The 144,179-nt window shown below is 39.0% G+C and overlaps 2 protein-coding genes across 3 annotated transcripts; one reads left to right on the forward strand and one right to left on the reverse strand.

Moving 5' to 3' along the window:
* Positions 1–31,817: 31,817 nt before the first annotated feature.
* Positions 31,818–64,936, reverse strand: RAD51AP1 (RAD51 associated protein 1). 2 transcript variants are annotated; one of them, XM_036759948.1, is made up of 10 exons: positions 64,812–64,916; positions 61,544–61,593; positions 56,649–56,702; positions 55,370–55,517; positions 49,862–49,965; positions 47,874–47,960; positions 47,559–47,705; positions 37,057–37,212; positions 36,434–36,574; positions 31,818–32,045 (listed from the first exon to the last, which is right to left on the reverse strand). In XM_036759948.1, the coding sequence occupies exons 1-10, from the start codon at positions 64,826–64,828 to the stop codon at positions 31,915–31,917; spliced, it is 1,035 nt and encodes a 344-aa protein (XP_036615843.1). In that variant the 5' UTR covers positions 64,829–64,916; the 3' UTR covers positions 31,818–31,914. The 2 variants fall into 2 exon arrangements, with proteins under 2 accessions (XP_036615843.1, XP_036615844.1); XM_036759949.1 differs by lacking the exon at positions 56,649–56,702 and having other exon boundaries at positions 36,434–36,577; positions 64,812–64,936.
* A 76-nt stretch (positions 64,937–65,012) lies between these two features.
* On the forward strand, positions 65,013–117,885 carry C5H12orf4 (chromosome 5 C12orf4 homolog). Its single transcript, XM_036761508.1, has 14 exons — positions 65,013–65,328; positions 67,825–68,039; positions 71,732–71,877; positions 77,003–77,184; positions 83,627–83,726; positions 83,817–83,938; positions 90,271–90,377; positions 91,081–91,278; positions 96,242–96,370; positions 101,248–101,322; positions 104,632–104,834; positions 114,395–114,452; positions 115,509–115,576; positions 116,443–117,885. Exons 2-14 carry the CDS (start codon positions 67,835–67,837, stop codon positions 116,533–116,535), a joined length of 1,686 nt encoding a protein of 561 aa, XP_036617403.1. The 5' UTR covers positions 65,013–65,328; positions 67,825–67,834; the 3' UTR covers positions 116,536–117,885.
* The last annotated feature ends 26,294 nt before the right edge of the window (positions 117,886–144,179 follow it).

Genomic DNA, 144,179 nt, shown 5'->3' on the forward strand with positions numbered 1-144,179 from the left:
CTAATATTGGAAATCATTCAAAAAGAGGGCCAAAAGGCAATCTGGATAAAAGATGATAAAGGTTAAAGTCTATCACACCAGAATGTATTGAATACAATGGACTCTTTGCCCAAACCAAGAAGGATATAACATATCTTAGTCCCTCTGAAACCACCAATAAGGTCATTGTAGCAACCACTCGAGAACAATGATGGGCTTTTCCTGTGAGCTATAAGAAATATGATAGAAGGGAAAAGCCTCTGGGGCTTCTAAGAAACCAAGGGCTGGGTCCCATGAGGGGGAACTGCTATGTTCCTATAATTGACTATATAAAAGTGATTACACAGATCAATCATGCATGGGTGCCCTGAGGAGAAGGAGATGCTCCACCTACTCATGAACTTTGTGTGATAATCTAGTGTAAAACAAGAAGTGGAGGAATGTGAGGTGACATGTTGGATTGTCTCTGAAATGGCCCTAAGCTGGTCAGATATCAGAGACTAAGAGGACAAGGGGGAGTAACTCAAGCTGATGGGAAGGGATGTAAATTAACTGACTGCATTTGCACTCTTTCTAAAGAGAGCCAGTGATTGCTGACCCTAGAGCAGTTTCACGATGTGAAAGAAGATCTGCCCCTGGGATCCTGATGTGGAGAGCTGTTACAGGGAAGGAAATGCACTCTCTTTAGGGGACGTACTTCATCCCTTGGAGGTTTTACTTTCTTCCCATGGTAACCACCATCCTGTACTTTAGGATCACAGAGATTGAAAACTGAAAGGGACTTCAGAGGTTATCTAGTTATCTATCCTCATTTTACAGATAAGGAAAATGAGCTCAAGAGAAATGACTTCCTAAGGTCTTAGAGGAAATAAGAGGCAAAGCTTGGATTTGAAACCAAGTCTTCTGTCTCCAAATCCAGCACTCATTTCATTGTACTATTCTAATTCAATATCATTGTCCTCTATTTCACCGTAAAAGGGCAGCTGCTGCAGTCAAGCTACTGTTACTGAAACCTCTGTGCAGCATAGCTGTCAACCTGCAGCATGCTTTTGGGTGTCCGATGGACATCCTTTCCTAGGCCACAAACCCCTGTGTAGTTGAGGGCTAAATTATCCATTCTCCTGGCAGATCTATATCCACTTCACTTCTCCCCCAGTCCTAAACCTGTTCATTTGTTTTTGCCCCAGGTGAAAGAAAACTAGTATGGCAATAGTGCTGGTGGTTAGGGGAACCTGCATGTAGTACCTAGGGGTATCCTTTTACCTACATTCTCCTAGCCTTCCCTAAGAGAGAATTACCCCAGATTCAAAGTACTCTGTGGGTATTCATCCCTTAAAAACATTGTTCATGAGCCTCCACTAGTGTGTTTATTTAATAGTTAGCAAGAAGACACAATTAGTTCAAAGCAAAGGCATTTAATGAAACGGCATAATAAGAATAGCAGCCACAAAATATTTCTCCCAGTAACCCTGGCTGCATTTTCCAACAACTGCATACAGCATGAATGAGAAGAGTGAACATGTCTAAGGAATACACCTAGAAAGGCAAAGACAAAGGGAAAAGATATGTCCAAGGTCTGCACTCCATACATGTAGGGAGTATGATTAGCCAAAGCACACATGTGGTAGAGCAGCACCCATGTGAAGGATCAACTCATGACTCCAATACTGCAGGATTCGTGATACCTGTCTTCTCTGCTAGACATTACTCCACCGAATCCACAGTCTCTGCTGCAAGAAACTTCTCCAAAGCACTCAATGTCTCTGCTAGCTCCTTATCACCCTGCTGCACTAGGCTCAGATTCTCTGCCACTGGGTGCTTCTTTGATGGAATAATAGTCTGTCTCCCCTGCTGGCTCTTGATGCATGATGGTCTCTACTATCTCCAGTTTCTGACTATTTCTTACTTGGGAATAGGCACATGCTGCCTTGTTTTCTTAGCCTCAACAGAGGCTTTTCCCCAGCACTTTTAGAAAAGGCATAATGGATAAAGAACTGGCTTTTGAGCTGAGAAGTTCTGGATTTGAGTCCCCTCTCTGACACATACCATCTGAGACAATCACTTGAGATGCTGACTTGAATTAATGGAGGGAGTTCCCTCACCTAGGAGTTCCCTATCTTGTTCATCCTTCTTTTTCAAAGAGGGCCAATGACATCATGGGGCATGTCTTGATTTGTACATGAATAGGATTTAAGTGACACAGAGTTGCACAAAGTCATCAGCCTCATTCTCTCTTCCAGAGTCATCAAAGTCGAGTGGCAGGACAAAAGTCCCAGCTTGGGATGCAATGGATGACCTTGGCATCTTTGATGTCTGACCAAGCTCTAAGTGCTCCACAGTGCCTGCTTCAGCTGCCTTCATGGACATTGGAACGAATTGTTCTCATTCACTCATTCCACCAGGGAAAGTCTTCACATGTTTGGGATAGACATTCCCCTAACTCACCAATGGACTTGAGCCCTGTTGGTTACCCACAACCTGCTTGCTGAGACAGTTTTACCAGGGTGTGGCCACTGCCACATGCTTCTTGGAGCCACAGGTGAGAGTTGAGTCCCAGGTGGACACCAAAGGTGGATGAGCAGCCCTGAAAAGGGCTTGGCAAGTCCTCACACCATAAGAGTTAGTCCTCCCTGAACACCTCATACATAGGAGGAGTTCTCTATGCTTCTAAAATCACAGTTCCACTCCCCATCTCTTAAAAAATCCAGACAAACCCTTGCCCTAGAACTAGCAGAAAGCTTCTCCAATCTTGTTCTCTCAGAGTCATGTTTTATGTTAAGATGTTTTTGTTCCAACCCTGGCCAAGTTGGAATACTAGACTAGAAGTTGGATTGTGAGAAGCCAGCAGCTTTTTAGAACTGATAAGGAATCTGAGCCAGAGCAGCCTCAGCCCAGAGGAGGAGAGAGCTGATAAAGAGGAATAAAAAGCTGGGAGCTCTGAATTAAGGTTTAATTAGATCCTAAAGATTTTTTTAAAAAATCTGTGTGTTTGCATTGACTCAGTGTATCTAACATCAAGCAAAGTGTTTTAAAACTGCAGAAGTAAAGGGGATCTTCTCTATGATGATGGGATGATCCCTTTGGAGATTCAGTGGGCTGTTTAGAACATGATTAAATTGTTTCAAAGTAGGAGCAGCTGGAGAAGAAGCTTGGTAAGTATAATATTTTTTTCATTTATTTGAAATGTTTGAGGTAGTTTGGGTTAAGATTAGGAAAGAGAGATTCAAATTATTTGAGTGAGGGTGAGTACGTTTAAGTCAGGGTGGCTTTGAGTCTATGTGCTCTTGGCTACTCCTCCCCCACCCTCCACTTTGGAGGACTGTGGGTGTGTCAAACCGAGGCTGGGGCAGAGGGAGGCTTGTAGCCTGGCTGGAGCTAAGAAAGGGCTCTGGCATGTGCTCCTAAGAACCATTCCCCCCTCAACATTTCATTTTGGCTTAGTTGATATTTAAGATGTTAATGTATTAATATATAAATACCAGAAGTAATAGGATCAATAACTTCCATATGTGATAATCTGAAAATGTAACTGAAGTCATCTTATTTCTAAATAGTGTTTTTACAGTTTTCTTAGGTTGTAAAATTTGAGAGACCTTTGTGAGGTCTAAATTTTGTTGTATATATGAATTGGTCTTTTAAAAAGGGTGTGATAAAAATGAGAGATGTTTTGAAACTGTTATATTTGGTTATGAACAAGTAATATTACTTTTAATTTCCATGTGTTGGTAATGATATGAGTGACCACCTGTGTAAGGAAACTTAAAAATGCATTCACCTAATTTGATGGGTAATTTCAAGTTCTTTTTTAAATACATAAAAATGTTTAAGGCATTAAATTTGTATGGTTTAAACATACATTTGTATGGTTTAAATGTTGTTAAGAATTGTACTATCAGAGAAAAATGATGAAGAGGTTAAAGCTGTTACTATTCAGTTAAAATTGCTTTGCTATCACTTAATAGCATTTGTGAGATTATTAACTAAGACTTTGTGAGAATCTCCTGTTATAATTGTAATAGACAAGAGGTTTTGTGAATAGAAAATCTGGAAACTTTGTGATATCTAGAAATTCTGTAATAACAAAGAATTGAGTTGTTATAATACTTTAGGAATTTATGAAAAAGTAATTTTTCTTATAATCTATATGTTAGGCTAAGAATTGTGCAATATATATATATATATATATATATATATATATATATATATATATATATATATATATATATATATATATATATATATATATATATATATATATAACAAAGAGTGAATAAATTAGGATAGATTTCCAAACTCTGTCTCTGTGCAAAAGGTTTAGGTGTGGTACAACTCCTATTGAGAAAACAAGAATCCCTGGAAAAATATAGGGGTGTGATGTTCAAGCCTGTACCACCTAAAGATATATTTATGTTTGTTAATCTGGAGGTTTATGGACTAATTTGTGATGGCACTGTGGGTCAGAAGCCAGCCCACAAGTCAGCCCACCTCCAAACCTGTTTTTTTTTAAGTCAGCAAAACTGATGGGTTTTTAGGGTAAGATTAAATTTTGAGATGAAAATTGCCATCTGATGTAAAAGAACCCACCCTCAGGGCGAGATGATATAATGCTGCCTTTTTTTATGGCAGGTCTCTGTAATCAGAAAAAAGCAGTTAGTGACAAAAGGAAAGGTATGTGCCAGAATCTGTTACCATTGTGAAAGGAAAGGTATATACCTACAAATGTAGAAGGGTTTATGGGGAAAAATGGAAAATTTGATTAATGCAAATATGTGAAATCTTGCTGTTTTTAATCAAATGACCGGGTACATTGGTGCTCTTGTATAGTCATATGAAAGATAACATTCTGTCTAAATATTAATGGGAATAATTTGGACAAAGGGAAAAAGAAGTTTGTGAAATAAGAACACAAATGTAAGGTTGAATCATTACCCCATAGATTAAGGCTGAGATTTAAAGTTACATTGTATCTATGTGGAATAAGGTCCTTAAATGTTTTAAAGTGATATAAGAGCAATTAGGTATTAATACAAATAGTGTAATTAATTACTGTAACTAAATCAGAGACATCTTCAGTTTGGGGAAAAGAATTTCAGTGTGAATTTCTTAGAGAGAGATAAGTTGTAGAATACTTTTGCATTAATGTAAAATGTTAAATATTTCTGTTCATTCCATGACCTAAAACATAAAGTTAGTGTTTGAACCAATCACATTCATATGGTTCAATTAGAAGCTTGGGAGACAGATGCAAATGTATTAGAGCAATAACTTATGATCTTAATGGGAATATTTTATGAATAAAGGAGGAAATGCATGCAAGCTATTTAGAGCTAGCTTTAAGGATGTTCCTTAAGCAATGTGAGATTATAGTCATATCTTAAAGTGATTATTGGAACTTGCTGCTCAAGGACTTAATGGGACTGTTAACTGTTTTTCTGAGTCTAACTCCAGGTGTGAATATCAAGGAAGGCTGATCCAAAATGCCAGAAGGTCTGTGGAGGGGGGGCGGGCAGGCATGAGCTGCAGGTACAATTTCATGGGTGGGTTGAGAGAGCAACTTTTGCATATGCTGAGGTGGGAGAATCTCGACCTGATCCCTTAACTGAAACCTGACAGATTTTAAGCCTGGCTCAGTGCAGCTTGCAGTTTGGCATAACTTCTGCCTGGAGTTGACAGGAAGCTGGGGAAAATACGGTCCCCTTACTCTAAGTCCGTAATCTCTTAGTGGCAAATTTCTATAATCAGAAGGTTTTGTAAGTACAGTAACAAATCTGTTAAAATAATTGATCATGGAACATCTTAGATTGGTATTGGACTGGGACTGGTGTTCCTGTGTGTAATCCGGTATAAGTTAGGGTAGTTTATAAGGGCCTTGTATAGGGTCTTGTATAAGTTAGGGTCCTTTAATTCTTGGTAATGGTACAGAGACAATTAGGTCAAGGGCTTGCGAGAATATTATTTGTTGATATCAAGAAAAGATGAAAGTACATGTGGAAGAGCTGCATCTTGAACATGCAAATTAAATGCAAATGGAAGTACAGGATTATCTGCTAGAAGAAACTGACCTAGCACAAGGGGACCCTGAAATCATGGACAGGGAGAATTAGAAGAGAGTAAACAGAGCCAAGCAGATGCTGCTGAGGCCAATAAGGAAGATAACGAACAAAGTGAAGATTTAAAGACTGAACCAATGGTAGATGGACAAACTTTAAAAACACAAACCTAGGACAGAACACTTTAGAATGAAATATCAAATGAATATTTGTTTTAATTTACATTTTGGGGTTTTGTACTAAGGGCAGTGTGACTATCCTTAGGCAAACAGACAGGCAGATCAAAGCTAGAATATTTCCTATACTGCTGAACTGCTCATATTATCCAGAACTGAATTTTTCTTTTCTTTTTTTTTTCACTCAATGCCCCAGAGGAGAGAATTTTCCCAGAAATGGGGTAGTTTTGAAAAGTTGATTAGTGGAAACTTAAATGGGTTGCAACTTTATTATACTGTTTGGTATGAATGTAGCTACTTTCACCAAAAATGACAACAAAAGGACAAAACACCAAAACTTTTGGCTTGCAAACAAAACAATTAGGTACTTTCTTTAACAAAAGAGAAAAAAAGTTTCAATAAATTGTGTAGAAACTTTAAAAAACTAGTAAAACAACATATTACAAAGCCCAACTAAACAAAAAAATGCTGAAAATAAAGATTAGCAAAATTAGCATTAAAGAACTGGACTGATAACAAAACATAGATCTATTTTTAAATCAACTAATAGATTGTTAGGTAATTTAGTTTTTTAAAAAAAAGAGGAAAAACAATCAAAATAAGAGAAAAGGAGAATTCACAACAAATAAATGTGAAATAACAGAAACAGTCAAAAAAATTTTATTTTGTCCAATTATATGTTCAAAAAATCAATAACTTAGTGAATATCTTTAAAATATATGGCTCTATGTTGCTTGACTATGCTTTCTTCTTACAAGATAAGTTTAAATTTGGGGAGATATAAATTAGTATTGGGGAGAGAGGCAAAGAGAAGGAGAATAGAAGAATAAAGGGGAACTAGGAAATAAGGAAGAAAGAAAGTGAGGGAGGGAGAGAAGACAGAGAGGAAAGGAGGAAAGGATGGAGGGAAGAAGGTGAAAGGAGAAAAGAGGGAAAGGGAGAAAGGAAAAGGAAAAGGGAAGAGGAGTAGCAATGAAACATAAAGAGAACAAAAGGAGGTTCAGAGGAAACAGCCTGGATAACTTTTGAAACTAACATACTGAATTTATTAAATGCTTTTAAAATAGAAAGACAAAGAACAATTTGTACATAAAGATATTTGCAATTTAATATAAACTACTGCTTTCTGCTCTCCTTTGTATATAGGTGAAAATCTTGGTGATTCTATAATTTAGAATAACAAAAAAAAATTTATGTTTTGTGAGAGAAATCCTATCTCTGATATTTATTGTGTTGACCTGGGATAAATAATCACTCAACTTCTCTGATTCTTTGTTTCCTCATTTGTAAAATAAGGATGTTTTACCATATAGTTTTGGGGGTCTATTTTAGTTGTAAATGTATCATCTTCTGATCATATGAACCCAACTAAGTTACTTACCAAAACATTTCACCTATTTGCCAAATAGAGAGAGATAGCAGCCAAAAGTAACACTAGTTTAGAAAATGTGGTTTTTTTTTATTTTTATGGAGAAAGATGGTTAATAGAAAATAACAAGCAGTGTTACCTCCTCAAGCAAAAAGAAGCAGTGAAATGTAGACAAAGTCAGTTTGAAGAAAGCTAGATGAGAGGCCCAACTAATCAAAGTCATCCTGAGAGCACAAGGATGAAACACACACACACACACACACACACACACACACACACACACACAGAGAGAGAGAGAGAGAGAGAGAGAGAGAGAGAGAGAGAGAGAGAGTTGGATGAGAGAGACGGACATACAGACACAGAGACAGAGAAAGACACAGAGAGACAGAAAGATGGTGACCAAAAAAAATGTCTGCCACCATCATAAAGGAGATTTGGCACAAAATTCAAATTTATGAGGGATTACCTGGTAAAGTCTCTAAGACTTCTAAATGCAGATAAAATTGTGCTAATTACATTAAGCACCAATTAATGTTCGAGTAGAACAAAAGCCTCCAAAATGATATCCACAAACATTCAAAAGAGTTTGGCCTAGTTATTTACACAGGAAAAACTAAGTGGATAGAGAATGCCTATTGTCCAAATTACGGCATACAATTAGATGGACAACCTATAGAGCTCATGTGTGTGTCTGTGTGTGTGTCTTGGATAGACACTGCAAATGGAAAATAAGTTGAGGCCAGAATGGAACAGGTACTGGAATGGCTTTGGGAAATCACAAAATTACTAAACTCTTTTAATGATCTCATGTTTTGTCTTTTCTAACACCAATTTCTTCTAGTAACGTTGTACGGCTGGTGGCAAGTCTTGGAATATTATATCCTCAATTAAAATTGACAATCAAAGGGATCGTAGTCAAATCAATAAAGAAGCAAGTGGTGAGTGTAAGCAAGCTACGGTACAGTGTTATTGTTACTAATCTCACATTTTCATAGCACTTTAGGGTTGAGAAACACTTTTTGTTTCACTTGATACTTTTCAATGAGGGTATTAGAAGACGTGAGGCAAGTTTTCATGAGTGTTGCTGCACAATAGCCACAACATTACCATCATTGTTGTCATTGTTTTAATTGTGTTCAAGTCTTCATGACCCTGTGGACCATGCTCTCTGTGGGGTTTTCTTGGTAAAGATACTGGAGTGGTTTGCCATTTCCTTCTCCAGTGGATTAAGGCAAACAGAGGTTGAGTTGCCCAGGGTCACACAACTAATAAGTGTCTGAGGCCAAATTTGAACTCAGGTCTTCCTGACTCCAGGCCCAACATTCTATCTACTGAGTCATCTAGCTGCCTCATATAGCTGGCTAAATGATTTAGAGACTACAAGATCCTACTTTGCTTATTATTTGCTTTGCTAGGTGAAAAAAATCACATTTCATTCAGCAAAACAAAAAAAATCACCTTAAAGTCTCTCCTTCAAAAAACTGTCCCTTATACAAACATCAAAATTATGGAAAATTCCCTGAAGGGTAAATACCTGAGTACTCCCAGCATGCTGGGTATAGACCTTGTGGTGAAGCTTTTGGAGGACATGGTAGACCATCATGCAGTATAGGCAACCATGAATGAGCTGAGCCCTACATTATGTAAAGGTCACATCAGTGAGGTCACAGATCCATGCGGAATATTGAGATGCCCAAGTCTAAGGGTGTCCCACCACCCCCGAGTATTGTGTTCATTCTGGCAACAAATTTTAGGAAGTCTACTTAAAAGCTGGAGAATATCCAGAAAAGGGCAGCAAGGAGGGTAGAGCAAGGTGGTGGAGGAGAGTCAGGGATTCAACAGAGCTCTCCCCCAAACCCCTCCAAATACCTTTAAAAATGACTCTAAATAAATTCTAGAGCAGCAGAACCCATAAAAAGATAGAGTGAAACAAATTTCCAGCCTAAGACAACCTGGAAAGTTGACAGGAAAGGTTTGTTGCACCAGTCTAAGAGGGGAGTGCAGTCTAGCACAGGCTGCACCAACGTAGACTGGGCCACAACAAACCTGGAGCAGGCCTCAGAGTACTGATTTGCTGTCAGCAGTGGTGGTTCCCAGACTTCTCAGCCCACAGATGCCAAAGACAACTTAGAAGGTCAGCAGGAAAGGTCTCTCAGACTTGGGTGAGAGAGGAATGCAGTTCGGCGCAGACCATGCCAGCACAGCCCAGCCCCAGCAAACTAGGAGCAGGCCTTGGCAGTGACTGAATCAGTAGCAGCAGCAGCAGCTGCTGCTTTGGGAGTTCTCAGCCCACAGCCAGTAAGAGGATCAAACAACTGGTCAGAAGATTACAGGAGTCTCTTTGCTAGACCTGAGGCAGGACTCTGTTGCTTTACTCATACTTGGATCTGGGTCACAGTCCTGGGTGGCAGTCCTGTGGCAAGGAGGAACACTAGCATAGCAGAGCTTGGCAGCAGTGGAGAGGGGACCCTCCTTACAGTTCCAGGGCAGAAAAGAGTGCTTGGGGATAGCTCACAGACCAGAACACAGACAAGGAGAAGGAGTAAACACCCCTCCTTAGATCATACCACGTTGGAAGAACTGAAAAGTTACAGGTCCCTAGAAGTATCTCTGAAAACAGCTGCACAAAACCCCAGAAACTTGGGACAGTATACCCTGTGCACTTAAAGCAGAGCCTTACCTTAACAAAGAGTTATAAAGTTAAGTAATGGGCTGGGAAAATGATCAAATAATGGAAAAAAACAGACTATAGAAACTTACTTTGGTGACAAGGAAAATCAAAACACATACTCAGACAACAAAGTCAAAGCTCCTATATCCAAAGCCTCCAAGAAAAAATATGAATTGGTCTCAGGCCATGGAAAATCTACAAAAACTTTTTTGAAAATCAAGTAAGAGAAGTAGAGGAAAAACTGGGAAGAGAAATGAGAGTGATTCAAGAAAATCATGAAAAATGAGCTAACAGCTTGGTAAAGGAGACCCAAAAAATGCAGAAGAAAATAACACCTTAAAAAATAGACTAGACCCAATGGCAAAAGAGGTCCAAAAAGCCAATGAGGAGAAGACTGCCTTAAAAAATCAGAATAGGCTAAATGGCAAAAGAGGTCCAAAAGTTCAATGAAGAAAATACTTCCTTAAAAATCTGAATGAAGCAAATAGAAGCTAATGACTTTATGAGAAATCAAGAAGCAAAAAAACAAAACCATAGGAATGAAAAAATAGAAGATAATGTGAAATATCTCATTGGAAAAAACAACTGACCTGGAAAATAGATCGAGGAGACATAATTTAAAAATTATTGGACTACCTGAAAGCCATGATCAAAAAAAGAGCCTAGACATCATCTTTCAAGAAATTATCAAGGAAAACTGCTCTGATATTCTAGAACCAGAAAGTAAAATAGAATTTGAAAGAATCCACCAATCACCTCCTGAAAGAGATCCCCAAAAGAAAACTCTCAGAAATATTATAGCCAAATTCTAGAGTTCCTTGCTCAAGGAGAAAATATTGCAAGCAGCCAGAAAGAAACAATTCAAGTATTGTGGAAACACAATCAGGATAACACAAGATTTAGCAGCTTATACATTAAAGGATCAGCAGGCTTGGAATATGATATTTTGCAGGGCAAAGGCATTAGGACTACAACCAAGAATCATTTACCCACCTACCCAGTATAATCCAGGAGGGGGAAAAATGGACATTCAATGAAATAAGAGGAATTTCATGAATTCTTGAGAAAAGACCAGAGCTGAACAGAAAATTTGATTTTCAAATACAAGACTCAAGAGAAACTTGGAAAGGTAAACAGAAGAGAAATCATAAGGGACTTTTAAAGTTAAACTGTTTATATTCTTATATGGAAAGATGATAGTTATAACTCATAACACCTTTCTCATTATTAGGGTAGTTAGAAGGAGTATATATAGACAGAAGCCACAGGTGTGAGTTGAAAATGAAGGGATGATATCTAAAAAATAAAATTAAGGGGTAAGAGAAGAATGTACTGGGAGAAAGAGAAAGGGAGAGGTTGAATGGGGTAAATTATCTCACATAAAAGAGGCAAGAAAAGCTTTTATAGTGGAAGGGGTGGAGTCAACCTTACATTCATCAGAATTGGCTCAAAAAGGGAATAACATACACACTCAGTTGGGTATAGAAATCTATCTTACCCTGCAGGAAAGCAGGGAGGAAGGGGATAAGAGAAGGGGAGATGATAGAAGGGAGGGCAGATTGGGGGAGGAGGTAGTCAGAAGCACCACATTTGAGAAGGGACAAGGTGAAAGGAGAGAGAGAATAGAATAAACGGGGCGTAGGATAGGATGAAAGGAAATATATTTAGTCTTTCACAACATGATTATTACAGAAGTGTTTTGCATGCCTACACATCTAAATTGCTTGCCTTCTCAATAAGAGGGAGTGGGGAGAGAGGAAGGGAGAAAATTTGGAACTCAAAGTTTTAAAAATGAATGTTAAAATTGTTTTTACATGTAACTGGGAAAAAATAAATACTGAATAAAATTTTTTTAAAAGGACAGCAAAGATGGTAGAAAGGACCCAAGATTTTGCTATATGAGAATCATTTGAGAGATCATGGGTAGTTTACTCTGGAGAAGAGAAGACTCAGGGGTGGGGGGGGGAGGGGACAGGGAACATGATAGATCTTCAAGTGTTTGAAAATCTATCATTTGAAAGAGGTATTAGCTTTATCCCACTTGTCCGCTTAGAGCAAAGGTAGCATCAGTGGGTGAAAGTTTCAGAGAAATTGTTTTAGCTTTTAGTAAGGAAATTTAATAAGGAAAATTTCTTACCTCTTACAGATAACCAAAAACGGAATAAGCTGCCTTTGGAGGTAATGTTAATACTGTGTAGCACTAAATAAATAGAGTTAGGGAATAAAGACTGTGTGTGTGTGTGTGTGTGTGTGTGTGTGTGTGTGTGTTAACTGGGAACTTCCAGATTAGGAAACTCCTTTTACCAGTTCAGGTTGGCACATTCTCCACAACTGAGAAAGCAGAAACCCTCTAAGCCTGGTATCTGCAGAGCTCTTAAAGGTCTTCTCCCTTGGCTTGGCTTCAAGGCAGTAGATGACATTTCAGGGAGAAGAAAAGGCAAAGCCTGTCTTCCTCTACTCAGCTCTACTAAGCAACAGATAGCAATGCAAGCTCCAAGGCCTCTTCCAAGACCTGACCAAAGAGCTCTCTTGAGATCAGTTCTGAGCTCTAAGCTCTTCTATGAACACTACACTGTATTCAACTCTGCTATACTTTGCTCTATTCATCTAAGACAGAGTCTCTTCAGTGAAATAGCTTGCCTTTACCTTATGGTAATAAAATAAAATCCTTCTTTCTGCCACCTATACCATAACTAGGAAATATATATTTATCCCACGGTCACCAAACATTTCTAGGAATGTTTCCTAGCTATTACCTTTAAAGTCCTCATGTTAGTCACATGCAAATTAGATATTAGGAAACAAAATAATTCACTTTATCCTGAGCATGTATTTTTTTTCTTTTAGTGACTGGTTTTCTCAGTGTTTCTCTCATAACTGTCCTTGATTCTGCCCCTTTCCCATAGAAAGTTGTCTACATCTGAAAAGGCACCCCTTTACATGAACATAAAGGGATTGGACTGGATAGCCTAGAAAGTTCCTTCTAGAACTAAATCTATGATCCTGTCACTTCTGAAGTTTCTTCCAACTCTAAGCTGTTGTAATTCTGAGATTCTGATACATATGTGCTAAGGTTCCCATTCAGTATAAATATAAAGTATATTCTAAGCCCCTTTTTCTTGTCAGAGAACAGACCTCCTTGAACAAGTTTGGGATCAGACTAGGATTTAATGGAAAATATAATCCTGGGTCACATATACTGTGAAAATTTTAAGAGAGGAATTAGACAGTAGATTGAGTGTAGACTAAATGTCCAAGTTCATGGATACTGGTATTCTCTTCCTTGAATTATTAGAAGGGGAATATGGGAATCAGTCAAAGATACAAAAAAACAGACATAGCCCATAACATACAAATCTGAGTTCAACTCTGGCCTCAGACACTTACTAGCTGTGTGACCTTGGGCAAGTCACTTAACCCTGTTTCCAACAGTTTCCTCACCTGTAAAATAAACTAGAAAAGGAAATGGCAAACCACTCCAATATCTTTGCCAAGAAAATTCCAAATGGGGTCATGAAGAGTCAGACATGACTAAAAGAACTGAACAACATAACATACAAATAATCTAGATCTAGGACTTTCCAACATGTGGCAACAGATTAGAAATGAATTCTCAATATGCCACAATGCCTACCAGAGCAAGTGTTGGCCCAACTAGTACGAAGTACCCTGAAGGAGGTAGCCTGTACATTAATGTGCAGGGAATGGGTAATGCCAACCCATAAATAACCTGGTTCAGTTCTAGCCAGCTTAGCTAAAAAGCTTGGAATGTTAGCTGAGACAGTGCATATTAGGAAAGGGGTTCTATTTTGTAAAGCTGTTTTGGAGATTAGTGTTGTTAAATAATCACCTTCTCTTCTTACAAGGGAATTTATTTGCATCACAGTGTATCCCCTAGTGGCTGATATGCAGTCTACCTACAAGATTCATTGAGATTTTATCATCTTTGCCATGATTTTAACTTTTACCATCTCAGTGCCCAGGAATTACATCTTGGGCCAACCTTCATGGAGAAGTCATTTGGGTCCCCTTTGGAACTCTCTATGGACCATGGGAACTTTAAGTCTGCCTCCAGAAAAAAAAAAAGGTGGGGATGGATATACCCTATTGCATCCCTTATGTAGAATAACCCATCATCCCAAGTAATTGTTAGCACTTGTTGACTCTGAGACTTCAGACATTCTATGGTTAATAGCAACAACAATAAACATTCTTATAGCCCTTTAAGGTTTACAAATGTTTTCTCATGTGAAGCCTCACAACAGTCCCATGACACTGTTACTGTTTCCATTTCACAGATGAGGGTTGAGTGTAAATGATTTGCACAGTTAGTGTGTCTGAGACAGGATTTGATTTCAGGCTTTCTTGACTTTAATTCCAGCACTCTAGCCAATATACCTACCGCATGTCCACTACATCAATGTAACCAAATGTGAGCCCAGTCTTAGCGCAGTCCTTTGAGTTCATAGTGAGCACACAAGGAAGTCTATAGGAAAGGATGTAATGGTTTTCACAACCTCATTTTGAAGGGTCAGGTAAGTTGGGGTAGGATCCCCTGGGAATTTCTTAATACAATTATGGGGAAGGTACCTACTTCTTCAGACAGGCTCATTGTAAATCAGAGTCACCTTTTAGAAAATGATAGATTAACCATTTTGTTAGAGAGACAGTAACAATCTCTCAGTTGTTACTACAGCTTGCCTACAACGCCTGGGTAAGGCAATATATTGCACAGATCACATGTCACAGAGGTTTCTGATATATGCATGGTGGAGCCCCAATTGTTGGTTCAATTCCTCTACTCTTGGATTTTAATTTCTTATTTGGATTTTGTTTGAATTTGGAGTGTTGCTTCTATTCCTTCTGGCTGTACAGGTCTGGTGTGAATGTATTAGAAGGCAGAAACATACTGGAGAAGAGATAGGATGAGGAGACGGTAGGGTTTATTCTAGTCAGATACCATTTCAAGACTACAGAACAAACTTTATATATATTCTGCGTTTTCCTCCTCTACCACAATAAAAGGTAGAGAAATATTATAGTAGCTAAGGGGGTTTAAAATTGTTCAAGATCTGAGTGAGATGAAAAAAGCCCTCCAATGGAATTTCCAATAACCATTCTAATCTATTGATAATGCATTAGTATAGTAAGCATATTCTCTTAAAGATACAAAGGGAAATGGAATGGAGTGGAGAAATGGGGACCCTTTATCCTTAAAGCTGAAATACAAGCTATATCAGACACCTCACCACAGGGAAAGATAGTCACAAGAATGTCTATAAGAATGTAATGAGGACCAAGGATATGACAACTAGAGGTGAACCAACAATGCATCTGGGCAGTGATAAACATAGGTAGAGAAAGATGGTGTCCAACAGAATTTCTACCCCAACCCCACCAACTTAAGCTTGGACTGGGCACGTGCAAGGCAACAATAGAAGTGGGAGGGTGGATGCTTGAGTGACATTAGTAGAAGAGAAGGAGGAATAAAACTGACAGAGAAAAGCAGAGGATGGAAAATTGTTTGATGAATAAAACAAGGTTCTTTTTTCCAGAGGAAACATTGGTCTTGAACTATGCCTGTACAGCCAGCTCATTCTCTATAGCTTCTGGTTGTAGTTATTTATGCTTAATTAAATGCTTAGACAAACCCAGGTTTCCTTTACATTACTGATAAAACTAAAAGGTTTCATCTATATAAGGATTGGGTCAGGGACCTGTTGAATTTGGCGTAAAAAAATCTGGGTTCCAACTCTGCCACTGTGTGACATTGGGCAAGTCATATCACCTCTCTGGGCCTTAATTATCCCTCATCCATTAAATTGGGATATGAATACTTGGCACTATCTCAAAGGCTTGTTGTGAGTCAAATAAGATAATAGATGTAAAAGTGCTTTCTAAATTGGTATGTATACATAAACTATTATACTATTATAACATAAACATTATCCCTCCAGTTTCTCCACTGATAAAATGGAACTAACAGTGCTGCCTCTTCCTATCTCACATAAAGAGGATGAAACTATAACAGGAAATAATAATTTGAAAGACCTTTGCGAGCTTCCTTCCTTTATTAGCATTTATAGTTTGGTAGGTAAAATGAATAAGAAGAGGCTGAAGAAAAGGCTGGTGTAGTGGAAAGAGCCCTAAACAGGGAGTTGAGAAACATGAATTCTAATTCTAGCACTGCTCCTAGCCAGCTTTGTGACCTGAAATATTCTATGATTCTGATTCTATGAAAAGATTATCAGGCTACAAAGAGGTATTATTGGGCTTCATTCTACCTAACCATCCACATTCTGAGTAATTTAGCTTAAAATGAATATAAACAAGGTCCTTTTTTCCAGAGGAAAAAAAATCTTCCTGTCTTATCTGTTCCCTCACGGTATTATTTTTCATAAGAATTCTTAACTCCTTATATACATTGTTTTTTGTATTCAGTTAATTTCAAGAAATTTTTATTAAATATCTATCACATTCAAGACATCCTGCTAGAGCTACGAAGATGAACAAGACACAGATCTTTCCTTTAACGACCCAATAATAGAAGGGAGTAGGGAAAAAGACAAGTACACAAATAATTGTGATACAAGACAGAATCCTACTACGTACAAAGGAGAAGTCGTGGAAGTAGATTCTGAGAAGTAAGGAAGGAGGACCGATAACTTTCAACTGAGAGAATCATAAAAGACTTCATTGGTGCCTGAGAAGAAAGAAGATGGCAGAGTGATGGGAGAAAGGAAGGTCCATTCTAGGCAAAAGGGAGGGTATATACAAAGGACTGATGTGGGAGAGCAAATAACAAAAAGGGGGACAAGTGAGCATTTAGTTCAATTCGACTTCACGGTATCCTGAATCCGGAATTTATAGGCCAGGTCTACAAAGAGAGTTGCTGTGAAAACAGGAATTGGGATTGAAAGCATTGATTTGAAGTAGAAGGCGTGGTTCCAGTTCTGGCTACAATGCTTAATCACTGTATAAACTCAGGTAAGTTATCTAAACTCTGAATCTCAGTTACATAATCTGCTAAATGGTAATAATAATAATAATAATATTCACACTATTTCACAGAGCTGTTGTAAGGTAAGTACTTTGTAAATTTCCAGCACTTAGCATGCTGCCTGGTACATGGTAGGAGCTTAATAAATGTTTATAGACTGACTAACCTGGAAAGTGCTGTAGAAATGTGAGTTATTGTTATTATTAATTTATTCTTGAACTCTGATTATTGTAGGCCATGACTGTCTCTGAACTTTTATTGGCTATAAAAATAATTTTGATATTCAGTCAAATACTATATTATTATTGAAATTGAAATATTATTGAAATACTATAATATTATTGAAATAATAGGAATCCATCTTATCTCCCCAGCTAGATTGGAAGGCTCTAGAGTGAGAGACAGCTATACTTTGGTATTACTTATAGGACTTTACATATAGTAGGTAGTCTGTAAATATGTATTGAAGGATATGAAACAGTGTCACAATTAGGACTTTATTAAAGGAGTTTATATTGCACATGGAGATTATGTTGTATCATACACTAAAGTCTTGTTCTCATGCCTAATCATAGTGTGAAAGATGACACCTAAATTCTCAAAAGCTATGCCAGTGGAGTGTAAGCTTTCAGGTCCTACCAAACTCAAAGGACTTTGAATTCAAGCCTAGTGATAGGGAGCATGTCTGGCATCTGAGGACCACCAGCTCCTTTAAGTTCCAAAATGCTCATCAATGTTGGCTGCTAGGGTGATTTTTCTGATCACAGCAATTCTCAAAGACTGTCTACCAAGCTTTAATAAGAGTATCCACACTCTGTCCTCAAAATATTGAAGTATGCATGATATATGTATACAGGGCAATTTCCATTTCCAAATAGTAAAAAAAATTTTTTGAGATTTACCTGTTGTGATTTCAGTATTTCTACTGCATTCATCAGAGGCTTTACTCCCTGGGGGGCTGTCTTTGGAGCAGAAATTGAGCCACTGTAGAACTTGGAGGGATTCCCATTGTATTTCTGTGAACAGGAGACAATGTTTTTAAGTTGCACTCACTTCTGCCAAAGATGTGATATGTGTAGGAGCCACATATCATCCCCCAAAATCAGGGTCTCACTTGTGGAGTTGGAAGGGACCTTGGAGATGGCTTAGGCCAACCTCAACACTTAATTCCCTCAACAATATCTCTAACAGATGCTCATCCAAACTCTGATTAAATATTTCTTTTCAGTGATAGGGAATTCACATTTCTAGTGATGGAGAACTCACTACTTTTTTTTTTTTTTTGCAAAGCAGACCATTCTGTTGTTGACCAACTCCTGATTACTTACACTGAGCCAGTAATGCCTCCCTGATCTAGTCCTAGTTTTCTCTTCTAGAAAAACACCAAGTCTGCATGTTATTTTTTTCCATATTATAGTTAATTGGTCAATAGTAATTTTTTATGACAAGCATTTAGTAAGTGTTTATTATGTTTCAAATCCTGTGAGCGAAGTGCTGGGGATTTTTTTTTTAAAAAAAGGCAAAAACATAGTCCTGGCCTTCTAAGAAGCTCACATTCTCATGAAGGAGACAACATATCAAAAAAATGTACATACAAGATATGTACCACATAAATAGAAAGTAACTTTAGAGGGAAGGCACTAGCAGTTGAGAACAGAAGATGGCTTCCTAAAAAGATGGAATTTGAGCTAAGTCTTAAAGAAGGCCAAGAAAGCTAAGAAGAGTAGTAAGGGAATAGGGCATTCTAGGTACAGGGGAAAGATAGCGCAAAGGACAGAGTTAGGATTGTGGAGTGCATGGAGGTTAATAAAGTATAAGAAGCCTGAAAAGGTAGGAAGGGGTCGGGTTGTGAAGGACTTTAAATGTCAAGTGGAGGATTTTTGATTTGACACTGGATGTAAAAGGAGACTTTGGGAGCTGGATGAACAGGGGAGGTGGCAGGATCATACTTGCACTTTAGGAAAGTCATGTTGGCAGCTGTATGGAGAATAGATTAGAGTACGGAAATACTTGAGGCAGGGAGACCAATGACACGGCTACTGTAACAGTCTAGACGTGAAGTGATGGGGGCCTGTATCAGGGTAGGGGCTGAATGAGTGCAGAGAAGGGGCCATATATGAGAAATGTTGTAAAGTTAGAAATGACAAGATTTGATGATAAATTGGCTATGTGGGTTTGAAGGCATATAAGAAATAAATATCAGGTTGTAAGCCTAGGTAACTGAGAGGATGGTGTTGCCCTCAACCATAAGAGAGAAATTAAGGAAAGGAAAGGATTTGGGGAAAATATAATGAGTTCTGGTTTGGATATGTTGAGTTTGAGATGCCTATGGGACATCTAGTTTGCGATGTCCAGTAGTCACCTGGCAATGCAAGAATGAAGGTGAGGGTAATTCAGAAATAACTGAAAATACGTAAGGAAATTGACCAAAATAGGTTTTCTCCCTGAATTTACATATTGGGAGTTGGGAGAAAAGTCCTGAGATGTTGATAGGCCACTTAATCATTGAAGATAAGTTTGCCTTTAGGTCTCCATTTGGATACCTTAGCCACTGTTAATCTGTATGCTAAACTGCTATTCTATGAACTGAAATTCTTTGAAAATTGACCTTCCAAAATGTAGAAGTACTGCATTTCAATTCTTTGTGATTTCTGCTGGTAGCTACTCCTTTGGAGATATTTTAGTTAACTTCATTTTGAACATATAATTTGTGATTACCAGGGATCCAACTATCAGGTTTTGGGTTTCTTAGTTATTGTAAGAAAAAAAAAGTATTGGGAGAAGTGGGAAAAAATTTTAGTTAAAATGAAGCTCACTACTGACCACTGACTCCTATATGGTTTTTTTTTAATGTTGTATCATTGACAGTAAAAAGATATATTGGAGAAGAGTTTATCCCAAACCATGACCTCATACACATTTTCATGTTGACTCTGACTTCATCAAGTGAATGTAAATGAATGAGTTCACTTAAAATTTAAGTGATAGAGCCATTGTTGTTCCTCATAAACGAGTGATTGTTGTGGTTTACATTCCTCTGTTGGGGCTCCACAGCAACTGTTTCGTGAACTTTTCACAGGTATACATCAAATATTCTGTTCTATGAACTGGTAGCCAATCTCACAAACATAAAAAAACGGATCTTATTTATGTTTATTCTGCCTTTTTCCATGCCTCATCTTGACTTGTAAACCTAGCCTGGAGAACTTGCAAATTAGGATTTTGTGGTTTATCTAGGAGTGAGTAATGAGGAAAATATTCCTGTTATTTTTGGTGAGAAAAAAAATTGTATAGTTTATTTCATTCTAAATAAAATGTGAATTTTCTTTAAAAAAATTTTAAAAAAAGAATGAAGGTGAGGAGAAAGACTAGGGCTAAATATAAAGATTTTGGAATCATATGTATAGAGATGACAATTTAATCCATGGAAATTGATGAGATTGCCAAGAGACATAATGTGAAAGAAGAGAAGAGGGACAAGATTAGAGTCTTGGGGGACACCCACATTTGGTGGGTTTGCCCTGAATGAAGAGAAGGATTAGTCAGATAGTCCAATTCATCTCATATTAGTCATATCTCTAAGCTCAGCTTATCCTTCCCTTTCCTTTACTGTTTCTCATGTGAAATTATCTCAAAGATACTCAGTGTTCTAGTGTTCTTCCTCTGAACACTCTACTTTTTCATCTCTCTTAGAATATAGTACCCAGAACTGAACACAATATTTCAGATTTGGTCTGACCAAGGCAGAACATAATTAGAGTGCCACCTCTCTTTAACGCCCCCACACAGCTCACATTAGTCTCCACTTGAACCCATATTTTCCTGAAACTTAAACCAGCTTTCTACCCACAATGCCACATTACCTCCCATTTAATTTTTATCCCTTTTCATCTTGTTTTCAGCACATTATTCTAGCCAACATGCCATCTATGTTCTTATCCAATTTGTTGGTAAATGAACAGGAAATGGCCTAGAACAAAGTCTTGCTGAATACCACTAGAGACCTCCTTCAGGCTGACAGCAATTTGCTGTCACACACAGACTGGAACTGAAACTCAGAGAAGAAAATCCCAGGGCTCAATCACACAGTTGCCAAAAAGTCACATGGTTGAGGACTCAAAAAGGCATCCCTAAGCATAGACTACTGAAAAACATTTTTTTCCAAGCCTATTATCTACAGATGACCTCAGACACATTCTATGCATATAGACATACTACTTTAGGATTTCTTTTCCCACAATGCTTAGACTGACTGTATGATCAGTTGAGAACCCTGAATGGTAAACTGTGCTTTATAAGGAAAGGGGTTTAAAAAGTGGGGCAAAGTAGCAGGAAAACGTATCGGAGGGGCAAGAAGCAAGGTTCTAGTTAGAGGAGGGAGACAGAAGAGAAATACTTGGAACAATATGGCTGGAGAGGCTGTGGTTAGACCCTGGTGCACAAAATTTCTTTGGCCTGTCTCAAGAGACTCCTGGGAAAGGCATTCCAAGAAGAAGATGGCATTACATCCTGAGCATTTACCATTGGGGTTACTAATCCAGAAGTGATTGTGCCCTCTTGTTACATTAGAGAATCAGAAGAATTAAGAGGGAATTAGATGATAATTTTCCTGAAGGTATAGTAGAAGTTGTTCTCATGTGTAGTCTAGGTGCCAAGAATACATTTGCTACTTCATTCCCTTCCCTTTTTGTTTGTTTTTTTAACCTTGTCTCATGTCTTAATTTAATGCTTTTGTATCGAATTGATGTGTTTCTTGTATGGTTCTTCCATAAAGAATAGATTAGATGGAGGCTCAAGTCAGAAACCATATAATTGGTTACACCAAACAGCTGTTCTGAACCTAGAGAGTAAGAAGATATACTACATCCTTCCTCTGGTAAAAACGAACAAATAAAAAACAACAAAACCCATCCTCTCATCAGCTACACAGGTCTGTATAAAATCACATATTAGCACTCTTTAATTAATATATAAATAAAGCATTCTTTAATTAAAGTAATAGCATAAAGACAGGAAATTATCCCAAATATATAACAGCATCCATATAAAAGTCTGCATTCAGTAGACCAATTATATAGATCAAATGCAAATATATAACATTGCATGTGGAATTTACAGATACAAAACACACATTTTTGCATTCCACTCTTTTTCAAAGAAAGGCAGTTAGAGGTAGGTGGGTGGCTCAATGAATAAAGCACTGTACCTGGAGTCAGGAAGACTTGAGTTCAAATTTGGCTTCAGACACTTATTAGTTGTATGACCCTGGTCAAGTCACTTAACCTCTTACTTGCCTCAGTTTTCTCAACTGCAAAATGGGGATCATAATAGCACCTAACCCACAGGGATGTTGTAAGGATCAAAAGAAAAAATATATGTAAAGTGCTTACTATAGTGCCTGGCACATAGTAGACACTTAGTGAATGCTTTTTCCCTTCCCAAACACATCCAGAACTTTCTAGTCTTTTATACCATGACTATAGAGCATATAAGGACAGCGAGGTGGCTCAGTGGATAGAGTGCTGGGCCTAGAGTCAGGAAAACCTGAGTTCAAACCCGGCCTCAGACACTTACTAGCTGTCACCCTGGGCAAGTCACTTTAACCCCATTTGCCTCAGTTTCCTCATCTGTAAAATGAGCTAGAGAAGGAAATGGCAAACCACTGCAGTATCTATGCCAAGAAAATCCCCAAAAGTGGTCACAGAGAGTTGGATACAACTGAAACAGCTAAAGAACAATGAAGTACGTAAGGTCAATTCCAAGGCTCTCCATTAGTCTCCTAGATTTCTCTATATCAGTTCCATCACTCCTACATACTTCTATGGCAATATCCTAGTAAAGGATTCAAAATATTCCTCTCTTGGTAGGCAGGGATGTCACCCTGAAAAAAGACCATCATTTTTATATTGAGTCCCTTGTAATAGTATGGGTCAGCTTCAGTGCCCTGTGACTAATTTGTCCTTATAGCTGTTAAAGATGTGAACATAAATGACCGTCTGCTGAGGATGGAATTAACCCCTTCAGCAGGTCTTGAACAACATCTTTAATCTATTCTTCTTTCACCATAAAGGTTTTTTAAATGCTTTAGGAAGGTGCTTAGTGACTATTTTCCAAGTAACCCTTTCAACAATTATCTCTCTGAGAATCTTGGAATGTTCCACTGATTTTCAGACAGCTTAGTTGGTATCTAACATCCCCACTCCCTAAAGTACGCACAACAGATTGTAAAGCCTTTACAATATCATCAGAGTGAAGAATACCTAAAATCAGTAGTCCTCAAGAGGGCAAACCCTACTTCTTTGCATTAATTTCCCAATAACTGAAAAGCTGTGATGACTAGAGTCCACAGTGTACACTGACAATTGGACAGTATCACTTCAGTGGTACCTGGCACATTGTAAGTACTTAACTAAACATTTGCTGACTGACTGGCACACAGAGCCATCCAGTACCCTTCAACATACCTGTACTTCACTTAAAGTTATACTGCATAGGATACAATGTCACTTCAGCAAAAAACAAATACAGTGATATTTTGACACAAAATGGCACAATGGTTACTCGAATCAACTTGCCTGACTGCGATGGAATTTTCTTTGGGAAATTTGCTGTCCAATTACAGTATCAAGAAAAAGGGGGGAGGGGCGAATCTTCAGTGTAAGCTAACAGCATGGAGATTATTAATATAAAAGCATGGTGGTGACACACACACAAAAAAACCCCAAAACTTGAAATATCAATGTCTACAACTATCTCAATTTTTAAAAATCCTCATTGCATCCTTTCAATTCTAGATAAGGCAGATAGCTTTAACTTGACTCAATAGTCCAAAAACAGACTTAATTCATGTCGATTCCAGATGAGCTTCCACAAATTTAGTACCTTGCTGCCTGCCCAAGTTCACCATGGTTATTTTTGGTAATCAGTGATGCATCTTGCATCACCTGAATAATCTGCAATCAAGTCCACTTTCTATTGCCAGGCTATATAAAAGACAACCAAATACAAAAGCATTTAATAAAGACATGAAACAAGGTAGATAAGAGATAGCATGATGACATAGTGGATAAAGAGCTGGACTTGGAATTGGGAAGACCTAAGTTTGAAACCTGCCTCAGAAACTTAATAGCTTTGTAACCCTGGACAAGTCACTTAACCTTTCTCAGCCTCTGTTTTCTCATTTGTAAAATGGGATAACACCAAACCCACGAGGTTATTATGATGATAAAATAAGTCCCAAAAGTTTTAGTGTAATTTCAAGCTTTATGAATAGCTTAAATAGCTTAAAACTTTGCAAAATAGAACTTCATCATATAAAAGTTTTGCAAATCTTAAAGTTATGAAAATATTAGTTATTATCATCATTATTATTATTAACAGAGAGTAAAATAATTCTTGGTAGCCATTCACAAGTAAGTGGGAATTACCATACCTCCAAGGATATTACAATTGAATTCCCCTTAAATCCTGCTGCTGATTCTCCCACCATACACAAAAGAACTCACAAGACCCAGTGGTTTTTAGAACTCACAGATCCAACAGTAAATACTGAAGTTGTGCTGCCATCTATCTGTCTCTTGGAATGTCATTTCAAAGAATCTCTCAAACAGGCTTGAGAATGTTTAAAACCTCTTGTCTTAGCTCTGGAGTCATGAAGGTCCAGACATGATGGCTAGGTCTGAGGATACCATGGCATGTTCCTCTCCAAGTGTGGTATCTTCTGTCTCTCCCTACAATTCAAACTCTATCATTTGCCTCTCTTTGTTCTCCTTGTGTCTTCTGCTGCTACCCTTCCCCACTTTTTGAATGTCTCACCTTGTAGATCAATCCCCACCAGCGTCTTGAGCTAATGTCCATATGCTTTAGTTAGTTAGCCCAAGTATTACAGGGTCCCAAAGTTATATCCACTAAACAAACTTACAGCACATGTACCATGCATGGTTAATTACATGTCTCTATCCCATAATGACCACAGCAGATTTTAGCTTGGCTAAACATTTATATTTTCCTACTTTGGAGAATGAAAAAGTTAGCATATGAAGGGTCCCCTTTATGTGAGCTAACATGATATAATATTCCAAGTGATTACATTTTATTTACGGATTTGCCCAGCTTGGATTAACAGAACAAATCTCACAGATCAACTACGAGTTGAAAAAAAAATCTAATCCCTGAGAACGTTGCCAGTTTTGCACTTATCACAGTGGAAGGAGGTGATACCCTGAGAACAAATAGATGAATTTCTTTGTTCCACTCATGATCATTATGGTCTTGTTTTAGAGGATAAGAAGGAAGAGCACCAGACTAAGGGTTAGAAGATCCAAGTTCAAGTTCTGACTCTACCACTAGGTGTCAACCTGGGCAAGTCTGAACCTCATAGAATTTGTTTCGTCTGTAAAATGGGGATAAATGATACCTGCCCTACCCACCTAGAATTATAGAATCTTAGAGCTGGAAGTGACTCTAGAATTCATCTTGTATGTCCTCTTTCTGGATGGATGAAACCTCTCTACAATCTTTTTTTATGAAAGCTGTCCTGTGATAAGAAGCTCACTACCTCAGGAGGCAATTCATTTTATTTTAGGGCAATTTTAATTGTTATGAAGTTCTTCCTTAAATTGGAGTGAAATCTGTACACCCCACCTCGGTCCCTTCCGCTCCTTGATCCTATTTTTGCCCTCAAGAGCCAAGCAAAATAAATGTAATCTCTTCAATGATGACAGCCTTTCAAATATTAGAAGACAGCTCTTATGCCCGTCCCCTACCGCCACCACCACCGCCATTCCACCAAGCCTTGTTTTCTTTCCAGCTACGTTATGAGGTTCAAGAGAAGGCATTTCATAACTGTAACGTACCATATAAATGTGAATGGTTGCTTAGTTTACGTTTAAGGATAGAAATGTGAGTACATGAGCTAGGATGGTTAAAAGATAGCCCATTATGGTCAGGAATGACTGTGATCTTTACCTCACTATCAGCCTTGCTGGGGATGACATGAGGAAATGGAAGAATTAGGTGACTAGGAGCAGGAGGGAGGGCGTGGCTGCGAATACACCTTCGGAGGTATCAGAGAGAACCCTAAGTTCCATCTTCTTCCCCTCCAAACCCCAGTTCGGGATACAACTGGCAGAAAAGATTAGATGGCTGATCTTTGGGCCTTGGGAAAGGATGTGGAATGGAGCTCCCCAAAACCTATTTTCCTTCCCTCACTTCCACCCTCCTGCCCGGCCATTCCCCGCCTCCTACCTTCTCTCCATCTATATAACCTCCCCTCCCCCTTTCGCAGAGCCCCAGGTCCCTCGTCCCCGCCTTAGGGGCGGGCCAGGGCAGTGGGAGGTTCTGAGGTGCGTCATAACGCGACCCCCTTCCCCGCTCCTTCTTACTTTGGTCCGGTGGGGGCAGGTGTTGGAGTAGCCGCACCAACCCGGAGCACACTGACCTGGTTGCTGCGAGAGACTAAATTGGGTAATTTCCTAAGGGGGTAGAAGGACCCACCCTCCCTCTCCACCCTCCGCCCACCCTCCCAGTCGCTATAGAAACTGTTCCCACCCTTCCCAAGCAAAGCTTTTATGACTCTAGAGCTGAGGATGGGACCCTGCTCCCAGCAATTAAATAGCCATCTTGTTCGTCCCTCGCCCCTCTAAGGGCAGGAAATTATATGACAAGATAATTTTTGTAATCTAAATGGAAATATGATGTTCGGGGTATACATACTGGTGAAAATTACTAAACAGAATAATGATGCATTGTTTATTCTTTGTGCACATGTCGCCAAACACCTAGCTGCAGTGTCTGGCATATAGTAAATGCTGGAGAAATACTTGTTGATCGATTAAAATTTTATTTCCTTACATTAGAATCAGTTCAGTCGTTTTTCAGTCCTGTCTGACTCTTCATGACCCCATTTGGAGTTTTCTTGGCAAAGAAACTGGAGTGGTTTGCCATTTCCTTCTCCAGCTCATTTTCCAGACCAGGAAACTGAGGCAAACAGGGTTAAGTGACTTGACCGGGGTCACCCAGCTAATAAGTGTCGGAGGTCACATTCGAACTCATGAAGAGTCTTCCTGACTTCAGGCCCAGCACTCTATCCATTGTGCCTCCTAGCTGCCCCTAGAATTGCTGTTTTTTGAAAAAAAAGAAACTTAAAAAGTACTTGGTTATACTATCAAGAATTCTGGGAATCAAAAAAAACAAAACTGAACTTTCTAATATTTTCTTATTGAATTTGTTAACATGAAAAATATAGCCTCAGCACAGAGATATATGGGATTACGTTTCCCCTGAAGAAAGAGTGAGTATATATAAAAAGGTAAGGATTCAGTAAAAGCATTTTGGTGGCACAGTGGATAGAGTGCCAGGTCTGGAGTCTGGGAAGACTCACCTTCACTAGTTCAAATCCAGCCTCAGACACTGAGCAAATCACTTTACCCCTATTTGTCTTAGTTCCTTATCTGTAAAAATCCCAAATGGGGCCACAAAGAGTCAGACACAACTGAACAAGGAGACAGCATGGGGGAGGTGGGAGTGGGTAGGAAATGTATACACTACTGTGTGTGTGTGTACACATATACATATATATGATACATAGAGTTGTGTTTGGATGGATATTATAAAGGATATGCCAATTATATTAGACGAGCAATGAATAGTAGAAATAGAAGCACTATTTTAAACATACTATAATGCCCTTTCTCACAGAGACATAAACTAGTCTAAGCCTATCATTTATGTCATAATTTGTTGTAACTCATTTATTCATAACTGGCCCTGATCAGCTCTGCTAAAATGCTTCTCCAATGCTGCCTAGGAGAATAGATTGTCGGTGGTACATTGTTGTTAGGCAGGGTCTGACTTCCTGACCCCATCTGGGGTTTTCATGGCAAAGATATTGGTTTGCCATTTCCTCTTCCAGCTCATTTTCCAGACCAGGAAACTGAGGCAAACAGGGTTAAATGACTTGAACCAGGGTCATCCAGCTAATAAGTGTCTGAGGTCACATTCGAACTCATAAAGAGTCTTCCTGACTTCAGGCCCAGCACTCTATCCATTGTGCTACCTAGCTGCCCCTCAATGGAGCATAAGTTCTGGCATATCCTACTGAGCAGGAAAAGCTTTAAGTATGTGTTGGATCATGGACTCTGCGTGACTATCATCCGAGCCACCTTTCAGTTTGGAGAAGTTCAGCATCATAAGGCTGATTATTTATTTATTAGACCACAGCAATTCATGAAAACTATCCAAGAAAGGAAACCACACATCTTGTAAGGTACTAAAGCGCGAGTCCTATGTTTATAAGAAACCTTTTGAAAAGCTATTACTTCATATAAAATAGGAAGGACAACTAAGTACTTGACAGAGAATAAATAAGTCTATGTTACTTGATTCAGAAATATTTTTTACCTAATCTTCTTTCAACCTGCAACATGTTAGCCAGAAAGTTAAAGAGCCACATTTATTTCATTTGTGTCAGCACATGTTGCCATGGATTGTCATCTGCTGACATACAGAAATGACCCCAAGTTTCTCTCTGATGTTTTTACATCCCTTACATTTCCCACTGTATTCTTGATCCTTCACTTCCCAGGGAGCAATCTCTTATAATAAAGAAGAAAAAAAACTACAGCAAAACTAACCAACATATCAAAAAACCCCGACATTCTCTGCAATATTCCACACTTACAGACCCTCCTGCAAAGGAGAGGAGGAGGTGTTTTCTCATATCTTTTCTTTGGGGCTACATTTGAGTTTTTGCAGTATTCAGTTTTGTTTCATTTTTGTTTGGAGGTAACTGGTTGCTGCCGTGGATAGGGACCTAGTCAGGAAGACATGAGTTCAAATGTGGCCTAAGACCTTATTAGCTCTGTGATCCTAGGCAAGTCACTTAACCTCTTTAATGCTTCAGTTTCTTTAACTGTAAAATTAGAATAATAAAATCCTATCTCTCAGGGTTTGCTGTGAGGATCAAATGAAATAATACTTGTAAAATGCCTGGCACATAGTAAGTACTTAAAAGGTTTTTTTTCCCCTTCCTTTCACTTACATTGCTGTGTGTGTTGTGTATATTGTTTTTCTGGTTCTGCTTACTTCATTTTGCATCAGTTCAGTAAATTCTACATACTTTTCTGTGTTCATTTCTTACAGCACAGTAACATTCCATTACCATCACATATCAATTTGTTTAGTCATTCTTAAATTGAGGAGTATCGACTTTGCTTCAGTTCTTTTCGACTACAAGATGTGCTGCTATCAGTATTTTGGTATATATGGGGCCAAAAGACCCCATTTTTAACACCAACATTCCTCCAGTGGTGATATATTGGCTTTGACTCACATACTACAATAACTGAAGCTGAGTATCACCCTAAGAGCAATCTCTAGGCAACACATTACAAACAAGAAATTACTTTATCTTCACTAACCTGAAATCCCTCAAAAAGCTTACCTTCTTCCTAAATTCCTTGTTACTCTTGAGAGCACGCACCACCATCCTTCTGGTCAGATTTGCAGCCTCATAGTTATCCTCATCTTTGACTCTTCCCTCTTCCTTATTCTGCACATCACATTGATTCTACCTCTACGCCAATGAGATCATAAATTCATTGGAGTATGTCAGCAAATGTTACACTATGGTGGATTAAGTATATGCTCTATAGTTCTTAAAACAATTTCATGTTTATAAAATTATTGTCTTTCCCAGTCCCTCCAGCTGCTAGAGCCTTTCCTCTCTAAAGTTACCTGTCTGATCACTCTTTCTCAATCTCCATTGCTGGATCTTCATCTACTGCTTTGGGTGTTCCTCAGGGCCCTTCTCTACTGTCTCCCTTGGTGATTTCATTGCCTCCTATACCTTCAATTATCATCTCCATGCAGGTGATTCCCAGATCTGTATATCAAGACTCTACATATGATCTCTAAGCTCCTGTCCAACATAACATCTCACACTACACATCCTGTAGGCACCTCAAATACATCTAAAACAGAATTCATCTTTCCTTCCAAGCCCCATCCTCTTCCTAACTTTACTATTACTGTTGACACTACTACTATTCTCCTAATCATTCAGGCTTGCAATCTCAAGTGTCATTTTTGTTCACCCACACTCATCCCACACACACACTCATGTCACTTTTGTTCACCCACTCATCCCACACAACCAACGTGCTTTTTACCTTCACGGTATTTCATACACATCTTTCCACTCATACAACCTGCCCCCTCCACTACTGCAGCGGTCTTCTGATTGGTCTCTCTACCCTCAACTCTCTTCCTAATCCAATCCTTCTACATAGTTGCTGACATGATCTATGCAGGGATGACCGTGTCATCTTGTACCCGCCCCCTCCAGATCAATAAACTCCAGTGGCTCTTTATACCTCTAGGATCAAATATAAAATTCTAATTAACATTTAAAAGCCCTCAGGACCTGACTCCTTCCTACCTTTTCAGTCATTTTGCACTTTAATCAAACTGTACCAGACTTCTTGCTATTCCTCACACACTACACTTCATCATCTATCTCTGTGCATTGCACTGGTAATCCCCCATACCTCTTGGCTTTTCCTTGCATGCGCGCACGGGCACACACATGTGCGCACGTGTGCACACACTCACACCCGCAACTGCTAGGGCATTTCCTGAGATAAACTTTCATTTACACTGTATATTGTATGTATCATTACTTGCATGTTGTCTCTCCTATTAGAATCTGAGCTCCCTGGGGACCATGTTTTTTCCCTTCTTTGTATACCTAGTGCTTAGCCCACAGTGCCAGGCAACTAATGAATTCTTGTTGACTACTTATCTTGTAATGTACCTATTTATATATTACCTCCCTTATTAGAATGTAAGTTCCTTGGGCTATTTTTGCCCTTTTTTATGTCCCAAGGCACAGTGTACGGGAAATAATGAACCCTTTAAAAATTTTAGTTGATTGAACAATTTATCACAATGTGTAAGATGTTAGAGCAACTGGTGGATATTGGTATCAAGAGAAGCATCTCATGAAAAAGCAAAAAAAAAATCACTAGTTTCATATTTATTCATTCTTTCTCTAGAAGGAAGGGCTTGACAAATTGAAGCTTTGTAAACTGTCATGAAAATTTATTTATATGTTATACACAATTGTAATTTGAGCTGTAAGTCACAATTCAGCAACTACTTAAAAATATAAAAGTTACACATTTTTATTAGAAAAATATTTTGCTTTTTAAAATATTAAACATCCTCACAATAAAACATATGATTTAGCTTAATTAGCTTCTACAAGATAAGTGTTATATGAATATAGAGAAATGTAATTGTAATTTTCACTTTTCCAATAAACTCTACAAAACTACGTTGACATAAATTACACTAAGCCATAACTGGCTACAAGTATATATCTGTTACTACATTATATCATACATTTAGTACTTCCAAAACTGACACCACCCCACTTGTTATTCCAATTTAAGTATGTGTTCTTTAGGAAGAGATGAATTAGAAGACAGTTCTTTACAAATTTCTCTTCAGAATCATGAATGGACTAGCAACATCCTTAAGCTTTTAGGATTTAAGATTTTCTGCATCAAACTGAAAAGAACTATATTTAGATTATCATTACCCTTTTCAAACAAGAATATTCTTTCGAAACTTGGATTCCTCTATCAAAGATCTCTTTTCCACCATTTTCAGGTACTACTGGCAGTTGGGTGGAGAGGTTTAACTCGAGCAAATCTGGACAGGCCAAGTCGGAGACCATGACTGGGAGACCTAACAGAAACTCCTCCAAGATGGTTGCTGCTGCTGCTTCCTGATGAAGCTAAAAGAGAATGCACCACAAGTTGCTGGAATTTTTATAATTTTATAATCATCTTCCCAAAGGTCCACTTATAGGGCAAAAACTGCAAAAAAATCATTAAGCTTCATTATTTATATATATATGGCTGTTCAAAGTATGAATGTGATCATTTACTTTATTTTAATAAAGTATAAAGGAGTAGGAGAGACAACATGGACATATAACAGACCTCAAAAAAGAAAGTGCAGCAAATCAGCTTTATCTTCAAACAATCTTTGAATCCTGTGGTGAGACATCAACATTTTCTTGACCCAGCAAAAGGTGGGTCAAGTGGGTCTCAGTTTTGGGGTGTCTAGTGGCCCAGGATCTATTTTTGACTTCATTAGGCTATAGTTAATTTTCTCTGTTTCGCTCTTAATGCTCTTTGCAACCTAGCCCCCACCTAACTTTTCAGTTTCACTACAGACAGCTCCCCCTTACTGCATTCTAGGATCTGGGTAAGCTGTCCTTCTTGCTGCTCCATACACAAGACATTCCATCTTCTGTACCTGTGTCCTTGCACTGGCTGTCACCGCAGCCTGGAATGTTCTCTCTTCTCATCTCCACCTCAGAGAATCCCTTACTCCTTTTTAAGATTCAACTTAAACAAAGATTCAACTTAAAATTTTCTTCTATAGGAAGTCATTCCTGATCCCCTTAACTGCTAATATCCATCATCCCTAAATGCTCTTGTATATACTTTGTATTTATTCTACACTTATTTATATAATGTATGTACATGCTATTGCTCAAAAAGGATCTTGTGGTCCTTCAGGGCAGAGACTGATTGTTATCTTTGCACCTCCAGAATCTAGCAGAGGGCTTGGCACATAGGAGGTAATGCGTAAATGTTTGCTGATTAATTACAACAATGAATCCTCCTTTTCCAGTTTTCCTTTCCCAAATAGCTTTTCAATTTTTCCAGAGAAATCGTAAGATTTTAGAACTAGAAGAAAGTGAACCAAATGAAGTGAGGAATGATTAGATGATTTACCTAAGGTAAGTTTCTAGTCCTAGATCTTCCAAAAGCTAGCTGTGTTCTGCAAATACCTATCTCTTCCTATCTATTCCAAATGCAGTCATTCCAGGCCAAGCTATTATTACTTTTTACTGTTATTTCTACAATAATTACTTTATGAAAGTCCCTAGCTTTCAGTTTTTCCCCACTCTAGTCTATCCAGAACAATAATACCATATTCTGACCACTAGTATAAAACTTGGAATCACTTCCCATTTCTACCCTTAGTGTGGATCACTGGGTAGAAAAGCATTAAGGCTAACAAAACTTTATCTGAAATTAAAAGAAATAAGGCTAGAGCTAGCAATACAAAGTCAGTCTACTTGTAAGAAAACCTTGAAAGCACAAACCTTACTCAACTGTAGTAATTTCTGATCCTTGACTTCTCTAAATGACAGAACTTCTCTATAATAATACATTGTACACTAGCTAACTTGCTCATATAGAAAACAAAATAGGGATCCTACTATATCCTATAGTTAAATGAACAAATGTATTCAAGGAAATTATGAATGACAGTGATATCAGACTGAAACTTTTCAGAACCATGCAGGAAGAAAGAGAAAGAAATATACATAAAGCATGAAAAACAAAGAGATAATCTGTGTATCTCCCCTTACCCCACAGAAGGATATGTCATATGAATAAATGCGGACGAAGAGGCAATAAGCTGCTGTTCAAGGTGCTTGGACCTCAGTCATCTAAATCTAAAACAAGGCTGAGGTACTCATATGAAACATTAAGGATGGAACTAGTGTCCACAGATATAACTTATATTTTCTGGTCTTATAGAAACCTGCCTATTAGCAGAAAAGGCTTTTCAGGAAACATCCATTTTACATGGCACATAGTAAGACTGTACTACTCCTAAGCCTTAGACTGCCCTTAACCTGAATTTACAGAAAAGACATTTTCACTTTGCCAAATAAACTCTACAAAACTGATGGAATCCTAATAAAGCTGCCCCCAGATCCAATATTCTACCTTCCTTGCAGGTCCCACTAAACAGCAGGCCCAGTGCACCTACCTAGCCATCCTCCCCCCAATATCCTAACTTCTTCATATACACCTTACTGCTCACTAGAACAATGGGTGTGTCCATGAACTCATATTTCTCACAGAACAGCAGGTGTGTCCATGTGATGGGATCCCAGCCACTGCTTCTAGCTAGCCACTGCCCCCAGACCCATTCCTCATATTTCCCACAGAGACATGAGGTACGTCCATGCATTCAACCACAATAACATCCATTTAGTCTCAGACAGGACCACAATAACTCAGCCAATCAGAAAGCAGCACCACCAGGATGTCCAAGCAGGATATGGACCCCCCAAACAATAGACAGGACTTTCCCTAAGTAGGCACCTGCGCACTGAACTTACAATGTAGAGAGGCATGTTATAATATCATTATTATATATACATACCTCCCAAATGGGGTTTTCTGTATGCATTGTGGGTAATCACATGTGCAATTCCACTGTGGCTGGGACCCCTCCCCTACTGCCTAATCTCTTGACAAACCCCTCCTGCCTTTTTAATATTCATGATTTCTGTTATGTAATTGCATCTTTACCCTATAAAAATCCCTCTTGCTTTCTCTAAAGTTGCTGGTTCCTCTTGGAACTTAGCCTATTTCATGAGAGGCGTCAATCTCAATAAATGCCCATACTTGGATCGGAGGTGGTCTGACTGAATTTTTTGAGACAGTTCCACCCCAACACACCGCGAAATCACAACAAAACTAGATGGATATGAACTGGCCTAAGCCACAATTTGCTACCAGTATAGTAAGGAGTACTATTGTCAGAGGTAGAATTTAAACCAATCTTTCTGATTCTAAACCTAACACTCTATCCATTATTTCAACCTACATCTCAGGAGAGTAAGGGAATCTAAAGTTCATGCCACATAATAACCAGTTTAAGGAATTTTTAATGTTTTATCAGAGGATGAAAAACCCTAGGAGAACAACAGTAGCTGCCTTCAAGGTAATATGAAGGACTATCATGAGGAAGAAGGATCAAACGTACTGCTTGGCACTAGAAGACAGCCCAGTAGAAAGAGTGCTAGATTAAAAACAAGGGGATGTAGGTTCAAATCCCTACTCTGCCACCTATCAGTGTGACCTTGGGCAGGTCATGCTGCTTTCAGTCTTCATTTCCTCATCTGTAAATGAAGAGAGTTGGAAGTTGGGGTCTCTTGCAGTGTTATATCACTGACATTAAGACATTTCAAAGAGGCCAATTCAGGCTTGAAGGGAAAACTTCTAATATTCAGTGCTAACCCAAAATGGAACGGGCTGGCTTGTCAGGTATTGGATGAGCCCACTGACTTCAAAGAAAAGGCTAGGGCACCATATGTCAGGTGGGAAGTGGTATGGACTCTTGTTCAGGACTGGGTTGGCCTAAATGATCTCAGAGGTCTCTTCAAATCACAAGTGACTGAAATTCTGAACTAAATGAGATTCTCCATCGAGGACTTCCTAGTGATCAGTGACTTCACTTCCCTGGGTCTAAAACCAATCGTCACTCTCTTAAGGTGCCTTCACAGAAGAGGTAAAATGTGACCTCTGCCTCAACAAGCTCAGAAAAGAGAGGGGAAAGGGATATATACAAAGTATGTTCAAAGAAGAGGAAGAATATTTTGGCTTAAGGTCTATACAAGAGACTAGGGGAGATAAAGATGTAGCAGTAATCTGAGACCAAACTGAATGCCAGGCTAAGAAGTTTGCACTTTATTTCATGGACAACGGGAAGTAATAATATCACTTAAGCTAATCTAGTAACAAATACTTAGGAAGGATTGAAAGCAAGAAGGATCTGTGACCAAAAACAAAACTAGTTAGGAAGCTATAGTTAATTCAGATATAAATGATAAAAATCCAGATTAAGGTAGAAGCAGGGGAAATGGAAAAAAAGGGACAGATTTAGGTGAAATTAAAATGAAGAATGGATAGAACTTGGTCATCGACTTAGCTACGGAAGGGAGAGGGAGTTAAAGAACAAAAGAGGAAAACAATCAAGCAAATCTAACAAATATTTCAACAGTTTGATGGTATATGCAGTTTTCCACACTATAGCTGTCCCCTCCAACCCCAGCAAGAGGAAGCTGACACCCAGAAAGGCTGAGCGTCTGAAGCCATTCAGGCAAATAAGGAACGTAGCTAGTTCTCGGACTCTAGGACTCCTTGCTCCAAGCCCAGTGTTCTTTCTGCTGAAGTGACACAAACTACTAAAATTCCTTTCAGTTTCATAGCCAAATTCTGGAGATAAGTTGCTAACTAAACAGACAGATGCAGCCACTAAATTCTCCAAGCACTATGATTACTTGGACAAATAAAAATTCCTCACCTGGTGGGACCCATCTGGGCCTCTTAGATTCAACCAAAGGGCTGAGTGTTTGTAACGGCTTCCTAACAAGCTCTGAAGACACACAAGCTTCTTTTGGTGCTGGTTTTGACTTAACAGGTGCTGGATGAGAGACCACTGGAGCTACTTATTTGAAAAAGAAAAAAGGCAAAAATAAGCCAAATTGATTTTCATGCCTTAAAGATTACAAAATTATTTTTTTAAAAATCAAGCAACTCATAAGAAATTACAGTAGTATCAGTATCCCAGAGGCTCAGCATAAGTAACAGGTCCTTCAAGAAGTCTTCATTCCCCAAGTATTTAAAAAATAAATTGGTAACCTCAAAGAAAGTAGTTTCAGTGGTGAGGTGAGAAAGAAGTAATTTCTAACTGAATGCACTTTCGATGAAAGGTTCCATATTTTCAGGAGCAGAAAAAGGAGTTATCAGAAGTTAGCATAGTTGAATTTTAATGAATCAAACTGTAATCACTTTTGTGAAAGTATTTTTAACCAAAAGCTGCATTTCCAAAATAATTAGAATAAGAACAATTTTAAAAGAAGAGAATCAATAGAGGAAATAAAACATACTTCTTTGGCAAAGCTCAATGTTTCAAATCAAGCTTACCCAAACTGTGAGAAGTCTTAGAAGCTTTCTTCTCTTTCTTTTCCACTGGGGCTTTGACCTTAGCATTTTTCTTTTTATTTTCTTTGGCTTTATTTTTCCTTGTAGTAAAATCTTCATCTTCCCCCTCACTTTCACTGAAATCAGAATTACTTTCACCTGAATCAAAGGAAAAAATTAATTATGTGCAGAACCAGGAAAATAATTTATAAAATAACAAAAACATTGTATAAAGTCTTATCAAGTGTAACCAAAGAAATGACCAACTATGATTCTGAAGAGGTTTGGGGTGCTGGGACCCTGAGAATGCCAAGGCAGTGTCACCTAGAATGAATCCACACACTCAAGCCTCCTCTTAGTCCAGTGGCAAAAAGTTTATTATGACTCCAGTAGAAGCAGGCAAGGGTTCTTAGGGAACCTGCAAGCTAGTAAGGATGGTACGGGGCTTATATGGAAAAGGGACAAGGGAAAGGAAGGCCAAGGATGCTAATTAGGTAATTTAAGGCTTTCAAGGGATATATCAGGGGTCCAGGTGTCTTGGGGAACAGTTGCCTATAATCTATGGATGGGAAAATACAGAGAGAGAGCAGAGATAATTCTGTTGATACCAGACATTGAGGGAGTTGTCATAGGCATGGACCTTAGGGATCTGGAGTGAGGGAGAGTCCTTGGGCCAGCCAGGGACAAAAATTTTTGGGCCAGGCACCCCTGTGTCTGTGTGTTCTGCAACAAGAGAATACTTTCTCACAGGGCAGAGGCCTACTGAGAAATTGGGAGGCTTCCAGAGATATAACCTTAGGGCTGGGGCCTGAGCACCCCATCAGTTCCCAAGGAATAATGATAAAACATGGTACCAATCTCCTGACAGAAAGGTGATAGTCTTGAGCAGTGGACTGAGACCTATTTTTTGGACATGACCAATATACGAACTTCTTTTATTTGACTATGCATACTTGTTGCAAGGGTTTTGTTTTTCTTTCTTTTTCAAATGGTGGGGGAAGAGGTGGGAGAGAGAAAATGGATTTTTAAAAAGGGTAGATTTTTGTTAACTTTTTAAATATAAAAAAAATTTTAAATGAATCAGGTTTTCCACCTTTAGCTTAGGTGAGTTTTCTAATTTTTTTTTTTAAATTGTGAGCAGTTTTAACAAGACATCTATCAATTTTAGTCTCATCTTGGGGGAACAGATTTGTGAGTTTCAGTCAATTGAAAGAATTCAGACGGTAGGTATTTCCTAACATCTGAGAGACATTAAACATAAAACCTCCTATACAAAGAAAAGTCAGGAGCATGTAGCCATAATGGCTTTTGTTTTCTTTGAATGGCTCAGCTTGCCTCATTGAGCCTCTGGACACTGTGGCTTGCTCTTCCGGGGCAGGAGGCCCGGGGAGCATGCCGGGAGGCAGACGGCTTCCTGTGTGGGGAGTCATGGGGCTGGCTGAGGGGAGGTGTTAGCTCCAGAACCTGGTCTACCCTAGGGGGAGGAGCCAACTCAGGAACCAATCGGCCCTGGTCATTTGGGCGGAGCTTGATGATGTCAGAAACCCTATAAGAGGGGAGAGGACAGCTTGAAGATTCTTCCTCTCTTCCTTTTCCGGTTGGAGCCAGAGGCAGTTACAACGACCGTTACAGAGGCAGTTACGACCGTTACATCGTCAGTTTCAGTTGCAGCTTCAGTTTCAGAAACAGACACAGCTGAGGCAGGAGCTGCCAGCAGCAGAGCTGATCTACGGGAGGAAGCTGAACAAAGACTTCAGTCCAGTGGGTAATCTTATTACCATCAAGGGGGAAACATGATTTTGCTTTACGCAATCATGTTTCTCTGTAGCCTCCTGGTTACTCTTTCAAGGCGTACTTATTGGGCCTGGAAGATTATGACCAACATATCAAAATGGGGCTTCTGGTTCATGGGTTGGTTACTGTGGAGCCTAAATAAATGTTTTGATTCTTCTGCCTTCTACTTTGAGAGTTTCTTCTATCCGGCGATTCCGAACCTTTCAGACATGTTTATGATCTTCTTTGAGATTATAAACTCGGCCCTCCTGATACATTTGGCGTCACGAACAGGATCGCTAGGTATAAGATCTCTATTTAGAAGCAGAACAATTCCAGAGGAAGAGATAAATATCCCAGGATGGGAGGATCCATTTTATTCCTCCCTAGCAAAAGAATTGGCTAAAAAAGCTGGACCCTGTGAAAACTGGGAACCAAGGCTACGGAGAGGAGATCCTAGGGATTTAGAAAAGTGTTTACGAGAAGTTGGGATTCAGTCAGGGGCATCACTATCTAGGCAAAGCTGGATAGTGTTATCAGCCTACCGGCTAGTATACGAAAGATTGAGATTAAGTGAAAGACATGGGGGCACTCCTACCCCACAGGAAGAAGGGAAATCTCAGATAGCAGAAGACCAAACTGACTCAAATGAGAACTTTTCTATTAATGTGGCTAAGAGCAACAGGAGACCAAAAAAGCCCAGAGTGCATTTCAACCCAGCCCAGAAAGAGCCGGCTGAGGCACAAAACACTACTGGGGTTCAGGATGTGCCTCATATAGAGAATAGGAGATGGTTAAATGATCAGACAAGGGCTCGACCCATACAAAGGAGGAAGACAGAAACCCGAGGTGAAGATTCAGTTACAAGGGAAATTCAGGAAGATTTCTCACCGCAAGAGGTCACAGATATTTTGAGTAGATTCAGCCAAAGAATAGGAGAACCATTGATATCTTGGATGGTAAGACTCAGTGATCAAGGGGCCGGTGGAATATCAGTAGATGGGACAGACTGCATGAGATTCATAGGTATCAGCCATGATCCTCTAGTTCAACAAGCTTTTAGGGAACATCATCAGCAAGGAGATGGTGATAGCAGGACTACTCTGTTGGCATTAGCCGCTGTGGGATGCAATAAGAGATATGATACTGATTCTATGTGGCCCACTGAGCACAGACCCTGGTATTCACTTAGAGATTGTATCATGAGACTAAAGGAGGAGGTAATGAAGACTGCCATTATGATAGGAACTGCAGACAAATATTACAATGATCCAATGGGACTGTCTCATAGGAATTTAATAATTAGGACAGCTCCCCCTGCTTATAAACAACTAATTTTGAATTTATTACTTGGAGAAGTAGGGAGCCGTCTTACAACAGTGATAAATAAGATTTTACAGTTATATGACTTAGGTGACTGGGGAAGGGATAGATCTCCTCGAGAGAGAAGAGTGAATAACCAGCAAACTTGGCGCCAAAGGAGAGTAACAAGGAAAGAAATGTTTACTACTTTATTGAGAGCAGGAGTAGGTTTTGAAATGATAGATGGAATTCCAACCAATGAATTATACAGAATGTATAGAGGACTTGATAACACGAGAGATAGGGAAATCAGAACTGCTCCTGCAAGCCTACAAGCCACTCAGACTGAAGGTGACCTTGTGTGATTAACGGATGAAAACTTGTACATTTGGGGAAAGGCTGGGAGGACAATCTTAGTCTATATCTAGGGTGGGATCCTCTTGGCTTCCTCATTATGTTCCTTTGAAAAGAAACATTTCCCACCTGAGTTTGGCTCTGATGTTGGATCTTTGCATAACTAAAATCTCAACCAAACTTGAGATGATTTTATTTGAAGAATTATAGTCCATACTTGTCTATTCTTTTTGTCCTTTGTTTTGGCTAACCTTGTTGCTAGTTTTGTTTCCTTCAGGCTTAAGCACCCTGCACTTTCCGGTGACTGCCTAAGCATGTAGCATTCTTGGAATTCCTGCCAGCTCCTTAAAGAAATGACCTCTGGAATGGGACTTTTTGGGGGCAGGGCCATCTCTACATCCAATTTCAGCATGAAGAAGCTATGGAAAATGAGACCTTCACCCCTCACCCCAAGATTTTGAGCCCCAATCGTTCAAGGGGGGTGGAAATGATGATAGTGTTCTGTTTACTTATTTTGTGTTATCCTTGCTGTGTTGTTTTATTGTTATGATATTATTGATCCTATGTAATGGATACAAGGATTTAGGGGTGGACATTTGAATTATTAATAATTATTTTGGGGATGATTGATTGAAGAGATTATCTTGCTGGGACCTAGGGGTGGATCGCATTTGAATCGTTAAACCAATGTTTAGGAATGTCACCAAATGATATGTTTTGCTTTATAATGAATGATATGTTTTAGTTTCCTTTGTAATTGAATCACAATGTATGTTCTAGGATACATGGCTGATTAGATTATGTATCCTATAACAAGGGGTGGAATGTAGCCATAATGGCTTTTGTTTTCTTTGAATGGCTCAGCTTGCCTCATTGAGCCTCTGGACACTGTGGCTTGCTCTTCCGGGGCAGGAGGCCCGGGGAGCATGCCGGGAGGCAGACGGCTTCCTGTGTGGGGAGTCATGGGGCTGGCTGAGGGGAGGTGTTAGCTCCAGAACCTGGTCTACCCTAGGGGGAGGAGCCAACTCAGGAACCAATCGGCCCTGGTCATTTGGGCGGAGCTTGATGATGTCAGAAACCCTATAAGAGGGGAGAGGACAGCTTGAAGATTCTTCCTCTCTTCCTTTTCCGGTTGGAGCCAGAGGCAGTTACAACGACCGTTACAGAGGCAGTTACGACCGTTACATCGTCAGTTTCAGTTGCAGCTTCAGTTTCAGAAACAGACACAGCTGAGGCAGGAGCTGCCAGCAGCAGAGCTGATCTACGGGAGGAAGCTGAACAAAGACTTCAGTCCAGTGGGTAATCTTATTACCATCAAGGGGGAAACATGATTTTGCTTTACGCAATCATGTTTCTCTGTAGCCTCCTGGTTACTCTTTCAAGGCGTACTTATTGGGCCTGGAAGATTATGACCAACATATCAAAATGGGGCTTCTGGTTCATGGGTTGGTTACTGTGGAGCCTAAATAAATGTTTTGATTCTTCTGCCTTCTACTTTGAGAGTTTCTTCTATCCGGCGATTCCGAACCTTTCAGACATGTTTATGATCTTCTTTGAGATTATAAACTCTGCCCTCCTGATACAGAGCAGTAATAATCCTGATGCCCAAATTCACCTGTTAACATCGAAGAAAATTATAGGATTGTAATTAACATCTAAACAATCAGCTGTCCACTCAAGACTAGTTCAAGCTTTATTGTCAAAATACAGGACTCTTTTATTATCACATATATAATACAGAATGACATAATGAATTTGAATAGAGAAGTCCCTCTGGAAGTTCAGTTAACTTCCATACTATGGACATAACTGACAAAATCCTATATCTGTTTTCTGTTTAGGTAAATCTGATAATCTTTAAACCCCAAGCCTGAGTAGAACAAAAGATTTTTTTCTAGAAATCTGGAGATATACTAGCTTGTCAAAGATGATCCAAAAAGTACATAGAGTACTTTATGAACCAAACAATGCTTCTTTTGTGTTTTTTTTAATTGTGAACAGATGACTAGGCTATAGGGATGAACAGAGCTCACTGCTGTAGAATCTTTATAACAATAATTATAGACATACTTGTTATTATGCCACATAGTAATTAGGCATATGTGGTTAACAGTTTGCATACATAACTGTAGTTAGTATCACTTGGGCAAAGCCAAACTGTGTTTGGGATAAGCCAAAAGTTTTGGGAAGGAAGCAGGACACTGCTCTAAGCCTTCTCTGAAGACTTAGACTTTCACTGAGACTCAGTGGGATGAAATCCATGACTGAACTATGAATCTAAATGAGTCTACTTTATTCAAATGAAACAGGATAGAAAACTTCTCTCTGCCACTGGAGATCAGCAATTGTTTTGCAACTTCTACTCTGTAATAACAATGCTGTTTGCAGCTGCTATGGAGGTGTGCCAATAACATCAGCACACAGGAGAGATGCTAGCACAAGGTCTTTGATCTGCTTTTCTAAGGAAAACAACTTTAAGGGGTTTACAATCTCACTTTATTTAAACATACATATATCGTTCACTTAGTTCAGGGGAAAAAGTCAGCACCCTGAACTTCAGAGAAAACACAAACAGAAATTACAAGAAGAAATAATATAAACACAGCAAATAACACAAATCAGCAGACAGGGCTTCTGTCTGTCCATAACAATACATACATGGTTACCAGAGACAGAGAAGCACCAACATCTGGGTTTTCAAAGCTGGGGGGCTCCTTAATGGCTACTCAGAGTCTCATCTGGCCAAATCACACCAATGCTCTTCCAATGAGTGAGCCCCCAGCAAAATGCTAATCTCAGAGTAAACATACACTTCTTCAGGGTCAGAGGGCATCACAACCATGGGACTCAAACCCATGTGACCTTGGCCTTCCATGACTTAAGTAGGTCATCAAAGACTCCAGATTCAATCAAAGAGTCTTGACTGAAACAAAGGCAAGACTCTAAGGCACATGATTGATTGCCTTAGCGCTGAGAAGCACTCCAAAACAAAAAACAGCAAAAAGTCCCACCCTGCTTGCCATTACATACTCTTACAGGGTTGTTTAGTTTACTAAGAGGTTAAGTGAGTCTTGAACATAGATTATAATAACTAAAAGTCCAGCTCTCTATCCACTGTCTGTTGGACATTTCAAACTGGATGTCCCACAGAATTCTTAAATTCAATGTATCTAAAATTAGATTCATTATCTTCCTCCATAAACCCTCATTTCCTCCGAAACTTTCTATTTCTGTCAAAGGCACCACCATCACTCCACTCTCCCAGGTTCATAACCTTGGCATTATCCCAAAGTCCTTATACTCCATTGCCAAATCTTGATATTTCTACCTTTACAACATCTCTCCCATGCTAGCCTTCCTTTTCATTCACACAGCTGCCACCTTGGTTCAGGCCCTCACTACCTCTTGGCTAGAATATTACAACCATCTCCTAACAGGCCTTCCTCTCTCATATTTCTCAAGATTTTAATGCATTTCCTAAAGAGTAATCTTCCTGAAAAGAAGTTTTGATTGTGCGATTCCCTTACTCAATAAATTCAGTAGTTTCCTATTATGTCTAGGATTAAAACATAAACTATTGTTTAGTTTATAAAGCTTTATACAACCTGGCCCCAACTGATCTTTCCATGCTCCTGGGCATTGTGCCCCCTTCTACTTGTGATTGCCTCTCTATTCCTCATGACACTCCAGCTCCCTGCCTTTGTCCTAGCCATCCCTCATGCCTGGAATGCATTCCCTAACTAAATCAGATCTGTGCCAGGCACAGATATTGAGCACTGAGAAACAAAGAAAGGTAAAAAACAACCTAAATTTTCCCGGAGCTTACAGTCTAATGGGGATAAGAACATGATTCCAACTATGTACAAACAACAGTTAAAAGACTTGAAGTCTCCGAGTCCATCTCTTCCTTAAATGATGTTCCTTTCCTCGATCCTCCCTCTCAAATAAAGGGAAAAATCTTGCTTTACAAAACCCTTAGGTCTTTAACAAGACAGAAGCAAATGCATTAAAAAGCAACAAAAAGGCAAAAAAAAAATGTTTTTCTCCTGTAATCCCTTCAAAGTCTGCCTGAAGTTCCACCATACGTTTCCCTCTTTTCTTTTTCATATTTTTAAATAATGTGTATAAATTTCTGGCCTTGTCAATGAAATATTTTTATAAATCATTGCAGCATACATAGTAACTCACAGAGTGAGTTTTATTTTATTTTATTGTTTTAAATTTATTTAGTTTTCAGCATTGATTTTCACAATAGTTTGAATTACAAATTTTCTCCCCATTTCTACCCTCCCCCCTACTCCAAGATGGCGTATATTCTGGTTGCCCTGTTCCCCAGTCAGCCCTCCCTTCTGTCACCCCACTCCCCTCCCATCCCCTTTTCCCTTCCTTTCTTGTAGGGCAAGATAAATTTCTATGCCCCATTGCCTGTGTATCTTATTTTCTAGTTGCATGCAAAAACTTTTTTTTTGTTTTTGAACATCTGTTTTTAAAACTTTGAGTTCCAAATTCTCTCCCCTCTTCCCTTCCCACCCACCCTCCCTAAGAAGTCAAGCAATTCAACATAGGCCACATGCATATCATTATGTATAACCCTTCCACAATACTCATGTTGTGAAAGACTAACTATATTTTGCTCCTTCCTAACCTATCCCCCTTTATTGAATTTTCTCCCTTGGCCCTGTCCCCTTTCGAAAGTGTTTGTTTTTGATTACCTCCACCCCCATCTGCCCTCCCTTCTATCATCCCCCCCTTTTTTTTAATCTTCTTCCTCCTTTTTTCCTGTGGGGTAAGATACCCAAATGAGTATGTATGGTATTCCCTCCTCAGGTCAAATTTGATGAGAGCAAGATTCACTCATTCCCCCTCACCTACCTTCTCTTCCTACAGAACTGCTTTTTCTTGCCACTTTTATGCGAGATAATTTACCCCATTCTATCTCTCCCTATCTCCCTCTCTCAATATATTCCTCTCTCATCGCTTAATTTTATTTTATTTCCTTTAGATATCTTCCCTTCATATTCAACTCACCCTGTGCCTGCTCTCTCTCTCTCTCTCTCTCTCTCTATATATATATATATACACACACATACACATAAACACACATACACACTCACATATATATATATATATATATATATACACATATATATATATATATATATATGCATATTCCCTTCAGCTACCCTAATACTGAGGTCTCATGAATCATACACATCATCTTTCCATGTAGGAATGTAAACAAAACAGTTCAACTTTAGTAAGTCCCTTGCAATTTCTGTTTCTTGATTACCTTTTCATGCTTCTCTTGATTCTTATGTTTGAAAGTCAAATTTTCTATTCAGCTCTGGTCTTTTCACTGAGAAAGCTTGAAAGTCTTCTATTTTATTAAAAATCCATATTTTGCCTTGGAGCATGATACTCAGTTTTGCTGGGTAGGTGATTCTTGGTTTTAATCCTAGCTCCATTGACCTCCGGATTATCGTATTCCAAGCCCTTTGATCTCTTAATGTAGAAGCTGCTAGATCTTGGGTTATTCTGATAATGTTTCCACAATACTCAAATTGTTTCTTTCTGGCTGCTTTCAATATTTTCTCCTTGATCTGGGAGCTCTGGAATTTGGCGACAATATTCCTAGGAGATTTCTTTTTGGGATCTATTTGAGGAGGCGATTGGTGGATTCTTTCAATTTCTGTTTTGCCCTGTGGCTCTAGAATATCAGGGCAGTTCTCCTTGATAATTTCTTGAAAGATGATATCTAGGCTCTTCTTTTGATCATGGCTTTCAGGTAGTCCAATAATTTTTAAATTATCTCTCCTGGATCTATTTTCCAGGTCAGTAGTTTTTCCGATGAGATATTTGACATTGTCTTCCATTTTTTCATTCCTTCCTTTGGCTGTGCTTTATAATATCTTTACTTCTCATAAAGTCACTAGCTTCCACTTGCTCTAGTGTAATTTTTAAGGTAGTATTTTCTTCAGTGGTCTTTTGGACCTCCTTTTCCATTTGGCTAATTCTGCCTTTCAAGGCATTCTTTCATTGGCTTTTTGGAGCTCTTTTGCCATTTGGTTTAGTCTATTTTTTAAGGTGTTGTTTTCTTCAGTATATTTTTCAGTATTTTTTTGGGTCTCCTTTAGCAAGTCACTGACTTGTTTTTCATGGTTTTCTCGCATCCTTCTCATTTCTCTTCCCAATTTTTCCTCTACTTCTCTAACTTGCTTTTCCAAATCCTTTTTGAGTTCTTCCATGGCCTAAGACCAGTTCGTGTTTTTCTTGGAGGCTTTTGTTGTAGGTTCTTTTAACTTCTTCTGGCTGTATGTTTTGGTCTTCTTTGTCACCAAAGAAAGATTCCAGAGTCTGAGACCGAATCAGGGTGCGTTTTTGTTGCCTGGTCATATTCCCAGCCCACTAACTTGACCCTTGAGTTTTTCAGCGGGGTATGACTGCTTGTAGAGTTAAGAGAACTATGTTCCAAGCTTGGGGGGATGTGCCAGCTCTGCCACACCAGCACTCCTCCTTCCCCAAGAATCCCCAACCCGGACTGGACTTAGATCTTCAGCAGGCTCTTCACTCCTGCTCTGATCCCCCACTTAATTCCCCCCACCAGGTGGGCCTGGGGCCGGAAGCAACTGCAGCTGTACTTCTGTAGCTGCCCCACCTCCGCTGCCCCCAGGGGTGGTAGCCACACCTAGAACTCCTTCCACTCCTGCAGCTTTTCCCACTAATCTTCTCTGTTGTCTTTGGTGTTTGTGGGTTGAGAAGTCTGGTAACTGCTGCAGCTCACTGATTCAGGGTGCCTGGTCTGGTTGGTCCACGCCGCCCACGCTGGGCTCTGCTCTGCTCCGCTCCCAGCTCCGTGCAGGATACACCTCACCCAGAGACCATCCAGGCTGTCCTGGGCTAGAGCCCTGCTTCCCTCTGCTATTTTGTGGGTTCTACAATTCTAGAATTGGTTCAGAGCCATTTTTTATAGATTTTTGGAGGTGCTCAGCAGGGAGCTCACGCTAGTCCCTGCTTTCCAGCTGCCATCTTGGCTCCACCCCCCCACAGAGTGAGTTTTAAAATAAGATACTACTTACTTGTAAAGTTTGGTTCAGACTCGGTACCATCGTCACCATCACTACTTTCTCTAAGTAACTTCCTCTGTTGTAGCATAGCTTTGGATGCGGCTTTTCTTGGCCTATGACCAGCATGAGAATCATCTTCCTCAGTAATCTCATTTAAATCTGAAGAGTGACATAAAAATCAATGGAAACAAGTTTGTGGTAGATTTATTCTAATCAACTAGGTAAATATTTGTATTTGCAGCAATGCCCAAAACAAACAGATTGCTTTTCATTGTTTCCTGTGAACACTGCTATTGATGAAAAAATAAAGATCTACCCCAAACTTACTGAAGCAAACACCATCTACACTGCAATTAGAGAGGTGGGGAGAAATATTCATTTTTTCAGATTCAGCAGTATCACATTTTTCAACATCTAGAAAGAACAAGAAGAAACTTTAATGTTCACATCATAAAACGCAAAGTTTAGAAATACTGGGAGGCTAGTACTGAAATTTTGAAAGATTAAGGAGCCTAAATTTAAAAAAAGAAATTAAACTGCATTCAATTACAGAGAAATCTATGCTTCTATGCTATTTAATAAGGTTTGATTCTAAATTTTACTAATTATTCCCAGAATACATTTTATTCTAAGAAACAGGTCATCTAAGGAAATTCTATATTCATCCTACTCTCCTACAAGAGGTAAGTTATTTCTTAACTGCAGGTATAGTAAGTACAATGGCATTCCTAACTATAAGTTTCTACTTTGATCATTGACAACTGAAGATTTACTAAAAACAAAGCTACCAATTTTAATTACATTTACATAAGAAAATACCTGAATCAGCACAAAGAGTAAGCTAAATGTTCCAAATGAGCAGAACTTAAACTCCAACAAATAAATGTAAATTGTAGTCTTTTCAAGTAGTGAAGACTAGTCAATCCAGATCATTAATTGCAACACTTTCTATAATGCTCCCAGAAAATAATTAAAGATATAATTCAATAAAAGAACCCTGAATTCATAAATTACTTGAGCCTACCAAAGACAGGCAGAATGGTGTAGTGGGAAAAAAAATAATGGACTTAAGTTAGGAGAGACTTAGATTCACATCCTGCTTCTTATACTTACTAGCTGTTACTTTGGGCCAGTCACTTCACCTCTGAGCCTCAGTTTCCTCATCTGCAAAATGGGGATAACAATACCTGTAGAACCTATCTCCTAAGGCTTTTTTCTCATATTAGAAAATATGTAAAATGTTTTGTAAACCTTAAATTGCCATGTAAATATCATACAGAATAGCTGTTAAATATGCCACTGAAATCAACTTATTAGCATACTTAAAAATACATATTAAATTTAGATTTGGGAGAGTAAGGTGTGGGAAAAATAGGTGCCTAGGAAAAAGATTATTCAAAGTCACTTAATCTGAGGTGGAAAATCTCTCAGTGTTATATTAGAAAGTAATCTCATCTCAATGTATAAATTGCTGGTCTTGTCAATGAAATATTTTTATAAATCATTGTAGCACACACAGTAACTCACACAGTGAGTTTTAAAATAACATACTATTTACTTGTAAAGTTTGGATAAGTTAAGTGGTGTAGTAAATACAGCACTAGACTAGGATTCCATAAGATCTGAATTCGAATCCTAACTCAGACACTCATTATCTGTGTGAACTCAAGCAAGCCAAGTATAAAGAGGACCAAAATGACAGTTTCCTCCTCTGTAAAATAGGGGTTATGATAGCCCCTAACTCATAGGGCTGTTGTGAGGATCATATGGATATAGCAAATGCAAGGTACTTTGTAAACCTTAAAGCACTACATAAATATTACTTTTTTATTATCATTTCAAGAACCACGTGATTAGGAGTCTCTTCTGGGATAAGTAAAATAAGTAGAATGAGAACTAAAGGTTATTTGGCCTCCTGAAAGCAGCAGAATCCAGAAGACTACTCTGCAAAGTGCTATACCAAAAGCCCTCATAAATTTAAAGTCCAATATATAGTGCTATCAGATGAACATAGTGGTCCCTTGGTGTACTGGAGAGCTATCCAAAAAAGAAATAAAGTAGACTGATTTTAAATATATGTCAAGACTTTAAAGATCAGTGATTTCAATAACCAGGGCCTGGCACCAAAGATTCAACCTATCTGACTTAATAGGGAAGCCCTAGAGAGTTGCATTAAGCATACAGAGGTTAATTCACGCAGGATCATACAGGTAGCGTAAAGAAGCAAGAATTCTGACCCTAAGCCTACCACTCTATTGTCCCTACGCTATGCTGCCTCTCCAACACATATATGCATAAAATAAAATAATCTTTACCTTGAGATTTCTGCTTATCAGTAGTTGCTAGAGAAGGTTCTTTCACTGATAATGCTAGTGCAACTTCCAAATCTCTCTTATAGAGCTTGTCATCCAAGGCCATCCTAAAATACAGACATGCAAATAACAATAACTATACTTGCCAGTCATTTCAATTAAAAAGCACAGTTGTGAGCTTTTCTTGAAATGGTCCTCACGACTGTTACTTTTACAAACAATTTTTGAAAAAACTAATCTTTTGCTAATTGTATTTTGATAGTACATTTCTAAAATGCAACAATCTTGTATCAAATACCCTAATAACGGTCTGCTATCCAAGATGTACATAGCAAACTAACATAAATGACTAAAAGTAACTTCTCTCCTGGTTAGGTGAGGCTGTCCAACCTTAGGTTTTTATTGAAACAATAGAAAATATATTTTGATTTGCCATTTCAGTGAGAGCTCTGCAGTAGCTCGGCTTTGTTTACTAAAGGATTTATATAAATTTCTATGCTAGTAGGCAGGCAGCATAAATTTCGCACTGCAACCACATAAATTGCACTATAGCCGCATGCCTGTGGGCCGCATCTTAGACAGCCCTGGGTTAGGTGATCAAAGGATAGATATGAATAAAGAGTTCTCAAAAGAAGAATCACAAAAAATTAACAACTATAAGAAAGACCACTCCAAGTCACTAAGAATAAAAGAAATGCAAATCAGAACAAACTTGAGGTTTCACCCCACGTGTAGCCTGTTTGGCAGAAATGACAAAAGAGGGAATAGCTAGAGGACTTGAATACAGGCACATTAACACACTGTTAGTGGAGTTGTGAACTGGTCCAACACTGAAAAATAATCTGAAATCATGCTAAAAAAAAAAGAAGTTATTAAAATAATGTCCATATCTGTGACTCAGAGAACCCAAAAACGACCACAAGGAGGTCAGTAATTAAAAAGTCCTACTTGCACCAAAATTTTTCTAGTAGTAGAGAAATAAAAACAAAGCAGATGCTTTTTGAATGGGGAATGACAAATTACAGTATACGAATGTAATAAAACACTACAAAAATGAGTATGATGAATAAAGACAAGCATGGAAAGGCATATGAATTGATACAAACTCAGAGGATCACATATTCATACAGCTAGAGTTAAAAGAGATTTCAGAGGCCATCTAGTCAAAACCTCTCATTTTCCAGATAAGGAAACTGAGACCCAGGTAAACCTCAGAGAGAACAGAGTATCCAGATAGACAATGATTCCCAGCATCAAGGAGAGGACTGAGAAAAGGCCAGATTTGGTAACTAAGAGAACACTGATAACTTTGGCAAAAAGGATGATGTGATAGGAAGCCAGATTTCAGAGTTAGGAAGAGGGTAAGAGGAAGCAAGTGGCAGTGCCAAGTACATGAACTTTTTTTAAGGAGTTCAGCTAAGTAAGGGAGGAAAGACATAGGACAATAGATACAGGGGAAGGCAGGTTACTTGGTTGTTGTCCTTTGAGCTGGAAGAGGACCAGGGCAATGAGAAGTTCAGTGACTTGCACAGGATCACAACATGTGTGCCAGAAGCAAGAGTAAATCCTAGTCTTCCTGTCTTTGAAGTCAGCTCTAACCTGTGCTGCCTCTCATTTGACCCTATAAATATTAACTCTTAGTTTTAAGTTTTCTCATTGTTTAAAATAGGAATATAGCCTAAAACACAATCCTAGTCCCCAGAATATCATATAATTATCAGTGAAACAGTTTCATAAGACTTTAGTTTCCCAATGGAAGTGCAAAATAGATAAGGTGCAACACAATAAAAGTGAGAGGCTAAATGTCTTGCCCAAGGTCATACAATGAGTAGATATCAGGGCTAGACTTTGAACTAAAGTCTTCCTTCTCTGAAGCGGGCTTTTCCTACCATGCTGCCTTTTAGTTCAATATGATCAAAATTATCTTTATCTTTTATGATAATTGGTATCCCTTTTTTGGTTAAGGAATCTCTCCCAGCTATTTTTGTAACTTCCATTTTCGTTTTGACTTTTTAACAGGTCTTCAGGAACTGTGGCTGTACCCTGAGGAGCAGTTTCGACATTGCCCTACGCAATGTCGCTACGGGGACTGTTTCCTAAGATGAGGACTGAGGGCACTGGGCTGGAAGCAATGTTAACCTAGGGCTCTTGGGTTCAGGGTCTTGAACTGTCCCCATCACGGGCAGAGGGTGGCTGGTGATTAAGGTGGTGGTCATGGTTGACTTGCTGCCTCCTGGCTCCCTCTCAAGGTGCCCCCTGCTTCAGTTAGGCTGGCTTCTTGCCCTGAAAGTGGCATTGTTTGGCAACTGGTGGGGCCACAAGCTTTTATTTCTATGGATAATAACTAGGAGGGATGGACTGGAAGCAGGACCAGTGGTCTGTAGGTACTACCACTCTCAGGGCTCCGGTGCTCATCTACCTATTGGTGGCAGTTGGTCAGCAGTTGTTGTTTGTGGTGACAAGGAAGGTGGGCCCTCTCTCCACAGTGATTTCTGCCCTCCATGATAGCTGCAGGTAGTCTAAACCGAAGAACACAAACTACTATGATAATGACTCCCTACTTTATAAGAACTACTTGGAAAACTCAAAAAGAGTTTGGCAGAAATTAAGTTTAGACAAAAAAAAAAATTAACTCATACTATCACAATAAGGCCCAAATAGATATTATAAATAAATAGATGCATAAAAGGTCACACCTGTTATGGTAATTGAGGTGGGACTTTTTTTTTCACTGTTTTCTCTTTTGGAATGCTGAGGTAATCAAGTACCTTGATGACTCTTGCCTTTCAAATGTAATGGCAAGCAAAGTGAACTTTCTGTTGTCTGTTTTGGAGTGCTTCTCAGCACAAAGGAATCTCTGATTGAATGGGGAGTCTTTGATGACCTGCTTAGGTCAAGGGAAGGCCTAGTTCACATGAGTTTTATTCGCATGGTTGTGATGCCCTTTGACCCTGAAACTTGTATATAAGATCAGAGGTTGGCATTTTGCCTTTGGGGGTACACTCATTGGAAAAGTGTTGGTGATTTGGCCAGACAAGTCTCTGGGTAGCTGTTGGAGCTCCCCCACTCCCGCCCCCCACTCCCAGCTTTGAAAATCCAGACATTGGTGCTTCTCTCTCTGATAATTATGTAATTCCCTGGTCAGACAGATAGAGGCCTGTCTGTTGATTTCTGTGTGTGTTTGTTCTGTTTATATAATGTATGCTTGTAATTTCTGTTTGTATTTGCTCTGAAGTTCAAGGTGCTGGCTTTTCCCCCTGAACTAAGTGAATGGTATATGTATGTTTAATTAAAGTAAGTTAACACCATAAAGTTGCTTTCTTTAGAAAAGCAGATCAAAGAATCTGTGCTAGCAGCCTTCCTGTGTGCTTTCATTGTTTGTCTTTTACCCCACAATAGCTGCTAGCCACATTGTTACACCCTATAAAAAAAATCAAGATATAAATGGAAGAAGGTATCTTTCACAACAATTATGGGAGAAAATTCTCAGCCAAAGGGATAGAGGTGATCATAAAAGATTAAAAAAAAAAGGCAATTTTGAACAAATAAAACTAAAAAGCAGCATGGTGTAGTGGAGAGCTGACCCTGAAGTCAGGAAGACTTTGGTTCAAGTCCTGCCTCTGATTCCTACTGGCTATGTAACCCTGGATAAGTTACTTAACCTATCAGTGGCCCAGGCAGCCCTGTAAACCTATAAATTCAAAGTAGGTGCTAACCTGTACTTCTAGAGGGAGTTTCTTCATGAGGGTTTCCCTAAACAAATAAAATCACAGGTCTGGTAGAAACAAAAAACAGAGGAAGGTGAGTCCCAATCAGCCTCTCTACTTCTAGCGATGCTTCTGGAAAGGGGGGCCACTCATAATAGGAGTCTACATTTGTTCCTGGAAGTTTAAAGAGTAAACATTCCAGCAACTGAAGACAGATGTGAAGATGCTCTTCATCTTTAAGAACAGTGCCCTGCAGTAAACTGTTGTTGGATTTTCATGATATGTTTGAATTTGGGAATGATATTGTGCTCTAGGCTCACAAGCTGATAGGCATACGCCCACCAACCCGCCCCCCCCCCCCACTTCAAGCATATTATTCCAAACTAATCCCACATGACTATCACCAAATGTTGTAGGATAAGATGGAGAAGTATGGGATAGTACAATGAGACAGATTCACAACTGGTTCAATAACTGGACCCAAAGAAGAGTCATTAGCAAAAAGGTAGCAACTGGGAGACCTTATGGGGTCTGATCTTGGCCCTGTGCTGTTCAACATTTTTATCAATGACTAAGATAAAGGTGTAGAGGCATACTTTTCAAATTTTCATTTAACATGAAGCTTGGAAGTACAGCTAACATGAAGGATGATGGTATGGAATCAAATAGGTCTCAATTGGCTGTAATATGGCAAACAGAATAAGATGAAACTTAAAAGAAAAAAATGTAAAATTGTACAATTGATTTTCAACAATTTTCAAGAACACAAGATGGGGAGGCATGGCTACAAAAGAGTGCTTGTGAAAAGGATCTGGAGGTTTGACTAGATGGCAAACTCTGTAAGTCATACAGCAGTCCCAAGAGTTTACTCTCTCCTTTAATGAGAGACAGAGAGTCCAGGAAGTAACAGCTCCACTGGAGCTTGACTTAGTCAGGCTACATCTGGAGCACTGTATTAAGTCCTGAGCACATTTTAGGAAACAAGAACATTTCCAGAAGAGACGAACAGAATGAATGCTCTGCGAGAGATGGCTGAAAAAAGTGGGGAGGTTAGCCAGGAAACTAAAAAGAAGACTTACCAGAGACATAACCACTACCTTAAAATATTTGAAGGCTAATTTACAGAAGAGATAAAATCTGTTTTGCTTGACCCCAGAGAATGGAATTAGGAGCTGTTGATGGATAGGAATTACAAAGAGACATATTTAGGCTTGATATAAGGAAACAACCTGAACTATCCATTATCAATTAACTGCCTAGGGATGGGGGAAAGGGTTTTGAGGTGAAAAGTGGGGTAGAGGTTTCCCCTCAATGGGCAGTTTCAAGCAAAGACTGAATAATTACTGGGATGCTAAAGAACGGATTGTTTAGAGGGTCTCTGAGGTTTCTTTTTAAAATTCTGACATACTTCCCAGTGGATTGTCAGAATAAAAAATTGAAAATTGTCATTTTGGTAGACACCTGAAGAAAGGGAGTAGAGCAATCAGTAAGCTAAGAAAGCTAAAGAAATATCATGGGATTTTTGATACAAAAATTTCCTAGAACCACAGATTTAGAACTGGAAGGGACCTTAGAAGCCATCAAATCCAGCTGTCTCACAACATATGGGGAAAATGAGTCTAGAAAGTTTAAATGACTTGCCCACGGTCATACAGCTAATAAGTGTCTCAGGCAGAATTTTAAAAGAGGTTTTCCTAACTCCATGCCCAGCACTCTATCCATTGTACCACTGAGCCTCAGATAACTGCATGCCAGTTAACCTATTTCATATTAAAAACTATTTCATTCATGTCTCAGCTCTTACCTTTTATTAGGCGTTTTCACTTGGAGTGGAGACTCTTCTTTATGGCTATTTTTTGATTTTGGTTTCTCTTGCTTTTCTCGTTTTGTTTCCTTTGTTATTTTTGATTTTTTGTTTGACGATGCAGTCCAAGGAGCAAAATCATCATCATCTTAAGGTATATAGTGTTTTTTTAGGGAGAAGAAAAGAAAAAACACATGAAGTTTTCTTAGGTGGTACTTTAGCAATTCAAATCTTTGAAGCATACATTCTAAGAGTTTTTATTCAAGCAATTTTACTGTGTCATAATCGGCCCAGTTCATAGCAACTTTTTCATGACTAATAACTACATAATTTCAACCTGTCATGGACCAAGTACCTGGAATTCTGCAATGTCAAATATACTGGTATACAAAAGCCCAAGGCAAAAAGTAATGCATTTGAGTAACCTTCTGAAGATCTACTGGAAAAGTTTATAAAGGGCTGTGTCAAAAAGTCTCCATCATATTGAAAGTCAACCATCAACCAGCAAAGAATGCTTATTTCAATTTCCTAACTGAAACAATAGATTCTCAGGGTCCATTCATATGGCTAGAGAATAATTTGTGTGAAAAATATCTGGGATTTTCCAACAGCAGGTGCAATAAGATTATGGAGAGAAAAACAGTGGTACTCTTAGCTTCACATAAGATGAAGAGGAAAAAAAATAGAGAACCTATCTTAAGGTTTAACAGAAGCTCAGATTCTCAGGGTTGAAAGGGATCCCTGGATCATAGTACAAAGGCTACCTGAACTAGAATTCCCTTCACCGCATATTAAGACATTATCATCCAGCCTTTGCTTGAAGACTTCTAGCGAGGGGAAACCTACTACTTTCAAAGTCAGCCCATTTTACTTTTAGATAGCTCTGTTAGGAACCTCACAGGCTCAAAAATTTATAGGTAAGAGATTAGAAATCACCTAGTAAAATGCCCTTGTTTTAAGGAGGCTACATAGCATTCCCAGCATCCAAAAGTATGTGGCAGGATTGGAATCTGAATCTTGAGGCTCAGACTTTGAGCTGGCACTCTTGCTACTGCATCATGGGGACTCCACCCTTGAGGCCAAGCAGAATACAACTAAGCCCTCTTCCACAGGTCTACTCTACAGAGACTTGGAGGCAGGGATCCTAGCTCCCCTGCAGTCTGGTTATGCAGGCATCACCTGAGGCAATTCACTCTCATGACACACAGGGTAGCATGATGTACAGTACTGATCTTATAATCAGAAAGGTCTGGGTTCAAATCTCACCTCTGACACTTACTGGCTATGTAACTGGGGCAAGTCACTTGACTTTCCTGGTTCTCAGTTTCCTCATCTGTAAAATGGAAATACTATCAATAGTATCTATCTTACAGGATTGTTGTTGAGGCTCATAAGACATACGCATATAAAGCACTTTGTAAACTTTATGGAATTAGGTAAATGTCAATTATTATTACCATGGTTGCCTTGCGCTCCTCTAGGCACCTCCCAGCTTTTCTTCCTTAATTATCTCCTAATAAATATTGGATGCCCAGAACTAAACATAAGAAATCAGATGTGATCTGACTAGGCCACCTAGGGCAAAGGACAAATGTATTATGCCCTTCCTAGGCTGTACAATATGCCTCTCTCTTAGTGCACGCTAAGGCTGCATTTGCTTTTTTGGTCATTATATCACATTATCGAGTCATATTGATCTTAGATTCAATCTCCTTACTGGACCTCTTGTGCTGGCAAACAAAATGGGCTCTTAGTGCTCAGTTCAACCAAGTGCCCTTGAAGAGTTTGATGCGGAGACTCCGGGCAGCTGTAGCTAAGAGCCCTCCAGCTCGTAAACCCAGATGCTGGGACTTTGTTAAACTCTGGTAACTATGTATTGGGATTGGAATCAGACAAGGTCTGTCTGTCCATGTTTGTACCTTGTGTGTATTTTGCTCTGAAGTTCAGGGTGCTGGCTTTTTCCCCTGAACTAAGTGAATGGTATTTGTATGCTGAATTAAAGTAAGCTTGTCAACCCCTTAACCTTGCTTTCTTTAGTAAAGCAGATCAAAAGAACCCAGGCTTTGGCAGCCTTCTTGTTGTTGGGCTTCTGTTGGTTTTTCACTCCCACAGCAGCTGCTAACCAGATTGTTGAAACACCTTTCTCCCAAACTCCAGGCAAACACAGCCAATTGTGGTTACTAGATTTCTCAACCTGCATATCCCTATGGTAGGTACTTCAAATTTAACATATCTAAAACCAATATCAACTTTAACCAAAAACTTGCTTCCCCTCATAACATTTTATTTTAGCAAATAGGACCACCATTCTCTTAGTCACACACAAAGAAAACTTCAGTTATCTTTTTTTTTGTTTGTTTTGTTCTGTTTTCATTTCCATATTTTTATTATTTAATATTTTTAGTTTTCAACATTGATTTCCACAAGATTTTGTTACAAATTTTCTCCCCATTTCCACCTTCCCCCCCACTCCAAGATGGCATATATTCTGATTGCCCCATATCCCAGTCTGCCTTCCCTTTTGCCACCCCACTCCCCCACCCCATCCCCTTTCTTTCTTGTAGGGCAAGATAGATTTCTATACTCCATTGCTTGTATATCTTATTTCACAGTTGCATGTAAAAAACTAACTTTTTTTTTGAGCATTTTAGAACTTCCCTTCTTCCCTCCCCACCCACCCTTCTTGAGGAGGCAAGCAATTCAACATAGGCCACACATGTATCACTATGTAAAACACTTCCATAAAAGTCATGTGAAAGACTAACTTTATTTTGCTCCATCCTATCCTGTCCCCCTTTATTCAATTTTCTCCCTTGACCCTGTCCCTTTTCAAATGTGTTTGCTTTTGATTACTTCCTCCCCCAATCTGACCTCCCTTCTATCATCCCCCCTCTCTTATCCCCTTCCCCCTACTTTCATGTGGGGTAAGATACCCAATTGAGTGTGTATGTTATTCCCTCCTTAAGTCAAATCCGATGAGAGCAAGATTCACTCATTCCCCCTCATCTGTGCCCCCTTCCTTTCCAACAGAATTGCTTTTTCTTGCCCCTTTTATGTGAGATAATTCACCCCATTCTACCTCTCCCTTTGTCCTTCTCCCAATATATTCCTCTCTCACCTCTTAATTTTATTTTTTTTAGATATCATCCCTTCATATTCAACTCACCCTGTGCCCTCTGTCTATATATATATGTATATTCCCTTTAACTACCCTAATACTGAGAAAGGACTCATGAATTACAAAAATCATCTTTCCATGTAGGAGTGTAAACATAACAGCTCAACTTTAGTAAGTCCCTTATGACTTCTCTTTCCTGTTTACCTTTTCATGCTTCTCTTGATTCTTGTATCTGAAAGTCAAATTTTCCATTCAGCTCTGGTCTTTTCACTGAGAAAGTTTGAGAGTCCTCTATTTTATTGAAAGTCAACATTTTGCCTTGGAGTATTATACTCAGTTTTGCTGGGTAGGTGATTCTTGGTTTCAATTCTAGCTCCTTTGACCTCTGGAATATCATATTCCAAGCCCTTTGATCCCTTAATGTAGAAGCTGCTAGATCTTGTATTATCATGATTGTGTTTCCACAATACTCAAATTGTTTCTTCCTGGCTGCTTGCGGGATTTTCTCCTTGATCTGGGAACTCTGGAATTTGGCGACAATATTCCTAGGAGTTTTCTTTCTGGGATCTATTTCAAGAAATGATCAGTGGATTCTTTCAATTTCTATTTTACCCTCTGGCTCTAGAATATCAAGGCAGTTTTCCTTGATAATTTCTTGAAAGATGGTGTCTAGGCTCTTTTTTTGATCATGGCTTTCAGGCAGTCTAACAATTTTTAAATTATCTCTCCTGGATCTATTTTCCAGGTGAGTGGTTTTTCCAATGAGATATTTCACATTGTCTTCCATGTTTTCATTCCTTTGGTTCTGTTTTATAATATCTTGGTTTCTCAGAATGTCACTAGCTTCCACTTGCTCCAATCTAATTTTTAAGGTGGTATTTTCTTTTGTGGTCTTTTGGACCTTCTTTTCCATTTGGCTAATTCTGCCTTTTAAGGCATTCTTCTCCTCTGGCTTTTTGGAGCTCTTTTGCCATTTGGGTTAGTGTATTTTTTAAGGTGTTATTTTCTTCAGTATTTTTTTGGGTCTCCTTGAGCAAGTCGTTGATTTGTTTTCCATGATTTTCTTGCATCACTCTCATTTCTCTTCCCGGTTTTTCCTCTACTTCTCTTATTTGCTTTTCCATATCCTTTTTGACATCTTCCATGGCCTGAGACCAATTCATATTTTTCTTGGAGGCTTTTGATGTAGGCTCTTTGACTTTGTTGACTTCTGGCTGTATGTTTTGATCTTCTTTGTCACCAAAAAAGACTCTATAATCTGAGTCCTTTTATGCTGCCTGTTCATGTTCCTAGCCAACTATTTGACCCTTGAGCTTTTTGTCAGGGTATGACTGCTTGTAGAGTAGAGAGTACTTTGTACCAAGCTTTAGGGGCCTTGTGCTTCTGTTTTCAGAGCTACCTCTACTCCAGAGTCACCGCAAGCTCTGCCACACCAGCGCTCCTCCTCCCCCAAGAACTGCCAAGCAGACCGAGATCCAGATCCAAGCAGGGCAAAGCAAGAGAACCCTGTCTATACTCCAGCAAAGCAATCCCTGCACTCCTGCTCTGATCTGCCACTTGATTCCTCCCACCATGTGGGCCAGCGACTCCAGAAGCAGGTGACGCTGGAGCTCTGGAAGCAGTTGCAGGAGCTTCCTGCTGCTGCCGCCATGCCACCTCCACTGCCCCTGAGGCTGTACTACGCACTTCTCTCACTCCAATCCAGCAGTTTTTCCACTAACCTTCTCTGTTGTCTTTGGCATTTGTGGGTTGAAGAGTCTCGTAACTGCCATAGCTCAGTGATTCAGGGCCTTAAGGCCTGCTCCACCTGACTCCCAGTCTGGTCTGGTCGGTCCTGGCATGGCCCATGCTGGGCTGCACTCTGCTCCCAGCACTGCACGATAGATCTTTCCCAGTAACCATCCAGGCTGCCTTGGGCTGGAGAATTGTTTCCCTCTGTCATTTTGCGGGTTCTGTAGCTCTAGAATTTGTTCACAAGCATTTTTTACAGGTGTTTGGAGGGATTTGGGGGAGAGCTTAAGCAAGTCCCTGTTTTCCAGCTGCCATCTTGGCTCCGCCCCCCCCCACTTCAGTTATCTTTGACCCTTCCTCTCCCATTCCCCCCACATCTAGTTACTTGCCAAGCTGTACTGTTCTGTTTCCAGATCTCATGTCCTTTTCCCATTGATATCACAATCCTAGTTAAGAACCTCAATATCTCCTGCCTCAGCACAGAAACAGCTTCCTAATTCATCTCCCTATCCTGATCAGGACCCTCTTTTTCCAATCTATTCTACCAGTTCTCAGGTCTGGGATAACTGCTTCCTTCTGAAAAATTTCTATAACACTTGTAGTGTTAGCACTTAATTACATAATGCTCTATATTTTTTCAAGTGTTTAGTATGTATTAATCCTGTCTTAAAACAAATTAAAAAGCTCTTTGAGGCCCTGGATCATATACCTTACTCTTCTCTGATCTATTCCACAGTTCTCAGCACACTGCAAGCCCTTAAAATAGCCTTACTGATTTAGTTCAGAAGCTAGATTATCCACATACCTACCCAAGCCAAATTATTAGCTTTGAACCTGGGTGAAGGAGAAAATGGTAACTCAGAACCATAAAACACTTTATATCTTTAGAGTAAGACACTTTGGCTTGGGCAAAGTTTCTAACCTTAAACTAAATCAAAAGAGCCACTTCCAACGTGGCTTTGTCCATGTTACAACTTAACCAATTTGACAAATGCATAACCGTCATCTAGCAATTACCCTATGTAGTATGATATAGCAGAAAGAGCATTGATGTTAAAAGCCAGAAAATCTAGATTCATGTCCCAGTCCTGCCAACTTAGACTGTAGGCAAATCCCTAATCTGTTAAAAAAAAAAAAAGGGTACAATAATACTTGTATCATGTAGTTCTCAAGAATGTTGTGATGAAATGTTTTGTAAACTTTCATGCTAGGTTTATCTAATGATGACATAAGGGAGTACATATATGAAGCATGTACATTCTGCAAATTCTGAGGAAAAATGAAGTAACTTGCAACTCAATATAAAAATATGAAGCTGTACTTACCATCATAGTCTGAATCCAAAGACTGTGAGTAATTGACTGGTTTCTTATTCCTATTATAGACACAAACATTTTTCAGTTATATTAACTTCAATTTTTCTCTTCCAGAGAACAGTTTATTTCCTTTTCAAATGAAATGTTATTAAATCACCTAATCAATAATCATTTATTAGGCACTTAACTATGTTTTAAGCACCGTACAAGTCCTTCCAAAACTTCCTAATTTCAAATTTAAAAAGTATTTTTTTATTCCCATTAGTTAGGGAAATTATTAATTTCTAACTCCCAAGGGTTGATTGCTGCCACTGATTAAAAACTTTATAGTGAAAGGCAGTTTTGTTTTCTGTAGTTCAAAGTTTTTTTTTAACTTAAGTGGATCCACCCCTGCTGTCATTTCCAAGCAATCTATAAATGTTATTTAATGTTACAATCTAAAGATAAATATATATTCTTTTTTTTCAAACCATTAACTTTGTTAAGAAAATCCAACATATGGGTTCAAACTTTAAAAGATTAAAATGTATTTATTCACAGTATTCTCTGCTTTTGATAAAGATTTTTAAACATGTTCCTTTAGTAGGGAGTTGTTCTTAGGATTTAGAATGCATATAAGTGTCTTCTACTTCTTCTTCTAACCCATGAGGTTAGTCAGAAGCCTGAAGGCAGTAGAAAGCAGGCCTTCCCACCCAAGTTAGACTCCCAGCATCATCAGAGACTGCCAGGGACATGTTTAAAAGAAAGATAAAGAGTGGTCAGAAAGCCCAGAGTAGGACTCTTGGAAGTGCCAGGGAGTAGCAAAGAGCAATGGATGTGTGGGCAGCAGCACTAAGAACCAGCCTGCAAAGGCAACCTTGGGCTATGAGGTCTCTAGCACCTTGACCTGAGACAGCAGAGAAGACCCTGGACTAAGCAGGAACAAACAACTCACTCAAAAGCACAATAAGGGCTCTAGCACAAATCTCCAATGAGAGAACTAAAGCTGGAGAGATGAGGAAACCAAAGAAGACATCAATCAGTAATAAAAACTATTCAAATTTAAAGATTCTCCCAAAGGAAAGAATGACTCCATAACAACTGCAGAGACTTAGGAGGGAAATGGATTTTCTACAAGGTTCACCTACAAGAAATGAAACAATAGCCAAAATGAAACAAAATATCTGAAGGAAAGAGATAGAAGGAGAACGAATAGTTCAGAAGACAAAGTGGTCATTTTTACCCAGTAACAAACTTCCTGAAAACTAGAATAATCCAAACTGAAATCAATAAATTCATGAGACATCAAAAAATAGTAGAACAAAATGAAGACTTAAAAAAATAGAAGAAATTGGAGTTATCTAATATTAAAACCAACTGACCTAAAAAAAAAGGTCAGGGAGAAAAATCTAAGAACCATTAGACTTCCTAAAAACTATTATTTAAAATGTATGTGTGTATAAATATACATATATATATACACATATATATTTATACACACGCACACACACATATATGTAATGTCTACAGAGACACTACATTTCAAAGAATCATAAATGAAAACTGCCCAGATTTATTACAATCAGAAGGCAGATAGTAAGAATCTGCAGATCACCTCCAGAAAAGTCCTAGAAATGTCAGAACCAAAAAAAAAAAAAAATTCAAGCAGCCAAAACACAGCAGAAGTATAGTGATATGTTGTTTTTTTTTTTAAAGGAGGGGATGGGTATTGAAACATCTTTAAAAATGCAAAGCAGTACACAGAAGGAAATTCAGAAGGAAGCACAGAGAAGTTTTGAAAGCAAAAATGCAGAATGTATACTTTTTTTTTTAAAGCAAGCATTATGAAATGGATATTCAATTTCATAGAGAATCCTCTTTTGCATTTTGCTATGTATATGGAAATGTCTTTTGGGTGTGTATAAGTTCAGAATTTATTTTTTCAAAAGAATTTTATTTTTAAACCAAGTATGAGGGAGTTCTTCTGGCATTTCTCTGCCACTGACTCCAAACACAATGGAAATGAGCCAGTTTGTAAAGAGCTTTAAAAGAGAAATATAAGAGTTTAGATTTGTTCTTGGAGGTAAGAGAGAGCCCCTGGAACTCATTGGGTGAGTGAGAAGACATGGTCAGATGGCATTTTAGGAATGGGCAGCTGAGTGAGGATGAAGTGGAGATGCTCAAAGGAGGACATGAAGAGTCCTCCAGGCAAAGCAAAAGATCTGGAAGTCAGAGACCTGAGTTACAATCTCAGCATTAACACTCTTTCACTGTGTGACTCTAGGCAAAACACTTCACCGACTGTTTCCTCCTCTATATAAAATAAGGATTGTTTTGGAAGAAATTATCTGAAAACCTTAAAGTGCTTTAGGAATAATTTTTCACTCTGGGTTGGGGCTGTGAATTGCTCTGGCCATTCTGGAAAGTAATCCAGAGTATGCTCTAAAATTTGCTAAGCCGTGTATACTCTGTGCCCTTGGGATACCACTACTACTTACACCCCAAAAGATTAAAAGTAGATGAAAAGGACCCATATGGACAAAAATGTTTAGAGCAGCTCTTTTTGTGGTGACAGAAAACTGGAAGTTGGGGGCAGGGGGAAGTGCCTATCCATTGAGGAATGGCTGAGCAAAGTATGATGCACACTCAACGCAAACACTATTGCGTTGTAAGAAACAATGAAAGGGGCAGCTTCAGAGAAATCGGGGAAGATTTGTATGAACTGATGCAGAGTGAAGGCCAAGTAGCGGAATAAGAACACCGCTGTACAGCCAAACACCTTTGAAAGACATAAAAACTCTCATTCATTTAATTACCGGGGACCAATGATGAGGCTGGCTCCCACCTCCTGATAGAGAAGTGACAGACTCAAGATGCAGAACGAGACGTGTGTGTGTACGTATACAAACATATATACGCATATATGTGTCCATGTTTGGGTGGGGCCAACGCAGAAATGCGTTTTGCCTGACTACGCCTATTTGGTTTCCTTTTTTCAACGGTTTTGTGGGTAAGACACAAAGAAAATGTTTTCATCGAAATTTTTTAAAAGAAATAATTGTGACCAATATTCTTACAAGCCAACATATGTAAAGCGCTTTGAGAGTCTTAAGACGCTACATAAATGCTATTATTCCTATTATCTTGGAGCCTTTCTCCTCTCCATCTCTAGTCCTCTTCCCTCAATCTTGTCTCTGAGCCATTAGCCATCACAACCTCTAGCCCTCTGTCCTTTCCCCTCTCCCTCCTCTTTTTAAACTCTTCTTCCCCTGCCCCCCAACATCGGTTAACTACGCACCGCACGGGCCTCGGCATGGTCGCAGGCCGCCGCCCGAGGCCGGTCAGGGAGCTGAGCGCCTCAGAGCCTCCAGAAGCCGGTGCCAGCTCGGCGAGAGCCACAGTTCCCGCCGAAGAGATCAAGCGCGCGGGAGCCCCGCCCACTCCGGAACTCGAAACCCGGAAGTCGAGCCCCACTTCCGCCGCGGCCCGAGGCGCGCTCAGTCTTCTATTTTTAACCTTAACATTCGCCATTTATTTATTCTCTTCTCCCGCATTCCCACCCCCGTGCTGGCTCAGAAGAAAAAAAAAATCAGGAAAGGAACAATCTTTCCACATCAGAAATGGGCATACGACGGAAAATAAAAAACCTAGGGGGCTGCGTCAAGCGATTCTTTCTCTAAGGTTGAAGAAAGAGAAAAGTGAATCTGCGGCGGTGGATTAGCACAGACCGCGGTGCCCTGCCTGTCAGCTGATCGGTTCTGAAAGATGAGCTGAAGGAACCTGCCCACTGGCGGCTCAGATAGTGGAGAAAGCAGGTGAGGAGCGGGGCTTGCGAAGGGCCCTGTGATGGGAACCTAACGGCGTTGGGGAGTTCCTCCCCGCCCCGGCCCCATGTTTCCGTATCGACCGTGCGGTCTCACCCCCCACCCTTCCTCTCTCCTCCCTCCTCTTGCCCTTTACAGCCCCGAGGTCCACAAAGGACCCAAGCCGGAGCTCCCCGGAGTCCAACCCCCCCACACCTCGGCAGAGCTCACCCCCCCTCCAAGAAAGCCTGAATAAAACCTCCCCGTCGCTAAACGAGGAGATTAAACCAAACTTTGAGCAAAAGCTGGAGGAACCACACTAATTTGCTAAATGCAGATCCCCAACTTATTTTTTTTACTTGATTTCAAGTGGAACCAATTGAAAAAGGGGCAAGGGAACCAAAGAACCGGTTGAACCCGGAACAGAAGGGTTTGTAATTTATAAAATTCTTGAACCAGAGTATAAAATATTCACCGAATGAGGCTTAGTTTGGATTTAGGGCTGAAGAGGATTTTAGAGATCATCTGGTTCAGCTCCTTCATTTTACAGAGAGGAAACTTGAGTCCCAGAGAGAGGAAAGGTCACACAAATAGCTGTCAGGATTCACATCCATGTCCTCTGAGTCCATATCCAGTGCTCTTTTCACTAAACCATTTTCTCTGAACAAATACTTTACTTTCCAGGTCCTTACTTCAATCAGTCCTTCATTGTGTGTGCTCATAGCATCATTTATGTACATCTGGAAGGGACTTCAGAAGCCATCCATTTTAACCCCCTTCTCATTTTCCAGATTGAGAAACTTAGACCCAAGGAATGATTGGCCCAAAGTCACACTTATAATTCTGGTCAGCCACTTGGAGTCAAAGGATCTGTGTTCAAATTCTACTTCTGGTGTTTACTGTCTGTGTAACGTGGGCAAGTCACTTACCCTCCCTGGCCTTCAGTTTCCTCAACTGTAAAACAAGTAGGTTGTCATAGATGAAGACCTCTGAGAGCCCTTTCAGTTCCAGAGCTATTCTGTGACCCCACTTCCTCTGACACCAGAGTTCTTGGCACTATACCCAGTTTGTATTCTCTTATGTGTGATATGATCATTATAAACATTTTTAATAGGCTCCTCAAAGATATAAGCTTCTTGAGAGCAGAGGCCGTCCCTTCCTTTCCTTGTTTACTACTTTAATTTGACAGATAATCATTGAAGATGATACTTAAATAATAGCAGTTAGAGTAGAAACTGAGTTTGAATGAGGCAAATGGATACCTGGCCTCAAGGAGCTTACAGTGGGGGCATAAAGCAAAATAATGTTTCAGAAATGTAAGGGGGGAAATGTGTGTATTCCCAGAGAAATATAGTCTCCAAAAGGGGAAGCCTTCTTAGAGAAGGTAAAATTTGAATAGGATTTTAATAGATGAAAAGGAGGTAATATAATTCACACATAGTTTGAACTAAGATATAAATGATGCTAATGTACAGGGCAGGTTCAGGAGGCAAACTTAATGTAAGACTGTGCTCTCAATGGGCATTCAAATGTTAACTGTTTGGTCCTCACTTGAATTCTACCTACCCTCACAAAACCCTTGCAAACACATGTACGTTTCATTAGAGTTTGGAATAGTTGTGTACTTTTTTGATTCTTTTCTTTATGTTCTTAAGGATTTGTCATAAATTCATCTAGTTTTCTTCAATAGAGTGTAATGTTCCCCAAGGACAAGAGCCTTGCTTATTTCATTTTATTTCTTGCCACAGCACCAAGAACTCTAATGAGCACCCAGTTGATTGTATGTGAAATATAAATTCCACTTCCTCTACATGCTAGAGGAAGAAAGAATAGTCTAAAGGTTGTTTATATAATATACAGAGAATGTAGGGAATAGTGAAAATAGCACTAGCCTTCAGAGTTAGGAGAATCCTGGATAGGGATCCTTTTTTTTCTTTGGTGAGTTTTGCTACTATGGATTTGAGTTTTTCTGTTCTGCTGATCATTTTTGCTATGCAGACAATAAATTCTGCTTTCATAATTCTTATTTCTTTTTTAAATCATTCAGGATTGTGGTTCCAGCTCTCCGATTTTCCTTTTTATAAATGAGTGTATTAAGAAAAAGGCAAACAGCTGCAATCACTTAGTATTTATGTGTGTGTGTGTGTGTGTGTGTGTGTGTGTGTGTGTGTGTGTGTATTATCTTGAGAAGTTGAAGAAATAAGAAAAAAAAGTCATAGGATCATAAATTTAGAGATAGAAGGGTCCTTTGATGTCATCTAGTCTACCTCCCTCATTTTATAGCTGAGGTTTTGAATCTACCCCCCAGAATGATTGACTTTGCCTAAGGTCAGACAAGAAACAAGTGACAGAGTCAATTTGACCAAGTCTTCTCACTCTGGATCCAGCATTGCACCTTGCAGATAACAAGTCAACAGCAGTAGAAAGAACTTTAATTGACTTTAATTTTAATTGAAGAGCAACTCTATTTGATAAAGTATACATGATGATATGTTATTTTTAATATAGGGCAACCTAGATGACAGCTACTCCAGTACCAGATAAGATGAAAGCAAACCAAGAGAAATTCTGTGGCCAAGAAAGAGAATTTGTGTATAAATTCAATGTAGGAAGCCAGTGCTTTGAACTTACGGTGCCTCTGAAATTTCCTATTCAAGAGAACCCAACTAACTTGCATGGACGTCTGATGCTTCTCCACAATTTACCTTGCTTCATAGAAAGTGGTGAGAACTGATTTTGATTATTGTTTAACTTCTCTGCTTCTTGGGCTTACCTAATTGCATATTCTGGAAAGAATGGAGTTTTGTTAGAAATAATCACAAGTTTTAAAAAGTTATTGTTGGTACAATTGCTAACACTTTTCCTTCTGTGCCAGGGCTGTCCAAAATGCTGCCCACGGGCACAGTGTGATTTATGCGACTGGCCTACAAGCATAGAAATTTACATAAATGCTTTAGCAAATGAAGCCAAGCTACCCCAGAGCTCTCACTAAAATGGCAAATCAAAATATATTGTCTATTGTTTTGATAAAAATCTAAGGTTGGACAGCCCTGTTCTATGCAAATAGTATTATAGGTATAAAACGGGCTATCTGATCCCCACCAATTATTTTCACAAAATATTTGTGGGGCATCATATAATAATTTTGTATTATGGTCTTAAGATCATGTATCTAGAGCTGGCTGCCACCTTAGAAGTCATCTAGTCAAACAATACCTGAATAAAACTGCAGAAGTACCAGAGAACTTTGCCCTCCAATTATGTTGCATGCCAGGAGAACTGAGTCAGGAGGCCTTTCAGCTGAATAAATGTAACTTTAAAATAGAAGTTCACAACCTTTCAAAATTTGCATGCTAAGCCATTTATTCACTCTGATTTAAAGTTTCCTGAATAGGTAAAGGCATTTAGAAGCATCTAGCTTCCTTAATTGATTTTCCAAACACAGGACATTATGGAAGCTAACATTTCAAAGGCCCTTATACCTAATAATATCAGTGCAATAAATAGTAGCTACATTCCTGATCAGTGAAAATGTGGACTAAAAACTTTAAAAACATGCATAGACCAGAAATCATGTAATCTTTATAGACCTCTCCCCATGACTTTCTCCTCCCTCTCCGGAGACATAGGAGTTTCTCCTTTGGTAGATATAATATAGAATGGGAAGGGCAAGGGGTGTCTGGATTGGTACTTCTCTGAATGTAGTTTGTAGCTTGGGTCTGTATTCACCTATCACAAATAATAGTAGTGCCGCAGAACATTTTACCGCTTGAATTGTCCTTTAAAAGATCAGTTATCATCATCACCTAAGAAGCTCTAGGAGAACTAGAGGCCTAATCTCCGTATAGCAGTAACTTTCCATTATGATTTAGCCTTACTTGCCTAAGGCAGCATCAGATAATAGATAGAAGACAAATCATGGAGTGAGAAAGACCTAGGTTCAGGGCCTGCATCTCATGTATACTGTGGGACTGTGAGGAAGTCATTTAACCTCTCAGTGCCCCAGAAAACTTTCTAAAACTGTCAGGGAGCAGTTGGCAATCTGCATTGGTAGAGGGCGTTTCCATAAAGGGAGTTCATCACCATCATCAGAACTAACATTTATATAGCGCTTTCTGCATGCCAGACTCTGCTAAGCACTTTGCGAGTATTCTCTCATTTGAGCCTCACAAAAGTCCCGGCAGCTATCTCCATTTTATAGATGGAGAAACTGAGGCAGACGGGTTAAGTGACTTTCCCAGGGTCACACAGATAGTAAGTGTCTGAGGCCAGTTTTGAACTCAGGCCTTTCTTGCCTGGTGCTCTAATTACTGCACCACCTAGCTGCCACACTGATGAAATGAGAGGTCTGAACATGTCTCTTACCTTCCACAAACAAATGAGCAAACAAAACTAAGGGAACCTTATAGATGTCCTAAAGATGACAAAAGACCTAATTAAAGAGCATATGTAGTTTGTTAGGAGAGTGGAATCTTTTAGACTAAACTATAACTCATATTAATATAACATTTTAAGGTTTGCTTTCAAGTTGGTATATTTTAATAATCATTCTAATTCTGAGTATAACTGAATTTTCTAAAGTCATGTGGGAAATAAAATTTTTGTTTCCATTTACATTTCCAGTGGAAGGTACTAAAATTTTCCCACTCCTACACAATTCTTAGGAAGCTTTCAACATAGCCAACAACAGGACAGTTGTTATTACCATTAGCAATTATTGAATATCAGAGTATGTTGTAATCTAAAAAGAAGAGGTGGACTTTTCCCTTTTCATTAAATACATAGAATTATTTAAAATAATAGAAAATTTGTTACTATAAATCAGGGATGCCTAACCTGGAGTTCATCACATTTTTTTTAGTATTTTCATAACAAATTTACCATTATGATTGGTTTCTCTTATAGTCCTTTTTATTTTTTCATCATTTAAAATCATTAATCTGAGAAGGGAGACACAAAGAAGTGCAGAAGATAGTCCTTGCTCTGAAGGAGCTCACAGTCTGTTAGGGAAATCAACATGGAGATAATGATGTAAAAACAAGACGTGTACAGCATAAACTGGAGATTATAAAGAGAAGGCACTAGCCTTTAGGGGATTGGGAAGGGCTTCTTATAGAAGGGGAGATTTTATCTGAAATTTGAAGAGATCCAGGGAATTTGAGAGACAGAGATGAAGAGGCTGAGAATTCTAGACATGAGAGATAGCCCTGAAAATGCACAGAGTCAAAAGACGGGGCATGTTGTTTGAGGAACAACAAAGAGGCTGGTGTCACTGGATTGAAGAGTGAGCAAAGTATGAGAAAACTGGAAACTAGGAGGAGGTTAGGTCATAAAGGGCTTTGAACCCCAGACTGGATTCTATATTTGATCTCCAGGTGATGATAGTGAGCTGCTGGAGGTTACTGAGTACTGATATGGTCAGATCTGCACTTTAGGGAGATCGCTGAGACAAATGAGTGGAGTGGGGAGAGACTTGTCGTAGGGAGACCCACCAGCAGGCCGTTGCAGTTGCAGTTCAGAACAGGTGATGAAGGCTTGCACCAGGGGGTCCCGGTGTCACAGGAGAGAAGGGAGCGTGTTCAAGAAAGATGAAGGTAAAATCAGCAGGCTTTGGCAACAGATTTTATGGGGAAGATTTTTTTATGAGGAAGTTGGGATGATAAGAGAAGATAACGAGTTGAGGATGACACCTCGTCACTTCAGTTATGAACCTTGGGTGACTAAGGATTGGAGTATAGTCGACAGTAATGGGAAGTTAAGGAGAAGGGAGGGTTTAGGTGAAAGAAAAGAAGTTAGGCTGAATAGGTAGATTTGATAATCATCAGCAAAGAGATGGTAAATTGAATCCATGAGAACTAATGAGATCACCAGGAAAAATGCTTTAGAGGAAGAAGAGAAGAGGGCCCAGGACAGGGCTCTGGGTGAAATCAGTGATTAGTGGGCTTGACCTGACAAAGATCCAGACAAAGAGACAGAATGAGCAACTCCATCAGACAGCAGAACCAGGATGGAGTAGTGTCACAGAGACCTGCACAGAAGAGAGTGATTGACACTGTCAAAGAGTTTCATGACCCTGTAAAGATTAAGAATCCAGGGTTAAAATGATTCCATAAATTGATTGTTTTAGTTGTTTAGTAGTATGCTATATTCAGGTACGTAAGATTAGAATTTGAAAATTGAAGGAACATCCTATAAAATGTTTTTAATTTTTTCTCTCTCTCTGTATACAGGTTTTCTTCTGCCCACTCCCTCCAACCCCACAATCTCCTCGAGGACCAGGACATGTTTGTCTTTATATCCTCGTTGCCTGATGTAGTGCCTTCTTCACATAATAGGTGCTTAATAATGCTGGTTCACTGATTAATTGATCTGTGGGAGTTTAATTGATGTCAATCTGTGTTTTTTCCTGCCACAGACTTAAAAGAGTCTCTGAGCCAGTTTATAGAGGAAGAATCTCTAAGAGATTATGATAGAGAAGCTGAGGCTGCACTGGAAGCTTTGAAATCTGGTGAAATTGATGTGCACCAGCTGACAAGTGCATGGGCAAAAACATATGCTGAGGTGAGAAAGGCTGTAATTTCCCTCCTTTCCCTTATTTATTTTTACTGGTCTTACGAGTAATGATTAACATATTTTATAGGGCTTTAAGGTTTACAAAGCAATTTACTCACAGCTGCTTTGAGAAGTAAGTGGGAGGAGATATTATCCCCATTTTATAGATGAGGAAACTAAGACTCAGAAATGTTAAATGACTTTCCCACAATCAACCAGCTAGTAAATGGCAGAGCTAAGATTTGAACCTGAGGTTCCTGACTTCTGGGTCCAGTATTCTTTCCATTATTCCATGCCCCCTAAGTGTATTCTGCCTCAAGCAAACTTTATATATGTAAATATGGATTTGCAGAACCAGTAAATTTTATAAGATGATTACTTGCCTTACAGAAGAATTCATAGATTACTTAGTGAGCTCCCTGAATGCATCTAGACTATGATGCAAATTATAAATATTCTTTTTTACCTTTTAAGAGCATATCTGCTGCATAAAGTGCAGTTAACACCTAATTTTACCATAAAAATTGACAAGCGAGGCATTACTGTTGTTGAACAATTGAGGCAGTGAAATTTATTGATATAGCTTCCCCACTTAGTAGACATGTCACAAAAATCTTTGCAGAAAAAAAATGTGTGTGCTGTGGTACAATTACTAAAAGAAGTAGAGAAATTAAGAATCATCAAAGTAAAACCAGTTGTCTCATTAACCAGGGTAGTTTCATTCACACCTGACAAACTGGGATTTTAGCATATTCATAGCAGATAATTTAAAAATATATTGGTATAGCATCTTTGCTAACATTTTATCTAATATTTTTGCATCTGTAGAAATTAATAATTAAATTGGGGCTAGGCCACAGGGGTGGGGAACCTGCAGCCTTGAGGCCACATATGGCCTTCTAGGTTCTCAGGTGTGGCTTTTTAAATGAGTCCAAGTTTTACAATGCAAATCCTTTTATTAAGGGGATTTGTTCTGTGAAATTTGGATTCAGTCAAAAGGCTGCTCTTGAGGACCTAGAGGGCCACCTGTGGCCTGGAGGCTGCAGGTTCCTCACCCCTGGACCAGGGTGTAGCAGACTGAGATTGTTCCCATGTGGAAGTTCAATTAAACTAATAAGGCTTTTTTGGCTCTGGTTTCTCTTAATCCTGTTTTAATCCTCAGTAAAGTTTTGTTCCACAGTTACCTGTTTGTACGGCATGCCTCTTGCCATTTGTTGTTGTTCATGTAGGCCTGGTTCACAGAATCAGAGGCTGCCAGTCCAGCCCATTCCTGGGCACAGTGGTGTGATGGAGAGAGGTGCCTCATGCCAGTACCAGCTCTGAAGAGACTGTTCATTTCTCAGTGTGAGCCCTGACACCTCAGAAATGGACATCCACAAACCAGTGCTTGATTTGTTGACTGTTGATTGTCCAGATTTGAAAAGTGAAAAAGAAAAAGATGTTAACAATGCAGATTAAACTTTCAAGTGTGTTGTGTGCATTCTCCCCCAGTGTGGATAGCTCGCCATTTAACAGCATATCCTGCCTGGCCAGGAATTGGCAGGGGATCATTGCTTGCAGCGGGCTTCCAGACTCTGCTTGATTTCCAGCATCTCTGGAGTCAGTGTGGGCCACTTTGCAGAGAGTGAGCGGTCATTGATGGAAATCAAAATGTTCTTGTAATTTCTCCCTACCTCCCCTTTCTAAGGCTAAGAAGAACATGATATGGGGGGCAGAGCCAAGATGGCGGCTAGAAAGCAGGGACCAGCTTTAGCTCCCTGCCGAGTCCCTCCAAAAACCTATAAAAAATGGCTCTGAACCAATTCTAGAACGGCAGAACCCACAGAACAGCAGAGGGAAGCAGGGCTCCAGCCCAGGACAGCCTGGATGGTCTCTGGGTGAGGTCTATCCCGCACGGAGCTGGGAGCTGGGAACGGAGTGGAGCAGAGCCCAGCCTGAGCGGCGCGGACCAACAAGACCAGCAACCGGGCAGAGCATGCAACCCACAAACACCAAAGACTGCGGAGAAGGTTAGTGGGAAAAGCTGCGGGAGTGGAAGGAGTTCGCGGTTAGGCTTCCAGCCCCGGGGGCAGCGGAGGTGGGGCAGCTACAGTTGCTGCTGCTTCTGGCCCTGGGCCCACCTGGTGGGAGGAATTAAGTGGTGGATCAGAGCAGGAGTGAAGAGCCTGCTGAAGATCTAAGCCCAGTTCGGGCTGGGGGTTCTTGGGGAAGGAGGAGTGCTGGGGTGACAGAGCTGGCACCTCCCCCCCAAAAGTGGAACATAGAACTCATTAGTCTACAAGCAGTCATACCCCACTGAAAAACTCAAGGGTCAAGTTAGTTGGTTGGAAATATGGCCAGGCAGCGAAAGCACACCCAGATTCAGTCTCAGACTTTGGATTCTTTCTTTGGTGACAAAGAAGACCAAAACATACAGCCTAAAGAAGACAACAAAGTCATAGAGCCTACAACCAAAGCCTCCAAGAAAAACATGAACTTGTCCCAGGCCATGGAAGAGCTCAAAAAGGATTTGGAAAAGCAAGTTAGAGAAGTAGAGGAAAAATTGGGAAGAGAAATGAGAAGGATGCGAGAAAACCATGAAAAACAAGTCAATGACTTGCTAAAGGAGACCCAAAAAAATACTGAAAAATACACTGAAGAAAACAACACCTTAAAAAATAGATTAACTCAAATAGCAAAAGAGCTCCAAAAAGCCAATGAGGAGAAGAATGCCTTGAAAGGCAGAATTAGCCAAATGGAAAAGGAGGTACAAAAGACCACTGAAGAAAATACTACTTTAAAAATTAGATTGGAGCAAGTGGAAGCTAGTGACTTTATGAGAAATCAGGATATTATAAAACAGAACCAAAGGAACGAAAAAATGGAAGACAATGTGAAATATCTCCTTGGAAAAACCACTGACCTGGAAAATAGATCCAGGAGAGAGAATTTAAAAATTATTGGTATACCTGAAAGCCATGATCAAAAAAAGAGCCTAGATACCATCTTTCAAGAAATTATCAAGGAGAACTGCCCTGATATTCTAGAGCCACGGGGCAAAATAGAAATTGAAAGAATCCATCGATCGCCTCCTCAAATAGATCCCAAAAAGAAATCTCCTAGGAATATTGTCGCCAAATTCCAGAGCTCCCAGATCAAGGAGAAAATAGTGCAAGCAGCCAGAAAGAAACAATTTGAGTATTGAGGAAACCCAATCAGAATAACCCAAGATCTGGTAGCTTCTACATTAAGAGATCGAAGGGCTTGGAATGTGATATTCCGGAGGTCAATGGAGCTAGGATTAAAACCTAGAATCACCTACCCAGCAAAACTGAGTATCATGCTCCAAGGCAAAATATGGATTTTCAATAAAATAGAGGACTTTCAAGCTTTCTCAGTGAAAAGACCAGAACTGAATAGAAAATTTGACTTTCAAACATAAGAATCAAGAGAAGCATGAAAAGGTAATCAAGAAACAGAAATTGCAAGGGACTTACTAAAGTTGAACTGTTTTGTTTACTTTCCTACATGGAAAGATGATGTGTATGATTCATGAGACCTCAGTATTAGGGTAGCTGAAGGGAATATGCATATATATATATATATGTTTATGTATATATATAAGTGAATGTGTATGTATGTATATATCTATGTGTATATATATGTGTGTATATATGTGTATATATATATATATTTATAAATATATATATATATATACACACATATGTAAAAGAGAGAGAGCAGACACAGGGTGAGTTGAAGATGAAGGGAAGATATCTAAAAGAAATAAAATGAAATTAAGGGATGAGAGAGCAACATACTGAGAGAGGGAGATAGGGAGAGATAGAATGGGGTGGATTATCTCGCATAAAGGTGGCAAGAGGAAGCAGTTCTGTGGGAGGAGGGGAGAGGGCAGGTGAGGGGGGAATGAGTGAACCTTGCGCTCATCAGATTTGGCCTGAGGAGGGAATACCATACATACTCAGTTGGGTATCTTACCCCACAGGAAAGAAGAGGGAGGAAGATAAAAAAAAATAAAAGGGGGGGGATGATGGAGGGGAGGGCAGATGGGGGTGGAGGAAATCAGAAACAAACACTTTGGAAAGGGGACAGGGTCAAGGGAGAAAATTCAATAAAGCGGGATGGGTTGGGAAGGAGCAAAATGTAGTTAGTCTTTCACAACATGAGTATTGTGGAAGGGTTATACATAATGATACACATGTGGCCTAAGTTGAATTGCTCGACTTCTTAGGGAGCGTGGGTGGGAAGGGAAGAGGGGAGAGAATTTGGAACTCAAAGTTTTAAAAACAGATGTTCAAAAACAAAAAAAAAGTTTTTGCATGCAACTGAAAAATAAGATACACAGGCAATGGGGCGTAGAAATTTATCTTGCCGTACAAGAAAGGAAGGGAAAAGGGGATGAAAGGGGAGGGGATTGATAGAGGGGAGGGCTGACTGGGGAACAGGGCAACCAGAATATATGCCATCTTGGAGTGAGGGGGAGGGTAGAAATGGGGAGAAAATTTGTAATTCAAACTATTGTGAAAATCAATGCTGAAAACTAAATATGTTAAATAAATAAATTTAAATTACAATACAATACTATATGTTTATATGATGCAATATTGCATCATCAAAATTTCAGTGCAGGGGGAAAGAATCACAAACTTACAATAAATTATTAAATTTAAGATGCATCATTTTAAAAAATTTGCATTTTTGGAAATTATGTGAATTTCCAAAAAAAAAAAAACCCATTAAAGAAAGTTGATTTCCAGGAAAAAAAAAAGAAGAACATGATATGATTTCCAATCCCCTCACTATCCTGGTACCCCACCTCTAACGTACCTCATATTTTCCTACAATGTGAACATGATTTTTCAGATGTGGTCTGATTGAGGCTATTTTCAAGGAAATAAATATGAAAGACACATGGACAGGAAGGGACATGAACTGGTTATATATCAAGAATGAAAGAATAGATAGAAAATCTAGAGTACATTTGTATCACAATGTACTTACAAGAAAATTTGTGGGAAAACTGGGACAAGAACCATGTGATCGGGAGGAAAGAAGCTTTTTTGTATAATTGCAGCTTTATATTTTAAAAGGAAATATTCCTCATGATTTCTCCTATGTCTCTTTTATCTGGTAGACCACATTAGAGCATGCAAGACCTGAAGAGCCAAGCTGGGATGAAGATTTTGCAGATGTCTACCATGACCTAATCCATTCCCCTGCCTCTGAAACTCTCTTAAATTTGGAGCACAATTACTTTGTTAGTATCTCAGAACTTATTGGGGAAAGAGATGTGGAGCTAAAAAAATTACGAGAAAGGTATTTCAACATTTCTTATGCTTAATTGTCATATTGTATAGTTAGATGCACTTGTCCAGGGGAGGAATTTTATAAACTTTTGGAAAATTGAAGCAGTAAGTAAGAAAAATCTTCCTTCTTATAAATGCAGATAATTTCCTGGGTCATTTCAAACCAGGTGTTGAAGTTAATTTTGCAGGTGCTTGTAGATTTATGTAGTTTTCTCTCAAATATGCCATTAATGATTGCATTTTAAGCTTGTCAATCCTTAGTTTAAACAGAAGGAGGGAGGGGAGGGAAATTATAGCCTGACTTTTGTTCTCACCTCAGCATAAGTTTTTGCCCATGCGTTTGTCAGCTGGTACACATCAGCTTCACCAGATTTCAAAGCTTCTAAGGATCGAGAAGCTCAAAATGCAGTGGCAAGAAAACTGCCAGGGTTATTTGCTCTGGTACGTTATTTTCCCTGACCTTTTTCAGGAATATGGTCACATGAACCAAACTATGGGAAATGTTTGTTTAAATTGTTCTCTAATCTGTACTTGCATTCAGAAACAAATTAATTAAATTCCCCTAAGTGTTCCCATTTTTCAGGTCATGAGAATGAAGCAGTGTGTTGCAGTGGATAGAGGGCCAGCCTTAGAATCAGGAAGGCCCAGGTTCAGGTCTTGCCTCTGACACATAATGTGTAAACTTATGAGCAAATCTCTAAACTCTGAGTGCCATAGGCACTCTTAAGTCAATAAATTATAGACAAGTTGCCAGTCTGGCTCAGTAGAAGGAATTTTTACCCTTGTGGCTCCTGATAAGAACAAAATCAAAATCTGTACCATCTTCCACAAGGAGATAAAAGCAGTCCAAGAAAGGTACCCCTTCAGAGTCCTCAAGGTATCTTTATATACTCTTCACGCGAAAGGCCCATAACTAGGTCCCAGGTCAACCTACCTGGGACAAAGTTAATTTACACCACCCTAGGTCTGCTCTACAACCTCTTGGCTCACAACCATACCAGCTGGGTATGTGGGGGGGGATGAGAATTAACTCAAGCTATCCCAATTCCACTAATGTTCTGGCCCACCACAATGCTACCCCTGACCAACAACAGCCTTTGGTAGTCAGGGTCACAAAAATCAGCTTCATTTCAAAATAATGCCCACTCCTTCATGCTCATCCCCTCAGTCCTGCAGCAGAGCAAAGGGGGCCTCATCAAGAAAAATGAGAAGGGGGTTAAAATGGATGACTTCTGAAGTCCTTCCAGATGCACATATATGATGCTATGAGCACACACAATGAAGGACTGATTGAAGTTAGGACCTGGAAAGTAAAATATTTGTTCAGAGAAAATGGTTTAGTGCAAATAGCATTGAATGTGGACTCAGAGGACACGGATGTGAATCCTGACAGCTTTCTGTGTGACATCTTCCCTCTCTCTGTAAAATGAAGGAGCTGAACTAGATGATCTCTAAAATCCTCTTCCGGCCTAAATTCAAACTAAGACTCATTCTGTGAATATTTTATATTCTGGTTTAAGAATTTTATAAGTTACAAACCCTTCTGTCCCAGGTTCAACTGGGATATTCACATAGCATCGATTTTGAGATATCTATTAAGCAGTTTGTGTTGCAAGACTGATCAGGAAAGGGGGCAGAGAGAGAGAGAGAGAAAGAAAGAGAAAGGCTATATAAATAGATCTGAGGAGCATCTGTATAGAGGAGATAATTGAACCAATGGAAGCAGATGAAATTACCATATGAAATAGTACAGAGCATGACTTCCTAACCTTTTTCGTGTCAACTTCTTTGGCAATCTCATGAAGCCTATTGATCCCTTTTAAATTCATAAAATAAAATATATAGAATTACAAAGGAAATACAATAATCAAAATATTTTTTAAATGAGTTCACAGACTCCAGATTAAACATCTCTGACATAGTAGAAGAGAAGAGAGACGAAGACAAACCCTTGGGAGACATGCATGGTTAGTGGGGGTGACCTGGAAGAAGAACCAGCCAAGAGGACTGAAAAAGATCAGTCAAATAGAGCCAAGAGAGCAGTGTCATGAAAACCTAGAGAGGAGGGAGTGTTCAGCAGAAGTTCAGAATCCTGTGAGTTCAAATTAGGGAGCAGTTCAGCTTAGGAGAGTTCTGTGATGGAGAGGTTATTGGAGCTGGGTCCCCACATACCTCATCTGATCCATAATGGTGTTGCGGAGGAGAAAGGATATTCCACATTTGAACAGACTCTCTCGGGGACCCTTTCTTTAAAATTAAATTTATAAATACTCTGATGGAGAGAGATTTTTGGCCAGTTTCTCCTACCAAAACAGGCAATTGTCTGAACTGAACGATTTCCAACTTACACCATGAGGTGTGAAATTTAAAAATGGAGAAATGCTCAAAAGATGGAGAAATTTCTCAGCAACAGTAAAGGCAAAAGTACATAACTTGGAGTTTGAGTCCTTGACTTATATGCCAGAATGGACAAGGGTAATGTGGACACACTTTGGGGTAACATCTGTCTTCCCAGAAAACTAAGAGTTTTTCTTTTTGTCTGGTCTATGGGTTTAAGAAAAAATGGGTATCTCCTCTCAATTTTGGTTCATGATAAAATAAGGAACACTTCCTTTTGTGATTTAACAAGTAAAAGGACATTCCCTCTGTGGATTTTTTTCACTAGCTCTGACTTCTTTGGAGAATTAAGTGCAGTCCTTACTTTGATACGGCCCTTGAGTTAAGGGCAAAAGGAAGTACCCAACTAACAACACTGGCGCAACATTACTTTTCTGTAACACAGTGGAGGATTTTGTATGGCAGGAGTCCACAGTATCTTGGACCAAGAGCTATAATAGCTTTTCTGTGTTCTTATTTTTCAAAATTTAACAATCCATTTACCATTCCAAATAGGACCTACAGATTTTTGCATTATTCTTCAATTTATTCATTTTAATAGCACTTTAGGTCTCTTGGTTTGGGACTGGATGTAGGATTTCATCACTATGAGGAATTGCCAGTGTCAAAACTCCCCCTATTGGGTATATGTCACCAACTCTTTTTGCAGCTTCTCTTAGTTGTTTGGGATGCTGTGTAGTTGAATAAATCACCCCTGGCCACACATTTAGCATGTGTAAGAACAGAACTTGAACCCTGGTCTTCCCAACTCTAAAGCTGACTCTATCAATTACACCTCACTGCCTTTCACTTTATATGCTTAAAAGAATATAATAATACTTTAAATCACAATATCTGTTTCATTTCTTTTTTCTTCATGTTTATCTCAAGGACTACACAAAACTAGGGTTAACCAACCTGACCTGTCAAATTGATAAAGATTTAGTGCTTAAAATGAAAGTAAGACATTCTCTCTGATCTTTATGGCCAGCCAAACACACAACCTTCAACACCCCATAGTGCCACATGAACCAAATTAAAATGGATTTGGGAAATATTTAACAAAATAAATAAAACTATAACAGAATATAGTTAGTATGCAACCTTATGAACAGTTTAGTGATCCCCATTTCATTTTGAATTTGATACACCTGCTCTAGATTTTCCTTTTAAATATACTACCGACCAGACCACTGTACACTGTTGGCACTTCTGTCTTCCATTTAAATATGGAAGAAAGGTTTGGGGAATCTTAATTAAATTCTGTTTATTAAAGTTTTGTTTTCAATAATTCTCTTTAAACTTTCAAAACTGCAACAACATTTATCATCCACCAGGGGGAGCATGTATCATGTATATTTGTGTGTATGAGTGTGATTTTTGCATCCAGATCTGTCTATCAGTATTAATACCTCTTTAACAAACGAACCTTTTTGCAGATTTTTCTTTTTTGGCCACACCCATGAGTTCATGTGAGCATAGGGGACTCCAGGTGAGGAAGCAGTGCATTAGCAGTGTTCTGCAATCTGTGGTCTAACCCACTGAGAGAGTAAGTGAAGTCTGCAGTGTGAAAGAGGCACTGGGCTTGTTCTGTGGAAGCAGACCTGGAGGCAGGAGACCTGATGCTGAATCCTACATCAGACAGGATTACCATTTGTGCCTGTGCAAGTCACTGAGGCTGTCTCAGTCTCAGATTCCTCATCTGTAAAATGAAGGTCCAGTGGCATTTATCTCACAGTATTGTCATGATGATTAAATGAGACAATATGTTTGCTTTGCAAATCTTGTAACATTTTCTAGATGATGATGATGATGTAGCATGTCTCCAAGGGTTTGTAAGACTGAGGGAAATAGGGAGAAGACTGAAAGGTGAATTTCACCTCAGTGTAAGGAAATATCCCTAACAATTAGAGCTGTCCAGAAGTGTCTATCAGAGGAAATAGGGAATTGTCTGTTACTGAAAGTCTTTAAGCAGACTGCATGGGATAGCTGATTGTCAGGTATATTATAGAGGGGATTCCTATTCCGGTACAGGTCGAAATGGAGGCCCTTGGAGTGTGTGAGGGTTAGAGTTAAGTAGATGTTAATTGGTATTGAAACTGTATTTTAGAAAGCACAATAGGGGGTGTGTGTGTGTGAGAGAGAGACAGCATGGCATAGTGGATAGAGGGCTGGCCTTGGAGTCAGGAGGACCTGGGTTCAATTTCTCCTTCCCATGCATACCAGCTGCCCCACTATTATATTCATTATGTCACTTAACCTCTGCCTGCCTCAGTTTCCTCATCTGTAAAATAGCGATGATAACAATAGTACCTACCTCCATAGTTGTCATGAGGATAAAGTGACATAATTTTATAAAGCACCTTACACACCTTAAAGCTCTAGGTAAGTGTTAGCTATTAATTGTTATTCTCTGTTACTTGGCTTCTGTCTTAAGTTATTTGATGAATTCCCTCCCTACTAGATTTGTTTTTCCTTGCGTCTTCAGAATTTCATTCTTGAGCATCCACCTTTCCTACAATCTTTCTTTTGAACCTTTTGAAATCTGCTTTCTCTAAATCTGTGGTACATGTGAAACTGTGCCCAGATTTCTTCTCTTCTATCCCAAATTCTTGAGATGGAATGGTCAGTTTCCTTCAGGATTCCCATCATTTTTACCCCATTAAGTGGTTTCTCCTTTTTAGTGGGAATCACATGCAGAATAGAATTTTCCCTTGTTGGTCCCTCCACTTTTTGAAAGTTGAAAGTATCACTAAGGCTAGTAAAGACATTTTTAGATACTTTCATCCAAAATGCTATCATATTTCTTTTGGGCTTCTGGATTTCCTCACATTAGCTAATCTTTTAAATGTACAGTTCTTCCTCATTCCTCCCCTTTGATCTCTTTTCATTAAGACACATCTATCTAGAACCATAGTCCAGCCATGGGGTTCATGCCCCAAATCTCTGATACCTGTGAAATTAAATTTGCCTACTTGCTTTAGAACTTTAGCTTTTCTTGTTTATTGCCTAAACTTGGAGCATTTCTGTATATACGTTAGAGGCTGTAGATATTATTAGTGAATGTTTTTTGACTTTTATCAAACCCTAAGAACTTCTCAATTTCTCAGTTGCTCCTTTTTCTTCATTGAAGCTTCTCTCTATGATATCTGGCTTGGGGACCATACCTAGGTAATCTCTCATTTATTTTAGTTCAAAGTCCTTTTGATTAAATTTGCCAAACCCTGGGAAATACACTCCCACTGATCTTTGTTAAATGTACTTTATCTCTGGCCTTCAGTCTTCTGTTCCTTTTTTTTAAGCTGTGGTCCCAACATCCAAATCCCATTTTTAGAAAGCATCTTCCTAGCCAGCTAGTCTCTTCCCAGATTAATCTTCCTCTTTTGCATCTCAGGCCTTCAGTGGGTAGCAGTGAGAAAAACACATCCTGTATCCCTTTGGATTTCAGTTTCTTACCTTTATTCTCAATCCTGGAAGGAAACTTAAAGGTCCTCTAGTCTAAACCCTTCTTTTTAGAAATAAAGAAATGAACACTCAGGGAGGTTAAATGTCTCATTTGCATCTAAGTCCTCTGGGTCCCATACTTCCTTGTATCTGCCTGATGGTCAAAAAGTTGCTTTAACCTATATAACAAATGTATTTTAAACATAGCTTGCAGGGAGTATGCTTCAAGAAATCTGTAGATGTAAAAAGCATTGTGCTTTTGTAATAAGAATTCTCTATTGAAATTCTAGTGAAAAGTCTATTAGATTTGAATCTCTCATACATTAATTTCAGATGCAAATCTCCCTCCTAAGCAAAGTTTGTGATAACTTACAGAATCATCAGTATCAGCTTTGTGCCTCTCTCTTCAAATATCTCACAGTGATTTTTCTAACAAAGCAGTTCTTCCTTCCTGGGAGGTAAGAGGATAACAAGTATCTTCATTTTGCAGATGGGGAAATAAAAACAGTTGAAGCTGCTAAAGTGCACAGGTAGCTGTAAGAAATTGGAATTAAGTCTTTTGACTTCTGCACTAGGGCTCAGACTAGAAGGTTTGCTACCTCAACTGATTTTGGGTTCCTCCCTGTCTTTAGGCAAGGTGCAGAAATGGATAAAGTAATGCAGGAACTGGGTAAGTCGTTAACAGATCAGGATGTGAATTCATTGGCTGCTCAACACTTTGAATCCCAACAGGTAAGTAAAAAGGAATGACTTTCATTCATGTAATTGTATTTTATGTTTTCCTTTTAAAGTAAAATTAATTATCCTGGATACTGTTATTAGGTCTTAGAGAACAAATGGACCAGTGAGCTAAAACAGTCGACTGCTATCCAAAAACAGGAATATCAGGAATGGGTAATAAAACTTCACCAAGACCTAAAAAATCCAAACAACAAATCCATCAGGTATTAATCATCTGAAATATTAAGCATTTATTGTTGTTAACTAAGCCAGTAAATAAATTGAGTCTTTTAGAGAAAATGTCCTTTTGATTGTAGAGATCCTTGAGTTAGAGGTGGAATTTCAAGATAATTGTGTTTTTTCTTTTTAAACAGCTTTTGGGTTATTGACATGTTTGGTTTGTTGTTTGTTTGTTTGTTTTTGAAAAAAGCTTCAAAAACATTTTAAATCCATAAACCTTAATGCCACTTGTCTTCCGTATCTCACTTTTTCCTTTTAAATTGGTTTGCCCCTAAGTTAGTTTAAAATATGACTAGTCATAATACAAATGATATCCCGTGTCACCTCTTGGCCTCATACTTTTTTCTCTTAAGCTATTTTTTCAAGCTGCTAAAGCTATTTTCACTTTTTTTTTAAGCTGCCAGGATACATTGAATTAGATGTTTACTCAAAATGCAAAAGAGTAGTGTCTTGTTTCTGTGTACAGATATATACTGTATACACTTAGAGATAATTATATGCTTCTAGTTCATATAGTCACTTTGTATACAAATAATTTCTAATCTAATCTTTGTCTGCTCGGTATTTTTATCTTCTAAAATTGGCCCCTTACCCATGTTTTCATATTTCCATGCAGAACAAAGTCAGGTCATTTGTCAGTGATTAGAAGTGAAATGACATCCCCAAGAGTTGCTATTTTGGGATGTAAATGTCATCGCCTATTTAAAGATCAGTGAGCACGAGGGAGGCAGGGCCTGTCTTTCTTACGGGTGAGGCATTGCACACCTACTGTGATATATAGGGAGATAAAAAGGATCCCATCTCAATATTTCTGTTTTAGGTACTATTTCATCGAAAATTAATTTCTAATATACTTTAAGATGAACCGAATGGTGTTCTTTCCTTTGAGCTTAGCATTGTATTTTATGAGGTTCCTATTTTAAAGTGTCAGTCTTCTGAGGGTGTTAAACCTCATTATGATCGTTTATCATTTTGCTTCCTTCTGACAGAAGGTCCATATTTGCAACATGATTGAGTACTTGATGAGGATTAGTTGGAAAGGGATATAAGAGTCACCTACTTTCTGCTTTTGCCTAGTGTTGTCCCTCACCCAGGAGACAAATTGCCCAAATATACTTTGTATCCTCTCCATATGTTTTCTGAATAATGATAGTGACTCAGAGTCTGGTAGTGACTCACATTGGAATTACATACCTCTAAAATAGTGATGGACACTGTATCTCCATTTAGGCAAGGAGTAACTTGATAGATGCTCTTAAGGTTGTTGCCTCCAACTTGTGAGTTTTTTCCAGATTAAAAAAAATCAAGAGATGGAAGAGGTAATAAAATGTGTAGATCTGATGTCAGCAGTTTTGGAATATATGCATTTTCTAATATTACTTTTTAGGGCATTCATAGATGATCGTAATAATCATTAGAACAGCCTTATTGTTGCAGATTAATTTAGAATAATATTTTTATGGCACCTTTTACTTGTTTTCTAACATTACTAGAAAACATATAGTTGCTTCACCTAAATATCATAGTAATTCTGAATAAAGCCAAAAAAGAGAAAGTAAAAATTGATATTTAAATTGGCAAGGCTATTAATACTATATTACATCATTTCATCTTAGAGTATATTATGATGTGTATATCATATTGCTTGCTTACTCAAGGGGAAAAGAAGGGACAGGAGGGAGGGAGAGAATTTGGAACTCAAAACTGTAAAAAATGAATGTTAAAAGTTTTTTAAAATGTAGTTGGGAGATATTTAATAAAATATATTTTTATAAAAGTATGTTTGATGGGAAAATGTTGCATATATTTATTATACATTTAGCCATTTTATAACCTTTCTTTAGTATGTCTAATCATCTAATCAAAGGTACTAATTAAGTTGGAGACAGTACTACAAACTAGTTCTGCTTAACCCTGGAAGGCAGGATTAGGACCAGTGACTGGAAGCTACAGGGAAACAGATTTTAGCTTTATATAAAGAAAAGCTTCGCAACAATTAGAACTATCCAAAAGTAAGAAGGGATCACCTTAGAAGGGAGTGTCGTTGGAGGGCTTCAAGTAGAGCCTAAATGACCACATTTTTAAGGAGATGTTGTAGTAGGATTTCATACGTAAGGTAGAACTTATATTATCTCTTAGTTCTCTTTCAGTGTAGATTCTGTGGTTTGTCATCTTCATTTGACATTAGGATCTGTTCTCCAAATCCTTAATAAACCTTAAAATGCTACATAACTAAGATCTTTTTATTATTATTTTGGGCAATGGCTAATTCATCCTATAAAAAATGTTTAAACAATATATTTAAATATTGTAAAATATGTTTAAACAATAGTGAGAGAAGCAAGTTGTCAGTATTTCCTTTTCCCCTATTAAATATCGGTTAGAATTTATACAAACTCAGCAAAAATCAGATTACTTTTATAAAACTGATGTTTCCAATAAAACAGTATTGTGTAAAAGGCAACTTCTTCTAGTTAGTAAACCAGTCACTTCAGGGTTATTATTCTCCCTAAACCAATTTGAAAAAACTAATATACTTCCCTTTCTACCAAAGTAGAACAGGCACAGAAATAAGAACCACAGAATCTTAGATTTAGAAAGAAACTTAGAGGCAATCTAGACCAGGGCTGTCCAACCTTAGGTTTTTATTGAAACGATAGACAATATATTTTGATTTGCCGTCTTAGTGAGAGCTCTGTGGCAGCTCAGCTTCATTTACTTAAACATTTATGTAAATTTTTATGCTTACAGATGGGCTGCATATATCGCATTGCCGGCTGCACGCAGTCCGTGGGCCACATTTTGGACAGCCCTGATTTAGACCATCTCATTCCTGAAAAAGAATTCCTAACAAATGGTCATCTGTCATTTCAAGGCAGGAAAATCCAGCAGCTTCCAAAACATCGCATCCATAGTCCTGATAGGAATTTTTTCTTCGCATCAGGCTTACATTTTGTCTGTTGGCAGTTTTCACTCATTGCTCCTAGCCTTGCTGTCTTCTGAGGCCAAACAAAACAGGTCTAATTTCTCTTTCATATAGTTTCACAGTTACTTGTAGATGGATATCATCTTTTCTGTCTTCTCTTTTCCAGGCTAAATATCCTTCACTTCCTTTAATTGATCCTCGTATAGCTTAATCTTAGATCCCTGCATCATTCTCATATAGAGGAGGGCCTCTATATGCCCTCTAGCCTCTTAACATTCTACCTAAAATGCAGTGTTTCCAAATTGAAAACAGTGCTTCAGATGTAGCCTGACTAGAGCAGAATACAGAGGCCAGCACTTCCCTGATCCTGTATACCACTTCCCATGGTAAAACCTCTTCTACCTAAGTTGGTCCTTGTCTGTAACAGTCACAAGGGTCAGAAGTGGCAAAATAAGGACTCACACTTTGTGAAATGGTAGTATGGTTAAGGAAACTGAGTTTTGGAGTGGTGAAGTAATAGAACCAAAGTCACCCAGCTAGTAAATATTAGAGGTAACACTTGAAAACAGGTTTCCAGACTCCAGGTCCAGTGCTCAGTGCATTACTACATATTAGAAGGATTGTTGTTTTTTTAATCTACATGAAGACTTCAATCTATGCCCATGTAGGAGTGCTTATGTTACTAAACCAACTGACTTTATGAAGTAAATGGTAATAGATTGTCATGTATTGAACTCAGAGATGGGAAATACTGGTATAAAATTTGTCCTTTAGAAATAATATTGAAGCATGATAAAAGCCCAGTTCTGGCAGATGGGAAATCTGGTTTTTACTTTGGTTCTCAATTTCTTCGCTCTCTTTAACCTCCACCACACTTGCCTGGTTTTTTTCCGCTATAGATATTTTCATTTCACTTCTACCAAGTAGGATAGGTATGTTGTTTTATTTCAGTACTTTATTACTCAAATATTCAGATGGACCTATGATCTCGTTGATTTGGGATTTCCTTCCAGTAGTAGAGCTTGTAACCCTTCTGCTACATGGGGTCTATCCAGTGTGCTGGATCCCTTCCTCTCTTTCTCCTGATGTTGCAAGAATACTAGTGGAACATTCTGGATAGTCGTTATCATCCCATCTTCCTTCCTTATGACCATCCCTGTTTCTTTTCCTATCATCCAATTCCTTGATATAACATCTTTTATTCCTTTTCTTCAGAGTTTCTCATTGGTGGCCTCTCTTTTGCCTTCTGAGTGATACTCATTTTTAGTTCTCTGGAGACAATACAGTTCTACGTCTCACTGCCATATAGCAACATTGGTAAAATGTTAGTATTTAAAAAGCGAGCCTTTGCTTTCATGGGAAACTCGGGTCAGTAAAGAGGTTTGTAATTTCCCAGAAACAATTCATTTTGATTTCCTCCTTCTTAATAATACATTCAGCTCCCTGTTAGTCATTTTTGTTTTGCCATTTCCAGGAAAAAGTTCATTCTTCTTAGCTGAGAAAACAAAAGTAAAATAATAATTAAGCATAAAAAGCGTCTTTGCCTTCTCTCTACGGAGTCAGTTATCGTTTTCCCATCTACTCCAGGCAAAGGTCTTATCCCTCCTTTGGTCTTCTTTTAGCTTCCTTTACTAGCTTCACCCCCTTCTGAGCTTTAGCATTCTCGACAGTATTTTTACAAGATTGTACCATGCTCTTATAGTCATATCTGTCCTCGCTTCCATCTTCTTTGCATTTCTTTTGAAATTTTAATTGGTTGGTAAGTTTCCTGTGCTTTTGCATCAAATACATCCCATTTTTTCCTCCTAATTCTCTTTGTGATTTCCTCGTTGGAATCATTGAAACCGCGTATTTTCATAAACTGCAATTATTTTTATGGTGGATATTTCAGATGTTTATCATTAGTGCTGAAATAGGTGATGACCAAATAGCCTATAAATACTGTTTCTTGTTGTCCTGGGCATATGTTAAAGCCCACCCTGCCAACTCTTTTCTTCGCTTTTCCAAGGAGAACCTATGAGCCATCTTGTTAAGCTGCATCTCCTCCTTTTGTTTTCACTTATAGCAAGAATATCAAGATATACATGATTCAGGACTTCTAGTAGTATGCCTCTGTACTGGTTATGGGATAAATATCTCACATTTAGAATACCTATCATCAAATTTAAATTTATTGATGGTCTGAAAACTGATTTTTAGAACCCTTTACCCCCTTTCACACCACTGTGATACCATGGCCAGCATAGGTCAGAGGGCTGTTTTAAATTTCCTTTGTTTTCAGAGGTTGCCAAGGCCAAAATATGTGCTTCTTGCTTATTAGCTAGATTAGTCCTCATAAAATAGACTCCATGAGTTGCCAGGGCTATCCTCAAAGATTTTCCAGCATGATAGAACCTGCCAGAGCTTCCACTGCCCTAACAAACAAGGCCTCCACACTGTGGAGAGACATCAGAAAAGGACTTGGTTAGTTTAATCAGATAGAATACCTGGCAGGCATGTTCTCATTATATGCAACATGTTTTCTTGAAAAGTTCCTATTTTGGGATGGGAACAATTGTGGTAACTTTTTTTTTAACTACGCATACTTGTTACTTTTTTCTCTAAGTTGGAGAGAGGTGTTTGAGGGAGAGAAAAGAAAATGCTTGTTAATTGAAAAATAAAATTTAAGAAAGAAAAATGTCCATGTTTTTTATAATTTTTAAATGTGTCATATTTTAAATGTATTGAAAGAACCCACTAAGAAGTCAGGAGTTCATGGGGCAGCTAAGTGGCACAGTGAGTAGAGCACTGGCCCTGGAGTCAAGAGGACCTGAGTTCCAATTCAGCTTCAGACACTTGACACACTGACTAGCTGTGTGACCTTGGGCAAGTCACTTAACCCCAATTGCCTTCCCTTCTCCCCTCCAAAAAAGAAAAAGAAAAAAAAATCAGGAGTTCTTTTGTAAAGCAAACTATTAGACAATTTTAGTTATGCACATTTTTAATGAAAATTGCAACATTTAAGACTAGTATTGCCTCATTTATATTTGCGTATAAAAGTATTGAATGTTTTAAATTAGAACTTATTGTAGTCCTGTTTTGGTTCCATGGGTACAGTAAGGCTTAGGTTGGAGATAAGTTAAATATTCCTTTTCAGTTGTTCAGTTTTTTCTCATTTCATTTTCAAAAGTGCTTTTGTTTAGAACTTGCCAATAACCTTTTTGGGGTTTTTTTTGAGGGGGCAATGCAGGACAATTGGGGTTAAGTGACTTGCCCAAGGTCACACAGCTAGTAAGCGTGTCAAGTGTCTGAGGCCGAATTTGAACTCAGGTCCTCCTGACTCCAGGGCCAGTGCTGTACTCACTGCACCACCTAGCTGCCCCCAATAACCTTTTTAAAAATATATTTCAGTGAAGAAATTAAAGTTCAGCCCAGTCAGTTCAGAGAATCCGTAGAAGCAAATGGGAGAATTTATGAAGATCAGAGGAAATTAGAAGAAAGCTTTACCATTCACTTAGGTAAGTGAATAACTTAGTGCCATAATAATTACAATAATTTATTTTGTGTGTTTTTATAAGAATAAGACTATTTGGCAAGTTAACCCAGTGCATTTTTTTTACTCACTCTTTAAATACAAATTGCCTACTGGCCCAAGGAAACCTGTTAGTCTTGAGGCTGCTAGGTGGCTCATTGGACAGGACGCTGGGCCTGGAATTAGGAAGAACCGAGTTCAAATGTGGCCTCAGAAACTTACTAGCTGTGTGTCCTTGGGTGAGTCACTCAACCTCTTTTTGCCTCAGGTTTCTCAGTTGTGAAATGGAGGCAGTAATGGCAGTTACCTTCCAAGGTTGTTGTGAGGATCAAACGAGATGACAATTTTAAAATGTTTAACACAGCGCCTGGCCCATAGTACGTATGTGCCTTTATAGATGATAGTGCTCATCATCATCATCATTCTAACATCATCAGTCATCTGGCATACGAAATTATTAAGCATGTACAATTAGCTATTAAAGTGAAGGCTACAGTACAGACCAAGCCCCTTTCGTTAGTTTTAATACAAGCCTTATTCTGGGTTTCTGTTGTGTCACCGACGGCGTGTGGCATCCTTTTCTGTTCTTTGTACATGGACAAGTTGTTGTTTGCTTGTTTATCAAGTTCAAGATAAAATTAATTTAAAATATGCATGCATATAATTGTGGGACTGTTTCTTACCTCTAGGAGCCCAGCTGAAGACCATGCATAATTTGAGATTGCTGAGAGCAGACGTGTTAGATTTCTGTAAACACAAACGAAATCATCGTAGTGGCGTAAAACTCCATCGGCTGCAGACGGCACTCTCACTCTATTCAGCATCTCTCTGTGGCCTCGTTTTATTGGTGGATAATCGTATCAATTCATACAGCGGTATTAAAAGAGGTGGGTTGATCCCATTTCAAATAATCTCATTCTGTTTATTAAATGTCTTCTTATATACCTTTTTCAGAAATCTTTTTTTTTTCATGTAACACATATCTCAGTGAACAAAACAATACACCAAGAACTAAAGCAGTTATTTAGCACAGATTTCATGCTTCTCTGTTAACAGCTTGCTTTTGATTCATTTTTCTGCTTTCCCTATCAAAGTTCTGTTATACTTCGATTATATTGGTTGATAATGATTTATTGGTTAATAATGAAATTATAGTATAATTAACAATGAAAATAGGCACCTCAAGATAAAATGGCTTATGTAAAGCTGAACAAAAGAAAGGACTGGGATTTGAAATCAGAGAGCATTAGTTAGAATCCCAGCCATTTACTGTTTTTTGACCACAGGCAAGACATTCAGACTCTCTGTGTCCCAGTTACATCATCTATGAAATTAGGGGATTGGATTTAATGATTTCTAAGCTCCCTGCCAGCTCTAACTCATCTGTGAGGCTCTGGACCAGTGCCCAGACTACAAGAGTGTAAGTGAAAAGAACACTAATAGAGAGCTATAACTGAGTAACTATGATAACGAGTCTTGGTCAGTCTTGATCCTAGGGAAAAAATAATGAACATACATCCCTTCTCTGAGCAGGGCGGTAAGGAACGGTGTGGCAGAATATTGCATCCATTGTCATATACGGTCAGGTCAATGTATGTGATTTTATTTTTAGCTCTTCCTTTTTTACAAGGGAGGGTTCAATTCCCAGTTGGGGGAAAGGGAGGAGGTCCAATGATTGTGATATGAAAACAAAAGGTATCAATAAAAGTTATTTTAAATAAAGTAATAGAGATTTTATTATTTAAGTGACTTAAAATAGTTCCCACGTATCTGGGAGCAGGATTCAAACTTATTTGTTGTTGTTGTTTCATTTCAATCATGTCCAACTCTTTGTGACCCCATTTGGGGGTTTCTTGGCAAAGATACTGGAGTGGTTGGCCATTTCTTCACCAGCTCATTTTATGAATGAGGAAACTGAGGCAAACAGGGTGAAGTGACTTACCCAGAGTGCATCACCAAGGCAATATTCACAACGGTTGCTGTTGTTAAGAGTATGCCAGCGTGGTTCTGAATCGCAAAATATAACAGACTCTCCATATAGAAGACAGAAGCAAAACATTTATTCAGACACCAGAAAGCCAAATCCCAACACCAGTAAACCGAATCCATCATAGCAAAGAAGAAGTTACAACACATTATTACTACAGAGAGCAGCTCTATTCCCCCTGCTGGGGCCTTCCCACAAACAAAACACTCACAACAAGATGCTTGCCTCTTCTCTCTCCCTCAGGTCTAACTGCTCTGACTATTTTCTACTCCACTCTTTTTGTTCCACTTGTTCAGCAAGCTCCTCCCACCACATGTGACTTAGGCTTCCTGTGATGTAAGCAGGTCACATGGGCCTATTAATGGATGGGAGAGATCTTCGAATTAAGCAAAAAATACATTATCAGTACACAGGCTCACGCAGCTAGTGAATGTCTGAGGCCAGGTTTGAACTCAGAAAGATAAGTCTTTCTGATTCCAGATCTGGCATTCTACCACTGCACCATCTAGCTGCCCAGGAATTTGTATGTTCCTGATTCTAACTCCAGCACACCATCTACTACACCTAGAGTAGCAGTTCATTTTTAAATGGGTTAAATTAAACATATCTGAGAATGTAACTTTTTTTAAAAAAGCTGTCAGGCCTACTAGAGTTCAATATGCCATTTTTAAGAACCTTCATGTACTCTCCCTACTTTTTAAGCTGAATTGTAATCATTTAAAGGGTAACTAGTATTTGAAGAAATTTAGAATCATATACAACTTCTTTCCTTTGTCTCTCTTTGTCCTTGAATATCTCCTTTCTTGAATGATCATCTTCTATGTATTTTATGTGTATATGTTGTCTCTCTCCTTAGACTATAAGGTCTTTGAGGACAGGGAGCTTCATATTTGTCTTTGTATCCCTGATACTTAGTACAGTGCCTGACAAAATTGTAGGCACTTAATAAATGTTTGTTGATTGAATTGAGGTCCAGGCAGCTTAACCACTGTCCAAGAAAGAACTTAGATAAAGAGTTGACCACCATATAATGACTTTTTCATGACACATTTTGATGGCACATTAAGCCATCAAGTAAGGTATAAAGAGGCTTCAGTCCTCATAGGGAGAAGGAACATCCCTATTGATAAAATCATAGATTTTTAACAGTTTCTTTAAATTCTAAACTTAAATCCTCTCCAAAAAAAAAATCAAAAATGCAATAGAACACAAAAAGAGGATTGTATAGGAAGCTATGTTTCTCTTATTTCATACCAATTGCTTTTAAAAAAAAAGTATATAATGCATTTCCCATGTTACTTTAAAAACTGCCCTGCTTGTCTGTGCCTCTTTCTGAACTTCTTCTCTTTTCTTCTATGCATTTAAACTCTTTTGGGTAACTCCCCTTTTCTCCCTACCCCAATTTAAAAAGGTAGGGACAGGGGGAGCCCTTGTAGGGACAGGGGGAGCCCTTTTAACAAATTAAGTGTAGTCAAGCAAAATGAATCCTCACAGTGGAAGTGCCTTGAAATATATATATATATCTCTTTCTGCACCTTGAGTGTATCACTTCTCTGTCAGGAGGGGTATGTGACATGCTTCCACATAGGTCTTCTGGAGACATGGTTGATCAAAGAGTTGTTAGGTCTTTCAGAGGTGTGTTTCCTTACGTTCTTATTATCTTATTATTATAAATTGTTTTCCTGGTTTTCACTTCACTTTCCCTCAGTTCACACTACCCAGGATTCTCTAAAATCATCCATTTCATCATTTCTTACAAATAATAATATTCAATTAAGTTCATATACCACCATTTGTTCAACTTTTCCCTGAAATGATGGAAAGCTCTAGTTCTTTTCTCTTTTTTTCCCTTCTATTTAATCCCCACTCTAGGACAAGAAAGTTTATTTTGCTTGCAACAAGCAAAATCCATCATTTTTTCTTTTTTTTTCTAGAATTTGAAGACAATTTGATTCCTACTCCAGCAGGGCCAGCCCTACCTTTTTCTTTTTTCCTGTTCTTTTTTTAAGTGAGTTTTTACTGATATTTTCTGCTTCTTACATCACCATAGATCCCATATATCCTTCCTTTTTCTTCTTCCAGAGAGAGCCATTTCATATAACAAATAGTATCTTTCGGAAAAGGGGGAAAAGTTAGCACAGCCCATCAATACATTGAAAAAGTCCAAAATATGTGCAGCGTGTAGCACCTATTGACCTCCCCTCTCCATAAAGTATTAGGTTGGAGGTGTCTTCTCATATCTCTTTGAGTCCCACTTTCATCATCTTTTTAAATATTTCCTTCCTGGGATTATCATCCCTCTTAACTCCACCTCTGTTCTTGTTTGTTTCCCTGTTAAGTTTGTTATATTTCTGCTTCATTCTGTTTGTATGTGTGTTAAACTGTCCTTTGTCTTTTTCAAATAAGAATGAAGTTCATCTGCTGCCCACCCCCTCTTCTCCCTCCTTCATGTTTATATGCTTCGTTTCTTATACATCCCAATTATAAATAGCAAGTTCTACTCCTTTTTTCCTCCTTTCTATACCACTGTATTACTCTTACTTTTCCTTCTCTTTCCACTCTTAAAACTCTCAGAACAGAACTAATTCACTCCCTGTGTTCCATTTTCTTATTTAATCCTCTCAGTACCCTTTGGAGACATTGAGGGTTTTTTTAACGTCTCTTATTTTTTTTATTTTTCAGGTTTTTCATTTTTAGTTTACAACACTCCATTTCACAAGTTTTTGAGTTCCAAATTTTCTTTCCCTCCCCGCCAAGATGGCATGGAATCTGATATGTGTTCTACACATACCTTCGCACTAAACTTATTTACACAATTGTCAAGTTGTAAAGAATTATGACGAATGAAATGAATCATGAGGAAGAAGAAACAAAACCAAAAAAGAAGAGAAAAAAAAAAAGAACAAATAGTTTTCCTCACTCTGCATTCAGACTCTGTAATTCTTTCTCTGGATGTAGATAGCTCTTTCCATCATGAGTCCTTTGGAGCTGGCTTTGAACCTTGTATTGCTGAGAAGAGCCAAGTCTCTCAAAGTTAGTCATCACAGAAGCAATAGAGACATTGAGGTTTTGAGGGGACACTCGTCTCTTCACCTCCTATTTATAATATTAGTATTACATCATCATAATAACCCTTCAAATTGCTCAAACTTCTCTTTCTAGGCTTCTCCTGAGTCTTATGTCTGCATTTCACAGTTCTTGCTCAGCTCTGATCTTTTGATTAGAAATGCCCAAAAGTCCTCTATTCCACTTGAGACAACTGGTGGCACAGTGAATGGAGCACTGGGCCCAGAGTTAGAAAGACTTGAGTTCAAATATAGCCCAGCTGTGGGGTCCTGGGCAAGTCACTTAAACTCTTTGCCTCAGTTTCCTCAGCTGTAAAATAGGGATGATAATAATAGCACCCACCTTACAGAATTCCAGAGTTTAAAGCAATGTAATAAGGGTGTTTTAGTCTGAGGGGACCAGAACTAGAAGCATGTGCAGATATTCCCCACCTGGTGTCAAGTCAGCATGATCACCTTGAAGTTTAGAGGAGTATATATGGTAGAAGAATATATATACTATAATTTCTCATTGGATTTCTTGATCATTATTTGGACTAATACTAATATGTGGAAGTTGTGTCTACTTTCATTAAGGCAGCCATCTTGGCCAGAGGTCAAAATCTTAGAGTTTTGAAGTACTTAATTTCACATATTAATTGAAGATGGATGTATGAGAGATGGATTATACATCTTTTATGTGTGTGTGTGTGTGTGTGTGTGTGTGTGTGTGCGCTAGAGTTCCTGGTCTATAAGTAAAAGCCCAAGATTTAACAACTTGAATTTTGAAGTTTACATGTAAATTTTTGTGTCTCTTAGATTTTGCCACAGTTTGTCAAGAATGCACTGACTTCCATTTTCCTCGCATTGAAGAGCAGCTGGAAATTGTCCAGCAGGTGGTACTTTATGCCCGAACCCAACGCAGGAGTAAATTGAAAGAACCAAATGGTCAGTAAGGCAAAGAAACTATTTTTTTCAGGTCTACCAAAAAAATTTTAATTTCATTTATTCTCATTGATCATTAGTCACACTACATTTAACCATACATTGTCAAGCTATACCTTGCCTGATAAATTCTAATTTAGAGATTTTCTTAATGTTTCTTTCAAAATATGTTTTTTTCTTAAACCCACTCAACAGTAGCACTTGCATCACCGTGCCTCAAATGGCATGGTGATAATAGTGGTAAGACAGAACCTTGAGTGTTCTGACATATGAATTGTATTTTTTTCTTTTAGTCTCAAGCTTTTTAAATTTGTTTTATAGGTAGTATAGTACTCTGAACAAAGTGGACATTAAACAAAGGCTGTTGCTTCACTGTCTCAGTTTTTCTAACTGTAAAATAAGTATATGATTTTGCTGTGAGATTTTGCTTATTTGTATTTGTATTACGTGTGCTATTTCAAATAGATCCACTAGTGAAAGAGAAAGCTATAATTTTTTTAAAAAATCATTTTCTCCCTTCACACTTTTAAAAAGCACGAAGCTAACATTAGTTCATCTCCTTTTTTCCCTCTATTTAATATTTAATAGAATCCTGTAACACAGTGTAGTAAATTCCTAGTTGTGTAAATTACTCACTGTTTACTTGAGATTCTCTGCTCTCTTTTTGTTGTTGTTAATTGTCTTAATCTCTGTCCTCAAGACAAGTGTCTTTGCAACTTATTTTCTAAACACTTTGTAAATAATACTAGAGGGGAAAAAGGACCAGGAAATAAATTCTCTTCGTTGAATAAATGAATGAATTTTTCATTCTTTCTCCTTAGGTTCACTATAATCACAAAATATTGGTAAATATTTACCAGTCTAAGAGAAAACTCTGATCAAATTCCAGAGCTCTTTGCTTTGCTCTTGTTTAGATTTAAAAAGCCCTCAGTTAAAAAAAAATCTTTTAAAAATCAATGTAGTTTATTATAATTTACCTGGGAAAAATGAGTATAATTATTCCAGATTGTAGGAACTCATGAAAAATTCATACACATATATGTGTGTATGTATATGCAGACATATATAATTTATTTACATATAATATATAATTAATAACATATAAATCATATGTGTGTTTGTGTGTGTCAAGTTATTGTGCTTTGCATCCAATAAACATTTAAGACCTTCAAAAAAAAATCAATGTAGTTTCTTTTCATACATCATGCAAAGTTTGCATGCAATGCAATCATCCACAATATAAAATTCCCCAATATACTTAAGCAAAACAGCATTAAAGTAATTTACAACTGATAGGCAGTACTTGCAGTTTAGCTCTTGATTTGCTTTTTGTTTGTTAAAAGAAAAAAAAGATCTGTGTTTTACAAGTTAGTATCAATTTTGTCCAGTGTTTTTTAACTATTTTGTTGTCAGTTATTTATATGGTGTTAATAATTGTGTATATTGTTCTATTGTTCTTTTCATTCTGTTTTGTTCATTTAACATCACTTCTTTCAAATCTCATATTTCTTTACATTTTCATAAATTAGACACATAAATTCATGCCAAAGTAGACACAAACCTCCCTTTTTAGCTAAAAATTTAAGTAAATGTTGCTTTTAAACACTTTTGATAAATGAATATCACACATCTCCTGTAAAATTTTCTTTCTTTATATAATTGTGTATTGTTGTAGTGTTATATGATTTAGGAACAGAATGTCAGTAACAGTACAGAAATGGTCTGTATGTACCCCCAGTAATTCATTACCGTGTACAAAAATATGTACTTGATACATACATAGAATACTTAGTTATAAAATTTAACCTACTGAATCTGCTTCCAAGCATATATGATCCCTCTTCATGGCTACAATTTTTTAAATCACAAGTAAAAAGAAATTATTCTGTTTTTTACTTCATGGATATTCGCCCTTCCCATTTCTAGTATAAATCAGAGCAGTGATATTCATGTTCACCTAGTTAACGTAGCTGACTTCTCTTACTCTATATCCCTCATCTGTAAAATGAGCCAGTTGGGCTCAGTGAGCTCCAATTTCTATCAAAACTTTCTAAGTGGCTTGATAGAAGCGATAATCAGGATTCAGATCCAAGTCTTCTGACGACTCTTGAATTCCTACCATAGTACACATTAAATGGCATCTCCTCTAGGAAATTCCCCTTTATTCTTCTAGTTAACAACCTTTTCTGTCCTGGACCTTTACATATTATTGAGTATTCACTACAATTCAAATTTTTCTCATTCACTGAGAACCTGAAACTAATTAAGCAGTCCTATGGCTTTCTGTGGCAGTCTGTGAAATATGTTTCAGAACAGAGCTGACCACATGAAGAAAATGGAAGAGAATTTATCTCACCACACGTCTTATAGAAATTCCCTAATACAGGCTTCCCTCTTCCTCTATCCATCCTTTCTTATTTTACTCATTCAGTCTGTAGAAGTGACAAGGACATGAAGACTGGGGCCTCTAAAAGTGTGGAAGAGTTTGGGAGAATTCTGACTATATTGACAAGACAGCATATGTGCTGCAAATGACAGGAAGTTTGCAAACCACAGGCAGTGCATGTACATCATGATGTTATTTTGTTCTTGTTCAAGCAACTACTTTTGTGGTTTGAGTGAGTCAGTAAAACAAGTAGGGTTATAAAAGTCCACTTTCCTAAAGGAACCCCCACATGTTGTTATATAAAAATACTCTCACGGATGGATTTGACATAGTTAGACCTATGTTTTCAGAATAGCACTTTGGAAGTTGTGTCTAGGATGGCTTGGTGGTTGTGTCTTCAAAAGAAATAAGGAAGTTAGAAAGTGGGCCAAGTTTGGGGGAGATACAGATTCTTTTTGGACATTTAAATTTTAGACTCCTATAGGATATGCAGTGGGAAGTAACTGGTAGGCAGTTGATAATGCAAGACTAAAATTCAGGAGAGAAATGGGCTGGATAGATACATCTGGGAGTGATTGGCATAGAAATGATCATTGAACCCACTGATCTCACTGAGAAAAAGCAAGACGAGAGAGCCATAGGGCATATACAGAACACAGGGCATGGATAATGATTTAGCCGAGGAAATGGAGGAGAAATAACCAGACAAGCAGAAAAAGAACTAGGAAAGATCAATGCCCCTAAAGCCCAAAGAAGAGAGATGATCTCAAAGGAGGGGATGCTCAACAATATCAAATGCTTCAGAAGTCACAGTTGAGAACTGAGAAAAGGGCATTGGATTTGGTACTTAAGGGATCATCGGTAACTTAGGGGAGGAGCAGTTTTAGTTGAATGATGAGGTTAGAACCCACATTATAAGATGTTAAAAAATGAGTAAAAGGAGAGGGGACTATAGGCAACAAGTGTAGATGGCTTTTTCTAGGCATTTGGCTATGAGAAGAGAAAAAGAGAACAATAATCATAGAATGCTAGGCTCAAGTGAAGTTTATTTTTAAGAATAGGGAGACCAGAACATCTTTTGCAGGTAACCCTGAAGGAGCCAATAGAGAGATAGACAAGTAATCAATTTTATGTTTACTTCATAGATAAAAATTTTCAAATATATGAGTGAATAAGACTGATGAATGACAGACAAAGTCATAGGATCATGGATCTAGTGCTTGAAGGGATCTTAGGGCTATCTGGTCCAGCTTCCTGATTTTAAAAATGAGAAGATAAACAAGAATAATCCATCCCCTTCTCCACCTCCCCAAACCTAAATATCCTAATTCCTTTAAAAAAACAACCACAGATTAAACAAGACAGAATGAAAAAAAGAAAAGAATTACATGAAACCATACCCTTACTGATTAAAAAAAAATAATGACTATGCACGTTAACTCTAACAGGGTAACGAGGAGAGGCATTGTAGTGGATAGAGGCCAGCCTCTGGAAGATATTGGTCTAGGAATCCTGCTTCTGATATATGCTAGCTGGGACCCTGGGAACATCTCTTAATCTCTGGAGGTTGCCTGGAGGCAACTTGCAAAGAACATAATTTGTAGAGAAGGTATAGATCTGCCTTGGTATGAGGGAGTTTCCTTCCCAAGAGTTCTTTACTCCAGTGAAACCGCAGATCAGGTACAAAAAGAAATCCCCTTTGCCCATCGTATTTGCTGTTTGTTTTTCTTCATAAATAGATTTAAGAATCCTTTTCATAAAGATAATATTTGAAACTTATGGGAATTGACAAGATCCCTGAGAGTGTACAAAGAAAAGAGAAGAAGGCTGTGGACAGAATCTTGGGGACATCTACATTCAGGGGAAGTTGAATTAGGCTCAGATAAAAGAGACTAAAGGAATAGGTAGAAGAACTAGGAGAGAGAAGACCACAGAAGCCAAGGGAGGAGAAAGTGTACTGGAAGATGAGGTGGTTGAGAGAGGTCGAGGAAGAAGAGGACTGGGATGAAGCATTTAAATATTTTTTGTTGACTTTGATAGTACAGTTTCAGCAAAATGACAGGATTAGAAGATAGATGAGGAGTAATGAAGTAGTAAAGTTGGGGCTGCGTTTTACAGGTGAATAAGATCATGGATTTAGAGCTGAAAAAGACCTTAGAATTCATTAAATTCAACTTCTTTGTTTTACAGATGAGGAAACTGAGGCCCAAGAGGGTTTCAGAACTAGAACTCAAAACCAGATCTTCTGATCCCTAGTCTAATATGCTTTCCACTACACCAGACACTGCCTGTGATCTTGAGCTAGCTATATCACTTCTGGATCCTCAGTTTCTTCTTCTGAGAGATGTGGATAACTGTGTCACACATATCTCATTAAAATGTTGTATAGCTTTAAAACATATATGATGTCTTAGGCTCTTTAAAAATGGAAGAGATCACATAAATACAAGATATTGACTGTGGTAATGATAATATTCTCCTATCCTATGTACAGATTCAGGAAACCGGAATGGAGGAAGTGATGATAAGGCTAAGAATATTGAACGAAACTATTCAAATATTTTGCCTGGTGAGTACTATTTTTACTTTGTGTTTTTATATTCAGTTACACTGAAATGATAGATTTGAAATATAGCTTTTTTTTTTTATTGGGACCATCCACCAGTCAAAATAAAATGTTGTATTTGTATAATATAATTTGGCTATTTATCTTTTTTATATCTTGGTTTAAGGAACAATTTCACAGGAAAATATACTGCCTCAGATATTCTCCTGATTCCAAAGGAGAAAGTTCTGTCATTTAGTTATATGGTATTATCACTTTTAACTTAAGATTTCCTTTTTATTCATTGTTTTTTAGTTTCTTAGAGAGACGAGCCAAGAAATATTTACTCTTTCTGAGATACAAACAGAAGGAGAATTGAACTTCTAGTGCATGGGTCATCTGATTTAGAATTTGTCCTATTTTCATTTCCCAACAGATTATCTTACTTCCCCTTTCTTTCATTTCCTGTAGTGTTCTTGGATGTTTATTCATCCTTTTACCAACTGGAAATTTAGGGGCTCTTATTCCTCATCCTGGCTTAACTCACTTGATCTCAGCTACATTGTGCTACAATTTTTTAATTTGGAAAAGATTACCAGCAGGACCTTATTAAGTATTTTGTAATTGGAAGAATTTAAACTTGACAACATTCATATATCACAAGTCCAATATGGTAGTCATAGAATTTAGTCATTAGTTAGAAAACACTTATCTAATTCAACCCTCTCCCCACCCCCTTATTTATCAACAAATGAAAAAACGGAGGCCCAGATGCTCCAAGGTAGTGCCAAAGTTTGGAATAGGACCCAGTCTCTTGACTGCTAGTCCATTCTTCCCCTGGTTAATTAGTTTCATTACAGTCACATCTCAAGAGTAGATTTTTATACATGTCAATCACATTACATTTTAATCAGGTAAACATCATATCCATTTCTTGTTCTCTTCTTGGCAATCCAGCTGGCTACTTGTGGTTGTCAGGCTTCAAATTTCCTTCCACCTTCAGATTTGGTACCTTGGTGGATAATGTTAGAAGCAGCATTGCATCATCTCATGCTGTTTCCTCCACCTTGTGGAACAGGAAGCTATCTTCCACTCCATCTAAAAATAAATTCATTGAGACAAAGTTCATCATATTCCTTTCCATCAGCTCCATAATTAAAATCATCCATATTTTGTGGCTTTCTTAAATTGTGCCAGTCTTGTTATCTGTTCCGGAGGCACTGACGTCTGAGATTTTTTTGTTGTTTTTAACTTCACTCTTTTGTTGTATCGGTATTTCATTCCTTGAACTCCTTGCTCTTTTTTGGCAAAACCTGATAGGTTAAGTGGCTGGTTGTTGCTTTTGAACCAGGGCTTTATTGTAGGTCTAAATTATGGAAAAGAATATCAAACTATTCAGTGACAACTTAGCTCATAGTAAATTAGTCCCAAGGGAACAGTGCTTTCATATTATAAGATTTCATATTCGAAAAGACAATTTATTGATGAAAACGATCAATATCTTAGTTTTCTATATGTCTCCTCCATAGCACTTAAATGATACTTTGCATGTAGTAGGAACCCAATCAACGCTCAGTTTAATTTAATATTGTCAGGTAAGTTGTTCCTATTTTATTGAAAAGGAAATTGAGGCCAATAGAGAAGTTACTTAAGTTGCCCAAGTCAGAGGGAGTTCTGGGACTGACTAACACTCTCCACAGTTGACTCTAGAATCTTTTAAGTCATTTTGCCTCCCGGGTAGACTTTGGCTGTTACTTGACCCACAGATGTGAGTTAGCAAAGAATATAGTAGGCTTTGAGTGCAATAGTAAAAGTAGAATGAAGTCTATTGAGGAACTACATTGTCTCAGTCATTCCATTAGAGCAGCAGTAGGTCGCCTGTGCCACTGAATAACACCTTACATTGTCAGTGATGGAAAGTTTACAACATGCCTTTCTCATAACAATTCTTGATGTAGGTAATACAACAATTACCATTCCTGTTTTGCAGATGAGTAAACCAGGGCACAGAGAGGTTAAATGATTTGCCATAGGCCACACAAGTAGTAATTGTTAGACCTGTCACTTGTACTTAAGCCTTCTGATTTTAAAAGAAGTGTCATTTGACTCTGCCACCATGATGTCTCAATGAACTAAATGAACCCAGGCTATAAGTGTCATCTCGCCATTCCTCACCGTGCTGCCCTCCTTTGTGTTACCTTCTTTTCCTTTCCCTTTCTCTCGTTCCCTTCTTTTTTTCTTTCCTATCTTCTCTTTTGTTTCTTCCTATTTTGCCTTTGTCTCAGGCCAACAGTGGTACCTTTAAATATTTCTCATATCCATTGATAATGCTTAGGGCTAAAGAATGTTCTATATCTCTTAGTGTGCCAGAAATGTAGATTTGCTAAGCAGAACCCTAGGTACTAGAAAAAAAGAAATTAATGCACATTTAGAAAATGAACATTTTATTCTTTTGTCACTAATTGAATCAGATTCAGTGATGAGTCTATGTGTGGTACAAAATTGATTTTTCTTCCCACTCCTTTGCTCCTCTTGCCAACTGTTTCTTTACCTACCTAGACAGTGTGAACCATGGCAGTGGTGCAGGAATTAGGGAGCAGTCATTGTTGTTTGTTTCTTTTTTCAATTAACAAAAATATTTTCTCTCCTGCCCCCCCTCCAAAAAAAAGAAAAAAAAAGTCAAAACCCTTTTAGCAAATATGCATAGTCAAGTAAAGCAAATTCATGTCCAGAAATATTTATCTCTTTCTGTACATTGAATCCATTCATCACGATCTCTGTTAGGAAGTAGTTAGCGTGCTTCATCATCGATCTTCTAAAATGATGGTTGATCATTGGGTTGATCAGAATTGTTAAATCTTCCGGAGTTGTTTGTCTTTATAATGTCGTATAATGAATAATAAATTGTTCTCCTGGTTCTGTTCATTGTGCATCACTTCTTACAAGTCTCCCCGGGTTTCTCTAAAACTGTCCTTTTTGTCAGCTCTGATAGCACAAAAATGTTCCATGATGTCCTGTGCCGTGATTTGTTCAGCCATTCCATACCTGATGGACAGCCCTCGAGTTTCCAGTTCTTCGCCACTATAAATATGTTTTTACTTATTCATCATTTTCTTATTATCTTTTATCTCTTTGGTGCTAAGTCCAGGAGTGGTGTTGTTGGGAGTTCATAACTTTCTGACTTCTCAGATAGGGACCTAGAGTACACATGGTTTAATAGTATTGATTTAGCTACAACATAGCTTATTGGTTATATCTGTTAATCCATTACATTGGATGTAATTGAGAGTGATTTATTCATTTGAAAAATATAGTGATGTCTCTTGTTTGTAGGAGAATTTTATATTACCCGGCATTCCAATCTCTCTGAAATCCATGTGGCTTTCCATCTCTGTGTGGATGACAACGTGAGATCTGGTAACATCACAGCTCGTGATCCTGCCATAATGGGCCTCCGAAATATTCTAAAAGTTTGCTGTACTCATGACATCACAACGATTAGTATTCCTCTCTTGCTGGTGCATGATATGTCAGAGGTAAGCTGGTGAAAAATTGCTATGATTGTATAAATATACAACAAACTCTGCATTATTGATGGTGTTGGAGAGTGACAAGGAAAATCAAAAATGGTGAATAATTTAGTATCATTTGTATTTAGCTTTGAAATGGATTGCATGATTTCTTTTTTTCTTTTTCTTTCTTCCTTTTTTTTGGTTTTAGCAGTAGCAGATTTATCTTCTGAATTATTTGGCCTCTTATTCAAATTAGCTTGCATTATCTCAGCACACACGTAAGTTGGTGGTGGAAAAAAATGACATCTTGATGATATTCAAAAAAGGAGAAAACCCATGAACAAGTTGTCAAGGGCTGCTTTCTACGTTGGAGTAGCATTGTGATCTTAAACATGTCCTAGTCATTTATTCACCCATTCTGCACTATTATTTATTTTGAGTGTTTTCTGAAGATTTCTCCCCACTACTTCCTCATCATCCATTTTCATTACTTACAACCCCACCTACCCCAACCCTGCAAAAAAAAAAAAATTACAGTGCTAAGAACTGAAGCAAGGACTGAGAGGACCATACTAGCCTGAAACTGAACAGAACAAAGGGCTTTGGCACCCATGATAGACCTGGAATAGATAATGGACCTAGTTGCCATCGTGGAGAACAAGCACAGTGTGCTTTTGGTCTAGATCTGTGATTTTATCAGTATGGGGGATCATATTGGTGAAGAAACTCCTATTGTCAATAATGCCCCAGTATTTATATTAGAGACTTGTCTGAGGCATTGAGAGCTTAAGTGACTTGCCAGGCCAAGGTTACAGAGCTAGTCTGTGTCAGAGGTGGGACCTTAGCCCAAGGCTTCTGGACTTGGTGTATCAGCAGAGTAATAATCACAGTATAGATGATAATTGTCAAAATGCCTATGTGGTTCCATATCACAAAATAATGAAACTCCACATAGAAGACAGAAGCAGTAAACCATTTATTCAGACACCAAATAACCAGATCTCATAACCAATAAGTCCATCCCAACATAATAGCATTCTTATTCCCACACCAGTAAGGCCACTTTATCATAACAGCAAGGAGCTTAAGATACAATGTTGTAGCAGAGACTCACTCCATCTCACAACCTTACTCCCCCTGCTGGGGCCTTGCCACCAACAAGCAAGTGCACAGCACAGCTATTACACATCTGCTCTTTCCCTCAGCTCTGTCGTAACTGCTCTCTCAGCATTTCCTGTGATACAATTTCCTTTTCTTCCCAGCAAGCTCCTCCATGTGACTTAGGTTTCCTGTGATGTAAGCAGGTCACATGGCCTATTAATGGGTGGGAAAGATCTTGAAGTCCAAATTTCTATTACACTTGGAGACCAACTTTCTATAAAACTATTTCATGCTGGCTCTCACCCTTAGGAAGGAGAGAGAGGGGAGGGAGGTCCTACATGTTAGGTGGAAAATTATGAGGAGAAAATGTGTTCGTTAAAATAAACATGAAAATTTTATGTCAGTGATGCATTTTACAGTATAGTGAAAAGAGAATGTAACCTTTTTTTTCATGACTTGACCTATTTAAGAATAGGCATATTCTTGGTTTTTACACAAGACATAATTTGAAACAGATCACAACTAGGTTAGGGATAGCCCACTACAAATGATTGGACTCAGAGTCAAGAAGATCTGAGTTTGAATCTAGCCTCGGGCATTTACTAGTGCTACAACTGAACAGTTTAGTTTCTCTGAGATTCAAGTGAGATCATTCATGTAAGTTCTATATAAGTATTATTTTTATGTAACTGCAAAGGATTATTAGTACTCATTTAGTATTCAATATAAGATATTTTAAGTAACTTGTGCCTCCTAGTTCTTTGATCTTTTAACCAGACTCCATTAACCTTCAGATTTTTAAAAATTGTGACATTTCCTTATAGAAAATGAATCAGAGGATCTAATTTCCCTTTCAATCACTTTTGTAAACTAAATTGTAGACAGCAGGGTACTGGGAGAGGTCAGGTTATGGAGTTGTTTTTCATAGTTCTCATGTCCCCGTCCCCCCACCCCCAGCCACCGCCACTTTCTCCACCATAGTTCCTTTATGAAATCCCACTTCCGGCACTGAAATCCTCAATCATGTTGATGAACTTGTTGCCATTTTTGAGTTACGGCCACTCACTTGTCTATCTATAAGAGTATTTGGAGAATAAAGTAACAAAGTTTGTGATGAATGACTGTCACAATACAAACATTTCTGCAGCTGTGGTCCTGGTTAACCCAGTTTATAAAAATGGTTATATGTAGGTGGAAAACAACCTCAAAAACAATGTTTCCAAAAGTCACTCAGTTCAGATTAACTTCCAGACATCTGATACTGTTAGCATTCCCTCTCCCACAATGGGTTACAAAAGTTGCATGTTTTAAATTAGGACAGCCAGCTGCAGATCATTAAACTGGTTTCCAAAGCATTCAATTTAATTCACATAAGTATATTGAGCCATGATTCTCTAGTTGTATTTAAACCTCCCATCCAGGTCATGAAGTTTATCCTGCAAACCTAAAAATCAGTAAAGTGGCTATAGAGGTAATTGTCCTTAGCTTCCTGTGTAAGGCTCCTAAACCGTTTTACAAGTATTGTTTTTTGCATGTAATTAACAAGATTTTAGAAATTTGCCATAATACCTTTGTGCACAAAGATGACAAGTGCCCAAGCCCAGATTTTCTCTTTAATGTCATAATAATTTGTGTCTACTAGCCATAGTAGTTTCATATTTTTGCCACCTTAAAAATAAGGGTGCATACTGAATATAGATCCGTTATTGCTGTGGATCCAGACCCGAGCAGCTATGAACTGCCACATCCTATGTCTTAGAACAGGGCTGTCCAAAATGTGTCCCATGGGCCACATGCGGCCCGGCCCGCAGTGCAATTTATGCATAGAAATTTACATAAATGGTTTAGTAAACAAAGCCCAGTTACTGCAGAGCTCTCACTAAAATGGCAAATCAAAATATATTGTCTATTGTTTCAATAAAAACCTAAGGTTGGACAGCACTGTCTTAGAGCAAAGTATTGAATGAAATTGCACCAAAATTAAAGAAGCAATGCAGAGAAAAAAAGGAAAAGGAAGGAAAATACACATTAATCAAAGCAAACATTTGTCATCAAGAAGAAAACTGGGCTACCAGTTTTGACTCAGTAATCTGAGAATTGTTACATATAATCGTTGGCATCAGCCTCAAATTCATAGGAGATAGGAGATTGAAGTAGAACTAAGGTACAGTTACTCCACCCCACCCTCCCTCCATGCTTATCATTAGGTAGTTGAGTACTTTTAATCATTCCAGTATCCACTTGATCAACAAGGATTTTTTAAGCACCTGCTATGTACCAGACATTTAGCCAAGTGCTGGGGATACAAAGGCATAATCTATAGAACTTGGAAGCAGATTAGAAGATGAAACCTAGACTTTGAGTCTGGGTGATTAGGAGGTTTGTGGTACTCTCAACACTAATAAGGAAGTTAGGAAGAAGGGAAGGTTTGGGAGGAAAGATAATCAGCTCAGTTTTGAACATGGTGAATTAGGCAGTTCAAGATATCGAGACATTTGGAAATGCAAGAGAGAATTTCAGGCTTAACAAACAGGTCTGAGATTCGTCTATATAAAGCCAGAAAGTAGTCATGACCACCACCCCAATGTGGCTGTGAGATTGAATGGTAACAGTGTTTCAGGCACATACCAAGACATGCTTAATGCAAGGCAGCAGCAGAATGTCCCTAGGCAGTCCACGTTCTGAATCACCAGCTAAGAGAATCATTGTCATGTCCAATTTGTACAATATACCGTGAAACACTAAAATTGCTTGTAAATTCATACCTTTTTTCCCAAGAAGATCCAACATTAATCAGAAGAGCCAATCTGGTTAGCAGAAAGTAGTCTAAATTATGCACATTGAGAAGTTGTCATATATAATTAAGATCATAAGTAAAGTTTTAAACCTGAAGTCAGTGTGCTTGAAGTCTGCAGACTGTGTGCACCAGACACCCACAACATGCTAACAAAGCCTGATTCTCCAGTCTCTTTTCAAGGTCTGGCATTTACTGCTCATGTCATTTTGTGTCTGTTTTCTTTCCCAAGGACATTAGTAAAACAAACATGATTAAGAAGAAATTGAAGCCCAGTACACGTAAAGAAATAAAATAGCTAAAGACATAGCAATCATATAGTAGAAAGAGTTCTGAAGATGAAATCAGAGGATTTGGGTTCAAATCCTGCCTCTGTTGTTCTGTGGCCTTGGGTACATCACCTAACCTCGCTGGACCTTGATTCCATCTCAGAAATTAAAGGGTTGGACTAGATGGCCCCCAAATTCTACTCCCAATCTAAATGTGTGATTCTATGCAGCTATTCTAAGTGAAGTCTGATCTAAAAATTCCAGGGGACTTGAAATAGGCAAATATCCCAATTTTCCAAAAGGAGAAAAACATGGATTCCACAGACTGTATAGATTAGTGAGTCTGACATTTGCCCCTGGTAAAAATTCTGAAAGAGGTGATTAAGAGCTTTGAAGTTGAGAACTTAGAAAAGAAATCAGCGATCAGTAGGAGTCAACATGGGTTTACCAAGAACAAGTCACACTAAACTAACCTCATTCACTTTTTTAATAGTTACTAGAACAGGTCACCCTACCAATCTGCCTATTCCCCAGACTTTTCTAGCCTCTGTGAGGTCCTGGAGCAGGCTCTAGTAACAGTGGCCTCAGCTTTGTGGGCTCTTACATCTCTCTCAAAGAGGTCTTTCCCTCTTCCAGACAGTCCAGGAAAGGTCTTCACCTAGTGATCCTGGCTACCAGCCCCCCAGCCCAAGAGGAGAGGAAAAGGAGGGTAACACTCTAAAAGGAAATTCATCCTTCCTCATCCTTAGATCCTTAGACTCTTGAATCTCTAGTGAAGCAATTGACCATCAAGCAGTGCTCTGCAGGCTGTGGAAAGAATCCACACCCCAAGTACATTCAAAGTGTTGATGAATAATGTCTACTCTAATGAACATTTCTTTCCTGTGATGTAGGAGCCAAGTGATTCATTGCTAAGAGTTGTCCTTTCCCCGCCCTTATTTTGTAGTTTCTTCTTATGACTTTCTGTTTGTCCTGCACAAGTGACTTTTTTGGTTGAGGTGGCATCCAAGGCCAAATAACCCTGCAGCCCGCCTGCATCTGAGGAAAGGTCTCTTAGGGGAAAAACACCAAGGCAGGAGATACCTGGCAGACTTGGTTCATGGGTTGGTTAGTTTGACCACTTGTTTTTTCTCCTTTTTTTTTTTTGTTTCAGGGGATGTCACTAGAGGAATGGGGGAAAACATTTAGAAATGAAGGTGATATAAAGATAAATGTTATCAAAAATTTAACCTAATTTTAAAGAAATATATTGAAATGAATTTTTTAAAAACAGGAAAGAATAAGTTCTAGGAGTTTTAGTATACTGAAAGCTTTATAAAAGTCAGTAATATGCTATGGCAACAAAAAAAAATTAGTGCAATCTTAGTCTGTTTTATTAGAGGTACATAAGAAAAGGCTTATATAAACCAAAATATTTATAGAAACACTTTTTGTGGTAGCAGAGTACTGGAAAAAAATTAGCTGATTACCAACTGAGGAATGGCTAAACAAATTGTGGTACGTAAACTTAATGGAATATAGCTATGTCATAAGAAACAACACCCCTCCTGGATCACTGCCTTGTCATAGCAGAGAGGCTTGCATAGTTCAGTGAAATTATGAGCTAGGCCATGCAGGGTTCTGCAGGATTAACAGGCCATAGGGGAGATTTCTGACAAAAGGTGATCCACTGGAAAGGGAAATCACAAACCACTCCAGTATCTTTGCCAGGAAAACCCCATGAATGGGCATGTTATGGGCCACATGGTCATGAAGAGTCAGACATGGCTGAATGGCTCAACGACAACAAAGAAACAAGTATAAAGAACTCAGAAAAGCATGGGAAGATTTATATAAATTGATGAAGGGAGAAGGAAGCAGAACCAGGAAAATATTATACATAGTAATTGAACAGTATGAGTGGAAAGGGGGGAAAAATCTGAAACTGAATATTGTGTAATTGTAATGACCTAGCTTAGTCTAAGAGAAGAGTTCAGGAAGTGTAACTCCCCCCTTTAATTGCTTTAGTGGTATTATGTTGTTTATACAATTAGACACAGTTGTCCTAACGCCTGATTAGAGGAGGGGAAAGAGACTCAGAAACAAACTCATGAATAACAAGATTTTAAATGTTTGTAAAGAAAGAGATGCAGTGTTGTGAGCTATGGAGGCCATAATCCCTTTGTAATCTGTCCTGGAGCATCGCATTCAGTTCTGGGCACCAGATTTCGTGCAAAATATTGTAAGCTAGAGAGCTCCCATATATAGGAGAACAACAAGAATGATGGAGAACCTTGAGATTATGCCACAGAAAGACTGCTTGAAGGAGCCAGGGGCACTTAGCCTGAAGAAGAGACGACTTAGGGGGGTGCAATACGTCTTGAAGGATTGTCATCTAGAAAGGGATTAAACTTTTTTTTTTTTTGCTGGACTCAGGATATAACTAGAATCAGTGGGTGAAATTTGCAAAGAAAGCGTATTCAGACTTGATGTAAGAAAAAACTTAGGTGGGCTGCATCAAGACGTAGCACATTCTCTTTCATTAGTGTTCTTCAGAGGCCAAATAAACACTTATTTGGTCAGTTATAGAGGAGATTCAGCTTCAGATATAAATGGGACTAGGTGAACTCTGAGGTTCCTTCCAACTCTGTTATCCTATGATTCTATAATGCTTAACATACATAACGGGACATTTTCTAAGAGGGCAGCCCTTAAGGCTGGTGTTTTTTTTCCCTACCAAGTCAAATACTTTCTTATAATCAAAAAATACATCATAATCTGGTATTCTCTACAACTTTCAGTTAATTGTATGACTAAAGATATGATATGGCATAAAGAATTATAAAAGTCTGCCTTCTTCTCTTTTTTGTATTTTCATCAAAGATTCTACTTGTATCATCTTTCTCATAAAGCTTTTCTAAAGATTAGGAAGTAGACATGGGTTGTTAGTTAGTAATTACCTTTCAATTACCTTTTTAGGGTAATTATATCTTTTTTTTCCCTGTCCTTGAATATCTTCCCCTCTTGAAAATTGATTCTTCAATACTGTTAAATCCAGCATGGATTTTTTTCTGTGTGTCCTCAGTCTAGTCCAGCTATTCTTCCTGTCTTGATGTCTTTTAGTGCCAATTCTCTTTCCTCAAATAGCACTAAGGCTTTAGTCTAAATGTAGTATCATTGATGATTAAAATAATTTGTTACAGAAATATTAATAGATCTGTTTGTTGTCCTTCCAATTTCAGCTATATATACTTTTGGAATGACCTGGGTTATTTGGGTCTCACATGAAGCTTTCTGCAGACTCATTTTTCCTCCATCACTCTCAGCTGTTTTATTAATCAATCCAGCCTATGATCTTGAACCATCATCCTCTCTAAGATTTTGCAAATGAGTTTATATCCTGTCTTGGCATTGCCCTTTATTACCACAAGTCTTAGATCAGCAAGGAGGTCAAGTGGCCTTAGTGGTTTCTGGACACTTTTTGCCTCCTTATTATGGCATCTTCTTAACATTGGTAAAACTTCTACACCGTAAAAAGCTCCACAGCTGTTTCTTTGGGTGATATATTATTCCCTCAGGCAATACTGACTTGCCTTGGAACACTATACTATTGTAATTTCACATCTCTAACTTTCAGTGTATGTAGCTTATTTGGAGGTGTGTCTCAAAAGTCTTAGTGTAGTTTTAGGCTAATAAAGCTTTTAAGCTTAAAGCTGCATTAAACTTTTGGGACTCTATATTATGTATGGGTGGAAAGTTTATAATGCCTTTTAAAGTATGCATGTTACATAGGAGATATTTGTTACAGGTTAAATTAGAATAGTTTATTAACTTAAAATCCCAGAAATATTTTAGGCCATCTATAAAAAGGGTCTAGCATCTGTTTAGTTGGAATGAGTATCCATATCAATAAAACCATGGATTTTTGAAGGTATCAAAGTAACTGTCAATTTGAAAATTAAATGACATTCAGTTTTCAACATATATGAAAGAAGGTGAAAAAATATTGAAGGATGAGGGAAAACCATTAAAGGAATTATCCAAAAAAGGCATTTAAAGACGTGAGATCCTTTTTATCACCAAGTAGAACTGAAAGAAGGGGCTAGTGAAAGTATTTATATGAAATAATTCCGTCCTTTTAAGAAATTCTAAACAATCCAGTCTTAATTATCCATAGCAATATGATAGATTAGTGGCATAGATAATCTTCTTGTACCTGAGGTGTGCCCCTAGTTTAGCCAGTGTCACAAGCTAGGGACAGACACAGGAGATCAGACTCAGAATGAGAGAGCAGGTTAGTCTGGGGAAAAGCATCCAAGGGATGAGGGTCAGGGTGGGAGAGAAGGTGAAGGGGGGAAGGTGGAGTCCTGCCTGACCTGCCAAGAGAATCTGTCTCATAGAATCTGCTTCAAGGAGGAGCAGAGAGAAACATCAGGTGAGAATTAGAGCTGCGTCTAATGGAGCCAGATCACTTGTGTTTTGAAACCCAGGAACAAGGAATATCTTCCTAGGAATTTGTGAGGGCCAGACAGGCTCACCTAAACCTTGGCCAGAAGGTCAAAGATACAGCGTCTCCAAGGCGACTGGACTTGGAGATAGCAGAAAAGAAGTCTGTGCTTAGCCTTACGCCAGGGTTTGAGGAAGTGGGCTTCTGGAGCCGACACAGAGTAGTTCTAGGTCTAGATAGACTGAGAAAAAAATTTTAGTGAGCTAAGGAAAGTAGTCAAGTATCCTGTAGTGATGAAGGATCAGAATTAAACAAAAGAATCTTTGGAAACTAAATTATTAGGCTTTTTGTCTATATTCTCCTTCTTTCTCCCTTCTCTAACTGTGTGTGTCTCAGTAGTACTTAATGATAAATCCCTTAAATATCACTAAGAAAGATATTGAGGAACAGCAAGTGAAGAGATGAGGAAACCCTGGCCGTGTAGGTGACCTGATCCTTGAGTACCCCAAAAAGCAAGGAGACGTGGTGATAGCCTGGAACCCAAAGGGGTGAACTGAGACCTGTAGGTACAAGGCCTCTTGCATACTCTACCACCTCATACCACCACAACAGAAATAGGATATGAATGTATGGTGGGTGACGAGGAAAAGCATTCTGGGATAATCTACACAGGGATAATCAAATGTTGATTAATTTAATAGATCATGGTGAATATTGAAACTAAGGGGGTGCATTGCTACCCTGAAATTCTAAAAGCATAAGATGAAAACCATGAGAAGGTTGGGTAGATCCTGGAACTGTCAAATATGTTGATTGGTTTTTGCTGAAATGTTTTTTTTTTCCTCCTTTGATCTTTGTTACAAGGGAAAGTTCATTAGTAAGGGGACAAGGAGAAGGTTCTGCTTGAAAATGAATATAACACAAAAGCAAAGCACGGCAGTAGGAAAATAATAAACACTACTGATGAAACTTCATATTTTTGTTTTGTTTTCAGGAAATGACTATACCGTGGTGCTTAAGGAGAGCAGAACTTGTGTTTAAATGTGTAAAAGGTTAGTATTTCATAAAGAAGGTCCACATGGCCAACTATTAGTCTTTATAAATAGTCCAACCCAAAAAGAGTGTGGAGTTTTGAACACTTCTGTCACAAGCTAGTATGTGCAGACATTTTAGGAAGGACCGCCTTCTCCCTTTGCCAATCATAAAGTGTAACAGCTTCATTAGCTCTTCTCTAATATGTTCTTTTTACCTTTCTCTGATTCGTGTCACCTCTGCCTTTTATTATGAACATTGACCATGATAAATCACCTTATATTTGTATTTACCTGACAAGGTAGATAATGGTATTTACTTCTTAGAGATGAGGGATTGGGTTACTAATAAGTGATGGAGCTAGGACTAGACTCAGCTCTTTTCACTTCTAGTCCAGAGCACTTTCCGTTTCATTACATATCGCTTGAACATTCACTTGATAAACCCAGCCACCAATCATTAAATTAGCTCTCAGGAAATCTTTAGTAGCATTTTTTGAGAAGAGAATTTCCTAAATGAAGTTGGCCACAGATACTTTGGGGTTTGAAATGGGTTGACCGTAGTGATAATTGCTGGTTCAGGGGGCCTAAAGGTATTTAGTATCTCGAAAATTAAACCTATTTTCATACTTTAAAATTGCAACAAGTAGTAAATATTTTTTATATATAGTCAATGTTTTAAAGTGAAAGCTATTACAAGTATTGAAATTTTCTCCTGTAAATCCTATTCCTGTGGCATGAAACATCATGGTTCTATAGAACCCAGTTTGGCAAACAATGTTATGAAGCTTTAGCGGAGGTGAGGGAAAGCAAAGGAGAGAAGTATATTGTCAGAATGGTACTTAAGTACTGCTGAATCAAAATGACACAAGACACAGGGGAAACTAAGAAAAGCTTGTATCTGTTTCTGAGACTTGGTGACTCCATCAGACAAAAGGCAACCCAGAAGGCTGCAGAGAGATGATGTCTCCCAAAGAGAACATGAATTATTTGCCTCTGCACCCACAGTATGTGAGCAGTAGGTTTGAAAGACCAATGCTCATGTCTTAGCTAAACTTTCACTTGTTTTGTTGTCAGGTTTCATGATGGAAATGGCTTCATGGGATGGAGGGATTTCTAGGACTGTACAGTTTCTGGTACCACAGGTATGTTAATCAAGTCAGTATGACCCTCCTCTAAGTCTGTTGCTCTAATAAAACACACTCTATATCAACCAGGTATACTCTTAGTAGCTTCCATTTCTTTAATAGAAGGAGCATTTAAATGCAGAAAAAGGATTTAAGAAACCCAAAATCAGTCTCACACTTAAGCGTAATTTTTTCTTTCAAAAAAATTCTTAATTTTTGTTGGTACATTTTGTTTTTATGCCTTCATTTCCAAATGTCTACCTTTCTTCTCTCCTACTCACCTAGTCTTCCCTAGTAATAAAGATTTTAAAAGAAAGAAGGGAAGGGGAAGCAGTTCAACAGAAATCACCAACATACCACCTAAACCTGACAGGTTATATGATATTTCATTCTCATAGTCTCCCGAACCTCTGAAAAGAAGGGGAAGGAGCTGCATTTTTTCATCTTTTCTTGCCAGGCTTGGTTATTATTATTGTGTTCATTTTCAGGTTTTTTATTTTTCCATTTACTCATTGTCAGTATGTGTATTCTTTTCTTGATTCTGCTTATTATTTCACTCTGTCACTTCATATGTCTTTCTATTGTGTATGGTTTTCCATTCTAGTTTTCTCTCTAGACTTTGGCACATATTTAGTCCTGATACTACTCATTAAATAGCCTCTCTAGCAATTACCTCATAGTATCATATTTATTGATAGTAAATATCACATTTATTTGCAAACAGTTAAATGTCTCAGCATATTCTTAAGTCATCATTGAAAGATAATTATCTAAATAATTTATCTTACATGAAAAGTTTCACAAATGTCAAATTACTCAATGGTTTAGTTTTTAAAGTTATGGTCTTGTAACAAACATGAAGGCTTTTTCCTTACCTTTTACAGAGTATTTCTGAAGAAATGTTCTACCAGTTGAGTAACATGCTCCCGCAAATCTTCCGAGTGTCATCCACACTCACATTGACATCTAAGCATTAAACTCTTCTTGGCCAGCAAGTTATGAAAGTGGATTATTTAAACGTTCCGTGATTGAGGCAACCCTGGGACTATCTCAAGGCTTAGGTGATGAGAGTGTAAATGCACTGTCATAAGTCATATTGTATGTTAAGCTTGCCAAATGGTCATTTGCTGCATGAAGCAGTGTTCAGTCTTTAATTCGTACATTGACATTTAAATCAGTCATTATATGTGGACTAAATGTATACTCCACATTTTGCTTTCATCAGTTGAAAAGTCTTATTTGTTACACATGTACCCTTCCAGCAGGAAACTAGCTACATCTTTTTTTTTTTGGTGGGGGTGGGGGGAGAGAGAAGGTATAATGTTTTGTTACTTTGGAAAGATCTAAGTTATATCAGATGTTAATTAGATCTTTCCGTCTTGGTAAAATAATGAAGTATTTAAATATCAGTCATGTCCAAGGCTTAACTGAAAATGAAATACCCCTTATACAGTACTTAGCAAGTAAAAATGAAAATAAACAAATATAAGCAGCAAAGAGAGGCTGTGTGAAAATTCTTAGTAGAAATGATAATCTGCTATTTCAGTCTATCAGCAGACATTTATTTGTAATCACCTACTGTGTGTAGACACTCTACTAAGAGATCCAGCTTCAAAAACGCAAGTGAAATGGTCCCTTCCCTCGAGGCAGTCACATCCTTATAGGGGAGATAACATGTACATATGTCAGTATATGCAAAAAACATATCAAGTAGGTACAAAGTAACCTTAAAAGAAAAGGGAACAGTACTTGAGGTGACTGGGAACCTCTTGCAGACCTGCAGCACATGAGCTAAATCTTGAAGGAAACCTGGGCATAGAAGTGAGCCGGGAGAGCATTCCAGGCATGGTGCATGGCCACTGCAAAGTAAGATATGGAAGGTGGAGCATCATGTCTGAACAACAGCAAGTGAGTTATGATGGCTGGATGTAGGGAAGTAATGTGTGTTGAGGGCAGAAAAGCAGAAAGGGATCAAGTGGAGAAGAACTCAGAATGCTAGACCAAGGAGTTTCCATTAGATCTTCTAGATGAGAGGGAGCCCCTGAAGTTATGGGAGTTTTCTTGGGGTAGTGGGTGACATGGCCAACCTGAGGCTGAAGGAAAAGTACTTTTGTGGCTGTGTGGAAGGTGGATTAGAGTGTGAAAAGACTTGAGGCAAGGGGACCAATTGTTTTTTAAATTTTAAACAACAACATGAAATAAAATGAACATTTCCATGTTCAAAGTAGATCTTAGAAAAAAAGGATTATTTGTGAAACTGTAAACCCTTCATGTACAACTTTCTTTTCCTTTTATGTATATAATAAACATGTAACTTTCAAAGCTGTATTTCCCCTATCCTTTCTGTTCTGTGCATTTTAAAAAAATGCTTCAGTGAGTTCCTTTATAAAAAAAAATTTGGTAATCCTATCACCAACTTACCCCTCTCCTGCCTCCGCCACTGAAAAAAAAAAAAGCAAAACCCTTCTAACAAATGTGCATAGCCAAATAAAATGAGTTCCCATATTAGCCATATCCGAAGATATATTTCTAGTTCTTCACCATCAGGAAGGCCAATTTGGTTACCTGCAGTAACCAGGTAAGAGATGATAAGGGCCTGAACTAGTGTGGTAGCTGTATGAGAGATGTGAAGAAAAACAAGATTTGACAACTTATTGGATGAGTGAGAGTGAGAAGGCAAGGATGACACCACATTGTAAACCGGGGTAATTGGAAGGGTGCTGGTGACCTTAACGATAATAGGGAAGTTAAAAAGAGAATGGATATGGGGGGAAAGATGTATTCTTTTTTGGACAGTTTGAGTTTTCAGTGCTTACAGGGTATCTGGTGGGAATTTGTCCAATATGTAGTTGGTGATGTGGGATTGAACTTCTAGAGAAAGACCAGAGCTCCATGTATAGATCTGGTGTTCCTATGTATAGGAATGATAACTGAACCCATGGGAACTGATAAGGTAGGCAAATTAGCATAGAGGAAGAAGAGAAGAGGCAAGGTTGGAGTTTAACAAAATTTGAAGGGCATAGGACACAGGAGCAAGGGAAAGAATATAGTATGGAGTTAAACTGTGGTTTAACTCCATACTAAGGGGTTGAGATTAGAAAAGTTTGTAGACAGAGCAAAAATAATGTCCTGGGAAACTGGAGGGATGGAAGGATTGGAGGATAAAAGATAGGAGGGAATAAGGGATAGAGAGAGGTGAAATGATAAAAGAATACAATTGGATAAAGGAATTCTGGAGTTCTAGAACACTTCTAGGTGATGGCAAGATCAAGGGTATGGCCATCACTTTGTGTAGCTGAGGTAGAGTGAAAGAGTGAATGTGGGTGTTGAGTAGATTAGGGAACTGAAGAGTTAGGGCATTTGAGAGAACATCAAATATATTGAAGCCCTTTAGTTTGTGGACAGGAGTTGGGTTGAAAGATTTTGAGGCAGGCACTGAATTCATTGAGAAAGGAGGGAGAATGTCCTGGATTTATAATAAGCCACCATGACCCTGAGTGAACCTCAAAGAAGGAGGGGATGCTGAGTGATGATGTTAAAGGAAGAATCTAGAAGTGGTAACTGAGAGCAAGGAGTATTTCCATCCTTACACCAGGACCAATGAGGAGTGGCTATCAGGTAAGAGGGAGCATACAACCAGTATTGCAACAAATGGCCACCAATGTAGTGTCATCTGGTGTGAGCCAGTTCCCAATGAATGCCAGAAGATGGAAGGAACATGAGAAGAAGAAATGTAAAGTGGAAGGAAGTTTGTTGATTATAAAACAGGCATTCCAAAGGGCACAGTGGAAATAGTGTAAGGGTTGAGGTAGATAGGAATGAGGGATTGGATCACAGAAGTTGGAATGTTCAACACTGTTAGAAGAGGATAATAAGCAGGTGGGGAGTATGCCAACCACTGGGGAATAAGTCCATGGAGAATGTCTGTGGGTAGAAGGAGTTTCACAGATGAAGAATGTGATTAGAACATTCTGAATCACTGCAGCTATGTGGTATTCCAAAGGCATCACTCCCCCAAATGGGCTTCACCATGTTGAACTGAGGGGAAGGGGGAATAGAGTGAATCCTGAAGTTCCACCTCAAAGTAAACACAAGCAGTGCCCAGGATTTTGGGTCCCAGAGCTGTCCAGAAGCCCTGTAGTATATTTCCAAGGTTTCAGGAGTTTATCATACTGAAGGGAACTAAGATTTGAGACATCCTTACTAGTTTATCTGGTAGGCTAGTAAATTATGCTTATTTGGCAGCTTAATTTAAGTCAGTCTAAAACAGTGACTCCCAGTAGAATTTTTGTGCTTAGCAACCTTGTGGCAATCAGGTCACTATATTTGTAATATGATTTAATTTTTCATTTCTACATTTTTATTGTCCCTCTGCCTACTCCCTTGTCTTCCCCTATTGCATTTTACACCTTACATGCAACCTTCTGCTTTCTCAGGCTTATCTGATGCTTTCTCTTTTTCTACCTGCTGTTTGATCCTCCCTTCCTCTTCTGCCTTTGGTACTTCTCTCTCTGTTCCATTGCTTTTTCTCTCCTTTCCTACCTACCGCCTCTGGGTGTCAACCACAGCTTTTCCAGCTGCCTCCCACAGATAATTCACCCTATCTGTGACATATGCACCAAGAGAGGTTCACACATTGCACACTCTTAATCAGAAGACAAATACAGAAACAGTCAAATCAGATATATCATCTACCTCACGTTATTCCCCAACCCTCTTAGTTGTTATGCCTTCCTTTTGTTAATAATTTCCTATTCATCCTGTATATAGCTTGCTTTGTTTATATTTGTTTGCCTGTTGTCTCCCCCATTAGATTATAAGCTCCTTGAGGTCAGGAACTGTCTTTTGCCTCTTTTTGTATCCCTAGTGCTTAGCACAGACCTGGCACATAATAAATGTTGATTGATGGATTGACTAAGTGAGGTAACAGGTTAAGTACTTTGCAAACCTTAAAGTGTTATAAATGTTAGCTATAAGCATTGGTGTATATGGGGTGTTTGGGCTCTGGTGTGAGGGCTTGCTGAGCCCTTTTCAGGGCTGCTTATCCACCTTTGGTGTCCACCTTATTCACCCAGCTCTCACCTGTGGCTCCAAGAAGCTGTAGCATGCATAGCAGCTACACTCCTATGCATACTATAGGGTAACTAACAGGCCCCAAACCTGTTAGTGAGTTGGGGGATATGTACCCCCAAAATGTGAAGGCTTGTCCAGGAGGAAGGGGTGGATGATAACAGTTTCTTCCAATTGTCATGACAGTGGCCGAAGCACACACTTGTGGAGTGTTTAGAGCTTGATCATGCCTCCAGGACACCAAGATCATACACTGCATCCTAGGCCATCACCAGTTGCCCTGATTTTTGTCACTGAACTTCAGTGACTCTGGAAAAGAGGGTGAGGCTCATGACTTTGTGCAGTTCTGCCTCACTTAAATCCAGTTCACACCCAAGTCAAGACATCACCCATGATGTCATTGGTCCTCTTTGAAAACTAAGGATAAACACCAACATCGTTATTAGTGTAACCGGACAAAAGAGTAAAATGAAGACATTTCAGAATATATTTTTTCCACCGAAGGATAACAAAGTGTTAAAGACAAGAAGTATACTTTATTTGGTACTTGGATAGATATATACACAATTATCCTGATTTCAAGAAGTAGTAACTTACTTTCTCAATAAGCTCCTGTAATAGCTGTTAGAATACTTCAAATTTTTATTATCTCCTGACATTGTCATTCATAAGTACATATCTCCTATGTAATGATTGTCTTGTTTATATATGTGAGGGACCTGAAGCATAAAGGGAGATACTCAGAGTGTAGGAGAACTCAATTCTCCAGACTCACACAAATGGACAATTCTGCAGACCTCTACATAAAGTGATTTTTATGTAATGTGGATTTTTTTTCAGAATTCTTTATGTAAAGTCAAATTTGTTTTTAAAAAGTGAGGACTATCTGTACTGCATAGCTCTGTCCTACAGAAGTTGAATTCAGTCATCTCAGCAAGGGCTGACTCGTGAAACACTTCAGCAAACCAGTGCTATATAATAATGTGCCTCCCAGGCATCACTCTCACCATTCAAGGACCTTCAATAAGCACCTAAAATTTGCACATAGTATTATAACCAGGGAGAATGCAGACCTTAAATAGTTCCAGTCACCTCCCTTAAGGGTGCCTAAATAAGATAGCACTGATATGAACACAGGCATAAAAATAAATAATAAAGTCTTGAGAAATGCTTAACTATTTGAAGAAAAACATTCACATTGTATAGTAAAGGAGATTCATTTTTGAAAAGGTTGAAATAATAGGGGAAATTTCCCAGGTTATCTGGAAAGGCTCCATGGAATGAGATGGATTGTCAGGAGCTGCTTGAATTCCTGGAAAGGAGAGGTCTTGGCAAGTGAAGTTCACAAAGAGTATTTTAGGCTTATGGGGAATCTTAGAAGGCTTAGGGACAGGAATAGGGTGAAGGGACACAGTGCTGGACAAACTTACCATAAAAGTTGAGAGAGCTCAAACAGACTAGTTCCTTTTTTGGGTTCCTAGTGAGGTCTGAACATTAAAAGGAGAATGACTCAGTGGGCATGAAGTTTTCTATTTGTATAAGCAGTGCTGCATTCCTTGGATAGATGACAGCACAGTCCCCAAGGCCTTCAAAATACTCTTGGAAAATGGCATGTACCAGGAAGGGACATTTCACTGAGGTCTTTGTATCTATTACCTCCTCCTTCTCCCTTCCCCATTCTAATAAATGCCAGACTAAGCAAGAGATTATACAACTATTGCAAGGAGCCAGAGGTATGGTGCTTGTTACCCCAAGGCGGTATGGTATAGTTGCCCTGGGTTTAGGGTCTTGTGAAAACAAGAAACTCTTACAATAAAGTCACTTAAGCTTACTCAAGAACTTCCTCTAGAGTGAGGAAGCTGATATGCTACATGGCCTGAGATGTGTGGTTTGTGCCACTTCTGTTGAACACTGCCTAATTGTCCCATGAAGAAAAAAAAACATACAAACACACCTCAGAGATATTGTAGGTTTGGTTTCAGACCACCACAACAAAGTAAATATCACAATAAAGTGAGTCATGAAGTTTTTGGTTTCCCAACACATACAAAAGTTATATTTATGCTATTAAGTAGTCTATTAAGTATGTCTAAAAAACGTACATACCTTAATTAAAGAATACTTTATTACTTTAAAAATGCTAACCATCATCTGATTCTTCAGCAAGTCATAATCTTTTTGCTCGTGGAGGGTCTTGCCTCAACGTTGATGGGCTGCTGACTGATCGGGGTGGTGGTTGCTGAAGGTTGGGGTGGTTGTGGCAATGTCTTAAAAGAACAATGAAGTTTGCCACTTTAACTTTGTTTCATGAACGATTTCTCTGTAACATGCAGTACTGTTTGACAGCATTTTACTCACCATAGGATGAGTAAATTGAAGTCAATCCTCTCAAGCCCTCCACTGCCTTATCAACTAGGCTTATGTGTTATTCTTCAGTATTGCTGTGTCTCAGGGAATAAGGAGGCCTGAGGAGACTGAGAGAGATGGAGTCAGTGAAGCAGTCAAAACACACAACATTTATCGATTAAGTTCACTATCTTTTATGAGCATAGATTGTGGCACCCCAAAACAATTACAACAGCAACATAAAAGATCACTGATCACAGATCACAATAACAGATATAACAAAAATGACAGTTTAAATATTGCAAGAAATACCAAAATGTGACACAGAGACATGATGTGAGCACATGCTGTTGGGAAAATGGTGCTTTAGACTTGCCCAATGCAGGGTGGCCACAAACCTTCAGTTTGTTTTTTAAAAAAAAAAATCTATGAAGTGAAATAAAGCAAAGCACAATAAAATGAGGTATGCCTATAAAGCAAAGGAAAAGTGAAGGCATGCATACATCCCCAGATTGTGTGTATGTCTTGGAAAAGATGAGAACCTTGGGACAAGTGATGAGGCTAAGGCAATAGAGTAGGCTTAGTGTTTGAGTGGGACCCACTGTCCTTGAGTTGCTAGTGAACCTGGTTGCTTCCCCATTATATGCATTGGTTTTCCCACTTAGGGAACCACTCTACTCGACTAGAGAATAGAAAAAAACTGTCATAAGTATCTTTGTGGGGCAACACAGTGGTATATAATACATCTCCCAGAGGGAGCACTGAACTAAGAGTTCACCTGCCTTCCAATCCTGGCTGATGTTAGCTATGTGACTTTTGTCAAATCACAATCTCTCTAAGCTTCAACTCTCCACCTTCATTCTGCAGTGCATGACTAGAGATGAAGGAGACAAATGATGGGAGTGATCCAAGGCTAATGCTTGGCAGGGTTTAACAGGCAAAACAATAAGGAAGCTAAAGATTCAAGAGAGGACATTGTAGAGTCCAGTTGGTTCACCAAAGGGTCAAGAGCAAAGAATTGTAGAATCTCAGGGAAATCAGGAGTCCCCAGATGTAAGCTACATGCCTCCCCAACCCCCACACATCTTTAGTAAAATTTCACCTAACCAATGTCAGATAGGTGGGTGTTGGTCTTATTTCTGAAGATATCGAGAGGAGATTTTGTCACTCCCTTCAGTAATATTTTTCAGCAGATTCATTCTCTAAGCGTAGTAGATACAGTTGGTGTGTTCAAATCCTTATGGAGCACATTATTACATAATTTGGCTAAATCTTTGCAATAAACCCAGCACCTGGGTCTTAGCGGGGTACGGAGGGTATCCCAAAAGTCTTAGTGCAGTTTTAAACTATTAAAGCTTTGAAACAGCACTAAGACTTTTGGGATGCCTTATATATTAGGAAACCTCTAGTTCCATGGGAAATACATAAAAGAAAGAGTGAGATTTGGAAAATCCCTTAATCTTGGGATGGGAACTGATGCAAAGGGAAGTAGTTAGTGCCAGGAAAACAATCTACACAATGACTACAACATGTAGAAGGAAATGGAAAGAACCATCGCCACAAAAGAGTCAAAATCCTATCTGCCGTAGCTGCTATGGTTGTAATCAGCATGTAATTTCCATATCCTTGATCATAAGTCATTAAAGACCTAGTTCCAGTTTGGACTTTTACCTCCTTCGTGACCTCTACAAGCTATAGTACCCCTTGTTCCTTTCTGTAATGTACCTCCTTGAGTCATACAACTTTGATTTCACATTTCTCAGAACTGATTTGATTGTATTTGCCTTTTAATGAGTTCTTTCCAACTTCTTCAACCTCTGTTGTTTTTCAGTCATGTCCAATTCTGGGATTTCCTTGGCAAAGATACTGGGATGGTTTGCCATTTCCTTCTCCAGCTCATTTTACAGATGAGGAAACTGAGGCAAACAGGGTTAGGTTGACTTGCCCAGAGTCACACAGCTAATAAGTGTCTGAGGCCAAATTTGAGCTCAAGAAGAGGAGTCTTCCTGACTTCACTGTGCCCCCTAGCTGCCCTTCTTTATCCTGTACATGTGGTAAAACAGAATCCTCCTCTTTCGTTTGTTTTTGTGTCCATAGCAAGTTCAAGTTTCCTAATTTCTCTAAATGCTCCCAAATAGTTTCGATCTATTCTTCAGCTGTATCTTGGGCTTAATCCACCCACAAATATTTGACTTGGGGGAGAGGTGATCTTTTCCATTTCAAGTATATCAACACTATCCAGTTTGTGTACTTTTAAAGTTCCAGGATCTTATCAACACTGGCCACGTCTTTGAAAAGCACAGACCTAAATTGCTTCAGTCTTCTAGTAAGTGGATCTATTTTAACTTTAACTACCTCTCCAAAATGAGGCAGGCATTCAGTCAGATCTCCTGTAGTCCTATCACAGCTCGATCCACCAGTACAAATTTCACAAGCACTCTGCTGTTCTTGGTCTTGCTGATTTTGGACCCCTCAGTCAGTCATGTCCTCTGTGGTTGGAGGGGCTGTCAGATAGGGGCAAGTGGTGGGGAGATGGAATCACGAAGGTGTAACAAGCAACACGTGGTGGAGAGGGAGATTTAAAATGAAGCAGACTTGGTCCACTACAGATTCATGTTACACAACCTTAACTGGACCTTCACTGATGCTTGGCAATCTTACTATACGTTCCTTATCAACTCTCTATCCCACTGTCCACCACAGCTCTTCCAAACCTTCCATCCTTCCTCAAAACTCTCATGGCTCCCCTGCCCTACACCCTCTCAGCTGAGATTCTGGCCTCATTTTATAGGACAAAATTAAGGTCATTCACCATAAGCTTCTTCTCCTCTCTTGCTCATCACTCAAATGCCTTCTACCACTATGTTCTGCTTTACCCCTGTTTCTCTTGATGAAAAGGCCTTATTCCTTATGAAGGCTAACTAACCCCTCTATCTGTTCAATTTCTTCATGTCACCTCCAACAGATTATGCTCTCAGTTATGGCCACTCTATTACATATTTTCAATCTCTTCCTGTCTACTCACTCATTCCCTACTGTCTAGAAAAACACCCACATCTCCTCGACCCTGAAAAAACCCTCACTCTATCCTTCCATCCCCTCTATTGCCCTATCTCTTCTGCCCTTTTAAATAACAACTCAAAAAGCCTGTCAATAGATGCCTCCACTTTTTCTCCTCTCCCTCTCTTCTTAACCCCTTACAATGTGGCTTCTGACTTTATTATTCCATTGAAACTGGTCCCTCCCAAGTTACCAACGATCCACTTGCTAAATCCAGTGGCCTTTTCTCAATCCTCATTCTCCTTAACATCTCTGCGGCCCTTTACATTCTTGATCACTCTCTCTTCTTTAGATTATCAGGATATCACTCTTTCCTGGTTCTCCTCTTGCCTATCTGTCCACTCCTCAGTTTCCTTTGCTGGATCCTCATCCAGATTACATCTTCTAACCATGGGCGTCCCACAGGGTTCTGTCCTGGGCCCTCTTCTCTTCTCCCTCTATACTACTTCACTTAGTGATCTCATCAGATCCCATGAATTTAATTCTCAAACCTATTTTCCTGTCCCCCGCACTCCTCAAACTCACCTCTCCACCTGCCTTTCAGAAATCTCAAACTGAATGCCCAGTAGACATCTTGAACTCATCTTGTCTAAAATGGAACTCATCTTGTCTAAAATGGAACTCATTATCTGCTGTCCTCCCAGTCCCTCTGGCTTACAACCTAGAAGTCATTTTCAATTCTTCACTGTCTCTCACCCTTCCATATCAAATCTGTTGCCAAGATCTATCAAGATGTTACCATTGAAACGTATCTTAAGTAAGCACCTTCTTTACACTGCTCTGGTGGCAGGACCTCATATCTCATGCTTGGACTCTTACAGTAGCCTGCTAGTGGGTCAGCCAGCTTCAAGTATCTCCCCACTCCAGTTCATCCTCTATTCAGCTGCCAAAGTGATTGAGTCTCCAACCATGTCACATACACACACACACACACACACACACACACACACACACACACCCAATTCAATAAACTCCAGTGTCTCCTTATCAACTCCAGAATCAAATATAAAATTCTCTGCTTGGCATTCAAACCCCTTTATAAACTACCCCCCTCCTACCTTTCCAGTCTTCTTATACCTTACTCCCTGCCACGCTTCATTCCAGTACTGCCAGCTTCCTGGCTGTTGCATGAACAAGATACTCCATCTCTTACAATTTTCTTTGATTGTTCCCCGTGCCTGAAGTACTCTTCCCTACTCTGGTCTGACTACTCACCTCCCAACTGACCACTGACCTTGAAGCCTCAACTAAAATCCCATCTTTTCCAGGATGCCTTTTCCAAACCCTCTCAATTCTGGTGCCTTCTGTTAATTATTCCCATTTATCCTTTGTATAGCTCATTTGCATATATTTGTTTGTTGTCTTCTACATTAGATTATAAGATCCTTGAGGGCAAGGACTGGTTTTTGCTCTTCTTTTTTTATCTCCAGTGCTTTGCATAATGCCTGACACATAGTAGGTGCTTAATAAATGTTTATTAATTAATTGATTGCTCCATATTATGAGAATATGATGTTGGGCAGGTTGTGAGCCAGTGAAAATCTGAATGGAAATATAAAATCAAATGTTCCAGTTTTGATACTTTCATTCATGTAATTGATCCTTATTGTAATCAAAGAATGCTGGGATCTCAAAGTTGAGTGGGACATAAGAGGTCAGGACCCACAGTGGATAGAATGTTAGACTTGGAGTCCAGCAGATCAAAGTTCAAATTTTGCCTCTCACATTTTCTACTTAATCTCTCTGACCCTTGACTTCCTCATCTGTGTGGTGAGGCTTCACTAGGGTAATAGATTTAAAGTACTTTGCAAACTTTGAAGTAAAATGTCAGCTATTATTATTAAACTTTCCTTTGAACACTCCTACTGATGGGCAACTCATTGTTTCCTAAGGCTAACCGTTCTATTACTGGACAGCTGTATTTCGGGAAATTCATCCTTATATGGAGCCAGAACTCTGCCTTCTTATAACTTAAACCCATTGGTCTTGGTTCTGCCCTCTAAGGCAAAGCAGATGACTTTAATCAGTCTTCCACACAGCAACCTTTCACACACTTGAAGATGGCTATCATGTTCTCTCCTGCCTCCTCTTGTTAACTGATTCTTGTATGGCGTGGTTTCAAGTCCTATCACCGTTCTGGGCACCCTCCTCTGGCTGTACTCCAGCTTGTCAATGTCCCTTCTAAAATGTGGCACCCACAATGAACACAATACTGCAGAGATGGTCTGATCAGAGCAGAGTATAGATTATCTTCCCTTATATTTTTGCATTGATGCAGGCAGGTGTGTAAAACAAACAAATAAAAAAAACCTGAAGAAAACTTACTGGGACAGCAGTCAATCTATGTGTGCTTCCTGAGTACCTACTATATTACTTACCCTGTGCTAGGTGACAAAGAAGACATGGGCTCTGCCTTCAAAGAGTTGGCAGTTTGTGTGGGGACATAAGACATCAGAGAGGTTAGAAGGAACTTCTGCAGTCCCCTGGTCCAAACTACTTGAATCATTGAATTCCCTTTATGATATCCACAACAAACAGTTAGATAGCCTTACTGGATAACTGGATGCAGAGATTTGTGATTAATAGCTGTTATTTTGAATAGAAGTCTCTAATGGAATGCTACAGAAGTCCTGTCCTTGACCTCTTTCAGTTTTGCTTTGCTGTATTGCTTCTTTTTTATATCATTGTTATTTGCCAATAATATCCCCTCCCCCACCATAGATCACCTCCAATGATGGAAATACTCATTACCTCCTGAAGCAGACTATTCCATTGTTAGAAAGTTCTAATTGGTAGAAAATTTTTTCTTTATATTAAATCCAAATGTACTTCACTCTAACTTTTATTAATTGGTACTTGTTCTGCCTTTTAGAACCAAAACTATCAAGTCTACATCTTCTTTCCTATGTCATCACTTCAAATATTTAAGAACTTTAATCATATGTCTACTAAGTCTTCTCTAAGCTTCCTGGTTCCTTCGAACAATCCTCATATAGCATGATTTCCAATATAATCATTCTAGTCATTCTTCTCTGGATATAGTCTAAATTATTAGGGTCCTTCATCAAATATGGTGCCTGGACCAAACACAACCTTCCAGATATGGTCTAACCCAAAGTTCTAAAGAACAACTTCCTCCCTCATCCCTTATCCTAGGATTAAATTAGTTTTCTTGGCTTCCTTCTGACCTGACATTGAGTCTGCAGACTGTTAAAACCCCTAGGTATTCTTCCCACAGTGGACTTTTAAACCTAAGAGTAAAACTTGACATTTATCTCTATCATATCTAATTAGATACACCCTTGCTCCACTCTGTAAAGATCTTTTTTGTATCTTAATTATGTAATCAAATGTATTAGCTCTCCCAGGTTCATGTCATCCATAAATTTTTGTAATTATGCCTTTTAGACCTTTATTGGAGTTTATATTCATTGGACTGAAGCCCCTTTTTTCACAGTCATTTCTTGGTCCTTTCTGTTAGTTGTCTGAAAGGCTTTTCTGATGCGTTTTCTTTCCTTTCCCCTCTTGTCTTGGCTGTTGGCCTTTTACGTTCCTTTACTTGTTTGTCATTATTTTTGGTTTGTGCAAGGGAGCTGGGTTTGATCACAACCCTCACTATACCTTTATGTCCCATCCTGTTTCTCTTATTTCGGGGGCTTTTAGTCTCTTGGAGATGTGTTAAGAAAGCATGAGAGCAAAGATGCTGACTGAGAGGAAGAAGCATTTTTGCCTAGTTCAACTGGAACACCTCCTCAACAACATCCTAGAAAACATACTAGACCAAATTCTAATCAGGAAAGAAAAGAAAAGGTAACAGTGAGTCATTTTTCCAACCCAAGGCAGCCTAGGGAGACGGACAGAGAGGTCTGCAGACACTGGAGTAGGGGCTGTCCAGGAGTATAGCATAGTGGCAGTGATGGGGGGGGAGTATTTCAGTGTCCAAACACTATAAGGGGGCTGAGACTGAAAAATACCTGGGCTTTTTTTTTTACTGGCTATTCTACTTACCTGACTTGCCCAGGGTCACACAGCTAATAAATAAATAAAAGCCCAGGTGCTTGCTGCCTTGGCATTCAGTCTCAGCTGCCTGAAGATTTCCCAAGGGGCCCTTAAACTAGAGCTGGGAGCAAAAACAGGTGTCCTCTGGCCGCTCTCGCCCATTACCCATTTCTAGGTCACAGATGCAGAGTGGGGAAGAGATGTTGTGAGCTAGTGGAGGCCTAGCTGAGTACAGAGCAAGGAAGAAGTTCCAGAAACTCAACTGTGGGGGTCTGAGCTCAGGAGAAAGTAGTTCTGATCTTTAGCCTAGCACATAAACCTCCAATGGAATAACCAGGGCAAGAGATTAAGACCAAAGGAGAGCCAGCAGTTCAGTCACTCTGAGCCTACAGAAACTCCCAGTGGGTTACAGCAACTGAGTCCAATAGCAGCCTACTGAAACTCAACTACGTATAAGCCAACAGACCCAAATTGCAGAGCTCAGACTAAGAAGACAGTGAACAAACCACTCCCTATATTACACCACTTTGAAAGCATTGAAAACTTTCAGTCCCCCAGACTGTAAGCAGCAGAAAGACATAAAAGGACAAAAGCTCAGGCCACCACCACCACCACCCAAATTGAGCAGAGCCTAATATTAACAAAGTCTAAAGTCAAGAAGTAGGTTGGAAGAATGAACAACAACAAAAAAAGAACCTGACCATAAGGAGCTGCTACAGTGTCAGGGAAGCTCAAGACACAAGCAAAAAAGAATGCTGTAATTTTGAAAATAGCTACAAGCAAAACCTGAGAGAAAAATGTAGATTGGACACAAGCCCAACAAGAATTCTTAGAAGCATTAAAGAGATTTAAAAGAAAAAAAAAGATTTTAAAAGCCAAATAAGAGCAGCAGAGGAAAAATGGGAAAAGAAATGAGAGCTAGGCAAGAAAGTTTTGAAAAAAGAATTAACTTTGGTCTAAGAAGTACAAAATATTATTAAAGAAAATAATTCTTTAAAAAACCAGAATTAGCCAAATGGTAAAAATAAAAGTAAAAAATTTTACTATAAAAATAATAATAATAACTTATTGAAAATTGGAATTGGCCTAATGAAAGCTAATGATTCCATGAGACATCAGGAAAGTGTGAGAACCATTCCAGAGGATTCATGATGAAACATGTAATGAACACAAAGTGCATATTAAAACATATATGTGAATTTTTTTGGACATGGCTAATGCAGGAATTTGTTTTGATTGACTACATATAGTTATAAAAGGTCTTTTTGCTCTTGCTTCTTCAGTGGGAAAGAGAGGAAGGTGGGAATAAGAGAATTCCAAGCTGAAAATAAAAGAAAATTGAATTTTTTAAAAAGTGTGAAGGGTTTTCCTGAGGGAGGGAGCTCTGCCATTCTTAACAAGTCAGGGACAAATCCTTCTGGCTGAAGGGGCACCAAAAACAGGGAACACGATCCACAGTAGTCACAATAATTGTTTTACTTCAAGGAACAAATGGAGATGCCAGAAATCACATTGGTATGATCAGTAAAATCATGTGGTACTATGGGAAGAACACTGGCTGGACTGGAAGGTAGGAGTCCTGGACTGAGTCCCCACTCTGACATTGATCATAGGAAAGTCATAACTTCCTGGAGCCTCAGTTTCTTCATTGGGAAAAGGGGAATAGCAATGCCTACACTAACTACCTTACAGCATTGTTGTGAGCAAAGTATTTTGTAAACCAATGTCAGTTGTTGGTTTTGGTATTGTTGATAATGCTACTGATGGTCTTGAGCCCTTGTTGGCTATATTCAGAACCTCCCAATCACTAAGTATGGTATGTTCTCTGCTTTGTAGATAAGTCAGCTGAGGCACTAGAATTTAATATTCAGTCCAAGAGGTAATTGAGATAAAATTAAGGTTCAAGAATCTTCAGTCTCTTTAATTAACCTACTCTAAAGGAGTCTGAAATATATTGTAATGGAAAGAGTCTTCAACATAAAAGGCAGGACTCTAGACCTGACTCTATCATTGTATACTTGTATAACCTTAGCAAGTTGCTTAGCCAGCGGCTAGCTGCCTTCTTTGAAAAATGAATTGGTTAAAGTCCTTTTTAGCTGCCTCATTTTATGAGTTCTACTAGGGCCCATTCCAAGCTATGAGCAAATTAGTACTATGGGCTGAGCACCTGTTGTGTGCAGAGAAGGAGAGGGAGGAAGGAAGGAAGGAAGGAAGGAAGGAAGGAAGGAAGGAAGGAAGGAAGGAAGGAAGGAAGGAAGGAAGGAAGGAAGGAAGGAAGGAAGGAAGGAGGCAGGGAGGGAGGGAAGGAAGGAAGGGAGGGAAGAAAGATTTAAATGCCTATAATGTGCCAGGTACTGATTGAGGATACAAAAAAAAAAGCCAAAAAGAAAAAAAAAAACAGACCCTACCTTCAAGGAGCTTACAGTTTAATAGGAAAAGACAACACACAAAAGGAGTCTGAAAGTCAGGGAATGGGGGAGGTTTGGGGGGAAGGTGGGGAGACATGCTAAATCCAGAGGAATGCAGCAGGTGGAAAATGAAGAGATATCTAGCCTGGACACTATCCTTAAAAGGAAATTCTTGGAAGGGTACAGCAATAGGAGTGGTATATTGAAGTGGAGTGTGGGAGGAAATTGGTGAGCAATTCTATTTGGCTATAACAGAGAATGTAGACCCTCAAGATGACACCACTGGGGCCAAGACAGCTAAGACCGTAGAGACACTGCCATTGGGCTCAAGAATTCATTTCCATTCAGTAAACATTTATTAAACACATACTATATGCCAGGCGCTGTGCTAAGCTCTGGGAAAAGGCCAAAGCCATATTTAGTGGGGGAAATAATCAGACTTGGAGGAAGCCAATCTTTATAAGTCCGGTCTCCTCTCTGACCCACAGACAAGGATAGGGAGGCCACAATCAGTGATTTAAGGGAGAGCAAGACGATAATCCTGTGGGTGTTTTTTTTGGGGGGGGGAAGAAGAGGACAAAAAGGAGAAAGATAATTCTCTGACTAGGAGAAGACAAATCTCAAATGCTGAAAGATTAGACCTGGCCATGCTTCTTACTCATTAGAGATCCTACTGAACTATTCATTCAACTGCTATTTACTACTCATATACTCATCCCTGTTCTATGCCCTCAGGGGAACAGGAAGAGAAGCATTAACCTCAAACAGTACAGGACTTAGAACACTCAGATTCTAGCTCTACCATCAGTTAGGCCTGTGGGCAAGTTATTTCACCTATTTGGACTTCAGATTCTCCAGGAAATGCGGAGATTGAATCACTAACATCCCCTCTAAAGTTCTAGATTCTAACAAACAGTGCTTTGCACATAGTAGGTTTTTAATATTTTATAAATATTTGTTGGAATGTTGACAAGAAATGGTAAAGTTCTTCTCTGCGTGGAGAATCAAGACATGTCCATGCTTCCTTTTGCAGTAACACTTAAAGGTCATCAAATCTACCTCCTTCAGTTTTCAGATGGAGTGACTTGTTCATGGACACACAGGAAGTAAAGGAGGGAGGATGTTTAATTCAACAGACATGAAACTCCAAGTAGACACAAGGTGCTAGACAAAGACAAAAACAAACTAGTTATTTCCATCACTAAGTTTCTGTTCTACTACAGTGATGCAATATATCAACAGGTATGTGTAATTGGGGCAAAAGCATTAAGAATTGGGAGGATAAAGGAAAGCTTCACTGTGGAGATGTTACCTGAGCTAAACCAGGAAGGAAAATAAGTAGTTAGCCCTTACGCATCATGACTTTCCCCATTGCCATTTTCACATATCACCAGTTGTCATAAGATATTAGATGGGAATTTTGGGGAAGTTTTATGGAAGCCACAGACAACATGCAAAGACCAGCAGATGACACAAAAAAGTTTAGAAACTCAGAAATTCACAAAATATATGTAAAGTACTGTATAATATTACCATATTTTATATTTTCATACCATAATAACTCAGACTTCATCTCTGGTATAAAGGGAGGGCCAAAAATTTTATGCAGACTTTCCAGATAGCAGGGGCACCACAACCCTAACCCTCGTGATGTAGAAGGGTTAACTGTAGTCTGTATGCTGGAGAAGAGGAAGGAGCACATTCCAAACATGAGAAGGGACTGTGTAAATGTGAGGAGGTGGAATATATAATATCAAAACTGGTAGACTTATTTGGCTGCTACAGAATTTGTGAAGGGAAGCAGACCACCATCTCTACTCCTCCCCACTGGAACCTTGATTTCTGTCCCTGAAATCACCCTAAAGCTCTGATAGGCCATACTTGGCTTTATCTCACCTAGTTTCAGGTCTTCAATTCCCCTTCCAATGCCATGCTGTCACTCACATACTTCCTATTCCCCCCTTTCCCTCTCTATCCAACGCCCCTTTGTGGGTTGTCTTTGACCATTAGGCTGCAAATTCCTCAAATGCAGAGACTGTAATGCTTGCTCGTGTGTGTACCTTCAGTGCTTATGGCAGTGCTTGGCATAGAGTAAACACCTAAATACTTTATCTATCCATCTCCTTACCTGTCTTTCTAGTTCTCTACCTTGTTGTTGTTGTTTAGTCATCTTCAGGTGGCAAAATGGATCTCAAGAGGTCTTTGAGATCTTCAAGAGGTAGATCTTTTCAGAGCTGTCTCAGGGAAGATTACTATTCAAGCATGGATTGGACCATGAAGTTACTTCCCAGTCTAATATTCTGTGCCTTTGTGAAATTATATTGGTTTATAAATGTTTGGTCTCATAAAGTCACACACGTACTCTCTAACACACACACACACACACACACACACACTCCTCATTTGTGTTCTGTGACTTGACTTCTTACCATTGTTGGCTCAGAAACCAAGATTCAAATCAAATCACCAAGTATTTATTAAGATTTATTAAGCACCTACTATGTGCCAGGCACTGTACTAAGCTCTGACACAAAGAAAGTGGGGGAAAAGGTCCTCTTTTCAAAAAGCTCATAGTTAAATGGTAGGAGACAATATGCAAACAACTATTTATAAATAAGATATATACAGGCTTAGCTGGAGATAGCCTCAGAGGAAAGGCCCTAGCATTAATTGGGAACGGGAATGTTGGTAGAAAATAGGATTTTAACTTATAGAAAGTTAGTGAAGCTAGGAGCTGATGATGAAGAGATAAGGAATTCCATGCAGGAGGGACACCTAGTGAAGAGTCACAGAAATGAAAGATGGAATATCTTGTGCTAGAACAACAAAGAGACCAGTATCCCTGGGTCATAGGGCGGGTGGAGGGGAGCAAGGGATAAAAATAGTAGAAATGTAGGAAGAGTCAGGTTATAAAGGGCTTTAAAAAAAACCAATAGATCATTTTATATTTGATCCTAGATGAAATAGGGAGCCACTGGAGCTGATTGAATAGGGAGTAACATAGTTAAATATGAACTTCAGGAAGATCACCTTGGCAGCTGAATGGAGGATGGTCTGTGATAGAAAGAGATTTGAAACAGGGAGACCAACCAGAAGGCCACCGCAATCATCCAGGCATGAGGTGATGAGGGCCTATCACAGGGTGATGGGAGTATCAGAAGAGACAAAGGGCACACGCACAAGAGATGTTACAAAGGTAGATTTACCACAGATAATCTGTGAGATGAATATTCCATTTGGGAAGCCCTTGAAAATATTGAACATTTAAAGTATCCGTTGGACCTCAGACTTAGCCCTACCCAAAGGCAGGGGGAAATTAGCTGTCTCTTTTTCCATAGCTGTTGAAGTCATCTTCAAAATGCACAAATCTGACCAACTCAGTCCCTTGCTTCAAACCTTCTAATGGTTCTCTGTTGCCTGTAAGATGAAATACGTGATACAGGTATAGGCTTTGTGTATGCACTGAGTGTGTGTCCCATGTGACACCAGGGGGACTACAGAAGAGGTAGCAACTCATCCCAACCCATAGTTGGCCTTGTGGAAGGCTACAGAAAGACGGGATGTCACTTTATGACCACCAAGGTAGTGCCACGTATAATTTGCCCACAAGATGGTACTATCCTCAAACCACTAGCCAATGATCTTGTCAGCATCAATCTGGCACATCCACAAGAGCTCCCTGCCTCCCACCCTGCCAAGCCACATGATTTCAAACCACTGGCAGGCAAGGAAGAAAATCTTGTCAATCAGGATCTGAATGCTAGCGCACAGGTTGATGCAAAATATCGTTCAAAAATATAAAATTTGGAGACATCTCTATAGTTTCTCTCCCACTCTGCATCTGGGATATCTTCTAGCACCATTTTGATCCTCTATTTGTATATTTATATCATGCAAACAATGAACTTTCTGTTCAAATCTGGCTTATTTAATATATTGAAAATGTAAGGTAAACATTGTGTCATGCCTACACTAACCCTACACATGATCATATTCATTAACCTCCCTTCCCAACCCGCAGGTCATGATGTGGGGTGTGGTGGTGCTGTGGTGTAGAGAGTCCAGCAAGGGAGAAAGGGGCAGAGCACAGGAGGTTGATCAGTATCCTTGTCCTCCGCGGCCTCTGAGGTTTCAGAAAGCTACCTGTCTGGCCTTTATGGCCAGTTGGCTACTGTTTGGGCCTGGATCACCCCAAGCTAATCCCAGTCTGGCTTCTATCCAGGCTAAGTATGACCTCTGCAATACCTTGGTCTCTGCTTCCACGGAGCTGATCTCCAGGGTTTGTCTCATCTCTTCTGCTGCCTAGACTATAGCAGCAGCAAGCAGGGACTGCTGGCCACACCGGTTTCCTGTGTCTCTCTGTTCTCTGTATCCAAAAGCTATGGCTGACAGAAAGCCTCTCTAAAGAGCAAAAGGAAAGAAAAATAAAGGGGAAGAAGGCACACGTTTTTGTTGTTTGTTCAGTTATTTCAGTTGTGTCTAATTCTTCAAGACCTCATTTTTGGTGATTTTAGTTTTCTTGGCAAAGATACTGGAGTGGTTTGCTATTTCCTTCTCTAGCTCATTTTACAGATGAGGAAACTAAGGTAAACAGACTTAAGTGTCTTGCCCTAGGTCTCAAAGCTAGTAAGTGAGGAAGCCGAGGCAAGCAGGATTAGTTGTCTTGCCCTGTGTCACATAAAACAGAGGCAGGATTTGAACTCAGGTCTTCCTAACTCCAGGCCCAGCGTTCTATCCACCGTCCCACCTAACTGCCACACATTCCCCTCATAAGAGCTCACTGGGGAAGTGGGGGGGTGTGGGTGGAGGAAAGCATGACCATTGCCATCATCACTCTATTTTTCTTTTCCACCTTCTATTCCTCCGAATACCATTGCCCTGAGTCCTGAGGCAATATGATCATTTGAGGGGCATGAGAGGATTTAGCAAGAGCACTGGTTACTAATAGAAGCTCCTTAATCTGGAATTTAAGACCCTCTATAGTTGCTCCAACCTACCTTTCTGACCTTATCTCACATCCCCGGCCAAACTAAACTCCTCGCTGTACCCTGATCTGCTCTTTCTGTCTCCTGACTTTAGGCGTTCATACAGGCCACTCACAATGCTTAGGATGCACTCTCCTCTCACCCTTTATGTGTTGTCTTTGCCTATTAGAAGGTGAACTCCTGGAGAACAGAGTCTTGCTTTTCTATTTGTATCCCCTGGGCCTAGCACAGTGCTTGACATGTATTAATTACTTAATAAATGCTTTATGATTCATTCATCTCCACCTGTCAAAATACATTTCTTTCAAGGTCTGGCTCAGATGCAGCCTCTTCTATGAAGTCCTTCCTGATCCCCATCCCTACCCCCAGCTGAATGTGATCTCTCCCTCCTCAAATTAATTTGGAACACTGACTCTCTCCTTTGTGCCTGTTACATTATACCTCAAATATTAGTCGTGTATGTCACAATTCCCTCTATTAGATTACAACTTCATTGAAGGTAGAGATAGTGTCATTTTTCATCTTTACATGCCTAGTACCCATGCACATTGTAGGCACTTTATAAATATGAGTCAGATTAAAGAAGTCTTCTATTACCTTAATTTCCTTTAATATACCATATCTCCATGCCTTAGACCCTAGAGAGGTTGATCAATGACAGTCTGAGTAAGCGGGATGACAGAAGGCTCTGATATTTAAGACCTTAGGCAAAAACTGAACCCATGGATGCCTACCCTGGACTCTGATCCTCCATAGCACATCCCAGCTCTTTGGCTAATCAGCAGCATATCATCTTCAGAAACTGATTCCCAATCTTGGATGTAATCCCTCTTCCTTTTCACACTCTTTTAATAGATAGGAAAACTAAAGCCCAGAAAAATTAAGCCATAGGATCTAGTGTCCTTAGCCTCATAGCACCAAGCTGTAAGAAACCACATGTTTTTGAAATCATTGCTATTAAAGGCTACTTCCCCTTTGTGGAATTCAGGTATAAAGACAAAGTCAGGGACCTTAGAAGAGTGGAAAGAGAAGCAGTCTTAGGTCTCTTTGTGACCCCCTTCTTCTCTTAGAACAGAAATGGACATATAATAGAATAGTTAACACAATTGATTTATTGGTATCTATTAAGGAACCTCAGTGAAATTCAAAGATAACCTCCCAAAATCAGGCTAGGAGCTCAGGCTACTGCCACCTCGTCTCTTCTCTGGAATGATGCCCAGAGGAAAGGTTTCTCCCACAGACCACTGGACAGATGTTTGGTTATCCCCTTGGACTTACAGATGACGGTCTGTCTGTGAAGCTGTGGTGTCTCCCTTCTGAGTCCTTTGGCCTGCTCCCAGAACCTGGGCTGCTCTTAGTGCTAAGCAAACCACTGCCTGACCATGGGGTTGTGCTGGAGCGGAAATTTTGATCCATTTCGGGCAAGTTCTCCCTTCCCTTTGACTCGACTCCTTCCCCTTGGATAAGACAAGACTGAAATTAGGAGCTTGATGCTGTGCCTCCTGGGGGGACAGCAATCATTTATCAGTAACTGGATGCATTCTACTTCTGTCTGACATGCCATCTAGCAAACTCTCTAAGCCACTGCTTAAAAATAAGTCCCAAGGGGAAAATAGCCACATTTCCTTCCAGAGACTGTTGTGGGTGCCAGAGACTGTAGTCTGTAAGCCAACCATCCATTGTCAGGGTGGGACTAGCCACATAGTGGGTTGGAAAAATGCCCAGGATGCCAAGCTACTAGGAAGCATGTCCAGGGATACAAACTGCTGTCTTTCTTCATCCTTGGCCAATAAAAATACAGGTTTCCTTCAATGTGACTACTTAGTCAATCAATCAAAGATATCAGTTACATTGAGAGCTTTCTATGTGCCGACTGCATAGCTAGTTAAACATAGAGGGTTTTAAATTTGTGTAGGCAAAAGGGGGCAGACTCAGCAAGGTGAGGGCACACGTCAGTGTTCTGTCCTAAACACTTCTCTGTCTCTATACTCTCTCTTGGTTATGCCACCAAGTCTCATTGTTTGGCTATCATTACTATTCTGATCTTTATAACCAACCCTGGTCTCTCTCCTAAACTCTAGTTCAACTGTCTCTAGGTATCTCAACCTCAACAAGTCCAGAACAGAACTCTCCCTCATTGCCAGCTCAAATTCTATAAGCTTGTTAGACTCAATATGTCCAAAACAGAACTGATTATCTTCACCCCTACCCCTGAAAGCCCACCCATTTTCCAAACTTCTCTGTTACTATAAAAAGCAGCACCCTCTTTGTAGTCACCCAGCTATGAAAACTCAATATCATCCTCAACTCTTCTCTCCTTATATCTATACAATCAGTTGCAAAGTCCTGTCAAATCTACCTCTACGTTACTCATTTCCATCCACTTTTCTCCACTCACATGACCACCATCTTGTTTCAAGACATCATCACCTCTTACCCAGACTATTGCACTACTATGTTCCTAACTTGTCCCCCTACCTCTAGTCTCACCCTTCTCTAATTCATCCTTTGCTCCACTGCCAAAGGTCTGATCACACCATTCTCATGTTCAGATACTTTGAGCAGTTCTGCATTTCAATCTGACTACAAGTCTTCCTTTTTGGTCTAAATTGATAAAACTGCCCTTCACAACCTCTATACAAATTGACAAGTCAACAGGTGTTTATTAAGCTACACGCTTACCATGTGCCAGGCACTGTACTAAAGCCCTGAGGATACAAAGAAAGTCAAAAACATTCTCTGTCCTCAAGGAGCTCACATCCTAAAAGGGGAGACAAGATAGGGTAAAGTGTAGATAATCTCAGAGGGAAGGCACTAACATTGAGGAGACCTTCTTGAAGAAGATGGGGTTGTAACTGAGGCTTGAAGGAAACCAGGGGATCCAGGAGGTAGAAGTAAGAAATGGGAGTATTGCAATCATGGGAGACAGCTGGTGAAAAGGCCCAGAGTTTGGAGATGGGGTATCATGAGGGAGGCATAGCAGCAGCAAGCCTATGGCTGCTGGACTGTAGGGGATGTAGAAATGAATAAATTTTAAGAAGAACAGAAATATAGAAAAGAAGGGAATGTGTAGGTGACTTGGATAGATTTGGACTAGCGAAAAGGAACAGATATTGAATGGGGGGGTGGAATTTAGAAAAATTTGGCAAATTTTGAAAAAGAAAGAAAAGAAAAACTAAAACAACCAACAGATCAGGGAAAGCCCTAAAAGCCAAACTGAGGGATTTTTATTTGATTCTGGAGGGATCCACTGGGAACCAATGGAATCGACTGAAAAGGGGAGCAACATGGTCAGACCACATGTTTTAGGAAGATCAGTTTGACAGCTGTGCAGATGATGGGCTGGAGCGGGGAGAGACTTGAGGCAAGGAGATGAACCACAAGGCAGCCATGAGGTGATGAGGGCCTGCACCAGTGTGGCAGCTGTGTCAAAGGAGAGAAGAGGTACGAGGGAGCCAAGAGACTTTGTGAAGGTAGATTCAACAGGACTTGGCAGCAGACTGGATGACACCGAGGTCACGTGCCTGAGTCACAGTGAGGGTGGTGGCTTCCTCAATGTTAATATGGAATTTTGAAAGAGGGGTGGACTTTGAGGAGAAAAGATAAGTCCAGTTTTAGAAATGTTGAGTTTAAGATGTCTTACATGACCTCCGGTTTGACATGTGCAGTGGGCATCTGAGGATGTGAGACAAGGTTGGGGTTAGATACACAGATCTGATCATTTTTATAGATAGTCTTTGTAGAGATGATAAGCAATCCCATGGGAACTAAAGAGATCTCCAAGTGAGATAGTACAGAGGAGAAAAGCTAAGGGCCTAGGACAGAGCCTTGGATGACTCTCAGTCAGCAGGGATGACCTGGATGAAGACCCAGCAAAGGAAGACAAGAAGGAGCAATCAAACAGGAGAATCAAGAGAGAAACAAATCACAAAAACATACAAGAGAGTATCGAGGAGAAGAGGATGATGGACAGTCTCAGAGACTTCAGAGATGTCAAGAAAGATGAAAATTGAGATAAGGCCATTAGATCTGGCAATTAAGAGACCATCAGTAACTTTAGAGAGAACAGCTAGGTGGTGCAGGGATCAGATTGCTGGGCTTAGAGTCAGGAAGACCAGAGTTCAAATCCAGCTTCAGATAATAGCTGTGTGTGACCTTAGCCAAGTCACTTGACCTCTGTTTGCCTCAATTTCCTCAAATGTAAAATGTTGATAATAACAGCACCTACCATTCAGGGTTGTTATGAGAATCAAATGAGATAATATTTGTTAAAAAAAAAAAAAAAAAGCACTTAGCACAGTGCCTGGCACATAGTAGACACTGTATGAATGTTTATTCCTTTCCCCAAGTTTGATGAGTCAGAAATCAGACTACACCAGCTAAACTGCACACACTACTCACTGTTCCCTGATGGAATTCCATCCCCTTTTGCCATTTCAAATGTTGACCTCTATTCCTGCAACTGATTCACTCCACTATCTCCTAATTCTTCCAAGCCCAATTCAAGTGATATCTTCTCCATTAAACCTTCCCTGATCCCTCCTCCCCTTTTTATTTTTTTAACATCATTGAAGTTATTTTATTAGTGAGATTTTTAAAAAGAGAGGAAAAGTATAGGTTTGGGTGATGGAGGATCTAACGACGTAGTCTCTTCTTCCTTGAATCTCTCATTGACTCTGCTTCTACCCAGCCTGTACTGGGTGGGGGGCGGTGGGGAGAGTGTAGGGGAAGGGGGACCCGGGGATCATTTCTGACCCTAGCTTTGTCCTCCACTCTTTCATTCTTCTCCACACATTCATAGTCATACAAACCCATGTTAGAGGGCCGTCTAGTCTTTAAATAATCACTTCAAGTAGTATAGAAATAAAAATAAGAAATTAAACGCATTATTTTCCTCATTTTCTACTTGTGGCTTTTGTGGGATAAATTTGTGGGGAAATGAACGAGAAAAGATTTGAGTCACATAGAAAGAAGGGAATGTGTAGGTGACTTGGAAAGATTTGAACGAGTGAAATAGAACAGATGTTGAATGGGGGGTGGAATTTAGAAAAATTTGGGAAATTTTGAAAAAAAAAAAGTGAAAAACAGCCACCTGGCTCAGATACTATTTTAGACTACTTCCTGGTTACAAGAGAAGTAGGATCTAGCACTAGTAAGAGTAATATAAAAGGATAAATTAAGGAACCTAAAAGAGAATTAAAGAACAGAACCTGAAGAGGTAGATTCAAGAAAGCTAAGGAAAAGGTAGTTGGCAAGGTGAGGCAAGGTAAGTAAGAAAAGGTAAATGAAGTACTCAGAAGGTTAAGCATATTGATAGACCAGTGGGGAGAACAAATTGGTGGGGCAAATTGGTGAAACATACAAGAGGTTGGTGCAAAGTCAAAGTGGAGAGAAGCTTGTAGCTATGGAGTTGTTGGGACAAAGGACAAGATTCTGAGTAAAAAATCCTCTGCAAAAATTAATTAATTAATTAATTGATGGAATTAAGGAGTAAACATTTCAAGTGGTTTCAAGAAACAAAGCTGAAAATCTCAACCATTCCAGAGAAACAGTGCAGTGTGATGCATCAAAAGTGTGGCGTTTGTATTACTTTCATAGCCAAGGAATTTATCTGTGTTCCAAGTGTACATAAGCTGTTCTCCATCTTGGAAGAGAGGGGTAAGGGTCTTGAAGAATGCTTCTCCACCCTGCAGGTTGTTGGGAAGCGTAAAGGGATACTAAAGAAAACAAAGGTTCTGTGGTTGAGGAGGAGAGACTCAACTCCTGTCAAGTAATCAGAATAACAGAATCGTAGAATCACAGAATTTGAGAGTTAGAAGAGGCCATCTAGTCCAACTCAGAGACAAAAGGAAACTCCTATAACATACCTGACAAGTGGTCATCCATCTTCCTCTTCAAGACTTCTGAAGGAGGGTCTGCTGCCTCTTCAGGTATCCCGTTCTACTTTGGGATAATCAAGTTTGCTAAGAAGCTTTTCCTGACCTCAAACATAAGCTAGCTGCTTTGAAAATCCTACTCCTTGTTCCTGGATCTGCCCTCTGGGACCAAAGAGAACAAGTCTAATTATTCCATTCCCTGATAGGACTTCAGATACTCAAAGATACTCCTCACATCCCCTACAAATTTTCTTTACTCCAAGCTAACCCTTCCTCATCTGTTCCCTCACCTGTCATGGATTCAGGACCCTTCACCATCCTTTCAAAATACCAACTGCTTTGACTGTTGCCAAGAAGGGACTAATAGTTTCTTCCTCCCGCTCCACTACTCCTCTTCCTAAATCAGAAGGGAAACATAGAGTGATCTGACAGGTTAACTACAAACCTTTTCCCTGCTCCAGGCTTCCTTACTTATTACCTTTGGCCCTTTCCTCCCTCCATGTCCTGGAAAGCAGAGAAGAGTCCCACCTAAGTTGGATGCTGGTCAAACTGGACATTCCAAGCATCACTCCTCTGTTTTCCATCTTTTCTGCTGCTTCTCTATTGATGTCTCTTCCAAGTCAGAAGCCACAGGAATTTGAAGAACCCTGGGTAATGCCTGCCCATGGAGGAATTCCCTTTTAGTCCCCCAGATTTCCAGGGGAGGGTGGATATATACTGATATACAGGGCTTAACAGAATGCCTGGCACATAGTAGGTACTTTATAAATGTTGACTGATTAACTGATAGAAGGGCTACACATACCTTATCTCATTCGACATAAATGCAACTATATTACAGCTATAATCTAATGACTAGTCATCGGGGGATTCATTT

Source organism: Trichosurus vulpecula, chromosome 5 (genome assembly GCF_011100635.1).
Source record: "Trichosurus vulpecula isolate mTriVul1 chromosome 5, mTriVul1.pri, whole genome shotgun sequence".
Classification (NCBI taxonomy): domain Eukaryota; kingdom Metazoa; phylum Chordata; class Mammalia; order Diprotodontia; family Phalangeridae; genus Trichosurus; species Trichosurus vulpecula.

Excerpts from the sequence above, each read along its gene's own strand:
- RAD51AP1 (XM_036759948.1), bottom strand. Across the intron at positions 49,966-55,369 it reads GTGAAAACGCCTAATAAAAG|GATGGCCTTGGATGACAAGC; the intron begins GTAAGAGCTGAG and ends TCTGTATTTTAG. Across the intron at positions 47,706-47,873 it reads TGTAGATGGTGTTTGCTTCA|ATTTAAATGAGATTACTGAG; the intron begins GTAAGTTTGGGG and ends GTCACTCTTCAG.
- C5H12orf4 (XM_036761508.1), top strand. The coding sequence starts at position 67,835 with ATGACAGCTACTCCAGTACCAGATAAGATGAAAGCAAACCAAGAGAAA. Across the intron at positions 77,185-83,626 it reads CTAAAAAAATTACGAGAAAG|GCAAGGTGCAGAAATGGATA; the intron begins GTATTTCAACAT and ends CCCTGTCTTTAG. Across the intron at positions 115,577-116,442 it reads TACAGTTTCTGGTACCACAG|AGTATTTCTGAAGAAATGTT; the intron begins GTATGTTAATCA and ends TACCTTTTACAG.